At 40.2% G+C, this 144,179-nt stretch overlaps 5 protein-coding genes and 1 non-coding gene across 14 annotated transcripts in view; 5 read left to right on the forward strand and 1 right to left on the reverse strand.

The window, feature by feature from the left end:
• Positions 1-5,956, reverse strand: part of ftr51 (finTRIM family, member 51) — a 7,952-nt gene extending 1,996 nt beyond the window's left edge. For both annotated transcript variants that reach the window (XM_021475328.3, XM_009301048.5), the window contains exons 1-3: positions 5,329-5,956; positions 1,738-1,833; positions 1,418-1,651 (exon numbers count right to left, since the gene is read on the reverse strand). In XM_021475328.3, coding sequence (XP_021331003.1) covers positions 1,418-1,651; positions 1,738-1,833; positions 5,329-5,895 — 897 coding nt within the window. In that variant the 5' untranslated portion in view covers positions 5,896-5,956. The remainder of the gene's footprint in view (positions 1-1,417; positions 1,652-1,737; positions 1,834-5,328) is intronic.
• A 4,364-nt stretch (positions 5,957-10,320) lies between these two features.
• ms4a17a.17 (membrane-spanning 4-domains, subfamily A, member 17A.17) lies at positions 10,321-21,665 on the forward strand. Of its 2 annotated transcripts, none has more exon segments than NM_001089456.1 (8): positions 10,321-10,354; positions 11,637-11,838; positions 12,173-12,283; positions 15,693-15,761; positions 17,772-17,915; positions 20,243-20,356; positions 20,646-20,717; positions 20,871-21,665. In NM_001089456.1, coding segments are annotated over 7 exon segments (882 nt in total). In that variant the 5' UTR covers positions 10,321-10,354; positions 11,637-11,655; the 3' UTR covers positions 21,060-21,665.
• A 4,001-nt stretch (positions 21,666-25,666) lies between these two features.
• Positions 25,667-31,664, forward strand: ms4a17a.16 (membrane-spanning 4-domains, subfamily A, member 17A.16). The gene is given in 8 exon segments (NM_001045464.1): positions 25,667-25,714; positions 26,102-26,309; positions 26,655-26,765; positions 28,152-28,220; positions 29,350-29,493; positions 29,927-30,040; positions 31,225-31,284; positions 31,417-31,664. Coding segments are annotated over 7 exon segments (756 nt in total). The 5' UTR covers positions 25,667-25,714; positions 26,102-26,126; the 3' UTR covers positions 31,492-31,664.
• Positions 31,665-40,937: 9,273 nt separating this feature from the next.
• Positions 40,938-92,544, forward strand: ms4a17a.14 (membrane-spanning 4-domains, subfamily A, member 17A.14). 3 transcript variants are annotated; one of them, XR_012402656.1, is made up of 7 exons: positions 40,938-40,992; positions 61,295-61,487; positions 67,667-67,777; positions 73,480-73,548; positions 76,047-76,178; positions 77,922-78,026; positions 91,435-92,544. It is a non-coding gene; the product is annotated as a membrane-spanning 4-domains, subfamily A, member 17A.14 (transcript). The 3 variants fall into 3 exon arrangements; XR_011011360.2 differs by having other exon boundaries at positions 40,938-40,984; XR_012402657.1 differs by lacking the exon at positions 40,938-40,992 and adding an exon at positions 41,757-41,933.
• Positions 92,545-97,041: 4,497 nt separating this feature from the next.
• Positions 97,042-109,872, forward strand: ms4a17a.11 (membrane-spanning 4-domains, subfamily A, member 17A.11). Of its 2 annotated transcripts, NM_001017670.1 has the most exon segments (7): positions 97,111-97,150; positions 102,781-102,988; positions 103,476-103,586; positions 103,848-103,916; positions 104,122-104,259; positions 108,906-109,019; positions 109,611-109,872. In NM_001017670.1, coding segments are annotated over 6 exon segments (759 nt in total). In that variant the 5' UTR covers positions 97,111-97,150; positions 102,781-102,805; the 3' UTR covers positions 109,755-109,872.
• A 20,554-nt stretch (positions 109,873-130,426) lies between these two features.
• ms4a17a.9 (membrane-spanning 4-domains, subfamily A, member 17A.9) overlaps positions 130,427-144,179 on the forward strand; it is a 23,849-nt gene continuing 10,096 nt past the window's right edge. Inside the window, exons 1-2 of one of the 4 annotated variants that reach the window (XM_073945997.1) lie at positions 142,187-142,879; positions 143,874-144,179. The exon at positions 143,874-144,179 is cut by the window's right edge and continues 473 nt beyond it. Coding sequence is in view for 1 of the 4 variants with exons in the window: in XM_073945998.1 (XP_073802099.1) it covers positions 130,925-130,977 (53 nt within the window). In the remaining 3 variants the exon portion in view is untranslated. Of the gene's footprint in view, positions 130,495-130,830; positions 130,978-142,186; positions 142,880-143,873 lie in introns of those variants that run through there. The other 3 variants (NM_001013510.3, XM_073945998.1, NM_001431094.1) reach the window with 3 other exon arrangements.

Raw genomic sequence — 144,179 nt, forward strand, 5'->3', positions numbered from 1 at the left:
CGGTGTCCAGCAAAGTTTAGTTCCAACCCCAATCAGACACACCTGGGCTTGCTAATCAAGCTCTTACTAGGCTTTAGAAACATTGCAGGTGTGTTGAGGCAAGTTGGAGTCTCAACAACTGCAGGACACCAACCCTCCAGGACTGAGTTTAGACACCCCTGGAATAAATTAACCTGTCTGTTATTGGAAAGCCCATGAAACTTTAGTCTATGGAGATGTTACCTGCCATTTACCAGTAAACTATCTGAGGACTCGTAAGATGACCGGTGTGCCAACTTAATCCACATAGCCTATCTCATATATATTGCATTATATTCTTGTTGGAGATTGCGTATACATGGTATTCAGCTAGCGCTTTGCAACTTTCATATGTGTCACACCCTCTGAAGCTAAGCAGGGCTGAGCCTGGTCAGTACCTGGATGGGAGACCACATGGGAAAGCTAGGTCGCTGCTGGAAGTGGTGTTAATGAGGCCAGGAGGGGGTGCTCAAACTGTGGTCTGTGTGGGTCCTAATACCCTAGTACAGGGGTCACCAATCTCGTTCCTGGAGGTCCGGTGCCTTGCAGGGTTTAGCTCCAACTTGCCCTAACACACCTGCCTGGGTGTTTCAAGAATACCTAGTAAGACCTTCATTAGCTCGTTCAGGTATGTTTGTTTAGGGTTGGGGCTAAAATCTGCAGGACACCGGACCTCCAGGACAAGTTTGGTAATCCCTCTTCTAGTATATTGAAGGGGACACTGTACTGCTCAATGAGCGCCGTCTTAAAAATCCCAGGATGTCCTTTGAAAAAGAGTAGGGGTTTAACCCGGGCATCCTGGACAAATTCGCCCACTGGCCTCAGTCCATCATGGCCTCCTAAACATTCCCATACGATAAATGGCTTCATCATTCCTTTTCTCATCAGCTGGTGAGTGTGCTCTGGCGCAATATGGCTGCCGTCGCATCACCCAGGTAGATGCTGTACATTGGTGGTGGATGAGGAGATTTGGAAATGGAAAGAGAAGCGAGATACTAAACAAATGTCGGAGGGTGAGAAGATAGTAGGGCTTTGTGAAGGGTCAATTAAGCACCTTTACTTTATTCTAAAATGTTGGCATCTGAGATCAGAGCAACTAATTCTAGTTTTGCCACTTTCAAAACATCTTGAGTTAACATTGAAATACATTGTGTCAACCATTAAAAATGTGTTCAAATAATGGAGGATGCTTAACACACTGCAACTTATGAAAACATTACAGAAACACTACAAATCTCCAGTACAAACAGCACACGAATGTTTAAAGGGGATCCTAAAAAGTGTCAAACCAAGTTGGAACCTGATTAATGAACTAATTCTAGTCTCTCCCACTCAGGATTTGCATTTACATAGTGAGCCTCTGTTCCCAGCAGGATCCTGCTCATGATTACTCTGTTACCTGCAGAAAATGAACGGGATCCTGTATTTCTGAAAGCTGTTCCAGCTCCTCGTCTGTCCTCCTCAGCTCATTGATCTCCTGCTGCATCCGCTCCAGTCCTTCTTCAGCTCGACTCACGGCAGATTTCTCCTGATCTCGGATCTGCCGAGTGACCTCGGATCGGCTTCTCTCAATGTGCTGGATGAGCTCAGTGAAGATCCTCTTCGTGTCCTCGACCGCTGTCTGTGCTGAGCGCTGTTGACCACAATCACACAGTGGGCTTCAATGAAAGAGTAGCGTTCTAACCAAGCCTGAACCCAACGTCTCCTCTCAAGACTGACCTTGTGAGACTCAACAGCCTCCTTCAGCTGCTGGAGGTCTCTCTCTCTCTGCTGGATTCTCTCTTGGATCTTGCTCTGTGTCTCCTTCATCTGCTTCTGGAGGACAAAACAGGAACAAGAAGCATCATAAGTCAAGCTAATTCAATTATGCTAATGATGCTAACTCATAACCACATATTAATTTCTCAAGATCTCTACTAATCCACTGCTCAAATGGCATTCATTTTGTCTTAATCCCTTTATTAATCAGGGGTCGCGACAGCAGAATGAATCACCAACTTATCCAGCATGTTTTACACAGTGGATGCCCTTCCAGCTGCAACCCATCAGTGGGAAACACCCATACACACTCTTACACTACGCACATTTTAGCTTGCCCAGTTCACCTATAGCACATGTCTTTGGACTTGTGGGAGAAAAACCCCGGAGGAAACCCACGCCAACACAGGGAGAACATGCAAACTCCACACAGAAATGCCAACTGACCCAGCCAGGACTCGAACCAGCGACCTTCTTGCTGTCGTGATACCCACTGCAGGCCCGGCGCCAGGAAGTCAAAACTGAGGGGGCACTTTAAATCCATAGGGGGGCACTAGACCTGGTGACTGATTTTGGTCTCTTGTTTCTTTCATTTAGGCTATTTATTCACATTTATTATTACTTTGCATTACTGCCTAAGTTACTGACCTAAGGCAGTAATATAGGCTACGTTTTAATAGTAAAAACAATATGCAGTTTTGCATATTTTATTAACGATGGTAATGCATACCGCTTATTACAAATTTAAATTTAAACGAGTGCTTTAAATCATATGTTATTCTCCTTATTTTTGTTTTATTTTAAATAACAGGTTTATAAATGTTTAAAGTTTTAGGTAAAGACGTCAAATTATGCCCACACATGCAAGCTGACCCACGATCAGACTATTCATTTAACCGGTAAATAAATATAGTGAAATCAGCTTAACCGAGTCATCACACTTCACGTAGCATATTATCCAACCAACATCAGTGTTAGGGAAAAGCTAAATGTTACAATTTAATGTAATTTAAAACAATTACTTAGTTACATTTGAATGCATTAGTGTAGCCAGAAAAACACCTAAAAAACATACCAAAATTCACAGTTATTACCGTGGAAATTGGTTAAATTTTGACACAGATTACACGCAACTCAACATGCTATATAACTTTTTTTTATCATTTTAAATGTAAAAACAAAGCTTTATCTTAGGCTATCGTAAGTGTGCTTTTTTCGTGATATTGTAAACCATCATAAACCATAAGGTTACTAAGCCTACCCGTCATTTTATTTATTAATTATTTTATTTATTAAGCCTTTCTTAATAGCTTGTTTTCAGGTTATTTTAATTTCAGGGCCATGAGTTACAAGTCAAAACAAACTCGATATGTTGTATTTTAGCTCTTAAAATAGATCTACAATATATTTTATGTTGTTTAATTTTGCATGAGCAGATAGCAGTATAGCCTAAATTACATATTTTTAAAAGATTATCATTCTGCCTGCCTGCAGCGCACGAGATTTCTCGGTTGATTTGCGGTAAATAAACTTAACCTACCTTAAATTTCACTATACCTATTCCGTTTATAACACTGCAAACTTGACTTCGCAGGCCGATCATCTTTAAACCCAAAAGGCATTTATTATGTGTATACCTTGACTGCTGCTGCATAATGGGATGTTTCTCTACACAACTGTAAAAGTGTGCTTTTTAGCAAAATGAAAGCAAACATTCAAAGGGTTCTGCGTTTTGTCAATTTTAGCTTAATTGTAATAATAATAATAATTATATTAATAAATAAATTAAAATATTATTTATAGTGTAGCCTACTGTGGGACTGTGCAGTAAACTATTTATTTTTATTAGGCTACATCTTCCCGAATAACTAATAAATGACTGGCAGTTGCGTCTCTGCTAAAATTAATTTAACAGCAAATTATGTTTTATGTCTTATGTGTTTTTTCCTTTTAGCGCTCAAGAAAGTTGTGTTTAAATAATTAGTTAACCAAAACATGTAATGAATTAAGCTGCTCCTATCATGTCACCCACTTTTCTCCGTTGTGAGTTGAGTGCGCCTCCATCGCCGTGTGCGCGTTTTGAAGGCTATTTACGGGCGCACCAGACCTGACGCGGGGACCGGATCTCTGGACAGGGGCGCAACTGCACATTTACTGATGGGTATGCGGCTTCAACTTTTGCGCGCCCCCCTTCAATCCAACTATATTTTAAAACAGGCAAGTGATAAAATGTGGAAAATATTTCCATCAATAAAATAAAGATATTATTTCATAAAGATATCAATATGCTTAAAACAAACAGTTTCTCAGTTCTGAACACACCTGAAATAGTTTGAAGTAGTAAAAGGTATAATTACATTAAGCATGTTAAGTCGCAAAGAAATGCATCTCATACCACCCCAAATTTCTTCTCAATTTAATTTTCACTTACTAAATGATTATAGCACCTTGACTAGCCTTGCTTTTGGACTTTTTGTTCTACATTTGTCAAAACAAAATGACAGACATGGGAGTCCTAAAGGGCAAAAGAACATTGCAATTACTTCTCACATTCAGACTGAGGCAGAAGGTCTGTCTTTGCAAGAACAATTGACTGAAACTGCTAAAAGTGAAATAAAAAAGACTGTCAAATGTTTAGTGTAAAAAAAACAGAAACAAACAAATGTTCTATTTAATTGAAATGTTATAACTTTGTTTGTAGCTAAAATTAAAATAGTTTTGAGCTAAGAAGTTACCAAAAGGCCTGATGAATCAATATGATACATAATAAATTAATAAAAACATGTATATGGTATAAAAAATGGGGGGAGGGGTGGAACGATTTTTAATTTAATAAAATACAATATTATACACGTATAAAATGCTAAATAAAAAATTTTAACAAAAAAAATATATACATTATTTGAAACTTTTAATATGGATAATTTCAAATAGTTTTGGCACAATGGCGCCCCCCATGTGTGGCGCCCCTATGCACTGCATATACTGCATACCCCCTTTTTGCGCCACTGTCTCTGGACTATAGGATTAGCTTTAATCTCACCATTTTCATAATTCAATTGCTATGTCATATATTTTAAAATTTTTAAATGTGTTTTCTGAAGGTTGGAACGACGGGAGTGTTAATAATTAACGACAGAAAGAATTTTCAGTTTGAGTGAACAATCCCTTAAGAAAACTGGGGGGCACAAACTTTTTCTGAGGGGGCAATGCCACCCTTTGCCCCCCCGTAGCGCCGGGCCTGACCCACTGTGACGCCCTCTATTGATTCACTCTTACTAAAAGTCTAAAGAAACAGATTCATGGTTTGAACTGCACCCAGCTGGATGTGAACCTTGACCTGCGTCAATATCTCAGTTGTTTCACAACAACAGGCAACAATACGTGCCGTTAATGCTTAGTTATTACTTACTGTACCACTAATTTTAACATGAAGACAGAGGGAATGAGAAAATAGTCAGAACTGGTTGTTGAATTTATGATAATGAAACAGTTCAGAATGAAATATGAGTCGCTATACTAGATATCCCTCTGTGCTCTGTAAGGTCGCACCTGCGACTCTGTCCTCTGTGCTGCAGCTGAGACTGTGTCGTGGTTTTTGTGCTCGTCCATCGTACACAGCAGACATATACACTTCTGATCCGTGCGGCAGAAAACCTCAAGGAGCTTGTCATGGTCATGGCAGATCATCTCCTGCAGTCGTCCAGTGGCTTCAGTCAGACGGTGTCTCTTCCCTTTAAATAAACTCTCGTGTTGTTCGAGATGAGACTCGCAGTAGGAGCTCAGACACACCAGGCAGGACTTCACAGCCGTGTATTTTCCTCCAGTGCAGACGTCACACGGCACATCTCCAGCACAACAGTCGGCAGGAGGTTTGGTCTTCTTCAGTTTCTCCACCACTTCAGCCAGGATGGTGTTTTTAGCTAGCGCGGGTCTGAGACTGAAGGTCTGTCTGCACTGAGGGCAGCTGTAGACTCCCTTCTCCTCCTCCTGATCCCAGCAGTCCGTAATGCAGCTCTTACAGTAACTGTGGCCACAGGGAATGGCCGCTGGATGCTTCAGGAGATCCAGACACACAGGACAAGTGAACTCATCCTGAGAAATTCTGGCTTCGGCCATTTCACTCTGTGAATGAAGAGAGACGCAAACACACAGCAGCTATACTTCAGTATCTCCTCCTTCTTCTTCTTCTTTGCTGTTTTATGGCAGTCGGCAACCAACTTTTGGTGCATTACCGCCACCTACTGTACTGGAGTGTGAGCCTGAGTTTTTCACCTCAAAAAAAATAAATAATTTTTTCCTATTAACATTTACCTACATCTTTATTCTTTTAAATCCTGTTAATTAATCCTGTTTTCCTTAGATATTTCACTAAACTTTCATTGTTATCGTTTCCAAGTATAATTTTTACGCTGATTTCTGAAAAGTTTTGTTTTATAATTTCTTTCTTTAATATTTCTCTTTCTATTATGAATTTCTTGCAGCAACATAAAACATGTTCAACTGATTCCTCCTCCTGACAATTATCACACAATCCAGTTGGATGTTTTCCTATTAAATGTAATGTTTTCTTTAAGCCTGTGTGTTTCAGTATCTCCTCTTGTCAGCTTCCTGTTTTCTGAGTGACGTGTGCAAAGGCTGAAGCAGACTAGAGTTAATATAATAAGATGTCCACTAGGTGTCAGTGTTTGACATATTTTCATTTATACTCTTAAAAACTGCATGTATACTAAATGCCCGTGCTAATACTGTTCCATGGCAGAAGCTCTCTTTCCCCTCTCTCTTCAGCTCTTTTTCTCCTGCTCTACCAAATCCTTGGTCCAGACTTCCTGCATCACCCTGACCGGCACCCAGTAGGTTTGATGAATGGAGAGACAAGGTGCCCAGCAGCTGTGATATCTGGTCTGCTGGGGTGGAAATGGGCTGGAGTCACGCCCGCAGGTAGTAACCTTTACAGTCCCCTCCTTCTCTCCATCCCAATCTGGTGTTGTACTGGTGGTCTCTAAGTCTCACGTTTACACTGTCAGGTCTTGATGCCCAACTCTGATTTGTTGCCTGTATCTGATTTGTTTGCCTGTTTGTTTACACGTTCTTTTAACTGTGACCCATATCTTTTTCTTGTGTTTACACTTGCTATACCAGGGGTGTCCAAACTTTTTGGGCCGAGGGCCAGATGCAAAAAAAAAAAAAACGTCCCGGGCCAAATTTTACATGCATCACACAGACACGCATATATATATATATATATATATATATATATATATATATATATATATATATATATATATATATATATATATATATATTTATATGATTTTCCACACATTTCTAAACATAATAGTGTTAATAACTCATTTCTAATAACTGATTTATTTTATCTTTGTCATGATGACAGTAAATAATATTAGACTAGATATTCTTCAAGACACTTCTATACAGCTTAAAGTGACATTTAAAGGCTTAACTAGGGTAATTAGGTTAAATAGTCAAGTTAAGGTAATTAGGCAAGTTATTTTATAACAATGGTTGGTTCTGAAGACTTAAGGGGCTAATAATTGACCTTAAAATGGTTCATAAAAAATTAGAAACTGCTTTAATTCTAGCCGAAATAAAACAAATAAGACTTTCTCCAGAAGAAAAAATATTATCAGACATACTGTGAAAATGTCCTTGCTCTGTTTAACATAATTTGGGAAATATTTAACAAAGAAGGAATAAATCAAAGAGGGGCTAATAATTCTGACTTCAACTGTGTGTAGATAGATAGATAGATAGATAGATAGATAGATAGATAGATAGATAGATAGATAGATAGATAGATAGATAGGTAGATAGATCATAACAAGAACTGCTGCTTAATTGAATGCATGTGATAGCGACACCCGGTGGTTATTTATTGAATTACGTTCCTTTTTGTATAGCTGGCCAGATTCTATTGAAATTTATAAAAAGCCTCGTGGGCCGCCACAAAACTGATCGCGGGCCGCAGATGACTCGCGGGCCGTAGTTTGAACACCCCTGTGCCATACAATTTACGATGGCGCCTATGCTTAAAGACGAGTTCTAGCCTCTGCGCCACACTAGCGACGATGGAAGAAACAGGTGAAGTTCGCCCAACTTTAAAATGACTTTGAGACGGAGGAGGAAGGAAAGGGCCGTCATCGCAGCGTGTGCCTATGGTTAATATACGTGTCCTCCACCAATTTAGATTTTGAAGCCCCTCCCACACTCGGTTTTAAGGGGAGGGGTACAAAAATAGAATTGGGATTGGGCCTTAAAATCAAGGTGATCCACAGGCAGGGGGTGTCACAACCCTGCTGAAAAATCCAGCTTAAACCAGCCTAGGCTGGTTGGCTGGTTTTAGCTTGTCAACCAGGCTGGTTTTAGAGGGGTTTTGGCCATTTCCAGGCTGGTTTCCGGCCATTTCCAGCCTGGTCTTAGCTGGTCAGGCTGGAAAATGACCAGCTAAAACCAGCTTGACCAGCCTGGTTTAAAGGGTCACGAAACACCAAAACACATTTTTTGAGCTGTTGACAGTGGTATATGTGTCCCACACGGCTAAAAACACTATTAGGACACCTATATTTCACTAAAAAGTGTAAATTGGTTGTTTTTGCGTTATTTCAAGCAAATTTGTACTTCCTGTTTGAAACGAATTTTTGAAGCTGCGTCACGGTCATGAGATAATAGCGTGTATTCCAGCGTGCAGACTGGACGTCTGTGCCAGAGTGTGTCTTATTACGTCTTACAGTGTGCTGCATTAATGCATGAGTAAGGCTTGGTTCAAACCAATCAGCGCGCTCTATTGTGCACCTTCATTAATATTCATTATTGTCACCGTGTTTACCCCACAAAGACGCCACGTTGTGTTGGCAAAACAAGCGTGAAGTGTTGCTTTTATAGTTTGCTGCTGTTAAGTTTTGTTTTCATTTTCTCTCTGTGAGAGCTCATCTGGATCACGTGTAGATTAACAGTGTACGCGACGCGCGACAACAATAACTTACGTGTCTAAGAAGGATTATTGTTTACCTGAGAGCTGTTCTCATCTGCAAACGCTAAAATCTGGATTTGCTTGTAGTATTCTCTTCATAAAGACGCGGCTCTAGTTGCTGGTGATTGTTCTGTCTCTACAGATTTGGTAAGTGAGCGACCAGTGCTCTTTGTTTATTCAGTTTGTTCGTATCGAATTAAGTTAACTATTGCACTGCGTGCAGAAATGTTAGCACCGCATTTTGTGACCGGAATAACACACGCGGCTTTCTGACGCTACCTGCTGTGTGCATCTAAGTTTCCGGGAAATGCAGAGTTTTTTTTTCTCTCATTTGCCGTGCGGTATCAAACATTGCATGAAAAATACAGGCTTGCAGCAGTTCCTCGAATCAAATATCTCGTTTGTCGCGAGAGACATGAATGAATTCCCTGAATGAAAGAGCCAAACTGCAGTTAAAGTCCAACATTTAATAATTTGGCAAATAATTCGACTACAGATGTCCATGTAGGTTAAACACCATCTCTTTCTCCTGTGTGTGTGGGTGTGTATTTTGACTCTGAAACTCGCGCGCGTGCACAAATAGACACTCCCACACCCTCCCACTTTAGTTCCTCCGACACTCCCCCCTAAACAGAGCTGGACACGCCCACTTTTCTGACTTTTTCCAAAGTAGAGGTGTGAAAACACCCTGCTGAAACGAGGGGGTTTCATGGCCCTTTAAGCTGGACATAGCTAGTTTGGCTGGTCATCTCCCAACCTGACCAGCTAAGACCAGGCTGGAAATGTCTGGAAACCAGCCTGGAAAAGGCCAAAACCCCTCTAAAACCAGCCTGGCTGACCAGCTAAAACCAGCCAACCAGCCTAGGCTGGTTTAAGCTGGATTTTTCAGCAGGGAAGGGGGATGTGGTCGAACCGCCCGCACAGAGGGATTGCATGTTAAAGGAGCTGAAAAGATAGACGTCTGAAAGATAGGTCGAATCAACTATCTTATTAACACCTGTCTGTCATTGCAGTAATTGGGAAAAAGAGGCTGTACTAAGGAGCTGCCAGAGGACCACGGATCGAGACAAGCCTGAGAAAGTGTATGCCACATTGAGAAACTTCAATAAAAAAAGTGTTTGCCTCACTTTTTTACCTTTCTTACCTCAGTCGCCTACGTTGCAATCTACCTCACCCACATGATTCGAACTTTGTTACATTCAGTTCATGCAGTTTTAATGTAAACATACATGTGAAATCAACAGGATCAATAAAACCATAAACCCCAATGGTCACGGCCTATGTGCTACACTAACAGATATGCCAAAGTGACCCTTTGCAGTTTCACCTGGTTACCAAACAGGGAGGCAGCTTACTTGTTATAACATAGATGCCTTTCTTAATACTTTTACTATTATTGACTTATGCTGTTTACTTTATTATGCCATGAAATGATGATCTTTGCCATCCATCATCACATGCTTCCTCTTACCTATCGGGAAACAATATGAGCAATTGCATATAAAACATAGACTTTGTGCCGGCGTGTCTCAGAAGCGCTAGCTGAACTGAGAGTGAAGTCCAGCTGAAGAGAGGATTCTGTTTCTGGTAAGACAATCTTTTATATACTTGGAGTACATATGACTACATTTATACACGTATCTGCTTTTGAATTATGTCTGTATTTAAAAAAAACACAATAGTTTATTTGGTAGTAAGTGGCTTAGTTAATGGCTTGTCAATCGTAAACAAACTGGGTTCATTTAAACTTGACCTGTCCAAACTCGGTCCTAAAGGTCGGTGTCCTGCAAAGTTTAGTTCTAACCTCAATCAGACACACCTGGGCTAGCTAATCAAACTCTTGCTAGGCTTCCTAGAATTATCCTTATGCTGTGTTCACACCAGATGCGGAACGCGCGGATAAAACGCGCTATTGGCGCGTAAATTGGCGTGTGAACATTTGAGTTTACTCGCTTCATTCGCGCGTCAAACCCCGCTTCATTCAGGCGTGAAATCCGCTTCATTCGCGCGTCAAATTCACTTCAGAACAGACGCGGATTCGCATGATGAGCAGGGCTTCTGTCTGCCCGGTGACTCTAGCTTCATAGCTAAATGGCTAACATGGTTTTTTTTGAAGAAAATAACAGTGTTTATGTGCTTTATGAAGACTGAAAAACAGCGTCGATACGTTTGAGTCCACAACATCCTTTCAGGGGTGCATCCAGCTCTTTGAACTCTTAAATTCCTCCAGAAACTGAACCTGTATGATGGAGACTTTCAGCGGTGCCTCTGACTGAGCCAAGCCCAGTTTGATGACTTGTTGTCGGTGTCTCCTGGAGGATTTTCCCCGGGACGTCATCAACAGGTTCTACGTCACAATCACACCCCCACAAGAGCAAGCTTCTGATTGGTTAATGCGGCGCAAATGTCCGCTGAAGTTCAGATTTTCGAACTCGAGAGATTCGCGCGAAATGCTTGTTAAGCGCGTCAAACGCGCAAAACGCCCAATTCGTCTCGTGCGTATCGCGCTATTCGCACCGCGCAATTCACGTCATTCGCTCCGCGCCATTCGTGCGTATCGTGCCGCAGGATGTCTATTCGCATGTTTGCATTGACTAAACATGTAAATCACTCGCGCTTGACGCGCGTTCCGTGTCTGGTATAAACGCAGCATTACAGGTGTGTTGAGGAAAGATGGAGCTAAAATCTGTTAAACTGTATATTGAGTTTTTAGTTCCTAACAGGGTTGATGACGATAAATCTATACCAGTGTCAATAATTACTATACCATAACTGCATTTATGAGTGTATTAAAAATAGTATATACTAAATTAATAAGATTTTTTAAATGTAAAAATTGTAAAATTTGATTTATCAGGATTTTGTACAGGTCATACTCTGAAACCAAAATGTCGACTGCCGGAGCCATGAATCCTTCAACGATCGTCATCCAGATTCAACCACCGACACAAACAGCACCGATTGTGACTGGGACCAGCTCTCCTGCGCCTGTTTACATACGGCGTGTAGCAAGAGTTTTACCTTGTCAAGGAATTAAGGCCTTTGTGAAAGGCCAACCAAAAGCCCTCGGGGTGAGAAATCTCTCTGGTATATAAAACAATTGATTTTGATGTCAGTATGAATTTTAGCACACAACATACACCATTTTAATGACCTTAATAGGTTATTATAAGTTTATTGGCTTGGTGCCTTCGCAATTGTACAGTCATCTGATAATGTTTATAATCCAGAAGATAAATTTAGATAATTACTTATTAGAATGTTTTAGGAGCAAACCACTAAAACGGCTGAAGTGCTGAGCAAATATTTACTGTCCACAAATCCATGTGTACAGTCATAGAACAGGAATTTACTGTAAAAAGAACATCTCGTCCATCTTACACTGTTCTCTCTTATTCCTCACAGACTGTCCAGATAATGATCGGTCTGTTTACTCTCCTGTTGGGAATCGCATCTACAATTGATGCAGCCTCCATCTTCGTCTTCAGTGGCGCTCCTTACTGGGGATCTGTCCTCGTAAGAAACAATCCCACAGCAGCGTTTTGCCATGGATAACACAAGCTACAGTGAATAATCAACCAGAATGCAAATTACTGTCACATTTACAGCCACTAAAGAGATATAACAACAAATAAAACACAGTCGCATGACACTCATTCGCAAAATCTAGACCGGGTGGCACGAAATGGAAAGTTAGTCAGCACTGCTTGATAATAACTCATTTAGAATTGAAAACAAAATAACGAATAACAATATTGTATTATAATACTCATTCATGATTGATTAGTCAAGAAATACATAATGTTTTGGCTAATAGACTATAGATTATTAGTGACTAATATTTGAGTTTAGTTTGGTTTAAACTTCCAGTAGTTTATGATATATGTTGTAATGGCATTAGGGGATCTACTTAAGAGACCAATCACTTCTGAGTAGTAAGAAAACAGACCTATGAATAAGACTCCATACATATGGGTTGTAATTCTGCCAGGAGAGACTACATCCTACCTAGGCACAACCCTACCTAGGGTTGGACGATGAAACTAAAACACTGGTTAATTTAGTGTCTGAGGTTTCAAGACTAAACTGGTGGCCAATCTTTGATTGATCGCACCTTCTACCAGTAAGAGAGTGTTAAAGTTTAATTAGCAGAGTAGTAGAACAGTTTTGCTTAAAATATTGCATTAAGGGTAACATATCAGAGTTCAAAAGAGGACAAATGTGCATTAAATGAGAATCTTTGTCCAAGACAGCAAGTCTTTGTGATGATCATGAGCCACGATGCCAAGAGTAATGTCAGCACACCACCAAGAAGAAGAACCCCATCCAACAAGTGTAACTGTGGACACTAGAGGAAGCTGTCTGAAAGGGAGGTCCAGGTGCAAACCCTGATTGTGTCCAAAAAAGAGTCCACCTCAGAACTGTTCATGAGGAGCTCCACTGGGTCAATATACATGGCTGGCAGCTATAGCCAAAGCTTTGCTCACTCGTGCCAAACATTGGTTTCAATTGGTTTCAAATCTTGGGCTAAGGACAATGTGATGCATGTATTGTTCTCTGATGAGTCCACCTTCACTGTTGTTTCCACATCCAGGAGAGTTAGTGTGGAGAAACCCCAAAGAAGCACACCACCCAGACTGTGAAGCATGGGGGCGGATCAGTGATGGTTCGGGCTGCAATATCATGGCATTCCCTAGGCTAAATATTTGTGTGAGATGAGCACATCAATGCCAAGGACTAAAAAACCAGTGGGCCTTGTGCACCCAATAGTTCAAACATTGTATCCTGGCGGTGCCATGTACCAGGATAATTACCAACCAATACACACAGCAAGACGGGTGACAGAATGGTGTGATTAACATGAAAATAAAGTCAAGCATTTCCCATGGCCTGCATAGTCACAAGATATAAATATTATTGAGCCACTTTGGAATGTTTTGGAGGACGTTTTCCTCCACCAGCATCACGTAGTGACCTGGTCACTATTCAGCAAGATGAATGGCTCAAAATCCCTCTGGCAACTGTGCAGGACTTTTATCTTGTCCTTCCCAAGAGGAATTGCTACTGTATTGGCCGCAAAAGCAGGCCATACACGTAACTAATGAATCCCTGTGGTGTAAAATCAGGCATTTCAGTTTCATTGTCCAGCCGCTGTACATGTGGGAGTAACATGTGGCCTGATTCTACCGGGAATGCTACACGTGAAAGTACACTACATATGTTATAACTAATAAGGATTGGACAGAGAAAGGACAGAGAGACAGAACTTTTATAAGTTTACTCTCAGGGAAATAGACCTGCTGTTAACCTTTCAGGGAATCATCCACATTGGGTGTCTAGACCAGTACAGGATTTAAACTAGAGGGCTTACAAGTCTTGGGACTGTTGTCAGAAATTCACAACTGAATTGCTAAAGGTGTTAATATGATGGGGGACTGACCAGAAGAGAAAAACTCTCACCTGTAGTCCCTGGTAAGCTGCAAGCGTCTCACTGAACCAAATGTCCTCACTAATTAGCCAACAATTATTGGAGGTTGTAGAATCTTATGGATGGGCTTCAACAAGCCTGCAATTCTACAGATATCTGCTAGAGAGGTGCCACAACACTTAAGTGAGCCCTTACTCCCACACCTTGCTGTGTATCTGGTAAGCCAAGGTGATGGCACCCACTATTGACTGAGCCAGCCCCTGTTTCTGTAGATCTTGAAGATTTCTGCCATCCCCCAGCTTGATGGAAGTGAGCAGTCCAGTGGCCCTTTTTAAGAGAGAGGATCTTAAACTCGCCTAGTGGCTTAAAGGGATCTATCTACATAGGGGTACAAGAGGAAGGGTTAAACTTGTGGTTCCTCTAAGGCAGGGATGGCCAACTTGGTTCTAGAGGGTTGGTGTCCTGCATATCTCCAACCCCAATTAGACACACTGGAATCAGTTAACCTAGCTCCTACTGGGTATACCAGAAACCTCTAGGCAGGTGTGTTGAAGCAAGTTGGAGCTAAGCTCTGCTGGACCCCAGGCCTCCAGACCCCTGCTCTAAGGAACCTGTTGAACTCATATGCTCCTTCTACACAGCACTCCAGACTTGGTGAGACTTACTTTTTAGGTTGGATTTCTTCTCCACCTCAAGTAAAGAGATGTTTCGTATAGGTTACTTGCTCGTTTACCAGCTGATTTGAAGCCCAAACTGGCTTGGGTGCTGTAGCACTACATGTCTATGATTCGACAACAAATCTCAAGACTAACGTGTAGGATAAGCCAGTCTTCAAGGTGAATGCAGATGCTCTTATCCCCTACTTTGGTTAACATGTGCAAAGACTGAGACAGTTCAAATGGGAAGACCTTTTACTGGAAGGCCAGACCGTTTTAAGGCATCCCTATAATTAACACCCACCAATTGTCAAATGCAAATAAATCTAAGCATTGGTGAGTATTTATGGCAGTGTCAGGTGCAAGTTGGCAGATTTTTTTATGGATTAAAAAGCAATATAGCAAATTTTTTAGAGTTTCACATGTTTAGTTTTACCATCTGAGTGGATCATGAAGCTTATTGGCCATTCATATTTGATCCACCTTCCCTACCTGTGTTTTCTAAGACCGTGCATTTATTAGAAAATGTAGACGCTTAAAGCTCAAATATGAAGCAGTCTATATCCAATTATTTTTAAGGACAAAAATGTCCCTGGACAGTGGGGACACATCAGATACCTCATTAGTAAATGGCCGTGTTGTGCAAAAATACGAACAATACACATAGATGAAATTCTGTGACTGTGTGACTAACTGACGTGAGACTGGATTGTAAGGATGCAAATTGCATTTAGTAGTTGAGAGAATGGTTCATGTGGCAGTAAAATGCTCATTCTGGTTGAATACCACTGGTATGTATTCCAATATAAGCTTTGATTTTTGCTCTTCTCTCTGTTCTCAGTACATTACTGCAGGCTCACTCGCCATTGATGCTGAAAACAAACGTAATTCACCAACCAATTTATGTTTGGTATGTACACAACACTTGTTCTTTTCATGGGTCTAAGCACTGGGCGCTTGCAATTGACTTGGTCTGTAAGGATATGTGCATACATTGGTGTATCGGAAACAGATATTGCTATTTGTAAGATCTAAAACTTAAAACTCCTTATATATTTAATAATAATAAAACTTATTTCAAACTCCGACTAGACTGTTGTTTAACTGAAATATAAATCCTAGAAGTTGTTCATTAATGAAAGAATTATGATGACATTGGTGAACTAAACATTCTAAAAACACACATCTTTCACAAATGTGACCTTGTGAAGGCAACACAATTCATTTTCAGCTTGACATCATTTACAGCATCATTTACAACTTGACATTTGCCAATAAAAAAATAGAATAACATATCTGTATACTAAGTCTAATGCTGTGTTCCCACCAGATGCGACAAGCGCTGATAAATCACGATATTTGCGCAATATTCAGCTTCAATCGTGGGTCAAATTCACCTCACAACAGACACGGCTTCGTGTGATAGGCAGAGCTTCTTGGATCTAACATGGATCTTAATGAGAGAATAGCTGTGTCTATGTGCTTTAGCAAGGCTAAAAAACAGCGTCGATTTGTTCACTAGATCCATTTAGAGGTGCACCCAGTTCTGTGAGTTCATCAACTCCTCCAGAAACTTAACCTGGAAGATGAGGCTTTCAGCGGTGCCTCTGACTGAGCCGACTCCAGTTTGATGAACTGTTGTCGGTGTCGGCAGGAGTATTTTTTCCCCTGGGACACCAACAACAGGCGCAACATCATAATCACACCCCCACAAGAGCAAGCTCCTGATTGGTTAATGTGGCTTGAATGTCAGATGAAGTTTAGATTTTATTACTCGATTGCGCAAAACGCTCAACTTGCACCGATTTGTTTGCGCAAATTGCATCATTCGCACGTATCGCGTTGCAGGATGTCTATTCGCATCTTTCCATTGACTTAATATGTAAATTACTTGGTTTCAGACAAGCCAACACAATCTCACGGCAATTCGTAACTTTTTCATTTGGGGCTAATTCGTACGATCGAATTTGTACATTTTAGTACGATTTGCTCATCCCCCAATGACGGTTGGGGTTAGGGGTGGGGTTAGGTGCCACGCCTCCTTTTTAAAATCGTACGATTTCATACGACTGAACTCGTACCAATTCGTACGCTTTCTCGTGAGATCAGGCTGGACAAGCTTAAAGAACTTTCAGTTTGATTAGGTGTTTAATTAGGGTTAAAGTTAAACTCTGCAGAGCTGCGGCTCTCCAGCAACTGTGGCGTAAGCCTCCTCAACTATAGCACACCTGCTCAATATTTTTATGGGAAAAGAGTTGATTTGCAATTCCTGTGTGCCCAGCTAGACCGATTTGTGCTGAAGCTCGAGGCATGTAAAGAACAGCGCCAATCTCATTGGCTGACCAGCTTTTTTTTAAAGCAGCGTGTCGAATCAATAAAATTAGCCTGAGGCGTTTATTTAAATGCCGATTTTATCCCTGGTTTTGCAAGCACACTCACATTAGCACCTTTTATTTAGTCACAAGGCATTAAACATCAGCAATAATCACTGACAATAAATGTCTCTGGGTTCTTGAGTTCAGATTAAAACTTTGAACAAAAGATTAATCAAAGCTACCTTAAAGGGTTAATTCGCCAAAAAATGAGAATTCTGTAGTTTATTACTCACTCTAATGTCATTCCAATCTCTCGAGACGGTCATTCATAATAGCAGAATTTAGTTTTTTCATCCTAACCAGTGGATGAGATCAAGTAAACAAAGTTTTTGTCCACATTTGCAAGCGAATGCAAAGGCTATGCAAGTAAATACAACATTTATCCTGATAATGTTTTCAGTTTTAGCATGAGCCTTTAGTGCTTGGACCTTATATTTAATTTATTTGTCAATTTTTTTTTTTAATCACTTTCCATATATTCTTCCAGCACAGTGAATTAGCGTGACATGTTGCCTAACTTTTCTGTTTTTGTGCCCTTACTGTAGGTGAAAGGGTCCCTTGGAATGAACATTTTCAGTGCTATAGTTGCAGGCACCGCCATTGTTATCATTTCAATGGATATGCTTACTGGACAATTCTACGGTTACTGCAGTGACTATTATTGTGCAGAAATGGAGTTGAAGTATACGGTATGTTATTTACACAATTACAGTAAGATCATTGTGTGATCCGGTACACTTATAAAGAACTGTCTAATGGTTTTCAGCGTTAATAAGTGCTGATCATTTACACTGGGTGAAAATATTGACGTTAAAAGTGCCATTGCAGTGTTGCCAGATTGGAAATGTCAAAGTATCGCATCAGAACCTCAAAATGATCGTATTTGGAGGTAAATTATTGTACACGAGTCAAACGGAGAGTATACAGCTATTACCTAGACCAGGGGTGGCCAACCCTGTTCCTGGAGATCTACCTTCCTGCAGATTTCAGTTGCAACCCATATCAAACACACCTGCCTGTAATTATCAAGTGCTGTTCAGGTCCTAATTAATTGATTCAGGTGTGTTTGATCAGGGTTTAAGCTGAACTCTTTGGCTGCGACCGAAACCGCCTATTACTCAGTAGGTACTGCATTTGAATTTAAACGTACTACTCGGCCGTTAGAAAAGTACGTTCTATACAGTATGAATGTGAAAAGTATGAATGGAATTCGGATGTACTACATCCGCCATTTTTTCATGGTCACGTGACCTACCTGCGTCAGTTGCGTCGCCTCGCTTCTATTCATGAATTCTCTCGCAGGGCATCATGGGATAATTCCTTTTGAGGTACAAATCGGATGCTGTCATGGACCGCAACATAGTGCTGGTTGGCTTGAAAGCAGTGCACCCTCCCGAATTTTGTACATACTCTGAGGTGTGCATAAGCCCATTCAGAGTATCTGTAATGAGCCGATTTCTTGGCTTTGTTTTGATGAGATTAACTTTACAATTTAAATAAGGGAGTTTGCCATTGATGTTCTCGTTTTTCCCTGTGGAAAAAGTGAAAAAAGAAAAAAAAACAGTGGAGAGTGATTGATTCCAAAAAAAGAACCAGAACTCCACAAATTTATGGTTGAGAAACCTTTGGATAAACCAGGTTCAGCTAGGGTGACCAGTTCTCCTATGGCCAAATATAAAGTGCAGAGCTGCAGTCTGTATTTCAGAGGCTTGATAACAATGTTTGTCAAGACTAGAGTAGGTCACCGGTGGGTGTTCAGAGTAGCTGACAGGACCAAAATGGAGACTTGTCTGTCACTGGGGCAGGAATCAGACTTACGCCCTATTCACACAGGGGCTTCAGCGTCAACGCTTGACTGAAGGCTGTCTGAAGTTGGGGCTGAAGCAATCGTCATAGAAGCGTCAGCCAATGAAATTAGTCAGCAATAGGCCACTGTCTGAGCTGGTGTGTTTGCATACAGCGATCTGATTGGCTGACGCTTCCGTCGGCGCTTGAAAAGTTGAGCTAGTCCCAACTTCTGCAGCGAGTAACGCTTCTAAAGCGGCGCCGACGGATCCACAATACAGTTCGGCAATGCCTGACATCACCCATTCAAAGTGAATGGGAAGCGTTGAAGCTGACGCCCTGTGTGAATGGGGCAATATGCTTTAAGTCAATGACAACTATAACAACAATCATCTCAGAATACAGCTGCATCCAAGATGTTGTGAACCTCCTGATAAGGAAAAACGGACAAACTAGCATTTGTGTAGATGCCATTGAATTTACAGTGTCTTTTCGGGAAGTGTTGCTGGCTCTGGTTGACCTGATCAATGCAGCCTAGCAATCCTCAAGTAGTTGATTTGGATTTGAAAATCCCATCTTTGTGTTAATGTTGGAGTTGGTGTTTTGTTCTGATTGGCCTTTGTTCTGTGAGAGAGCCCTGAGCTCATAAGATCCTTGATCCCAGGGCTCCCTCCCTCAAGGTGAGAGGGGAGTTTGAGCTCAGGTAGATCTGGAGAACTCCCCTGATGTAGTGGCTAATGAACAGATAGTGATTGCTCTTAACAGATACTAGGAGCATGTCTATGGTGCCGATTTGGATCAGTCAATTAACTTAGATTGCATGTTTTTGGACTGTGGGAGGAATTCGGGGGAAACCCATGTGAGCACGGGGAGAACGTGTAAACTCCACACAGAAATGTCGGCTGGCTTGGTAAGGACTACAACCAGTGATGTTCTTGCTGCAACAGTGATAACCAGTGGGCCACCCATCTAGGAAAGGAGGAGGAGCAGGGGTGGAAGGGGGGATTCTTCAAAACGAAGATGGCTGTGATATGGAACTTAGGAATTGTCGGATTGGTGAATAAAGAATTGGATAATGCGGGACCAGCCACAAGCAATCATAAACATGTGACCCCCTCGAAAGTAGTCCACAAATAAGCTTCACTTAGTTTCATCAGTATACCTAAAGGACCACAGATTCTTGACTTCTCATTGTTGTTATCTTGTATGCTCATGTTGAATGTTCTCTCAGACTCTCTTCACAGGAATCAATGTTGTATTGCTGCTGTTCACCATCCTTCAGTTCTTCATCTCCATCTCCCTCTCTGCTTTTGCCTGTAAAGTCAGTTGCTGCTGTAATCCCGAGGTGAGAAATACATCAGCTGAACCCATCAGATAAGTTTAGTCATAAAGGAAATCGTTAACATTGTTTATTTCCTATTTAAATAGCTTATTTACATTTGGGATAATGGAAGTAACAAGTCATACATATTGTGCCTTTATTGTTTTGCTGATTTGTAATCTGAAAGCTGTACTCCAACTGCCCACTGCTCCTGGTGTGTGTTGACTAGATGGGTTATGTCTAGAATAGGTCACCCTTGTTGTGCATTAATATCATGTAATAGTAAGAAGGCATTAAGCATCTTCTTCCACAGGTGCAGGTGCCAACTGTATCACAAGTTGTGTCTCCACGGCCCCATCATGTCCATGGTCTAAACACCTCAGGGGTAAGAACCACAGCTTAAATGGACTAAAATTGTACCCAATAAAAAATCCACAAGACAATTAACGTACTGTAAATGTGTGAGGAACAGTGGGGGAAGTGATTGTTTAGGAAGCAACCAATAAATGAAGCTCACTGTATACATTTTGTCCTGCAGATTGCTGTAGTCAGCAACCATTACGTTCAACAGCCTCCTGCAGAAAGTCTCCCACAGTACAGTGAACAGCCTCCTGCAGAAAGTCTCCTACAGTACAGTCAGCAGCCTCCTGCAGAAAGTCTCCTACAGTACAGTCAGCAGCCTGCTGCAGAGACTCCCCCCGTGTACACTGAACGTAAATTAATGTGAATCACAAAAGTGGCCAGAACTTTGGTTCTGCTTCTTTGACTTTGGATTTACTTATGATTTCTCACCTAGTATCCAGATAAATGCAGATTTTTGAAATCTTATAGACCACAGGTGTCAATTCCAGCTCCTGGAGGACCGCAGCTCTGCACAGTTTAGTTCCAACCCTGCTAAAACACACTTACCTGTAGTTTTCAAACAAGCCTGAAGGACTAGTTTGATCAGGTGTGTTTAATTAGGGTTATAGCTAAACTGTGCAGACCTGCGGCCCTCCAGGAACTGGAATTGACACCTGTGTTAAAGATGATGGAACAACACTTACTATCCTTCAGCTTGGTGCCTGATTTATCAGGGGTCACTACTGTGAAATGAAACACCAATTACTCTTGTATATGATTTATGCAGCTGATACACTTCCAGCTGCAACCTCACACGGGGAAACACCCATACACTCTCTCATTCACACATGCATTCATTCAGATGGAAGAACACATATTGGAGAAATCTATTAAATAATTAAAAGAGTATCTTTGAATACTCTTACTTACTGTATAATCTGTAAGATTGAAATATTTTTTAAGTTGGATCAATTAAAGCAGTTTTAAAAAATCTGTTTACCTTGTGATTTCCTTGCATTTCATTCCTATCATCTAGATGGAGTTAAAGACACTGTCATTCCACAAGGGGATGAGAGGGAATATTTATATTTTAACATGCACCGCAAACCCTGCAGTATTTACTATGATTTACTCTCGCACTTTGTTAATGTGGAAGACGACAGTTTAAACTGCTTATTCCTATCAAAAACTTCCAGCTTATCACACATGACATTAAATAAAGGATCATGCTTCAAAAAACAGAGTTTAAACTAATAATATCATGGCCTACCCTTCCACCCTTAAACCCATGGCTGAGGTGAGTCCCTTGAGCCTAATTATGGAACCCTCATCTACCCCCCTGGGTGCCCCACTGCCCAGGGTATATTTACAATGTGTGTGGGTTTACTGCTCTGGATTTGGATGGGTTAAATGCTGAGCCCAAATTGTGATGTGTCACCATACTTATATTGGTTTTCTTTACAAAACATGACTACACCCTGATACCCATGTTTGCACTTAGCTGGGGTTCGGGGCTAGTTCAGGGGTTCCTAGAAGTGTGCAGTCCTGCAGAGTTTTGATCACCATGTTTGTGCTGTTTTTTTTCTCGCTTATTGGAAGGTGATATGCAGTCAATCACACAGGAATGAACTTTATTGAACCTAAGGTTTGTTTTACAGTCAGAGTTAGGGATTCAAAATTGTATCCCTACTGAAAAAACAGCTTAAACAAGCCTAGGCTGGTTGGCTAGTTTTAGCTGGTCATTTTCCAGCCTGGCCAGCTAAAACTAGCTTGACCAGCCTGGTTTAAGCTGGGTTTTGGCTGGGCTCCCAGCCTGGCTAGGCTGTTCAAGCTGGTTTTAGCTGGACATCTTCCAGCCTGACCAGCTAAGACTAGTCTGGAAACCAGCCTGGAAGTGGCCAAAACCCCTCTAAAACCAGCCTGGTTGACCAGCCAACCAGCTTAGGCTGGTTTAAGCTGATTTTTTTTCAGCAGGGATGATGAATCTTCTGTTATATATTACAATGTTATGTTAAGAATAGGCAAAATAATTGTATCTAGATCCGGTTGCCCTAATGCAGCGGGTGACCAACTCCTTTCCTGGAGATCGACCTTCAGTTTCAACCCTTATCAAACACACCTGCCTGTAATTATCAAGTGCTGTCCATGTCCTAATAATTGGTTCAGGTGTGTTTGATCAGGGCTGGAGCTGAACTCTGTAGGAAGGTACAGTAGATCTACAAGAACAGGATTGAGCAATGTCATGAGTTCTGTTTTTGTTTTGCTCTTGCTCTCGAGTTACCGTGTGCTCCTGGCTGCAACATAGCTTCTGTACTTTGTCCTCATCCTCTTAGTCAGTGTTTTATGTACAGTTACTCCAAAGGGGGTCTGTGTTTGCCTCACTCCACCGGTACCTCTGCCAAGGCACATCCCTTGTCTACTTGAGGAAGGCTTTTGAATTCTGTTATTCTCCAGCCCTTGTGACGCCACTGAAGGCCATAGGTAATCTGAGCCTTTGCATTTGGATTCAGATTATTTGCACGACACCTAATTAGTTGCACTGTGTCTAATCTAGTTGCTCACTAATGACATCCTTGCTTAAAGTTGCCCAATGTACCATCACCGATGCTTTTGAGTGCTTTAGTCTCCTTCAGTCCCCATATAGGCATTTCTTCAGTGTCACCAACCACATCCATTGATTAGACTCTCCTCTTTCTCCTACCTGCTTTTCCAGAACATCAGCAAGTTTTCAGAATCCCAGGGCAGCTCTCGTGCATGTAATCCATGTGTAATGAATGATTGTGAAATAGGGAATTCAGGGATGAGATCTACTCCTCCTGACAGTGTTCAGCTGGCCAGCACTCCCTAAATAGTGGTCTGATTGGTCAATAGTTTCCAAACTGTAAAAATATATGTTCTCTTAGTCCATACATGTATAAATAAAGAGGTAAAACTGTCCATATAATCAGATCTTAGAAGGAAATATCATCCCTGGACCCCTTCACTGAATCGGTTAATGCTCTCCAAGTTGAGCTGTATATTGAAATGCAACCTACAGAATTCCCATCAGAGCTGTAAGGTGGCTTTATCTTGTTGCTAACTGGAAACAACGTTGATTAGGGTTCAATCCATATGAAGCCCCAACAATGAATGCTTTTCACAGCTGACCAACTATTCCATTTTCATCATGGATCCTCCAGGAACACGGAATACAACCTGCAGTCCGGTACACTGGTGGCAACTTGTGGGTGGAATGATTTGGTGCTACTGTGCACTTACCAACAAGGATTAAACACTGATGTGAGAGTCGCTACGGCCATCTAGGCCAACACCGTGGGCTGGAGGTCTTTCTCCAATGAACCACCCACATTTCCCAGCCCCCTGCCAGGTACCAGAAGCAGCTCACCAGTTAGCCTTGCCTGATATATGGGATCCTTGGATGAGTTTAGATAAACCCTCAGAGATGTAATTCGCTGGAGCTAACAATATACGAATCACTCTCAACCATCTTGTTGTGCTTTTACTATTTTATTGTCACACGCAAGCTTATTGTTAAGGAGCATCACCTGTTAGCACATCAGTCTTAAGTCTCACAGAGAAGCGGAAGAATAAAACAAGGCGTTATGACCAGGCCTGGAGTTTATGTTTGGTTTCAGTTCTGTCGTTGGCTGAAGAAAATGCTTTTGCTGGTGGTACTCCACATCCTTCCTCCATGCCTTCATCTTTATTACACTCATGTCCAGTTATTTTGCTGTTATCTAATCTCTATGTTCGCTCTCTCATTGAGAGTTTGTGGGAGTGTTGTTAAAGAGCTTACCTAACATTTCTGCCTTGTTCTGGACTGCTCTTTGACTGTCTCATGCTGTGTTCACACCAGACGCGGAATGCGTGGATAAATCGCACTATTCGCACGTAAATTGCCGGGTGAACATTTGAGTTTACTTGCTGCATTCGCGCGTCAAACTCCGCTTCATTCAGGCGTGTAATCCGCTTCATTCGCGTGTCAAATTCACTTCAGAACAGATGCGGATTCGCGTGATGGGCAGATGGGCTTCTGTCTGCCCGGTGACTGTAGTTTCGTTGCTAAATGGCTAACATGGATTTTATAAAGAGAATAACAGTGTTTATGTGCTTTATGAAGGCTGAAAAACAGCGTCGATGCGTTTAGGGCCGTGTCTGAGTCCACTACATGTATTCAGGGGTGCATCCAGCTCTGTGAGCTCATAAACTCCTCCAGAAACTGAACCTGGATGACGGAGGCTTTCAGAAGTGCTTCTGACTGAGCCAAGCCCAGTTTGATGACTTGTTGTCAGTGTCGCCTTGAGGATTTCTCCCGGGACGTCATCAACAGGTTCTACGTCATAATCACGCCCCCACATGAGCAAACTTCTGATTGGTTTACGCGGTGCGAATGTCCGCTGAAGTTACAGATTTTCGAACTCTAGAGATTCGCACGAAACGCTTGTTAAGCGCGTCAAACGCAAAAAAAGCTCAATTCGCCTCGTGCGTATCGCGCTATTCGCACCACGCCATTCGGGCGTATCACGCCGCAGGATGTCTTTTCGCGCGTTTGCATTGACTTAACATGTAAATCATTCGCGCTTGACGCGCGTGCCACGTCTGGTGTTAACGCAGCATTAGACTTCGGTTTTCAGACTGTGCAGCCGCTCACCTGATCTGCCTATTTTGCTGCTGGTTTTGAATACCTCTAGACTGTGTTATCGCCCTGGCCTGGTTTAATAATTGTCTTAAATAAATTCTTAAGAATTCCTGGTTTCACTTTGAAAGTTTCCACTAGCTACCAAAATAGGGATACAGATTATTTGCAAATAAGACATAAGACTTCTGTTTAACTGTCTTTTGCTGTTTACTCTCTATACTCTTAAACCTTTGCCATCAGTCAAGATCAAGTGAGCTCTTCCTGCTTTCCTTTTTTAAACTGGGAAGCAGTGTCATTAATTGCACATAAAACATAGACTTTGTGCTGGCGTGTCTCAGAAGAGAGAGCTGAACCTCAGAGTGAAGTCCAAAAGCCCAGCTGAACATAGGATTCTCTTTCTGGTAAGACACTACATACTTAAAAGTACATATGACTACTTTTATACCAATATCAGTTCTTGAATTAAGGCTGTAAAAAATATAATGATTAATGTATTTATTTGGCACTAAGTAGACATGTGATAGCTTTTAAAATGTAAACATTCTGGATTATTTTAAACATGAGCTGTTTAACTGTATATTCTGAGTTTTTAGTGTCTAACAGCTTGACGACAATACATCTACCTCTATCAATAACCATGATAGCACAACTGCATTTATAAATGTATTCAAAATATAGATGTTATGCTAATATATATATATATATATATATATATATATATATATATATATATACTGAACTAAATCAACTGCATGCTTTTTAAACATTTTAATTATGATTGTGCACAGATCATTTTTACACTGTGAAACGGAAATGTTGACGGTCAAAGCCGTGGATTCTTCAACGGTTGTCATCAAGCTTCAACCACCGACACAAACAGCACCGATAGTGACTGGGACCAGTTCCCCTGTGCCTGTTTACATACAGCATGAAGCTGGAGTTTTGACTCTTGAAGGAATTCAAGCCTTTCTTAAAGGCCACACAAAAACCCTTGTGGTGAGAAATCTCTTAAAAACCCAAAACAATTGGTGTTTATGTTCTTCTATAAATATAGAGCTGACTTTTTTAGGTCACTGAAGTTTTATTGACTTGTTGCCTTGGTGGCAGTGCAGTAAATGTACAGTAATCAGATAGTGTTTAAGGTCTAGAGGTTAACTTTAGACAGTTACAGATAAGACTGTCTGAGAAGAAAAGCATGATGACTTGATTACTGGACAATTTTACGAAAACATCCACCAATCAGAATGTGAAATGATCACTTTTGCAATACATTTGATATATTTTTATTGTACAATATTACGTTCTTGTCCTTCTCACACTGTTCTCTCTTATTCCTCACAGAATGTCCAGATAATGATCGGTGTGTTGACTTTCCTGTTTGGTATCGTGCTTACAGTCTATGCGGAGTCCGTCTTTGTCTTCAGTGGCATTCCTTACTGGGGATCTCTCATTGTAAGATACGATTATACCTGTCCTGCAGTAGGTAGTCAACCAGAATAAATACTGTCACATTTACTGCCACTATAAAGATAAAGCCGTAAAAAGTGTCACATGACACTTATTTGAATAAACTGGGTGGCATGAAAACCAAAGGTTGTCAGCATTGCTTGATAACACTGGAACTCCCTTTTATTTATAAATGAACACAAATGAATGGGTTCAAATGCAGACAATTTGAGACCGAGGAGGAGGAAAAGAGCCGTCATCGCAGCTTGCGCTTATCGTTTATATATTGTGTCCTCCACTGACTCTTCTCCTCACAGGGCGAGAAGGCGGGTAACTTCAGCCGTCGACCACTGACCACTTTCCTCCTTCCATGTTTCCTCTGTTGTTGTTGTTTACCATGTTGGTGTCTCCACACACGCTCTTCCTTCTACGTCATTAAACAGACAGTACCACATTGTCACAAGTTTAATGACGTACAAAATGAAAAGTCGCATTGTCAAATATCTAATTTATTTCCACATATGGAGGAGGCCTGAAACCCATCCCTGAATATCCGAATGCATGCGTTTATTTCTTGTTTACACGGTCATAGAACAGATCCGATCGGGGCCTAATGCTGCGTTCACACCAGAAGCGGAAGTAGCATCAAGCGTAAGTGATTTACATGTCAAGTCAATGCAAAGACGTGAGTAAACATCATCCTGTGGTGCGATACGCATGAATGAGGTGGCGTGAATGACACGATTTGCATGAATGAATCGGCGCGACTTGTGTGTTTTGCACGATTGATTTGGTTAAAGCGATTACGATTATGACGTAGCACTTATTGTAGGTGTCCCGGGGGAAATCCTCCAGCTGACAATGACAACAGTTCATCAAACTGGGCTGGACTCAGTCAGAAGCACCGCTGGAAGCTTCCATCATCCAGGTATAGTTTCTGAAGGAGTTGATGAACTCACAAAGCTGGGCGCACCTCTAAAAGGATCTTGTGGACTCAGACTGGGCTCCAAACGAATCGACGCTGTTTTCAGCCTTCATGAAGCAAATAAACACAACTGTTCTCTTAATAAAATCCATGTTAGCCATTTAGCAACAAAGCTAGTCACCTAACAGACAGAAGCCCTGCCCATCACACGAATCCGCGTCTGTTGTGAAGTGAATTTGACACGTTAATAAACTGGATTTGATGCGGAATTAAGCCAGTAAACTAATGAATAGCATGATTAATCTACCTTCTTCTGGCGTGAACACAGCATAAGAAAACTGCAAATGCATTTAGTCATTGAGGGAGTTGTTCATATGGCAGTAAACTGCTCTTTCTGGTTGAGTACCATGTATATCTGTATATATTCCAGCATGAGCTTTCATTTGTGCTCTTCTCTCTGTTTTCAGTACATTGCTGCAGGCTCGCTCTCCATTGCTGCTGAAAACAAACATGATTCACCAACCAGTTTGTGTTTGGTATGTACACAACACTTGTTCTGTTTATGGGTCTAAACACTGGGTGCTTGTAATCATTTGATCTGTAGGGATTCAACCATAAATGTTCTTTTTTTCCTGCCCTTATAGTGTATTTGAATTGAGATATTACAATTCGTAAAGATCTAAAACTTGTTAGGAAGGTCCTAAACATGCCCTTTTACTCAGCCAGACACTATTCCGGTGGAATAATCAAACAAGCTGTACATTGGAGAAAGCCACAATAAAAAAGTAGATTTTCACACGCACACCAGGACTATTATTGCTTAACGAAGTGTTTAAGATATTTTTTGACAGTGATTTTCACGGGTGATGAACACGGAAATTCACTCCATGACATTAAAGCTGCGGCCAAACTGGACTTTTCTCCCTATAGACTTCCATTCGTACTCATGCGAATGCGTCACACCGGAAACGCAATGTCATGCGTCAAGTTTCGCAGGTTCAAGCTTGGTGAACTCTGACCTGCAAAATCGCATCACTTGACAGCATGAGAACAATCGAGGTTTTAAAATTTAAAAAGAAATTTAAAACATAGAGCAATCAATCACCTTTTTAATGTCCCTGCTAAAAAATCCAGCTTAAACCAGCCTAGGCTGGTTGGCTGGTTTTAGCTGGTCAACCAGGCTGGTTTAAGAGGGGTTTTGGCCACTTCTAGGCTGGTTTCCAGGCTGGTTTAAGCTGGACGTAGCTGGTTTTGGCTGGGCTCCCAGCCTGCTAGGCTGGTCAAGCTGGTTTTAGTTGGATTTGGCTGGTCATTTTGCAGCCTAACCAGCTAAGACCAGGCTGGAAATGGCTGGAAACCAGCCTGGAAGTGGCCAAAACCCCTCTAAAAACAGCCTGGTTGACAAGCTAAAACCAGCCAACCAACCTAGGCTGGTTTAAGCTGGATTTTTCAGCAGGGGTCTAATCGCCTTGTTTAATCCCGCCCCTTTTTGCACCGCCATACGACAGAATTTCATCACGTAATCATCCACATGAGCCTTCAGTGCTCGGACTCTATATTTCATTCGTTTGCCAATTACTTTCCATGTTTTCTTCCATTTACTTTAGCACAGTGTGTCAAGACAACATGTTAAGTAACCTTTCTATGTTTGTGCCTCTACCGTAGGTGAAAGGCTCTCTTGGAATGAACATTTTCAGTGCTGTAACTGCAGCCATTGCCTTCATTCTGCTTTCAGTGGATTTGGGTAATGGACCCCTCTACTTTTACTGCAGTGGCCATTATTGTGGTGAAATTGAGAGAATGTATATGGTACGTCATCAACTTCTTCATACTCATATCATTTTGGTGCAAAACTTTTTATTTTAGAGTTACAGTAAGATCCCTGTGTGGTCGATACACTCTTGAAAACCTAAATCTGCACTCAGTGTTTTCTAGATTTTCACAAGTGCTTTAAAGATATGACTGATTATTTATCCTGGATTAAAATATTGACTTAAAGGTGCCATAGAATGCGTTGTTTGAATTGGTTTCTGATATCCAGTAAATGTGTGGCTTAGGTAAATGCAACATTTCTTCATAAATAGTTTTATATGTCCATTTAAAACCAAAGAAATTGGAAATTTAAATATGAAAGAGGAAATGGTATGGGATTACATCCAGATTTTCAGTCTATGGCACCTTTAAACATTATTATTAAACTGAATTTCATAGTTATGTATGCTCATGTTGAATGTTCTCTCAGACTCTGTTCTCAGGAATCAGTGGTGTGTTGCTGCTGTTCACCATCCTGCAGTTCTTCATCTCCGTCTACCTGTGTGGTTTTGCCTCTAAATTCACCTCCTGCTGTCCTCCTCAGGTGAGAAATACATCTGCTGAACTTATTAAGGGGTAAAGAGAGACAAATTGAGGGTGTTCGGACTTCACAAGAACCCACAAACACGGTTAAATACACTGAGTAGTGGGCGGGGGGTTGTTTTTGAGCTTCTATCACTCATAGCAAACTAACGGTTGGAATGAAAGGCAGATTTTATATTCAATTTGATTAAATAAACAAACAAATAAAGACTAACAATGTGCGCTAGCAAAGTAAACATTGTAAGTTTTGAATTCATGCAGGCTCTTCTCTGACATTTTATTTTAATAATTCATCCAATCTCCAGATTTGCCAATGCACGGCAATTTGTATCTTTTTGCTTTAGTGGCTAAATCTTCGAAATTTGTACGATCTAATTCAAATGATTTAGTACGATTTGCTCATCAGCCAATGATGGGTGGGATTAGGTGCCACGCCTATTTTTAAAATCGTACTTTTTCGTACGACTGAACTCGTACAAATTAGCTACTAAACTGACAAAACGTAAAATACGGACGTTTCCTTATGAGATCAGGCTGGATTTGCTCACAACCCTACTGAAAAAACCAGCCTAAACCAGCCTAGGCTGGTTGGCTGGTTTTAGCTGGTCGACCAGGCTGGTTTTAGAGGGGTTTTGGCCACTTCCAGGCTGGTTTCCAGCCATTTCCAGCCTGGTCTTAGCTGGAGATGACCAGCTAAAACCAGCTTGACCAGCCTAGCCAGGCTGGGAGCCCAGCCAAAACCAGCTATGTCCAGCTTAAACCAGGCTGGAAATGGCCAAAACCCCTCTAAAACCAGCCTGGTCGACCAGCTAAAACCAGCCAACTAGCCTAGGCTGGTTTAACGAAGCACAGGTAGATCAACAAACATAATGAAATGAATAAAAACTGTAGATAATTTTTTAAATCTAGCTTAATCTTGCTGTAATCTTAGAATTAATCTAAATTAAAATGGCTCATTCGAATTCTGCTGAAGGAAGCCACCTTCCTGCAGATTTCAGTTGCTATCCATATCAAACACACCTGGATCAATTAATTAGGACCTGAACACCACCTGATAATTACAGGCAGGTGTGTTTGATATAGGTAGCAACTGATATCTGCAGGAAGGTGGCTCTCCAGGAACAGGGTTGGCCTCCCCTGTCCTAGCAGGTCTCTAGTAAGAAGTATCTGTGATTTCTTCCACAGGTGCCATCTGTTTCCCCAGTTGCGTCTCCACAGCCCAATTATTTCCAAAACACCTCAGAGGTAAGAGAAGCTTACACCACACCCTAAATAGACTTTTAGTAAAATAGTTCCCAAGTAAAAATCACCAAAACAATGTAACGGGGCAATAAGTAAGCACTAAATAAAGCTGACCGTATACATTTTGTCTTCCAGATTCCTGTGGCCAGCAACCCTTTCTTTCAACACCCTCCTGCAGAATCTCCCCCGGAGTACGCTGAATGTAATTAAACGTGGGTCAAGATGAAACAAGCGGGCATATCTGTGGTTAGGCTGCTTTGGTACTGGGTTTCCTACACTGTAAAAAGAGATATGCTACTTTTAAAAAAATTAAGTAAACCCATTGCCTTAAAAAAACAAGTTGATTTTACTTTTAAAAAAAATCAGTAAAACAATTGACCTAACGTAAAGGTGCTGTATGTCAGATTTTGACTCTTCTAAAGCATAAAAACACCATCATATGTTTGCAGATATTTCGGAAACATGCTAAGAACATTCTTGTTTATCTGAAGAACAATGCTGAAGTCAGATATTCTGCTTTGAAAGTGTGTTTTCCGTGCCGTAACGGCTGTCTTTGTTTTGGTCATTTAACCCGCCCAATTCCACTTTAGCCAATCATATTTTAGCACTCTGGGTTGCCTTGGTGGACATCAGCATATTTTATTCATTCATTCAGTCAGAAAGCCTCTTAAAGCATGCGTCCATGACCGAAATGTGACCTCTGGTGGACAGTAGCAGACTCAGAAATAAAACGCAGATTCAGAGTTCCACATGAGATTATTAATTAGCAAATAATATAAATATTATGAACGTAAATAGTAGGTGAGCAGGTTACATCGTAACCCCGTGTCCTAACAACACGCTACGTAACCAGATACGCAGTGATAAGCAGTTTAGCTGTTTGCAGCAGACAAAACATGACAGAAATGTAAACACAGCCATTCAGCAGCACAGAATAGTGCACTCACTGCACTCCACATGGAAAGGTTTATAATCTCATAAACACATTAAACCTCTTTAACGTAATTCACTGATATGTGTTGGTTTGCACCGAGTCTCAGTTCTGAAGTTCAATCTCAAAGAGTTGTTTTATTTTTCAGATCTGAGCTGAACTATCTGCTGCTGCTTTCAGTAGTATGGCAATACATGGCATGTAAAATTGCATTATTATTAGCATTTTACATTGAATAAAGCACATGAGGTGCACCTGAGCTAATCATTGTCAGTTTTCTGTTGTTCAGCTATGAAAACCGTTTCTAATATATCAATTTGAGGTGTTGATTAGGACAAAAACTCCTTTTAATATGGAGAATATTCCTTCTATTGCATGCTGTTGCTTTTATTTAGGACACAACTTAAGGCAGCCTTTAGGCTCAATAGTCAGACTCTGGCAACCTGCACTTGCATTGGTTTTGATCCAGGAATGTAATGCCTAGTTCAACCCATGGGTGTCAAACTTACTAACTTTTTTTTTTTACCTCTCAGGTTCTGCTGGTTGCAATTACAGAATTGTCATTGCCAATCTTGAGCCAATTGCATTGGGTTGCTTTGGTTCAATTTCGAATTTCCCCAACCATTGCAGAGCCTGGGGGACCAGAGTATGTGGTCCTCCCCCGGCCCCAAACTTACATACTGCACCTTTAACTTTTATAATTATGCACATAGTTTGTTTACACTGTAAAAAGCGATTACTTACAGTGAGTAAACTCAGTCCCTTAAAACTATTTGATTTTACCTTAAAAAATTAAGTATTTCTGTTGTAACTTAGAGCTGTTATGTTGACATATTTATGCAAGGTTCATTCATTAACTTTCCTTCGGCTTAGTCCCTTTATTTATCAGGGGTCACCACAGTAGAATGAACCACCAACTATTCCAGTATATGTTTCACACAGCTGATGCCCTACCAGCAGCAACCATTACACGCTCATTTAAACTACAGCCAATTAAGTTAATCAATTCCCCTATAGCGCATGTGTTTGGAATGTGGGGGAAAATGGAGCTGGAATAAAAATATACAAAAAATATGCTAAATCGATGATATTGGCATAGACGTTGCAATGAGTGAGACAATAGCCCCTTTCACACAGTGATACCGGTAAATACCCGGAAAATTTCCGGAAAGACTTTACTGGTATATTCAAAAAAGCTCTGTTCACACAGGCGAGGACGTTACGGAAATTTTCCGGAAAAGAGCATTCACACATCCATTCCAAAATACCGGTAAATTCTGACATCATTCACCACAAATGAGCTTTAAACGGCTGCGCTGGTATTTGTGAACATTTGACTAAATCACAAACTCTGTGGATGATCAATATTGTGAACAACTTTCGCAGGATCACTTTCGCATGTCGAGATGTTCATAATATGTGCGTGTGCAGGCGCTCACAGGCTGTTTCACAGGCACACGCAAAGCTTGAAGGTAAACAAACAACGGCTTATCATAAGCATCTCATCAATGATTATTTACACAGTTGGCATTAAGAAGAACATATAAACGTGATCTGACTAACTTCTAGCAGCTAAATGTGTCTGGAAAAATATTCGAAGGCTTTTATTTTCATAAACCGCGCGGACGTAAATGCGTCTGACTGTTGTGATTGGCTAAAGCAGACGTCTCACGTCAGCACGTTCTAGACGTGCACGCGCTTATTACGGTAATCTTCCTTCTGCATTCACACAGCGCAGCATTCCGGCAAATTACCGGAAAGGTCTGTATGTGTGAAAGGGGCTAATGTGTGAGGTTTATATATACAGCCTAGATTATTTTCTTTATTTAAAAAATAATCACTGTACTGGTTGTTTTGCGCATGTTTAATAGTTTGATGCTGTATAATCTGCAAGAATAAATAATTTTTTTTTAACTCTTCTTCAGAAAGTCAGTTTCCTCAGTCATAAATTGACAGTCACTCACAATAAAGTGCTACTAAACTTAATCAATTTACTTCTATTGTTGAACAAACTTAAACTTGTCTGGGTACAATTTATGTAACTGTGAATGAAATTTCTCTAATCTTGTTAGTTATTTTAAAGGCAAAGTCCAAACTTTTGTTTCCATTATATCTGATCAGTCTTACAATTACAAGTTTATACAATTTCCTTTTGAAAGAGAGATCTAATATTGGTGTTACGTGAGGAATGTTGTGATAAAAATACACATTTTCTCAGTGGAGTGTGTGTGGATGTAGACATGGTGTTGGGTAATCTATCATAACATCTGGAAAGCATTATCGTTCAGGAATTACATCCATTACAATATAAAGCTCTTTTTGGAGTTACATGGAAACCAAACTTGCTTAAAAACCTCTTGTAAATTTAAAGGAGACCAAAATATTTTTCAAACCAACTACTCAAATATAAGGTGGGGCAGGGGTGACGGGGGGCTTGGGCGGAAAAAGGTGAGTGATAAGGGGAGAAAGCTGAGTAGTACTCGCAGCTAGAAGGAAGAAAGGAACAAAAGGCGATTGGGTCGTGTCCTCGCCCTTGGAGATTTGTTGTGGCTGAGTCATGCCCTCGTCCCTGGGTGTCAGACTAGCTGGGTCATGCCCTTGGATGTTGAAGGGTGGGTGGCAACTGGCCTGCATAGATGGATGGGTATCATTTGTGGAGGGTGGAATGCATTTGAATAGAGGTGGATAATGAATGATGTAATGAGTAGGGGAAGTTCGGACAGCTTGTAGTATGAGGAAGATAGAGGTTTGTGAAAGTTGTGCAAGGGGTGATTCATGGGAATATCATCTCTAAATAGGGAGGGATGGGTGTTGGAAGCAGTTCTGTTTCTGGAGCTGGCTACTGGAATTCCTGTAAAGAAAAGTAAGAAAGAGCCCCTTAGCAATCTTGTAAATTTGCTTAAAACGCAAATGTATTTACCACAGTGTTGGATGGAACGGATGTTGTTACGGATGGAATGTTACTCTGTTCATCAGAAACATCCTCCTCTGATTAATCACTGTCAAGCGGGAAGTTTATTTGCTTGTCTTCCTTGCCATTTATGCCTCCAACCAACTTGCAAATGTAAACTCTCGTGATGCTCTTGTGTATGGACGTATGAGTCACTATGACATATTACGAACAGACTTCTATCCTTTTTTACGCCTAAAAATTATGAACATAATTAGTGACATAGGGCAGTCCTGTGGAGTCCAACATACACTGGAAACAATTTTGACTTAATGCCGGCAATGCGAACCAAACTCCTACTCTGTTCATACAGGGACAAGACAGCCCTTAACATAGCCCTTCTGACCCCATACTCCCAGAGCACCCTCCACAGAATGCCACGAGGGACTGCCTTCTCCAAGTCCACAAAACACATGTGGACAGGTTGGGCATACTCCCATGAACCCTCGAGCACCCTGGTGAGGGTATAGAGCCGGTCTAGTGTACTACGGGGCAGACAAAAACCACAGTTTCTCCTGGATCACAGGTTCAACCATCTGCAACCAAACTCATATAACCGTAGGCATCCTGGATCTTTATTCTCCTTACCTTTCTCCTTAAGATATCTATAGCTCCTTCCTATCTTCCATATATTTTAAACACTAGCATATTACATGCTTGTTCGTTATTCATGAACCCTTTTCACATTTACAAGTTTCTCAGTAGCGGAAGTTGTTGTTTTCAATCCAAGAGTGCACAGGGGTCGATTCTTCGTACCTCGCTTAAATGATCTAAGATTATTTGGCAGATCCCGGATCTTTTCATCCCGATAACTGATCTCTCGCTAATTTGGTTCTTCAAACGAGTTCACGAATCAGATTAGAATGTCTGGATAAACTGATCTGAGATCGCTGATCTATCAATCCTCGAAATCATGATCAGCAATGCAACGATTGGCTGACGGCACAGCAGCGTAATGACATCATCTGATTAATATTCAATTATCCATGTGAGCAAAATTACATCAAATTAGCAGTAAATGGTTTGTTAAATATGACACGCAGTAACTTCACATTTGTTGTGAGCTGCAGGCTTTACACTTTCATGTGTCAAGAGTATTCATCATGTATTTCAATGCAAATCAGTGTATTTAGTTCCACATTTAGAAAAGATTTTCATTATTATAATAGCCGTTTTTTTAATCGGTGTAAAGAATAACTGGTTGTTTACAAAAGCGTTTTCATATTGGTAAAAGTGTCTGCAACTTTTGTAAAGCATCAAATTACCGGCATAATAACTATCAAAACATGTTTATGACTGCATAAATGTATTATTGCTTTAAAAAAAGTCACATATTCTGCATTTCTATTATACACAATTTGTACTAAAGCGATCTAAAAAGTTCATATCAATAAGTTTTCTCTTTGCACCAGCAAGAGGCAATCTTTGTACTTTCATTTTGAGGGTGCAGATTGCAAAAGTTTTATTAATATGTATAACTTAATTTATTTTATTAATGACTATAACTTTATATATATAAAGTTAAAAAATGTGTACCATTTTCTCAAGTGTATATAACTACTACTGAAAGAAAATATCAGAACTCGGTACATACTTTCTGTATTATCTTTGCTGGAACTGAGCCGATCTAATCCTGTTTATATGAACTGAAACTGCTCCAGACCAGGTTTGACCTAGCAGAACTGTTGCCATGACAACAACTCTCGCATCAGCTTTGAAGAACGAAACGATCCTGGATCATGTCAAATCGTCAATATCCAAATCCAGCTAACTGAGTAATCCACGTACGAAGAACGGGCCCCAGGTTGGCAGCTATTTTGATGTCAAAATATCAGTGGCTAATGTTTACATCTGAAAAGACGCTACTCTACCGAATGCGTTACACATTTGATTACCCTGGCTAGTAGTTTAAAATGACAGCAGTGCAATCTGTGGATGTTTATCAACGTATAATTTATTGTGGACTAAATGTTTTACTGAATTGAATTGCCTGGACCCTTGCAGTGTAATACTCCATGTTGTTGGGATTTTATGGGTGTGTGGACAGACGGGAGGCTTGCAAGGTGAGTTTCTTCGGTTATTATGGTTCGGTTGTTGGCAGTTCATCAAATGACACGAATTGTATCCGCTGTGTTAATGGGTCTTAAATTGCTTGAAGTCATTTAAGTCACAAGAGTCCACATCACTCCAGTTTCTTTAAGTCTACAGCTTCAAATTTAAGTTGAAGGCACCTCAACTCAATGCACAGCACCTCATGTGGCTGTACTGCTTGTGGTCTGACAAATATCTTGATAGCAACAATGAAATAATTCCCAAGCTTAAAAAAAAAAAAAAAAAAAACAGGTTCCCCTTTTTATAGTTTTGTTGAATCACCAGAGATGAACTATATAGTCAAAAAACTTACAGTATTTACTATAATTTACTATATTTACAGTATTTACTATAGTATTTTTAATGTGGAATGAGCCAGTTTAACTGTATTCCTGTCACAAACTCTCAGCTAATGACACCTAGGGTCCTCTATTTTGACAGTCCATACGCAAAACGCAAAGTGCAGGGTGCAAACGATTTTAGGGCGTGTCAGAATGCAACATACCATCTAAATTTTCCGCTTTGCGCCGTGGCGCATGGTCTAAAAGGGTTGAGTTTATTCTCTTAATGAGTTATAGGTGTGATTTGAGAATAAACCAATCAGAGTCTCATCTCCCATTCCCTTTAAGAGCCAGCTGCTTCGCGTCATGGCATATTTGCTATTTACAGGACGCAAAGTGGAAAAACTGAGCATTTCACTAGAAAGAAAACAGTTAAACAGATCATCTACAGCACGAGAATGAGAGATGAGCCATCTCATAATTCACTTTCGCTCTTGGATAGGGAAACCTTTACGCACAGACATCAATTAGCCTATAAATAATTAATTTTGTTTGTTAAGCGCAAAGATTCGTTTCAAAACTATTTCTAAATTCAGTTCTAATTTCCAGCAAACGAATAAATGAACAATAATAATGAAGTGTGCTCAAAAACCTGAGTTATATCCTAAAACACATGCTGTGCCCCATATGATCTAAAATCTGACAGGTGGACAAATCTAAGCTTGTTTTTAATAAAACAAATATAAATATGGATATAATAAATAATACTGCTAATAATAATATTATACAAAAGCAAATTGTTATGAACTGAAAAAGCCTCCCGTGATGAAGGCATGAAGGCAGTGATTTTTCATATCTATGTAGGCTAGAAAATAATATGTTTTGTAATATTTTAATCCTTTATATTTATATCCTATACATATCCTCAATATTTTAATTCATTTTCATATGTAAAGATATTTGCGTATTGCTCTACATCTTGTGTGTATTAAGCAGTGTGTAAATGAGGCACAAACCTGGGTTTGTTCTGGTCTAAAGAACAGACTATTATAGGTTCTCAAAATAGCAACGCGCCGAAACACGCCTGCTTTTTTAGAGCAGAACGCCTATGGGTGCACATATGAGTGCAAATGTATTCGCTACTTAAACAGCGTGGCGCAAAATGTCAAAACAACTCTTGCGCCACATTGCACCGGTGTATGATAAGCCCATAGTTTTCATGTAGCAGATATTAAACTATTATTATGCAGCAACTGATGCCTGTGAATTATAGTACTCTCACAGCATGTATGATAATATTGTTTCTTCTGGAGAAAGTCTAATTTGTTTTATTTCGGCTAGAATAAAAGCAGTTTTAAATGTTTTAAACACCATTTTAAGGTCAATATTATTGGCCCTTTAAGCAAATTTTTTTTCTTTCGTTAGTCTACAGAACAAACCATCATTATACTATAACTTGCCTAATTACCCTAACCTGCCTAGTTACCCTAATTAACCTAGTGAAGCCCTTAAATGTCACTTTAAGCTATATAGAAGTGTTTTGAAGAATATCTAGTCTAATATTATTTACTGTCATCATGACAAAGAGAAAATAAATCAGTTATTAGAGATGAGTTATTAAAACTATTATATGTAGAAATGTGTAAATAAATCTGCTCTCTTTTAAACAGAAATTGGGGAAAATTAAACAGGGGGGTGAATAATTCTGACTTCAGCTGTATATATATATATATATATATATATATATATATATATATATATATATATATATATATATATATAATCTGATATTGTATAAAAAAATGTGTTTAATGGAGAGAAGATTTAAATTAAACTGTACTGTATATAAAACATTGTACTGTATATAACAAGGCTTGTCAACCAGCTAAAACCAGCATGTGGAAGGAGACAGTTTATCTGTGCATTACTGTCAAACTCTCAGCTTACAACGCCTGGATCAGTCTTCATGTTACAGATATAAACAGCACTCTCTTTGCCCCTGAATAACACCACCAAATCCCCCAACTGTTCCGCATGTGTGTTCAGTGTGTGTGTATGTGTGCGTTCACTGCTATGTGCACTTGGATGCAGAGCATGGGTCGTCATACTTGGCCACATTTGTTTTTTCCTTCCCACCAAGATAGGCCTTTTGTTTCTGACTGGAAGAGATCTGATATTACGAAAACAATCTTTGCTTGCGATATTTTTTAAGAAGACCTTCTTGACATGTCTCGTCTCGTCAACGTGTTTCTGTTGAAATACACTCTCTTACAGCTCTTGAGGGACTTTTAGATGATGTTAACAAACACAAAAAATCAGCATATGACACCATAAACATCACTGGTCACAGTGTAGGTCAGGGCTATTCAATTGACCTCCCAAGAGCCAAGTTCGGACAATTTATTCCGGCCATCTAAGACGTCAAAAATAAATTCAGTTCATTTGAATAACGGCCGCTATAGATATGAAGTGACCTGCGTCTGTTCAATACAGCATGAGCTGCAGATGAAGGCTGCGCAGAGCGTGAGTCACCTGACATTAAGCGAGTGAGTGGTGCGAGCAGTCGAAAACATTTAGACATTACTCGTAAAGGCTTCTCAACGCCGCGCTTATGTTGCACAAATCGAAACGGCTGCAACTAAACAAAGATATGCCATCTGTGCGCTAGTTTAAAGTTCCGAGCTTATACACCAAGGCTAATACACACACACACACACAGTGGATTAACTATAGCAGCATATCTTTTACATATCGCGTCTATTCCACGTGCAAGTTCATTATTTCCAATATTAGAATATATACCAACATAATAAGTAATAATAAGTCCACTGCTTATTTATAGCTAATGACAAATTAGTCATTGCTATGGAGAGATATATTGCTGGTGCCAATTTTGTTTGGTCAATTCACCTATGTCGCATGTCTTGGGACTGTGGGAGGAAACCAGTGAACCTGGGGGAAACCCACACAACCACTTGGAGAACATGTAAACACACAGGATCGTCAACTAGCCTGGTAAAGACTTGAACCAGTAACATTTTTAAGGCAACATCGCTAACCACTGGGCTGGCAAGTCGCCCTGTCAAGGAACAGAGTAGGAGTGGGGGTGAAAAGGGGGACTTAACAAGACAAAGATAACTGAGGTAAGAAACTCTGGTTATTTATCTGATTGGTGAATCACGTGTTAGACCAGCCACGGTCAATCATAAGCAGTGATTTTTTTTAAAATTAGTTTATAAACTTGTCATAATGACGGTACATAATATTTGACCAGACATGTTCAGCTTAAGGGAGAAGATGACCAGCTGTGTCCCATCCATCATGATTTCACACACTCCTGCTTTCTGTTTCAGTTCAGAGAAACAGCTACACTGGAAACACTGCGCTGGTGTAACGTTATATCAGAAGAGAGACTCTAAAAGCACAGCTGAACGTGGGATTCTGCTTCTGGTGAGACAGTATGTTACATACTTAAAAGTACTTCATTATATCTGCGTTTTAACCAGTAATAATAATGCTTTTAGTTGCTAACAAGTGGAGCTTTAATGGCTTTTTAAATGTAGGTGATATATATAGACCTACACTAGAAAAAACAGTAGAGAGTACACACTTGCAGCATCTACAAAACACACTTGAACTGCAGATTTTGCACTAATTGTATACTGTAAAACATCTGGTAATCAATGGTTTCTGTATTATGGTGTTTTCTGTTTATTTGCGGTGGTGCGTTGTATTATGGGGGGATAATCTGTGCTCTGCCACCTTTTTATGCTCTACAGTTTAACAAAGTGACTTTTATTGAAACTTTAGTAGTTTGAAATAATATAATGTGTAAGAAATAATATCTAGAGGAATCAATTAGTAAAATAACAGAAAACGCAGTTTATTACAAGGTTTTTGTAGCGTATACAAACACCAACCCAAAAAGATTAAGGTCCTATAATGCAATGCAATAGCAACCATACCACAGTATACCATCTGCTGTGTGCAATTGATTAGGAATAAGTATACGCATAAGTATACTGCGCACATATACGCAGTATAAAATTCAGATGAATGAAACACTGAGTACGCCGAATCCCACGCATATTTTCTTTGTACATCCGAATGAACTTGAAACTGAGCTCAACATGCACGAGCGCAAAACCCCTCCCTGCCTCCTCCCCTGTATGAATATGCTAATGACTCTACTTTGGGAACACCCAACGAAAAAGCAACGGCAAAAGCAAACAAGAAGAGAAACTTTGAACAGAATGTGATTTGGAGGTGCTGCTTTCGGAGGTAGACCGGAGAAACACAGTGTTATTTGCAAGTTTGTCGTTGGAATGAGCTAATTGAGTGATTTTTGCCCGTTTGGTCGACAGAGACAACAAAGCTAAAGAGGGACGACATTAGCAGCGTGAGTGGCGTAGCTCGTAACACACATGGCAACATGTTTTGACACTGTCATTCATGAACCTCGATTTGAATCCAGCATCTGATGAACTCATTCTTTTTTTTCTCCCACTACATATCAGATTTAGCCTACTCTTCATCACGAGGAAGACAAGTAGGAATCATTTATAACTGTGTGTATTATGTTAAGCGCATTTGAGCATCACATATTATTTGCACATTTATTAAATGGAAACGTTTCCGATTCACGTATGCAAACTCGTCTTCAGACGGCGCCTTTATAGCAATGTGTGTGCAGTCGATTGCTCTGATTACATTGGGGAAACTGGCGATCGCTGCAAGTTGCGATTTAATGTTTGGCTGGTCATACCTCATAAACCTGCTAGACATGTAGATGATCTCGTCCCATAGAAATGCGTGTATGCCAGACATGAAGTTGGCGTGGAGTCGTTAGTGAATCCAAACGCGTGCGTGAAACCTGGCCTACGCAAAGTTTTTGTGCATACACAGCGTTGATACATGAGGCCCCAGGTTGGCTATGGCAGGTAAGCACAACTGTTTATTTTATTTCAGGTAGTGCTGCTTACTGTGTGTGTATGTGTGTGAGAGTCTCCTCGGCTACTCCTTCTTCTCCTTTTATGAAGGTGTCTTTACGGCCCAATCACTAGAAAGTACAGGTGTTACTGATTTTTTTATGATTGGATCACTGACCAGCAGCCCATGTCTCTGCTTGACCTGCAGCGTAGGCTATTGTATCAGTCATCAGAAAAATGACAGAAAACAAACACAGCAAATGGTAAACTGTGGTATTGTTGTGAAATTGAACTTTAACACTTTATTCCCCACAGCCACATATCTGGCGATCTCTCTGTGATGGTAATCTTTGCATTATGATTTGCTTCCCATGATCCATCACACTCTGCTAGTTTCTGAAGGGAAAGGCGCGCATTTATGTTTTACTGGATCCGGCACTTCATATTTGGCTATGTTCTGTATTGATGTCAACGCGAGCAGACAAAAGAGCCAAACAAAGGACGAATCATTCATTCTGAGTCGACTCAATAGAATCAATAGTTTTAAGCACGGTGCACTTTCAGATTACTGTTCAGATAACTGTTTTATTAACAACTCTCAACTCAGTGCTTCCATAACTGATCTCTAACTCTCGTCCCTCAAGTCTCGCTCTTCTCGCGATATCACTATACTACATCCCTCCCATCTTTAGTATTAAAGAACTTTAAATAACCCCAAAACACAAATTATCTTAATAAACCTAAACATATTTTCATGTTACTGTTACTCAACCTCTTTTAAGTCTAAACTAAATAAACAATCAGAAAACGGGGCCTATGTAAACATCTACATAATTATGTCCTTGAAACGAGCAGGTTTCTTAACCACTCTACCGCTACGAGTAGTCACAGGCTTGTTAGTAGTCTCTGGTACTGTAACTGAGAAAATCTGTGACTGCTCTGAAACATCTGACTTCAACAATGTCTCTTGAGCTCCTTCATCACTCCAGTTTTCAGCAGAATCTGGCATGCTGATCTCCAATGGAACAGGTACATGGCGCAAGTGTTTCACATTTCTCACGATCCTGGATCCATCTTCTACATTGACAATTTCAAACGAACTGTCTGACGTATGCTTGAGCAATACATAGCGAGTGTCTCTATTTCGAGTCTAGCTTTCCATCTTCCATACTTGCAACATATACTATGTCTCCCAACTTAAAGTTGTGTTCTTTAACTCGATTTGTCATGTCTGCATGCTGTTTCATTTTTTCTTTATCGAGTTTATGATGACTTTCGATGTCTTTTGTATCTCGACTTTCGGTAATGAGGCTAGGTAACTTTGTGTGAACATCTCGTCCGAATATCAGATTGGCTGGTGTCTCACCTGATGCTCTGTGTGGTGTTGAGCGATAAGCAAGTAGAATCTTCGATAATTCTTCTCTCCATTTTCTTCCTTCACTTTTAGCTGCTTTGAAGGCTTTCTTCAGATAGCGATGGAATCTTTCAATTTTACCGTTACTTTTAGGATAGTACGGTGAAGCTTTAATGTGCATAACTCCACTAGTTTTCAGGAATGCTTCGAAGACTTTTCCCACAAATTGCTTGCCGTTATCCGTCACAACCTCTAAGGGATATCCAAATCGCGCAAAGATTTTCATCATTTCCTTGGTAACAGTCTCCGAAGTTATGTCATTTATGACTACTGCTTCAGGGTATGATGTGTAGTAGTCTAAAACAATGAGTAAATACACATTCTCGATAGGACCCACCAAATCAACACCCAATCTTCTAGCAAGGGTTGATTCAGTACACACGCATTATAATTTCTGATCATTCTTTCTACGTCCATGTCTGTTGTAAACTTCTAAGAGCCCACAAAAAACCAGGGAGAATCTTTCGGTTGTCTTCAAAGCAGAATCCTTTTTAATAAGAGGAAACTCAGCGTGGCTGTGGCGTCATCGAAAGCAAACTCTCAACTCCACAGCAAAACATAATACATTTTATACATCTTACAGCATGTAGGTGGGGTCAGTCTTGGGGGACAGTAAAACAAAGCATGCAAATGAAGTCTGGGTGCCATGGTTGCAAATGAAGTCTGGGTGCCATGCTGACCTCATCAATAGATAAGTACATCATTACAACAATTTGCAAATGATGTTCTGGAGACAGGGAATACAATAGATACAGCCATGCTGTGAAACCATTAATTACATCACTTTAGCATACAAATGAAGTCTGTAGTCAGCAAGGCAAGGTTAAATGTCCCTCCTATATGGCACGTCAATGCAATGATTTAATTTAAAAAAACCAAAGAAAATAACTTTTCAGTTATACGTAGAGTATTGTTCATTTGGAATTAGATGCTAGAAATTTATATTTCCACAGTTCCCCCTTTGAGAGTTATAAAAAAAAACTCTCACAATAAATAAATTTATACACTAAAAAAAAGTTCATTCTTGTAACGTATTATGGTTACAGGCGCATACTACTTGCTCAGTTTTTACTGTCTATATTTACAAATGACATGTTGACACAGGAACAAACATGCCGTTAAAGTCCATGGATTTCTTATAGATAATATTCTGTTCTGGTTGGAACTGTCATTTCTTCGTCATGGGCGTGGGTCAAATGTTGAGTAAAACATTTGATACTGTGGATGCATAGATAGTACAACAGTAGGAAAAGCAATAGAAGAATAGCTATTTCCTTGATCCACAGCCAGGGTTTTCCTAACAGGTTTCCAAACCATGAAGAATTGTCTTCAATCATCCGGTGCAATTTTACTGAAAGAACAAGTATGTCTTGTTGAATTTTGTTCAAGTTCTTGGTTAGATCCATTAATCCGGTGCAACACTCTGGGCCTATGATGGTGCAAGCTCCCCCTTGCTTTGCTAGAATGTAATCCAACGCCACTCTGTTCTGTAAGATCATTATCTTGTGTGAAGCAAGAGTGTTTGTGATATTACCCAGGGCAAAAGCTGTATCATTGGCCAGTTTCTGAACAGAATTTGATAAGCTTCTAACTTGATCAAGGGCTTGCATCACACCATAAGAAGGAATTATTGCTCCAAGAGTTCTTGACCACCATGTTTGTGCACAAGTGAGTCCTGGAATGCAGCCATCTTCTTCCTTTGTGGTGGGAGCTGAGTTATGCAGATGTAGAGAGCTTGGTGTGGCGTGTGTATTTTCTCTGATAGCTGGTAGAACGTAGCCCAATGTGCACCTGCCATTGAATTGGCTGGGAAGGATGTCATAGGCTGATGTTCCACATAACCAAAAAGTTCCTGTTGGTGGAGGAATCATGCACCACTGATTCACTGCGAAGAGTTTTGGAAGAGATCGTGTCCCGTGGAGACATGCTTCTAAATTCTTTTCCCTTATCCCTGCTGATGGGGTAATGTCCACATGGGATCCTGTTCTCATTTCAATGACAAAGTTGCATCGTTCGCGAGGAATTTTACCCAGTGGAGTTGAGGATGGAGCATTATTTTCCACGCACCAGGAAAAAATTATTGGCAGTAGTAAATCTGTCATGATGGGAGTTGCTGAAGTTAGGTTGCAGGATGGTAATCCAGGAATGCAACACGGAGTAGCTGGAGGAGTTGTGATGTTGTGACATGTACTCTTGTTGTATATTCCACTGGTGTGAACTCCAAATAATGTACACGTGTCACAGTTGGACATGGGGTGTGCCACCCAGGGGATTCCTGCTCCTACTGAAGGTGGGTGTGGCATGCAGATGTTCTTTCCAGCAAACAAGGCATTTCTTGACATATTCATCAGCTCTAAGAATATGTTGCGTCGTGAGTCGATGGCTTGTGCGATGTTCATGATGATCCCTAGTACGGCAATCTTGATCATATTGATGGATGACTGAAGTTCCTGTGTGTGGTTCTCTGCGTTGTGTTTTCTTCTGTGATGGTTGGTTTAGCAATGGCCTCTTGAAGGTTGTGACTGGACTTGTAGGTGAGAAGGTTGGTGTCTATGGGTCTCAGGACAACAAGTTGTATCTGCACAGAATAAGAAGGAAACAAAAGCAACGAAACAGTATTTGTTGCAAAAAAAGGAAAAAATAAAAATAAATAAATAAAAGAAAAAAGGTAAAAAATAAAAAAAAAAGGTAAAAATAAAACACTAGTTTTGTATCCTCTGTTCATTCTAATTCTGCTATAGTTGTTCCTTCTTTCCCTATTTCTTAATTCCCATGACACCTAAAGAACAGTAAGGTTAGGATGGACTAATAAATGGGGGATATTCTATTGGGATGTCTTCGCCCAGGGGTGGCCCCCAATCCCTAAAGGATCAGTTCTTCCCTGGGTACCCCACTGTTCTGTGTGTCCTATCCTATCCCTGTAGGTGGTGGAACAACTTTGCAATGTGAGACATGTGTCCAAGTTTTTCTTCCCTGACACAACACTGCAGCTGCTGTAATCAACATCACTTGATGTGGTCCAAGCCACTTAGGCTCTAATGGCTTGTTTCTGAATGATTTTATCATGACCCACTGACCTGGGATGATTGTGTGTCCACCTTCCGGTGGATTCTGCCAACACGACTCAACTCTCTCTCTGGCATTCTGTACAGACTTGGTAAGGTTTTCACAGTAAGCTATCAGGGCATCTGAGACGATGTGCACATCAGCATTTCTAAGATCAATTACACCTGGCATCTGCATTGGGCGTCCAGTAATAATCTCATGAGGGCTCAGTCCTACTGATCTGTTAGGTGATGCTCTCATACTACATAGTACCGCTGGAAGTGCTTCAACCCATGAAACTCCTTCCTGATGCATTTTGCTTAGCCTGGTTTTAATTGTCCTATTAGCTCGTTCAACCTGTCCTGATGCTTGTGGCCTGTAGGGGCAGTGAAGATTCCACTTAATCTTCAGCATTTTAGAAACTTCCTTGACTACCTGTCCTGTGAAGTGTGTACCCTGATCTGAGTCAATGGAATCTGGTAACCCCCATCTGGGAATGAAATCAGTGATTAGACATTTAGCAGTATGTGCAGCTGTAGCACGTCCTGTTGGATAAGCTTCAACCCATCTCGAGAACTTATCAATTACTATCAAAACATCAGTTTTTCCTTTACAGGGAGGTAATGATATGTAATCGACCTGCAGATGACGAAATGGCCCCGGTGGAGCTGGGGTATGTGTTGCTGCTGTAGTTGCTGCTGGCATGTCATTGTTTTTCTGACATGTAACACATCTTTTCACTGTCTCAGTGGCTATGTTTCTGAATTTTGGATTCCACCATTGATTTGAGAACCTGTGATTCATGGTTGCTGGACCACTGTGACCCAAATTGTGTATTTGTTGAGACAAGTATGGCAACAGTGATTCGGGAGCGACATATTTTCCCTCTTTAGTCCAGCAGCCAGATGAATCCACTGTGGCTCCTTTGTCTAACCAAGTCCATGCTTCATATAAAGGAACATCTTTGTACAGATCAAGGATTGATTCAGGAGGTAGAATTGCTTTCTGTGCTGTACTACCTGAACATACTTGTACATTAGCATAATGACAAGCCTGTTTAGCAGCTACATCAGCAAGAGCATTACCTTTAGCTTCCATTGTATTGGCTGTGAGATGTGCTTTCACTTTAATCACCGCCAATTTCTTAGGACGTTTCATAGCAAACATCAGGTATTTTACTAATCCAGCATGCTTAATGGGGGATCCGGCAGAAGTTAAAAACTGTCTGCTTTGCCAAATGACACCAAAATCATGAATTACCCCAAAAGCATATCTGGAATCAGTGTAGATATTTGTAACTGATCCTGACGCTAGCGTGCATGCTCTAGTTAAAGCTACTAGTTCTGCAGTTTGAGCTGAAAAGTGATCTGGAAGACGGCCTGTAGCTATTACTTCAGTGGTGGAAGTTACCGCATAACCTGCTCTTCTGTTACCATCAATGATTTGTGCTGAACCATCAACGAACAATTCCCATTCTGCATTTTCTATGGGCGTTTCTGCTACTTCACTTGTAGGTGTATAAGTAAGCGTTACACAATCATGAGTCATTTCTCCCTCATCCTCTAACACAACTTCAGTCAATGCAGACATCATACATGAGGATGGGTTTGTGATTGGTGCACGCTGTAAAACAACATTCGGGGCTGTGAGGGTCGTTAACCAATTTCCCCAACGAGAGGAGGTGACAGAAGTGACTTTTGCTTGATTCATTAGTGCAGACACTGCGTGAGGGCATCTTACATTTACAGTCTGACCTAGCACCATTACTGCTGAAGCCTGAAGAGCTAGATGAACTGCCTGTACTGCTCTAAGACATGGACCCATACCTTGAGCGACTATGGCTGGGCCATTGAGGCATAATTTTCAATCCAAGGTCGACAGTAACCTGCTGTTCCTAAGAATGATCTGAGTGCTTTAATGGTAGTAGGTGGAGGTATTATTTTGACTGAAGCTGCTCGATCCTGTGTAATGGATCTATTTCCTGTACCAATTGTTTGACCCAGAAAGGTAACTTGGTTTTTAGCAATTTGAGCTTTGTGAAAGCTGCATTTATGTCCTTTTTTGTGCAAATAGTCTAACAATGATGCCAATTCAGTTTTATGTACCTCGTGATCTGTCGAGGCAATCAAAATATCATCGACATACTGAATCATGGTAGACTTTTTGACTGGACATTCTGGGTCACACAAATCACGTCTGACAGCTTGATGATAAATGGTTGGGGAATTTTGAAATCCCTGTGGTAACCGTGTCCACTGGTATTGTTCATAGTCAACTGTGAAAGCTAACCATGCTTGGCTGTCAGAGTGCAAGGGTACAGAAAAGAATCCATTAGACATATCAATTATTGTAAAAATTTTACAATCTAATGGTAGACCATTACAAATTGTAGACGGATCTGCTACTAATGGGGTGATTTTATCAATATGTTTATTGGCTACTCTGTAGTCTATGGTGAGTCTCCATGTTCCATTAGCTTTCTTTATAGGCCAAACGGGTGAGTTACAGGCACTGTTGGTTTTAACTATCACTCCTTGCTTCAGTAATTTTTCTATAATAGGTTTCACTCCCTGTATTGCTTCCTTACTTATAGGATATTGTTTGGTAACTGGAGGTGGAGTTCCTGTCAATTTGACTGGTTCTACACCTGTCAAAAGTCCACACTCATCCTTTTCTTTTGCCCAGATTGGATAATTCTGTAGGAAAGCATACTCGGGAGCGATTGCATTATCAGTAGAAACTTGTACTGAAGCAATTTTTATGCTAGCTGATTCTGAAGACATGTCTAAAGTTAGATGTAATTGTCTTAGTATATCCATGCCTAGAATTGCACCTGTATTTAATGGAGCACATAGCAATTTTGTTGTCAGAGTTTTTGGGCCAAATTGAACCTCTATGGGTGGGGTTTCAAACAAAATTGAATCTTCACCTATTACACCTGTTAAGGAAAGTTTGGTTTTGTTGTACGGAATGTTAAAATCTTTAGCCAATTGCATAGGAATTACTGTAATTTCTGCACCTGTATCAAGCAAAAAATCAATCTCTTTATCTTGTATGCTACCTTTCACAAACAGTCTTTTGTCATTGTGATGGATTACAGAGGAAAGGTAGCTACTCACAGCCCCAACAATTAGTTTTTTTCCTGTTCTTGTTGTGCTTTTAGAAGAGCCTGAGCAAGCTGTGCTAAAGCTGCTGTAGACAATGGCTGAACTACTTCAGGGTTGTAGGCAGGCTGAGAGGGAGCAGAATTATGCATAGCATGTCTTTTACTATCCTGCATCTTTTTCCTACACTCTTTCTCCCAGTGTCTTAATTTCCCACAGTAGTTGCATTTGCCTTCTCTTTTAGGCCACCTATTGTCTAGGTTTTTTGAACTAAATGTAGTTGCTGCTATTCTCACTGTTGCTTTGACATCAGCATCTTTTTCCCATGCAGCTAACTTGCCTAGATTACTTCTGATGGTATTGTCAAACCATGTAAGATCTAGAAAAGGTAAGGCTTTCCTGTACTCTGTTACAAGGCCATCAGACCAAATACGAACTAGTGGTCCTTTTTCATGTAAAACACTTTCAGAGTTGTCAACAATTCCACTGTAAGCTATGGCTGTTTGACAAAACCTCTCAGTGAATTCATTCACAGACTCATCTTTCTTTTGAGCACAGCTAGTCACTCTAGACCAATCTATTTTGGGCCCCATAATATTTTTAAGAGTTTTCAGAACACCCTCTCTCAAATCATCTTTACTGGCATGTTGCAGATCAGAAACAGCAGATTCAAAACTGTTGAATTCAGATTCTGTTAGAATTTGAGACAATAGCTGTGTAACTTCTGTCAACGACATGTCATAAAGACGCATTTTGCTGATTAGTGCTCTCCTAAACTCAGAAAAATTTATGCGGGCTGAAGGTAAACTCTGAGACAGTCTTTCAATGTCTTTAGGCCCTAAGGCTTTGGTAACTGATTGAACTTGGACAACAGAAGCATTGGGAGAAACACTTTCAATTTCCTCAATTCTCTGCGATTTCCTTTTCGCCCCACAAACATTCACTGACTCTACAGGTACATCTGTTTCAAAGAGAGTTTGTAAGTCTGGATAAACATTATCAGACTCACTGATTTCTTCTACATCAGCTTTCTCTGAAGCTTTGTTGCGGTTCAGTTTCTTTGTCAGAGATGCTACTCTAGCACGGAGCTGTTTGTTCTGTTCCTCTAGGTCTGAGTTGCGCTTAGCTTGTTGTGTGGCTAAGGATAAAGCAAATTCTCTGTGACAGCAGATAATGCCTTTTACATTGTTTTTACGGATACTGGCACCTAGTACTTTTTTACATTCATCTACAGACCAAGTCTTGTCTGGATGGATCTCATATTTCTGAGTTAGCTCTCTTCTAACTTTCTCAGTGACTATTAGGTCCATCTGTACTCCTAACAATGATTTAAATTCCTTATCTGACCACAACGGAGTTGCAAGACCACCTTTTTCATTTGTGGGGATCAATCTAGCGTTCTTCTTAAACATTTTTGTGAGTTTCTCAATTACTACAAAAACAAAACACTAAACTTTTCTGATACAAAAAACTGTATGTTAACAAAGTCAACCTTCCCTGGCAATGCAGAGGGGAAAAAAAACTGATAGTACTTCACACTAAAACAAAAACAAAACAAATATTAACACGTAAGGGAAATCTTCTCTGCTTTACAGAGGATAGCAGACTTACAACAAAACAAAAAATATTAACCCTTAAGGTTAATCTTCTCTGCTTTACAGAGGATAACAGACTTACAACAAAACAAAAATATTAACCCGTAAGGTTAATCTTCCCTGCTTTACAGAGGATAACAGATTTTAGCACGAAAGGCTAAACACAGACAAAACAAAATATTAACACGTATGGTTAATCTTCCCTGCGTCAAAACAGAGGTTACAGATTTTAGCACGAAAGGCTAAACACAGACAAAACAAAATATTAACACGTATGGTTAATCTTCCCTGCGTCAAAACAGAGGTTACAGATTTTAGCACGAAAGGCTAAACTTCTCTGGCAATGCAGAGGATTACTTATTCCTCTCTAAAATAAAATTTAGAGGATAACTTAGCTAACTAAACCCACAGCTGTTTGTTAACTCTTCTCTGACGGCGCAGAGGGTAACTAGATGTGCTGGTTTTGCGGTTCTTTTTATAGAGTGAAAATCACCAAATCGTGGTTCAACTGAAAAGGTTCAGTCTGAAGTGGTCTGATCTTTGTATTGCTGAGTGACTTCAAATTGCAGTTGAGCTGAAGATTCCGTCTGAAGTGAAGTTTTCTTGATCTTGAAGGTTCAAGTTGAATTTCAGGTGGATTTCAGACTTTGGTTTGCAAATTGTTGAGAAGTGGATGATTTCAGTCTCTATCCGGGTCAGCGGCACCAAAACTGTTGTAAACTTCTAAGAGCCCACAAAAAACCAGGGAGAATCTTTCGGTTGTCTTCAAAGCAGAATCCTTTTTAATAAGAGGAAACTCAGCGTGGCTGTGGCGTCATCGAAAGCAAACTCTCAACTCCACAGCAAAACATAATACATTTTATACATCTTACAGCATGTAGGTGGGGTCAGTCTTGGGGGACAGTAAAACAAAGCATGCAAATGAAGTCTGGGTGCCATGGTTGCAAATGAAGTCTGGGTGCCATGCTGATCTCATCAATAGATAAGTACATCATTACAACAATTTGCAAATGATGTTCTGGAGACAGGGAATACAATAGATACAGCCATGCTGTGAAACCATTAATTACATCACTTTAGCATACAAATGAAGTCTGTAGTCAGCAAGGCAAGGTTAAATGTCCCTCCTATATGGCACGTCAATGCAATGATTTAATTTAAAAAAACCAAAGAAAATAACTTTTCAGTTATACGTAGAGTATTGTTCATTTGGAATTAGATGCTAGAAATTTATATTTCCACAATGTCCATGTTAGGCCAATAGAATTTGCTTCTTAAAAATTGCTTTGTGCGAACAATACCCTGATGTGTCTCATGTGCTATTTTCAGAGCTTGTTGAATATGTGCAGAGGGCAGAACTATTCTATTTCCTCTCAGCAAAAGGCCATCATACACTGATAGCTAGTCTGCGCACTGCTTGTATGGCTGTAAGGTTTTAGGTAGCCTAGCAGGCCACTTTCCTGTCTCCACTATGGAAAGCAGTTGTGTCAACGTAGTGTCTGTCACTGTAGCACTTTTTAGTTCCTCCAGAGATAATGCTTGAACATCCATCATATTTACAGCAAGCACTCTGTCCATATACTCGTCCACATAACTGCTGTCTTCCATCTCTGGTAATGGAAGTCTGGAAAGTGAGTCTGCAACATTGGCTTTACCTGCAATGTGTTCAATCTTATAGTCGTATGGACACAGTCTCCAAAGTCCTAGTCTTTTTATTCGTGGAGGTAAAAGCCTTAACTTTTCTGGATTAAGCATATAAATGAGAGGTCGGTGATCTGTCTGAAGGGTAAATGTGCCACCCCATAAATATGCTCTAAAGTGTTTGACTGTTCATACACATCCTAGGGCTTCGCGTTCTATCTGAGAGTAACGCCGTTCTGTAGGTGTCAGTGAGCGGCTTGCATATGCTACCGGTTTCTTTGTTCCATCTGCTTGGGTCTGAAGCAAAACTGCTCCCAGTCCAACTTATCACATCACTTATCACAAATGTTTGTGCATTTATGTTAAAGTATGCCAGGCACGGTTCACTAACCAATTCCTTTTTTAGCCCTTTAAATGCAAGTTCTGCTTTAGATGACCACTGCCCCTCTTGTCCTTGTCTTGTTAGTTTTCTGAGAGGCTCTGACAAATTTGCATAATTAGGCACAAACTTCATCAAAAATCCACAAGTGCCTAAAAACGTTGCTACATTTTGGGTCTTGGAGCATTACCAATTGCTTCTACTTTCAGTGAATCTGGTTTTATTCTATCAGCTGAGACGACATGACCCAAAATCTCAATCTGTCCAAAAAACCCTTTTCCTTATTCAGTGTAAGTCCTTTCTCTTGAAGTCTTTAAAAAAACTTTTCTCAGTCTTTGTTCCAACTCCTTTTCAGTTTCCACAAACACTACCATGTCATCCATGTAGCACACTACATCTGGCATCCCACAAAACATAGAATCCATGGCTTTCTGGTATGCTTCTGGAGCACTACACAATCCAAACTTCACCTTCTTAAAACGGTAGCATCCTCTGTGTGTGATGAATGTGGTCATTTGTCTGGATTCAGGTGCTAGATCGACTTGCCAAAAACCTTTACGGGCATCCAGTTTAGCAAACACCTTTGCTCCCTGCATTGCTTGCAGTATATTATCTATTGTTGGTACTGGGTGTCTTTCTCGTACCACTGCTTTGTTCACTTCTCTTAGGTCAACACAAAGTCTCACTTCTTTAGTGTCTTTTTTTGGGATGAAAAGAATGTTGGACACCCATTCAGATCCTTCATGCACTTCCTCTATTATTTCATCTTCCAGCATTTTATCTAGCTCCTGATTCACAGCCTCTCCGTAAAGCTTGAGCTACAGGTTTGACCTTTTCATTCACTGATATTTTATGGCTGTAACCTGTGACTTGTCCCAGTCCTTTAAACAAAGACTGATAGTCATTTTCCAGTTTCAAATATCTTTCAGATGAATGTTCAATCGGCCTGACCTGATCAGCAGAATTTAGAATCTTCAAATCAAAACAGGACTGTCTTCCCAACAGTGGCTATACGTTTCCTTTCATTACAAAAATGTCATCTTTTATGCCATTACAATTCCATTCTAGCTGGGCTTCAAAAAATCCAACACAGTGAAGGGGGTGTGTTTGTGCATATGCATAGAATTATCTCTTGGTTTGTTTCAGCTCAACTTGTGCAAACAGTTTTTGATAGAGTTCTTCCCCAATGAAGTTTCTTCCACTTCCTGTATCTATAATCATCTTCAATTTTTGTCCATTAACTTTAATGGTCTCTTTTCCTTCTGAATCAACTGAATACACAAAGTCATCAGAATCAGAACTGTCCTTTACTGCTCTTATGAGTTTGTCTTTATGGTCCAGCTTGTCTTTGGATTTATTTCTGTGACTTTTGTCCTCCTTTGAATTGTTTTTCTTTCTGCAAACTCGTGCATAATGACCCGTCTTTTTGCAGTACATTCAGGTTGCAGATTTTGCACCACAGTCATCTGCTTTATGTGTTGTCAATCCACATCTGTAACACTTGGTGTCGCTGTTACTCTTTTCAGGTCGTCCCCTGTTGGCATTTTGCTTCATTTTTGTGTCTGTTGTTCTGGCAGCTTTCATGAACTTGATTGTCTTTTTTTTTTAGCGCTGTTTTCTGAGAGCAGTTTAGATTCAGCTTGGGCTGATTCACAGATTCTAGCAATAGTTAATGCTCTTTCCTGTGTAAGCCCTTCTTCTTGCAACAGTTTATCTCTTAACCGTCTAAGTGCACATTTCTCTACGAGTTGATCTCGTATCATGTCATTTTCTAAAGCGCCGAACTCGCATGATTTTGCCAGTTCCCTTAATGCATTCACAAATGCATCAATTGTTTCATCATTTAGTTGAGATCTCAGTCAGAATTTGTGTCTTTTAAGCACAACTTTTTTCAGTGGAGTAAAGTAAGCGCCCAGGGCAGCTACAGTTTCTGTAAATGTCTGTTTAGGTCCTGGGAGGTTTGCAAAAATCCTCTGCACAGGTGCACCAATACAATGCAAAAGAGTAGCACGTCTTACCACATCAGCAGCGTTGATAGTTCCGCTGGCCAGCTCAAAAAAACTGTAAGAGTCTTTCCATGTTTTGTATTGTGCATACAAATCCGAAGCTCCGAGGTTCAATGGAATAGGCGGTGATAACTGTGCTGGCGGCGCTTGTGCCCATGCAGCAGCGTCGTTTTCCATGTCAGGACCGCCCGTCTATCCTATCGCTTCCAAGATTAAATGATAATCCTAGTTGATCTGTGAAGTGTTCATCCTCGTCGCCATTTATGTTGTGTTGTTGAATTCAATAATCATCAGACTTTAATCAGGTACTTAACTGTTTTATTAACAACTCTCAACTCTTCCATATCTGATCTCTAACTCTCATCCCTCAAGTCTTGCTCTTCTCGCGATATCACTTTACTACATACTTTAATCTGTTTAATCTCATACACTATATATTAAGGTAAATAATTCCTACATTAAGAAAACTAAGTGTAAAATAAAAACATTGTCACAGACTGCATCTCAAAGCACATCCTATTTGCTCTTTTTCATAATAAATTACAACTGTTATAGCTATTTTTTTAAATTGTACTTTAATTTAAAATATTACTAGCTTGTGTGTTGTTTTTGGTCAATTGTAGTCATATGAAGGTGTGGTAAATGAGACCCGGAGTAAAGCGAGTGGCTCAGACATCACTTTTGGCCACTTTCAATATTGTTCTTGGTAAAATCCACTAATCTCACATAATCTATATCTTAATTGTAATGCTAATTTTGTTGGTTAGTTATCTACTAAACAAATAGGTAGACGGATGTGATGAAAACAAGCCCACCAGCTCGTCTTCAGGGGGAGAAATGTGAGTTTGTAAGGGAAAAATATGATGGCTTACTCGCAAAGCAGTCGTGCAAGGTGATGTGTATTTACAGTGCCAAAAAGTCCATCCACAGTGAAGGTATATACAAGTGCTAAAAAAAAAAAAAAAAAAACAGTACCAAAGAAACAAAAAACAGCAAAATAAAATCTGCAAAAATATACCCCAATTATATCTACAAAAAAAAAAAAATAATATCGATAATAACAGGTATCCACAACATATTTGCTCAAGGCACCACAGTAGCACTCTTGCATCAACTTGGTAAACAAGTGTTGTATGGTAGTTGGGCTCTGGCTTATATAGCCCAAACTCCCGTCTGTTTGTGGGCTATACCATTCATAGGTAAGTATTAAATTGGACAAATACACAAACATTAAATAACTTAACATTCAATCCACACTTCACATTAAACACATTAAGAAAAAAACCTTTATATATAATTAACAACAAAACATAAATTTTCTTAATGTAAATAAACACATAATACACACTTCATGATCACAAAACACCTATTCACAAACATAATTGTTTCGTCATCTTCCGATCGCAGCGCGCATGCACACACAATCCCATGCATTCTTATACCGGCACTTTCTATGTGCTCGATTTGACCGATCACGACCGGAAGCCTGACTACGCCCACAAAGACAAACACCAAACGGAAAAGGCAACACAACAGGTCAAGTGGAGGTGTATGAAATGCCTATGAATGACTTATGAATTGTGGAGAGTGGATTTATGGAAATATGTCCATGTGCTATCGAGATCGCGTGTGCACCCGCTCCTCTGATAGCGGCAACGGCAGGCAGGAACAATATAATGAATGAATGAGGTAAGTGTGCTGCTTTCCCAGCGGTAACCGTTAATGTGACCTTATCACATCACCTTCCCCCTCTCCCAGCTGCGTACTGGCCGGGTACCTAGACAGGTAGTCGGCTACCACGTTAAGTCTACTCGGTCGATGGCATATTGTAAAGTGGTATGGCTGCAGGGTGAGGTACCATCGGGTGACTTTGGCATTGTGGTCTCTCATAGACTGGATCCAGGTAAGGACCCGGTGGTCAGTTTCCAGATCAAACTCTCGGCCTAGGTGGAGATAGAAGGTAGCTACGTAAACTGTCCAGAGACCACTTGATTGCAAGACCTGCCTTCTCAATTGCAGAATACCTTGTCTCCCTCGGCAGTAGCTTGCGGCTGAGAAAAACAATAGTTTTTTGTTCCTTTACATTTCCTTGGGCAAGGACAGCTCCTATTCCTGTTGCAGAAGCATCCACTTGCACCAGGAACCTTTTTGAAAAGTCAGGACTATGTAAGACTGGACTGGAACACATCTTCTCTTTCAGGGTTTTAAAAGCTTTTTTGCAGTCATTGGTCCATGGAACAGGATTTGTGACTGACTTAGACAACAAGTTAGTTAAAACTTGTAAGTCTAGCGTGAGCTTGCAAAAATCGATACAGACACGCAAGGATCCATCTTTCTTGGATGGTGCATGGTAGACATGGTAGGTCTGCCTTGTCTTCCTCTTGTCTGGATGATAATTTTCATAAGTCACCAGCCCCATCTTGCGCATCACAGTGTTAGCCCCTGCCATTTAGCCAGTAACTTGTTAGTTGAAGTTGGTAAAAGTAGCAGAACCTTTTGGCCGTTTTGGAATTGTATCAGTCTGGCATGTTGGTTGTACCATCTCCTTTGTGCTTGCTGTTTCTCTAGTAGACTTTCTTTGGCTTGTTCTCTGTACTTCTCCAAACAGTCTCGCATCTCTAGCACATAGTGCACAATGCCGCTCTCCTCCTTCTTCGATGCAGGTTCTCCTTCCCAGTCCATCTTTAGCAAGCCTAGGGTTCCTTGTACCTGGCATCTATAAAAGAGCTTAAATGGTGAGAAGCCCGTCGATGCCTGGGGCACTTCTCTGTAAGCAAAGAGAACAAATGGTAACCACTTATCCCAGTCTAGGCCTGTGTCTGCAACGAACCTCCGCAGCATATTGTTGAGAGTTTGATTGAACCTCTCGACAAGTCCATCTGTCTGTGGGTGATATAGCGTTGTTCTAATGGCAGTGATGCCCATCTGCTTGTGTAGCTGCCCCATTGGACATGATGTGAAGTTTGTTCCTTGGTTGATAAGTATCTCCTCAGGTATTCCAACGCGGGAGAACAACTGAATCAAGGCATGAATGATCTTGGGTGTGTTAATAGAACGGAGTGGGTAGGCCTCAGGATACCTTGTGGAATAGCCACTGACCACCAAGATGTAACGATGTCCATCACTGCTCTTCTCCAATGTCCCCACAATGTCCATGGCAATCTGCCTAAAAGATGCAGAGATAACAGGGAGAGGTTGCAGGGGTGCTCTGCCCCGCTGGGACACAGCACTTGTCTTTTGGCAGACGGCACATGTTTTACAGTGTGTTTGTACATCAGTATAAAGTGTGGGCCAGTAAAATCGTGAGCTAATGCGTCCATGTTTTCTGTTGGCCTAGGTGACCAGCCCATGGAACAGTGTGTGCAAGGTGAAGAACAAGAGAATGACAACAAGATGGCACAACTAAACTAACACATCATTTGTTCTCGCATATAACACACCATTCTCTACTACATATATCGCATTGCACAAAATTTATGGTTTTTCAGACCTTTAACAAATAAGAGTTTCAAGGTTTCATCTTCCCTCTGAAGTTGTGTTATTTCCCTGGACCTTCCAGCCATTAACTTTGAGACCCTCTCCTGAGGACTCAGAGGCTGGAGTTCCCAGGTACTTTTCAAGACGCCTCTGGCGTCTTGACTTTTAAGCGCCCTTGGTCCCGCCCTGCAACAGACTACTATCCAAGTCTGGCAAGGTCTGTAGACCTGCCCTGGTTTGTGCTCTTGTAAGAGCTGGACATGACACATTAACAGTGGTAATGGAATTTTCAGATTCTTTGATGGTGGGTTGCAAAAGTTCATATAGTACTGAAAAGTCTCTTCCTAGAATCATATTAGCTGGTAAATGGTCAACTACGGCAACATTAAGCAAGTACATTTGTTCTAGTACCTCAACCATAACCACAGCTTGGGGATGCTGCTTTATGTCCCCATGTACACATTGAACAGAGGTGGTGTTTTCATAACTGACATTATGTACGAAGCATGATTTCGTCATTGACAAAAAGCTTCCAGTATCTAAGAGTGCTTTTAGTTTATTTCCATTCACAGTAACATTATATACATTCTGACCCACCCCCACAGTCAAAATCACAGTCCCCTTCCCTTGGCACATAACAAAACCTGTAAGTTTAGCTTTACAAACGTTTTTAACTTGGAAAACATTCCCTCACCAGTTGTAGCATCAGAAGTAACTGGCTTGGATGGGGTTAGGCTGGACTTTGAGGAGACTCTGGGATGACTTGTTGCTCCCTCCTCATCTTCCGTTGTCACCACCGAATTCCAATAAGTCCCTTCCTCTGGCACTGCCTTCACTTGGGACCATAAACCCGTCTTCGGTTTTCGACCTTTCAGCACTGTCTTGCGAGTCGCCATCCCACCGCTGCCACCAGATGTGATGAAAACGAGCCCACCAGCTCATCTTTAGGGCGTGAAATGCAAGGTCGTAAGGGAAAATTATGATGGCTTACTCGCAAAGCAGTCGTGCAAGGTGATGTTTATTTACAGTGCCAAAAAGTCCATCCACAGTGAAGGTATATACAAGTGCTAACAAAGAAAATAAAAAAAAAGAGTACCAAAGAAACAACAAACAGGAAAATAAAATCTGCATAAATATACCCCAATTATATCTACAAAAAAAATAATAATAATATCGATAATAACAGGTATCCACAACATATTCGCTTGAGGCACCACAGTAGCACTCTTGCATCGACTTGGTAAACAAGTGTTGTATGGTAGTTGGGCTCTGGCTTATATAGCCCGAACTCCACAATCCCATGCATTCTTATGCCGGCACTTCCTATGTGCTCGGTTTGACCGATCATGACCGGAAGCCTGACTACGCCCACACAGACACACACCAAACGGAAAAGGCAACACAACAGGTCAAGTGGAGGTGTATGAAATGCCTATGGATGACCTATGAATTGCGGAGAGTGGATTTATGGAAATATGTCCATGTGCTATCGAGATCGCGTGTGCACCCGCTCCTCTGATAGCGGTAACGGCAGGCAGGAACAATATGTTGAATGAATGAGGTAAGTGAGCCTGTGAGTATGTCTGTGTGTCAGCGCATCTGTGTGTGTGTGTGTGAGAATGTGTGTGTGTAACTGCCAGTGCTGCTTTCCCAGCGGTGACCGTTAATGTGACTTTATCACAATGAATAACATTTCAGATGAAGCGAAGTGCCACTAAAACAAATAAAGATATGTTTAAATGGAAATACTGACAGTTTCCAATAACATGACTGTATGAAAATATTAAAGAGAGGCAGAGAGAGAGAGAGAGCGATTAATAAAACAAAAGGGGAGAGCAAAAAGCTGCCACTCACACCAACAACTTAGTACCTAAATACATCATAGGATGTAACATTGGTAAATTGCCACTTTTTACTGTCATCCAATGTGTTTTTGGTTATGATCAATGCGTTGTCACTTTAATTAAGCATAAGCAGCACCACAAAAATAGACTGTTATCTAAAAATATTATAATATAAACAAATATAAAGTAGAAATATATACTGAATTAAAAAATGAAGTGAATTTTTCACATATATAAAAATATAGAAAAGTCTCAAAAATCTAACTTAAAATGATATCCTTTAGATTTTTTATGTATTTTTTTGCTTTATTGTGATTTTTTTTACAGATTCACTTAATTCTCTGAAACTGAAATATCGACTGTCGGAGCCATGAATCCTTCAAAGATTGTCATCCAGCTTCAACCACAAACACAAACAGCAACTGTGACTGGGACCAGTTTTTCTGAGCCTGTTTACATGCAGCATGAAGCAGGAGTTTCAATTCAGGCCTTTCTGAAAGGCCAACCAAAAGCCCTTGGGGTGAGAAAACACATACAATTAATTTTGATGTCAGTATAGCACACATTAACACAGCTTGCACAGTTTTTATTGGGCTCTTTTTTTTTGTGTTATTGATTGTTGCCCTGGTGACAGAGCAGTAAATGTACAATCATCAGTTCATGTTTACATCTAGAAGGGTATTTACTTCTTAGTTCCCCTTCGGTTGGGGAACTTCAGTGCCATAAAGTGGATTGATTGAATCCACGAATGGGAGGATTTGGATCAGAAGCCGCTTGTCTGGAGAGTATTGAACGGGCCAATGAATGAAAATGAATTGGCAGCGTAAGCTTGCGCAGGTGTGCGACATCTGCAATTATCCCAGCATATAAGCACACCTGGAGCGAGCAAAAGCCATCCTTTTCGCTTCAGATCTTTTCTGAGTGAGTCGATGAGGGTTCTTCTTGCTGTTCAGCACTTCAGAGCGAACGAGTGTGTCTCCCGGTCCAGAGTGGGTTTTCACGGCGGCAGACGGTCGAGCTGGGTTTCTCCCTTGCCTGCGGTTCTTTGGGTCCGGTCCTCCAGATTGGTGCGTATTGTTGTAACTTTCCTAAAAGAGCAACACAGTCGTGCAGCACGTCCTTTTCAGGATGGCGCTCCGACTGTGCGTTTCTGGATGCGGGGGTTTCCTGGCTCCGCATGATGGACACGATCACTGCATTGCATGTTTGGGGGTCCAGCATGTTAATGCGGTGCTCGCAGGCGGTTCATGTCGTCATTGCGATGCCATGACCGTTGCACAGCTAAGATCGTGGCTAACTTTCGTAAGAGAGCAAGCCACCCCAGTTGCCTCCTGTTCTAAAAAAGCAGCGGGCGCTCGGGCAGATCTGAGGGTTCCAGTGGGAGATAATCCACCGCCCACGGGCTCGCGGACCTCTCGCTCCTCACGGCGCTCCATCCAAACTTCGGGTAGTGGGAGTGATCCGTCTAACCAGATAGTAGCTCTCACGCTCGCTGACACCGGAGATCAGATGTCCTCCGTGGCATCGGAGGGTGGGCTTTCACTGTCTGACGAAGATCCGGACCCGCTCACCCCCTCCATGCAGGTGAGCGCCGTCAAATCAGATCCTGAAGCGGACATGTTAGCCGTGCTTTCCCAGGCTGCTTCGGCCGTGGGGTTGGAGCTGGTTTATCCCCTAGCTCGGCGGCTGGACCGACTACATGGGTGCTACGTAGAGGACCAGAAGGCGAAGCCTTCGAAGCCTCTTGTCCCCTTCTTCCCGAAAGTGCACAGTAGGCTCACGCAGTCTTGGAGGGCACCTTTCTCTGCCCGTGCTGCGTGTCCCTCCGCCCTCACTGCCCTTGACGACAAAGCTGCCAGGGGGTATGAGGCGATCCCATCAGTGGAGCGCGCTATCGCCGTCAATCTTTGTCCGCGCGGTGCCTCTACGTGGTGGGGTTTGCCCCGCCTCCCGTCCAAAGCCTGTAGGTTGTCTGCCTCTCTCGGAGCCAGAGCTTATAAGGCTGCGGGTCAGGCTGCTTCTGCCTTGCACGCGATGGCCACCTACCAGCGCTACCAAGCTCAGGCGCTGGCCGAGCTGCACGAGGGCGGGTCTAACCCAAGCTTATTACATGAGCTGCGCGCCGCGTGTGCGCTGGGGAGGACGATGTCCACACTTGTGGTTCAGGAACGCCACCTCTGGCTAAACCTGGCCGATATGCGCGATGTTGACAAAGTTCGCTTTCTTGACTCGCCCATATCCCAGGCTGGCTTGTTTGGCGACACCGTCGGTGAATTCACCCAGGAATTCAAGGCGGTGAAAGAGCAGTCGGATGCGATGGGCAATGTCATCTATCGGCGTGGCTGAAAGCCTGCTCCGCCCACCGAGCCATCCATCACGCAGTGCTGCCCCGCCCCAGCCTGCGCCTCCGGCCAAGCGGGCGCGGCGTACACCTCTAAAGCAGGCAGTCCCCCCTGCCCAGGGCGCCGTTAAGTCCGGCAAACGGACCGCGAAGTGTCCCTGAGACAGGCCATCCAGATAAGAGGAAACTTGCTCTTTCCCCGCTGGAGGGCGGGGCCCCGATTACAACGGTACTTTTCAGTGCCACCAAAACATCAATCAAAGAGCACTTTTCCCCTTCCCCGGATGTGACAGCACGAATTCTGCCAGTCCGGGGCGCACTGCCTTCCGGCTCGCAGATTCTACGTGCTTCGCCAGTGGCTCACGAGCGCTGGGGGGACGGTCTCCCTTCCCTCAGCCCTCCAGCCCCCTCTCCGGAGTCAGGGTGCGGAGCCAGAGCGAATCGCTCTCCTCCAGCTCTTCCGCGGGACCCTCATGCTTCCCGGATCAGCACACCCACTCCGCGCTGCCCCACCGCTGGTACGTCGGCGATTGTAGCGATGACTCCATTCGCGAGGGCTCTGCCTGCCTGGTTAGCGCGGGCCAGCACCTCGCTGTGGCTCATACGCACAATCAGATTCGGTTACGCGATTCAGTTCGCGAAACGGCCCCTCAAGTTCACGGGCGTGTATTTCTCCAGGGTCAACCCCCTGTCCACCCCTGTCTTGCGAGAGGAGTTTGCTGCCCTCCTGGCGAAGGGTGCAATCGAGCCAGTTCCTCCAGCCGAGATGGAGAGTGGGTTTTACAGCCCATACTTCATCGTACCCAAAAAGAGCGGTGGGTCACGACCAATCCTAGATCTGTGCGTTTTGAACCGCTGTCTGCAAAAGCTGCCGTTCAGAATGCTCACGCAGAGGCGCATTCTCCAATGCGTTCATCCTCCGGATTGGTTTGCAGCCATAGACCTGAAGGACGCGTATTTCCATGTCTCCATTCTTCCACGCCACCGTCAGTTTCTGCGGTTTGCGTTCGAGGGTCGAGCGTGGCAGTACAAGGTCCTTCCCTTCGGACTCTCTCTGTCTCCACGGGTCTTCACCAAACTTGCGGAGGGTGCCTTAGCGCCCCTTCGGCTCGCGGGCATCTGCATACTCAATTATCTCGACGACTGGCTGATTTTAGCCCACTCGCGGGAGCAATAGATTGTGTACAGGGACAAGGTGCTTCGGCATCTCCGCCTACTGGGGCTTCAGGTCAACCGAGAAAAGAGCAAACTCGCCCCCATGCAGAGGATCTCTTTTCTCGGGATGGAGCTGGACTCGATCACCATGGTAGCGCACCTCTCCGAGGAACGCGCTCGCCTGTTGCTGAACTGTCTGAGAGAGCTTGACAGCAAACTAGTGGTCCCACTGAAGTTCTTTCAGAGGCTCCTGGGGCATATGGCATCCGCAGCCGCCGTCACGCTGCTCGGATTGCTCCATATGAGACCACTTCAGCACTGGCTTCACGATCGGGTCCCAAGACGCGCATGGCACGCGGGCACACACCGGGTCTCTGTTACTGCGCTGTGTCGCCGCGCCCTCAGCCCTTGGATTGACCCCTCTTTCCTACAGGCCGGTGTGCCTCTAGGACAGGCGTCCAGCCATGTTGTTGTTTCAACAGATGCTTCCAAAATGGGTTGGGGGGCCGTGTGTCGCGGGCATGCGGCTGCGGGCCTGTGGAAGAGTGCCCTGTTGCATTGGCATATCAATCGCCTAGAGCTGTTGGCAGTGTTCCTCGCTTTCCACCACTTTTTACCGGTGCTGGAGCACGGATGCACTGGCCCACAGCTGGCCTCGGGGCATGCGCAAGTATGCGTTTCCCCCAGTGAGCCTGCTCGCGCAGTTACTGTGTAAGATCAGGGAGGACGAGGAACAGGTTCTGCTATTTGCGCCCTTTTGGCCCAACCGGACCTGGATATCAGAGCTCTCACTCCTCGCGACGGCCCTCCCCTGGCGGATCCTTTTGAGAGAGGACCTACTCTCTCAGGGACAGGGCACCATCTGGCACAGATCTTTGGAATCCCACGTGTGGTCCTTAGACGAGAGGAAGACTTAGGTAACCTACCGACTGCGGTGGTTAATACCCTCACTCAGGCTAGGGCCCCCTCCACGAGGCGCGCCTACGCCCTGAAGTGGAGTCTATTCACTGAATGGTGCGTCTCTCGCAGAGAAGACCCCTGAAACTGCCAGATTAGTGTTGTGCTCCCTTTCCTTCAAGAGAAGTTGGACAGCAGGCTGTCGCCCTCCACTCTCAAGGTTTACGTGGCCGCCATCTCCGCTTATCATAACGCGGTAGCTGGCAGCACCGTGGGAAAGCATAACCTCATCATCCGGTTCCTTAGGGGTGCTAGGCGAATTACTCCATCTCGCCCCCCTCTCATGCCCTCTTGGGATCTTGCCCTTGTTCTCACGAGTTTGCGAGCTGATCCCTTTGAGCCACTCGAATCAGTATCTCTAAGATTTCTGTCCCTGAAGACAGCTCTGCTGGTTGCGTTGGCCTCCATCAAGAGGGAGGCCTCCATCCTGCGTTGGCCTCCATCCTGGAGGCATTTTCGGTCAATGACTCGTGCCTGGAATTCGGACTGGATTACTCTCACGTCATCCTGAGACCCCGCCCGGGTTATGTGCCTAAGGTTCCTACCACTCCCTTTAGAGATCAGGTAGTGAACCTGCAAGCGCTGCCCCCGGAGGAGGCAGACCCAGCCCTTTCTTTACTTTGTCCAGTTCGCGCTCTGCGCATTTATGTGGACCGTACTCAGAATGTTAGATCATCTGAGCAGCTCTTGTCTGTTATGGCGGTCGGCAGCAGGGTAGTGCCGTATCGAAACAAAGATTATTCCACTGGATTGTGGATGCCATTTCACTCGCTTATTCGAGTCGAGGTCAGCCGTGTCCCCCGGGAGTGCGTGCACACTTCACTCGGAGCGTTGCATCCTCTTGGGTGCGTGCATGCGGCGCCTCTCTAACAGACATCTGTAGAGCTGCGGGCTGGGCGACACCCAACACATTTGCAAGGTTTTACAATCTGCGAGTGGAGCCGGTTTCCTCAAGGATATTAGGTAACCCTTTGGTGATTGAGGAAACAACTAGGTAGGGTGTTGAGACACGCTTGCTGCACCATTTTCCCTAACACGGAGATACGTGCGCCCTTTTATCTGTCAGTAAAGTTCCCCGTCAGGTGAGCCCTGCAGATTCCTCCCTGGCCCCCAGCACTGACTCAGCGGAGGAGTCACTTGCTGGCCCACTACGTTGTAGGTCTGCCCGCTGGTCAGCCTGCGTTTTGGGTATAGGTGCCTGCTATGCGTGATCCCCACTAGGCGATCCCATATGCTTATTCCGCCATGGTTAAGTCCCCCCCCTGGGCGGACCCGTGTGTTCCCTCTCTGCTAACCACTCTTTTGCTATGCGTACTCCCCCTTTTTAGGGCTAGTCCATATGTAAATCCTGCCATCTATCCCCCCTTGGGTAACAGATGGCCTCCGCAGCGTCCTCCCTATCGGGATTGCACGCTTTCCAACGTACTGTCGTATTTTCCTAGAATTATCTAGATGCTCACGACTTCCCAAAAAATATTTCTAAATCCGTAAAACTTCTGTTGAAGTAGGATAAATTAGGGCCAGGGACACGTTGGAGGACCGCGCCTCCCATGATGTGGGTGCGTCACGCTTGCTTGACTATCCCCTCATCGGGGGCGCTGGTAAGGTGCAGTCATTATGGCGCTTTCCATACTTCTCCCATTCGTGGATTCAATCAATCCACTCTATGGCACTAAAGTTTCCCAACCGAAGGGGAACGTTTGAGGTTACAGAAGTAACCCTTCGTTCCCCGAGGAGGGGAACAGAAGTGCCATACTCCGTCGCCATAATGACTGTCCCTTAGCTGTTTGAAAGTCTCTTCAGCTTAAAAGGATGGCGTTTGCTCGCTCCAGGTGTGCTTATATGCTGGGATAATTGCCGATGCAGCACACCTGCGCAAGCTTACGCTGCCAATTCATTTTCATTCATTGGCCCGTTCAATACTCTCCAGACAAGCGGCTTCTGATCCGAATCCTCCCGTTCATGGATTCAATCAATCCACTCTATGGCACTTCTGTTCCCCTCTTCGGGGAACGAAGGGTTACTTCTGTAACCTCGAACGTTTTAGTTTGTAACATCTATGAATCTGTATGTGAAATTATACAATGAGAATCGCACACTTGCATACTATTTTTGGGATGTTTGTATACTACAGTAATACGATCATACAAACAGCTCTCGAAATGATATAGTGTACATGTTGTTCTGTTTTACTTCATGAAAGAGTTTCTTGTCCTTCTTACACTGTTCTCTCTTATTCCTCACAGACTGTCCAGATAATAATTGGTCTGTTGATTCTCCTGTTGGAAATTGTGTTCACAGTTTTTACACACTCCACCTTTGCCTTCAGCGGCGTTCCTTATGTGGGATCTCTGATAGTAAGAAACAATCATACAGTTTAACATGTTGTCCTAGATAACACAAGCTACAGTGGGTAATCAACCAGAATACATCTTACTGTCACATTTACAGACACTAAAAGTACATATAATTAAATAAAACTCAGATGCTCAGTGTGAACGTTTACTTTGGGAATAACACGTATTGCCATTAGAGGCAGCACTGCAACTAGAGATAGCAAAAGTACACACATCCTTTAGTCAAGTAGAAGTACGATACTCATTTTTAAAATGACTCTGGTAGAAGTTAAAGTACTAATTACACTTTTGTACTCAAGTAAATGTAAATAAGTACAGCCTTAAAAATGTACTTCAGTAAAAAGGATTAATAGGTGTAGTTTCTTGCAGGTAACCAGACCTGACATAACATCGATCCAGCTTTACAAAACAACTTATTTCTGAGTTTGATGTAAATATTGTTGCTTTAGAAAGTAGCCAAGCAGCTCTGCAATATTGCCAAACAACACTGCTCAAAACTGCCCTGTGTAACATCATCCTGACACACTCACAGCATTCAGCATGTTGTTTTGCTGCGTTTAGACAGTGTTGGGGAATAACTAATTAAATGTAACGGCGTTACCTAATTTAATTACAAAATAAAAGAAAATGTTAAAGATTGCAAAGGGGGTTACATCTAAATATGTTGAATACTAATAATCTGTTGTTTTGCCTGTTTTTGATATGCACGATGCCTTCTGCTAAGGCCATTTATTAAAGCGGTGCTATTCTGATGCTTTTGATTGGTTTTCCAATCAAATCAAATTAATTTGTGGCTGACTTCCTCTTTGCCGCTGAAAGCACTAGGCTTCTACAACCAGTCTGAGAGCTGCACCACGACGAGTGATAAAAATGCATTTTATTGCTGGAAATTTAAAAATATATTTCACCCTAAAATCTAAGAAGGCACAAATATAACTGTTCAGTGCAAAATTTGTTTCTACATGTTTCAAGAGTGTGGTGGTAGCTACTTTATAAATCTTATATATTTCAAAGCTATTTTATTAGTGAAGTAGCGCCCACACAAGCTACTATTTACCGATCCTGGATCAATAAGTGCTGGCACCAACAGAGCTGTGAGGCCGGTGTCTAGGTGATGAGTCGTCATTGCGATGCCATGACCGTTGCACAGCTCAGATCGCGGCTAACTTTCGTAAGAGAGCGAGCCACCCCAGTTGCCTCCTGTAAAAAATAAGCAGCTGGCGCTCGGGCAGATCTGAGGGTTCCAGTGGGAGATAATCCGCCGCCCACGGGCTCGCGGACCTCTCGCTCCTCACGGCGCTCCATCCAAACTTCGGGTAGTGGGAGTGATCCGTCTAACCAGATGGTAGCTCTCACGCTCGCTGACACCGGAGATCAGATGTCCTCCGTGGCATCGGAGGGTGGGCTTTCACTGTCCGACGAAGATCCGGACCCAAATCAGATCCTGAAGCAGCGGACATGTTAGCCGTGCTTTCCCGGGCTGCTTCGGCCGTGGGGTTGGAGCTGGTTCATCCCCCAGCTCCGCGGCCGGACCGACTAGATGGGTGCTACGTAGAGGACCAGAAGGCGAAGCCTTCAAGCCTCTCGTCCCCTTCTTCCCGGAAGTGCACAGTAGGCTCACGCAGTCTTGGAGGGCACCTTTCTCTGCCCGTGCTGCATGTCCCTCCGCCCTCACCGCCCTTGATGGCGGAGCTGCCAGGGGGTATGAGGCGATCCCATCAGTGGAGCGCGCTATCGCGGTCAATCTTTGTCCGCGTGGCGCCTCTACGTGGCGGGGTTTGCCCCGCCTCCCGTCCTAAGCCTGTAGGTTGTCTGCCTCCCTCGGAGCCAGAGCTTATAAGGCTGCGGGCCAGGCTGCTTCTGGCCCGCAGCCTTAACCCAGGCTTATTACATGACCCAGGCTTATTACATGAGCTGCGCACCGCGACCGACTATGCTCTTCGGACTACTAAGTCCTCCGCGTGTGCGCTGGGGAGAACGATGTCCACACTTGTGGTTCAGGAACGCCACCTCTGGCTACACATGGATATATATGCGCGATGTTGACAAAGTTCGCTTTCTTGACTCGCCCATATCCCAGGCTGGCCTGTTCGGCGACACCGTCGGTGAATTCACCAAGGAATTCACTCCGGCCAAGCGGGCGCGGCGTACACCTCGAAAGCAGGCAGCCCCCCCTGCCCAGGGCGCCGTTAAGTCCGGCAAACGGACCGCGAAGCGTCCCTGAGACAGGCCATCCGGATAAGAGGAAACTTGCTCTTTCCCCGCTGGAGGGCGGGGCCCCGATTACAACGGTACTTTTCAGTGCCACCAAAACATCAATCAAAGAGCACTTTTCCCCTTCCCCGGATGTGACAGCACGAATTCTGCCAGTACGGGACGCGCTGCCTTCCGGCTCGCAGATTCTACGTGCTTCACCAGTGGATCATGAGCGCTGGGGGGACGGTCTCCCTTCCCTCAGCCCTCCAGCCCCCTCTCCGGAGTCAGGTTGCGGAGCCAGAGCGAATCGCTCTCCTCCAGCTCTTCCGCGGGACCCTCGTGCTTCCCGGATCAGCACACCCACTCTGCGCTGCCCCACTGCTGGTACGTCAGCGATTGTAGCGATGACTCCATTAGCGAGGGCTCTGCCTGCCTGGTTAGCATGGGCCAGCCCCTCGCGGTGGCTCATACGCACAATCAGACTCGGTTACGCGATTCAGTTCGCGAAACGGTCCTCCAAGTTCACGGGCGTGTATTTCTCCAGGGTCAACCCCCTGTCCACCCCTGTCTTGCGAGAGGAGATTGCTGCCCTCCTGGCGAAGGGTGCAATCGAGCCAGTTCCTCCAGCCGAGATGGAGAGTGGGTTTTACAGCCCATATTTCATCGTACCCAAAAAGAGCGTGGGTCACGACCAATACTAGATCTGCGCGTTTTGAACCGCTGTCTGCACAAGCTGCCGTTCAGAATGCTCACGCAGAGGCGCATTCTCCAATGCGTTCGTCCTCGGGATTGGTTTGCAGCCATAGACCTGAAGGACGCGTATTTCCATGTATCCATTCTTCCACGCCACCGACAATTTCTGCGGTTTGCGTTCGAGGGTCGAGCGTGGCAGTACAAGGTCCTCCCCTTCGGGCTTTCTCTGTCTCCGCGGGTCTTCAGCAAACTCGCGGAGGGTGCCTTAGCGCCCCTTCGGCTCGCGGGCATCCGCATACTCAATTATCTCGACGACTGGCTGATTTTAGCCCACTCGCGGGAGCAATTGATTGTGCACAGGGACAAGGTGCTTCGGCATCTCCGCCTACTGGGGCTTCAGGTCAACCGAGAAAAGAGAAAACTCGCCCCCGTGCAAAGGATCTCTTTTCTCGGGATGGAGCTGGACTCGATCACCATGGTAGCGCACCTCTCCGAGGAACTGTTGCTGAACTGTCTGAGGGAGCTCGACAGCAAACTAGTGGTCCCACTGAAGTTCTTTCAGAGGCTCCTGGGGCATATGGCATCCGCAGCCGCCGTCACGCCGCTCGGATTGCTCCATATGAGACCACTTCAGCACTGGCTTCACGATCGGGTCCCAAGATGCGCATGGCACGCGGGCACACACCGGGTCTCTGTTACTGCGCTGTGTCGCCGCGCCCTCAGCCCTTGGAACGACCCCTCGTTCCTACAGGCCGGTGTGCCTCTAGGACAGGCGTCCAGCCATGTTGTTGTTTCAACAGATGCTTCCAACATGGGTTGGGGGGCCGTGTGTCGCGGGCATGCGGCTGCGGGCCTGTGGAAGGGTGCCCAGTTGCATTGGCATATCAGTCGCCTAGAGCTGTTGGCAGTGTTCCTCGCTCTCCACCGCTTTTCACAGGTGCTGGAGCGGCAACACGTGCTGGTCAGGACGGACAGTACGGCGGTGGCGGCGTATATCAACCGCATGGGGTGTATGCGCTCTTGCCGCATGTCTCAGCTCGCCCGCCGTCTGCTCCTCTGGAGTCACCCGCGGCTGAAATCGCTGCGCGCCATTCACGTTCCAGGCAAGCTCAATCGTGCAGCCGATGCGCTCTCACGACAGCTGTTACGCCCTGGAGAATGGAGACTCCACCCCGAGTCTGTTCAGCTGATATGGGCGCGATTCGGGGAGGCCCAGATCGATCTGTTTGCTTCCCCCGAGAACGCTCATTGCCAGTTGTTTTTTTCCCTGACCGAGGGCTCTCTCAGCACGGATGCACTGGCCCACAGCTGGCCTCGGGGCATGTGCAAGTATGCGTTTCCCCCAGTGAGCCTGCTCGCGCAGTTACTGTACAAAGTCAGGGAGGACGAGGAACAGGTTCTGCTAGTTGCGCCCCTTTGGCCCAACCGGACCTGGATATCAGAGCTCTCACTCCTTGCGATGGCCCTCCCCTGGCGGATCCCTTTGAGAGAGGACCTACTCTCTCAGGGACAGGGCACCATCTGGCACCCTCGCCCGATCTTTGGAACCTCCACGTGTGGTCCTTAGACGCGAGGAAGACTTAGGTAACCTACCGACTGCGGTGGTTAATACCATCACTCAGGCTAGGGCCCCCTCCACGAGGCGCGCCTACACCCTGAAGTGGAGTCTATTCACTGAATGGTGCTTCTCTCGCAGAGAAGACCCCCTTTGGTGATTGAGGAAACAACTAGGTAGGGTGTTGAGACACGCTTGCTGCGCCATTTTCCCTAACACGGATATATGTGCGCCTTTTTATCTGTCAGTAAAGTTCCCCGTCAGGTGAGCCATGCAGATTCCTCCCTGGCCCCCAGCACTGACTCAGCGGGAGAGTCACTTGCTGGCCCACTACGTTGTAGGTCTGCCCGCTGGTCAGCCCGCGTTTTGGGTATAGGTGCCTGCTATGCGTGATCCCCACTAGGCGATCCCATATGCTTATTCCGCCACGGTTAAGTCCCCCCCCCTGGGCGGACCCGTGTCTTCCCTCTCCGCCAACCACTCTTTTGCTATGCGTACTCCCCCTTTTTAGGGCTAGTCCATATGTAAATCCTGCCATCTATCCCCCCTTGGGTAACGGATGGCCTCCGCAGCGTCCTCCCTATCAGGATTGCACGCTTCCCAACGTACTGTCGTATTTCCTAGAATTATCTAGATGCTCACGACTTCCCAAAAAATATATCGAAAATCCGTAAGACTTCTGTTGAAGTAGGATAAATTAGGGCCAGGGACACGTTGGAGGACCTTGCCTCCCATGATGTGGGTGCGTCACGCTTGCTTGACTATCCCCTCATCGGGGCGTTGGTAAGGTGCAGTTATTATGGGGCTTTCCATAGTTCTTCCATTTCGTGGATTTCAAATCAAATCCACTCTATAGCACTTCCGTTCCTCTCCTTCGGGGAACGAAGGGTTACTTCTGTAACCTCGAACGTTATCTAATGTAATTGGTGTCTTTGTTTCCTCTCAGTTTGCTTTAGCTCTGTCATTTCTTTTTTTGTGGTGATTGATCCAAAAGTTTACATTCTTAATCACCTGTTTTTAAATGGTCAATCCCTAAAAGTGAGGGGGACATATCCACCGTCCCCCCAATTGCTAAGCCCCTAGGTCAAGTCTGTAACTAAGAAGAATGCAAGCACATTTAGTGGTTGAGGGAGTGCTTCATGTGGCAGTAAAATGCTCATTCTGGTTGAGAACCATGTATGTGTGTGTGTGTGTGTGTGTGTGTGTGTGTGTGTTTTCCGTCATAAGCTGTAAGTTTTGCTCTTCTCTCTGTTCTCAGTACATTACTGCAGGCTCGCTCTCCATTGCTGCTGAAAACAAAATTGATTCACCAGCCGGTTTATGTTTGGTATGTGCACAACACTTGTTCTTTTCATGGGTCTAAACACTGGGTGCTTGTAGTGATTTGGTCTGTAAGTATTTGCACATAAATATTATTGACATCGCAATTTTAAAAGATTCGACACTCTTTTTAATTAACCTAATCATGGCCTTTTAATCAGACACACAGTCATGCCTTGGCTAACTTAGGAAGGCAAGAGGATCACAGGATTTATCAAATACATAGATTTATTTACAGTCACTCACTTGGAAGGACATCGATAACACAGGAGACTCAGGACTGACATATGATGAAGCACAACTGAAAATACTGGATGAAGGACTGAAAAAAACACAGGAGTATAAATACACTGGGGATGATTAAACTGATTGCATACAGGGGTGAGACACAGGGGAACTAGAATGAAAGGGTCACATTATGAATACAAAAGGTGCGTTCGACTTCATGCAGCACTGCGCAGATCGATCGAGCGTCTTAAAGTGGTGCATGCTGGTTAGAAATTTTGTCCGGATTGATGCTGCGCCGACGCCACGTGACAGCGCTCCGAGATCAGACGACTGATTCAGCCGGTGCAGCATCTGAAGAGCGACTGCATGAGCTCTGATGACGACACAGATATTACACGATTGGCCGACTTCCAAAACAAACAATTCACTTTACATACCCTCTCAATCTTTTATATATCATGCTTATAAAAAACACAGATATTTTACTGCAGTATCATATTTTGTTAAATAATCTGGTTATAAAGGTTAGCTTTTTTGCACAGGTTTGTTTTCAACTTTCTTTATACAGACTATTTACTTCATTCAGCTCCATGAACGATTTAAATTATATATTTTAGTAAATAACCTAAATATGAACTCAAATGAGTCTTACAGACAGTAATAGGCAAGGCAAGGCAAGTTTATTTATATAGCACATTTCATACACAGTGGCAATTCAAAGTGCTTTACATAAACAAGAATAAAAGAAACAAGTAAAATAAAAATAAAAACAAATAATAAAAATGCGTAAAAACAAAACAAAACATAAAAACAGGTAAAATGTGATATGAAAGAATGAAGAAGAAGAGAAAAACATGATAGTGCAATCTGTCGGACGCAGCACAGTGCTCATTCAGTAAAGGCACAGCTAAACAGATGTGTTTTCAGTCTTGATTTGAATGTGCCTAATGTTGGAGCACATCTGATCATTTCTGGAAGCTGATTCCAGCAGTGAGGGGCATAGTGGCTAAAAGCCGATTCACCCTGCTTTGACTGAACTCTTGGAACTTCTAGTTTATATGATCCTAAAGATCTGAGTGATCTGTTGGGTTTGTATTCAGTGAGCATATCTGTGATGTATTTAGGTCCTAGGCCATTTAGTGATTTATAGACCAGTAATAATACTTTAAAATCTATTCTGAATGTAACTGGCAGCCAGTGTAGAGACCTGAGGACAGGTGTGATGTGCTCTGATTTCCTGGTTCTGGTCAGAATTCTGGCTGCAGCATTCTGGATGAGCTGCAACTGTCTGACTGTCTTTTTAGGAAGACCAGTGAGGAGTCCATTACAGTAATCCACCCTGCTGCTGATAAAAGCATGAACAAGTTTCTCTAAATCTTCACTAGAAACAAAGCATCTGATTCTTGCTATGTTTTTGAGATGATAGTATGCTGATTTACTGACTGCTTTGACATGACTGTTGAAACTCTGATCTGACTCAGACTCAGATTTATTTTATAAATAAAATAATTATCATTACTGATCGTGACACCCTAAAGGTTTCTTAACAAATTAAACTTCTACTGAAATTGTACGATTTTAAAAAGGAGGCCTTTTTCATGTTTTCTGTAAAGGATTATTTTAAACTCATACTAGACTGTTGGTTCACTGAAATTTAAATCACAGGATTAAAGGATCTGCTCGTTTTTTAACCATTTAGCAGATGGTTTTATCCAAAGTGACTCACACCCATAAACACACATCCAGGGCATCAGGGAGCAGTTGGGATCCCTTGCTAATGGCACCCACTTCAGCTTGAAACCTGAGACTCAAATCTGCGAACTTTAGATCAAAAGTCCAATTCTCTAAACACTTAGGCTACACACTTACAACAGGCACACACTGTTTAGATGACTGGTTTGCTGTATTCTTCTTCCAGTTAAACAGCCACTAACTTTCTTGTAATTTAGTAGGAGTTGGTAAATTGACGTGTTGCAAATTCAGCCACTCTAATCTCCTGTGCGGGGTTGTGACTTATAAACTTGATACATGAGCTGAAGTAAACAGTGTTGATCATAACTCGACACATTTACTAGCAAATGTTTAGTGATCAGACTGAAAACGTTCTACAGAGAGACTTTCCATTCGGTCAATTATTCATACATATACTTAGACCCTTAATTGTATTCATTTGTCAATAAAATGTTATCACTTTCCACATAATCTATCATCTGTTTAACCACAGTGTGTTAACACAACATGATACAAAACCTTTCTATTTCTGTGTGTCTACTGTAGGTGAGAGCTTCCCTCGGGATGAACATTTTCAGTGCCATAGCAACGGGCATTGCCATTATTATGCTTTCACTGGGTTTGACTATTGGACCCTACACTTACTGCAGACTCTACAATTATTGTGAGGATTATTTTGTAAGTCATCAACTCTTGTATTGATATCATTTTAGTATTAATGTTTTATTTTATAATTACAGTAAGATCACTGTGTGACCGGTGCACTTGTGAAAATCAAGCGTAATCTGCACTCATCTGTCCAATGCTGTCCAGAACTTGACAAGATATTACTGTTCATTTACACTGGATACTAATATTGACATAAAGGTGCCATAGAATGCGCTGATACACTGTTTAAATTGTCACTAATATTCACATATATATGTGGCATGGATAGGTTAAATATTTTCATAAGTCCATTTAGAGCCAAAGTTATTGGTCCTTGTCTCTGGCATTCACACAGTGTAATGTACTCTGGCATTCATGTACAAAATGATCATACTTAAGTTATAAAGAATATTTGAACAAAAATTGTTAGAGTAGATTCCTTGTTAAAAGACAATTGTTTTTAACTGAAGTGGAGAAGAGCTACATGTTCATAATGGCTTGTAAATATTGTGGATATTAAAGGCTAAATCGACAAAGATAACCAGCACAGATGTGTTTTGAGTATTTTGTAGGTAATAAATCTGAAAACAACGTCAGCAATTAATATCAAGCTCCATGTAAACAGATACGCTTCTGGTGTCTTTTCATAGACAAATGAGAGTAAGAGCTGAGTGATATGACACCATGCATTTAACGCTTATATTAAGCAGTTTACATGTGTTTGTTACCTCATTACAAACATTCATACTAAACTTCACTTAAAACTACACATTAAACTAACTAAAGACTTTATTAGAGATGGCTTTATAATAATAAGAGTCCGACATTATAGGAAATATAATGAGCTGTGTGAAACTTAATTCAACAATAACTGTTGTAACCTCACTAAGAGATGTTGTGAAATGGGGCATGTCTATTAATGATCTCATGTGGATTCTAAGAGTCAGAATTTTGCTCAGATTGGCCTGATTTTACACTCACATGATTTCCCTGACAATGAGGAAACGGGCATTTGAGGCTCAAGGTTTCAAGAACTGAAAACATATGTCTAACTATATACAGACTTTTATTCTCTGGCACCTTTAAACATTACTTTTATGGCCTGTGCACACCGAGACGTTTTTTGCTCGCGTTTTCCGTTGACGTTTAACGCCTCGTAACTAAATAAAGGGCGCCAATGGGATTGTGCACTCCAACGCGCAAAATGCCAGGTGCAAAAGTGTCATTTTGAAAAAAAATCATGCTCATGCTCGTTTTTTTCATTTGAAGCGTCAAAACCTTCTCCACCAATCAGATCGGCACTTTTGTTCATGTGCACGGAGCTGCTGAAGTTACAGTAAACAGCACTTGGAGGCGCTCAAGCGCAAAACTGTCAATGTGAGCGCACATTGAAGAAGATGCCCAGAGGCGATATGAACGTGGAGCTGCTTACTGCACTGGTGAACAATAACCATTTCTTCATCGCTAGAGCTAGAGCTGCTGCTTAAACCATCCATGCTTGTTTGAGTCACCAATAAATTGCCAAATGCAGCGCCATCTAACGTCAAAAGAGTGATTTAGCATACTCGTCTGCTTGACGCCAGTCAAAAGCGCCTGGGTTTGAACACTGAAAAACATCTCATAAATCGCTGACGATAAACGCAAATAAAAAACGTCCCAGTGTGTAGAAGCCTTTAGATTTTGTTTAGTTTATTAGTATGCTGTAGCTAAAGGACTACATACTTGACTTCTCTTTGTTGTTATTCTTTATGCTTATGTTGAATGTTCTCTCAGAATCTCTTGAGTGGTTTTTTGCTGCTGTTCTCCATCCTTGAGCTCTTCATCTCCATCTGGCTGTCTGCATTTGGCTGTAAAGTCACCTGCTGCAATTTTCCTTAGGTGAGTAATACATCAGCAGAACCCATCAGATACATTTTGGCTTATAGGATAGACAGTAGGTGACATATTAATATGGCCAATACAGCCGCCATGTCCTGATTTTGCCAAGTGCTAGTTGCCCTGAGACCAGAGATGTATAAAGTACTAGAGACCCATACTTAAGTAAAAGTACAAGTGCTTTATCAAAAAGTGACTTGAGTAGAAGTAGAAGTGCTCTTTAAGCACCATACATAAGTGGAAGTACAAAAGTATTCAACATTTTTTGTACTTAAGTATTGCAAGTAGTTTATTTCAAAATTTACTACTCAAGTACTGAAAGCAAAAGTACAAGTATTGTGTAATGTCGTTATTAAAGAAAGCAGTCAAACTACACTAATTGTTTTGTTTATTTTAAATATCTTTTTTGGGGTACTTGATTAAGCAGAACGAAAAGAAACATGGCTTATGATACTGTTTTTCTCTGTAAATAGTTTCTATGGTACAAGAGCTCACATCGTCAGGCCCTTTTACCCGAAAATGCCTTCACTGATGAGATAATTCAGCATGTTCACTCACATACATACTCTCTCTCCCTCTCTCTCTCTCTCTCTCTCACACACACACATACACACACACACACACACTGCCCTGCACACACCTAAATGTACACTCTCTCCCCACTCTCACACATTCATACACTCTCACACACACAGTTCTCTCTCTATCTCTCTCTCACACACACATTTTTGTGAATTGTGGGGACATTACATAGGTTGCAATTGTTTTTACACTCTCTCTTACACATACACATACACACACACACACACACTGTTGTTTTCTCTTACTCACACATTATTCACTCTCACTCACACACACAAAGACACACTCACACTTTGGGAGTTTTGAAGTTTGATTGGTTAATGCACAATAAACAGGAGTTCTGTCTTCTGGAAGCACTCGTGAAACTATTCTAAACAAGCAAACTAAATCCTGCTTCACTAATTCACTTGATTTTGATTTTATTGTAAAAAAAAAAACAGGAAAATGTGTATATTACTGCGTTAAATGAAAATCTGAAATATTTTATGGCTTATGGCTATGATTTAGTAATAATTTTATTTATTTTTATTATGTTTTTAATGAAATTGGTCTTACAGTTCATATTTTCTGTAGTACATTTATTAATTCTGGTACTTTTACCATAAACCAAAATCTCAACCATTTGGTAGAGGCTGATATTTTAGGAATAATGTGATGTGTTGAATAAAAATGCACTGATTGTGTTAACTAGCGACATTAGGAGTTAAGAAATGCAATCAAAAAAGAAATTCTATTGCTTTTGTCTTGGTGTGACAGTTAAAGGGTTTTTTGTAATAAAATTTTGTCCTTTAATACAGCAGTCAGATATACGAACTGTGCCCTTAATTTGACCTGCTCAAAGAAAACACTCTTCCTGGATGTATCAAACAAAACTCATGCACAGAAGACAGCACGCGCATTTACAGCTAATAAACTCATGTCAATATTATCCCGCCTGCTTTTTGAGCGCTGACAGGCGGGTCTTACACGGCTATGATTGGTTATTGTCCTCAACAGAAAGGGCTTTAAAAATACAAGCGCTGTTCACTCATGGCGGGAAGAATACGCGATTATCACAGGTAATAGACACAGTGGAGAAAACTTAATTGCACATGAGGCACGCTCATGTCTGGATCCACAGCTTTAACAGCTAAGAAGAGAGGAAAAGTTACCTTACAAACTGGCCAGCGGGTCAAATGTCCAAAGTGAGAGAGCGAGAGATAGGCAGAGGTGAAGTTTTACAACATTTCTCCCTAATAGTAAACTAGCGGCTTGTATGCTGTGCCGCCTCACCCTCGCGCCTCCGTCCTTCGCCATAGTATTGCGACATCGCGCATAGGAGATAAATGACGTCATCACGTAATAACCGGTTATGACCTATTACTGAACTGATATCGATCATTTTGACACCCCTAGTAACGAGTATCGATGCAGCACATAAAAAATCTATCGGAGTAAAAGTATTAAACTCATGGAAAATATGTACTTAAGTAAAAGTGGAAGTAGGAGAAAAAAATAATACTCCAGTAAAGTACAGATACTGCCTTTTAGTACTTAAGTACAGTAGTGAAGTAGTTTTACTTCGTTACAATACATTTCTGCCTGAGACCAACATTTTTTTATAATGACCCAGGGACAACAACTCCATCAGTCATTCAAATGTCATAACGTCATCATTATGTGCCCCTCTGCAAAGCCCGCAAAAAAAAAGAGAGAAGAAAACACACACTTGCATTTTTACCAGTGAAGAGGACAAGGGAAAAGGCAAGACCATGAGTTTTCTCCTATCAATTTAAGTTACAGAATGATCGCAAAATTATTATTTGTTTATGGATTTGCTCTTTTTATCCAGCTTAGTGAACATTTAACTTTAGTTTGCATCGACAAGTTAGCCTAATTAGCCATCCATACAAGTCTTTCTAGCTCAAATTAAAACAAGATAACAAATTGAATTGTTTTAACTGTGTGCCTAGCTTTCAAACGCGATTAAATTTGGTATTTTTATAGCTTAAAGCCTCCACTAATTTGTCTAATATGTCTGTTTTAGTATGTATTATGCCACTGCCAATTTCTATTGTGTCGCGTTCAGCTTCATTTAAAGATAAACGGCTGAAATGCAGAACAAACAGCATTTGTTTAAACAAAAGAGAGTATACAAGACGCTTACGTACTGTGATTCAGTCGATTTAATCCGATTATTTATTCTGTTAGATATGAACAGTGTTGTGCAAGTTACTTCCAAACTGTAATACATTACAGATTACTTATTACTGTTATTTAAATCTCATCCCTTACCTTACAATATTACTGTCTCAGAATTGTAATAAGTTACATTACTCTTATATTACTTTTTAGTTACTTTCACCAAAATAACTGCAGAATTAGAACTTAACATTATAAAATTCTATAATGTTCTATAATGAGCATTTTACATCCAGTAGAAAGTGATTTGATGTAGCAGAATGACTGTGACCTCTCCAGGCTACTAACAATATAGTATATAATTGGCAATGTGAAGGCTCAAGACAATGCAAGAAAGGATGACAGCCAGAGTTACAAATGATCTGTTAAAAGTATGGTAGAGGTAAAGTGATTATCTGGCAATATCTGTGAATGGCTTGGCTATATTCATATTAGACACAACAGGCCGATATGTAAACTCCAATGCCATGACAAAATGCAGATTTAGTTTCTTTTCTTATTGTTGCCATTATTGTACTTACTTTACATTCAAATGGTTTACAACACAAAACCGTCCTGCACAAAGTGAGCATGATGAACAGTTTTCTCAGTATAATGTTTGTGCATCGATTTCCTGTTTGTGGACAAAACTGCTTGCGAGCTCTCACATACGCTGCTTGCGCACAAATTCTCACGATCTCTCAAATTTGCACTGCTCACGCACAAGTTTTCTTGCTCTCAGTACACTGCTCTCTCAGTGAGATTATATGCAAACTCACAATTCGTGTCTTGTGTTCCCTCTTCCTTTCAAGCTTTTTGATATGAATTATATTAATACACTATTTATTAACAATAACCAAAATATTAAAATAGACTTATATTTTTTAATCTAATAAACCATAACATTGTTGGCTGTATGTTATATGGTGAGATATTTCAAATAAAAAAGCATTTAGACAAATATAAAAACTAACGCAAGCAGAAATGGAACTAATAGAAACACTTGATAAGGTATTATAGCCTACTGTACTATTCACTCTTCAAATAAATCTCATTATCAATCACATTTTTTATGGCAACTAAAATAAAGTGAACTAGTGTCTGTTGTCTTCCACATTGTTGATGAGATTGTGGAGGACATTTTCCCTGCCATCATCTTCATTTTGAGAAGAAGCTGTTCCACAGGGCCCCTGAACACACATTGTCATTAAGTACTGTAATTACCCTTTTGTGGTAATACTATAGTTGCTATGGTAACACAAGTACACTGTAAATGCGAATAGTATTCCTTACTATCAAAATTCTAGTGTGTTTACTTAATTTTAAGCTAATTGTTGAGTTTACTAGAAATGCATTAGTGTTGCTGACATAGTAAGGTATAAAGTTCCCATAACTAATGTAATTTGAGTAAAATTGCTTATAAGGGCTAAGCCATGCTGTTACGCATGCGTACTGGGTGGTGATTTCCCATCCCCCATCCTGAGTCACAACCAACCGCCACCCAGCACCGCCATTGAAGGACAGGATTTCATATTGAGATGTACTGCTGTAAATCAAGGTAAACTTTTCGTTTTAATTACTACTTTGATTTTATTTGTATAGTATCAGTAATCTGTTTATTTCCTGCACTTTGTGAAATTGTTTGCTGTTTTGTGAACTAATTAATAGCCCATGATGTTGTGACTAAACGTTTTGACCACTGCACGTTATTTGCAATACTGTCTACTTTACTAGATAAGCTATTTTTAGCTGCTTAGTCCTTTTTAATAACTATTAATAATTTGTAAAGTTAGTAGTAATTTGTAAAGTGGGCGTTATGCTCTAAAAGAGCGGGCCGCGCCATTTTAAATGATGCACTGAGAGAGCAAGAGCGCGCGCAATGATCCGTTCAGATAGATGTAAAGTTAACACATAGCTGTAGGTCTACATTTTTAAAAAAGAAAACGAAACCTATTTATCCGCATTACAAATACAGTAACGTTAGTTATCGCTGAACTTTAGTGGCGCTTGTTGTGACGAAAATATGCGTGTTTTTTTTTTAAGATTTACTTTTATGAGATCACCTGCAGGAAGCAGGTGAGGAGATCAGCTGTGATTCGGTCCGGCGTCAGCGAGCGGCTCATGACCAGACCAGTCGTTTTTTTCTCCATGATCGCCGGGGCAGCAGCAGTTTTAACCCGCCGATGCTTTTAGAACATTATAAAGCAGTTTCAGCTCAAAATGGACCCGTGGGTGTCGTAGGTAATTTAGGATTTCGATGCGATTACGATTCGTGTCACTGTATGAGGCAGATACATATTTACACATGATGCTAAAGTGTGCTTATGCTAACAATCCCTATGAAACTTAAAGTTAAACTTATGAAAATGCGAGAGATATTTAATTAACTCATTTATTTGTTTTATATGCTATTTGTCTTTTCTTTATGCCGTTTTGAAGGTTTATTCCAGTGTTGCCGTTACGTTATTGAGTGTTTTGTATTGCTGTAATGACAAATAAATCTGACCAGACGCGACTGAATATGTGTGATGGATAACGTTAATGATGAAGTGGTATAACTCGTACAACCAAGCACAGAAACATCCCTTTGTTTGCTCAATATCACACAAAGGCATCAACAAGCCTTTGTTATAAGCAAACTTTCTGTAAAGAAACAGGCTTTGCCAAACCTGTTAGTTTGCATTTTTAAAGAAGGTTTCACTCATTTTTAACAATTTAGGGCAAATAAATTTGAACAATTACAAGGTTGTTTAAAATGTAGCACACCATTAGAGTATTGTGAGTGGCATATTTGGTTTGTAATATTATACCCTTTATTTATTTTTTATTTCAGACTACCAGTTTGTGAGCTGATATGCAGTGGAAATGTAAGTTTTGCACTTACACATCAAAGAAAACTTTTTGAAAAATACCGCACAAGCCATAGAACATATTCATGAATTGTTCTATTAACGTTACCTTGTCTCCATACTGAGTGTCAGGGTAATTTTAAATCGTTTAATGCATTAAAAGTACATTTAACAAAATTCTCAGCAAAGAACTGCATGATCAAGAATAGTCCGAATATTTTGTCCATTTGAATAATCATCTGAGGACTAGTTAGAAATAGGGTTGTTGTGTTGTGATACCATTAATTTATGTTACAATACTATACCAGCTGAAGTATGGTGATACCAAGTAGTATTGCAATACTGTAATTCATAACTTAAATCCATGAAATAAAGAAAAATGTCAGAAATAATATATTGTATATGTTATTATAGGCCTACTTGAATTTAAATAATTCCCTTATTGTTGAAAAAAGTATTTGCACATCTCTTCACCTAAAATGTATTCATTCCAGCAAAAAAATACATTAAAATAAAGATACATAAAGAAAAGAGCATTTTTCCAACAAACCTAGGCTATATGAAGTGGTCAAAAATTGTTTCCTGTTGCTATTTTGGGTTTTTCATCTATCATACTTTTTTCACACTTATTATCGGATAAGAATCCAAAGTAATTCAAAATTTCACTTTATGAGTCATTCTTTTTAATAGATTGTCTTGGTTGTTGTAGCTATTATATCATATTGACAGGAACAGAAATAAACGAATTCTGATTCAAAATGAACCATCACAAAATATGCAATAGGCTACTATAAAAGGCGCAAATTCTACAGTTTTACATCCTTAGAAGGCTCCATAGACTATTAAAATACAATGATCTATTGTTGCTGAATCGTGTAAGTATTTTAGTGACTTTTTCACATGCAGCATTATGTATTGTAGGCAGACTGTTAATGACAATACTACCGTTTACAAACTACAGTGGCACCGCCAGTATCTTGGAGCCATAGTATCACGATACTACCATAGTACCGGTAAACCGTGCAACCCTAGTCAGAAAGTTCAGTGTCCTTTTAAAGACATCAATTGAGACAAATATTTATTCCACTTTTAATGCGCATAAAAGTAAGGCACACCAGCAACAATGACATGATTATATTTAATCGGGGGTTGTGTTTATTACTGTTTGGTGACAAGTATAGCTCATGCTTTTGATGACAGGCGCCGGGAGTATTTGGCAGCTTTTATTATTCAAGAACATTTAACTATGTCATGTTAAAGTGTAACATCTGTTGCTAAATGGCATTACATTGTATCATTGCATGTGTTTCTGATTTCTGTTTTTTGTTTTAGAATTTCGCTTAGCCATGTCAATAACACTTTACGTTTTTGTGCACAACAGTGACATCCAGAAGGAAGTCATAGAGGAAACACCAGCTGATGCAAGTGCTGCAGAAGGTTTGTTTTCTTTTCAAAACTTTGTGTGATTTTGTGAATTTGTGTTTTTGAATGTTATTAATGACTAATAATGTTTTGATTGGATCTTTGCAGAATTCAATCGAATATCAGGAAGAAATGTGAGATCCAAGTTCTACGCTGCATTGGACACACACTGCTCGTTTGATTGAAATAAAAAAAAAAAAACAGGAGAAAATTGCAGAAGAAAACTAGAAGAAATTTTCAACATGTTAATTCAAAGGTATTTTTGTGACATCATCTTTGAATCATAATTTGCATTTGATTGCAATAAATTGCATTTGATGTTTTCATTGGGCTATAATGCATGTCTACCTGTCTTTACTTTTTCAAGGTCATCTGGCAGCAGTTCTCCGGGGTCTTTCAGTCCTTTAGAGGGATGAGTCTAAAGAAATTTTCAGGATGTGTTTTGTAAGTAGTATTATTGTTTCTGCTTTCTTAGACTGGAAATGAAGCAGTCATTCCAGTTTACTTCACTTATTAATAAAAATTTTCAATTTTATAAAAATAAAACAAATGCATTTAATGTAAGTATTTGAAAGTAAGAGGGATGTTATATTATGGCCTTTGGAGCAAGAGCATTGCTATGTTGCAAATACAGCAGCTTGTGCCGTCACAGGGTCAGTTAGCTTCATAGGCCAGTGAAGTAATGAATGCATTTCTTTAATTTTTAAACACACTTGTTTTGAAAAGGAGGAAGATTAGCTTGAAAAAAAAATCTTAATAAGTGTAATACCTATGTAATATGTTGAGAGAAATATAATTTCAGTTGAAAGAACCTGCTGGATTAAGATGTAAAAAGATAGTGTTAAAAGCCACAAAGTCAAAGATGCTCCGTATTATAACCAACCCTGTGAAGTCACCTGCTGTGGGATTGTAGATGGCTGCACCCTTGTTCTAAAAGCCATACTAAAACATCAATTTTCTTATTAAAAAAAGTAATTAATACATTTTTAAAAAGTGTGCTAAATAATGCAAACTTGACTCACTGCTTTAATCTAGCAAAACCAAATGCATTCATGAATCGGTTCCCAATTTATTAAGTTTTCCCTACAAAATATTTATATTGATTATGTAGCACCAATTAGTCTCTCACACATTTGCATTTAATTTCTTGAAAATGTTTTAAAAGTACTTTTACTGCAGTTTGTTTTATTACATTACAGTGTTTCTTTAATTAAAAAAATGTATTGTTCCTTTAGAATAGTATCATGTTCAAGATACTGGAATTTAGTACCAATCTCTGCTGCAATTTTAAGCAGCAAATTTCCTGATAACATTTTAAGCACTTTTGAGCACATTTTTAAACAGCACTGTTTTGCCATTCTGTTCACATGCTTAACAGAAATGACACTCAACAATGCTCAAATGTTAGCAGGAAATGGATGTTTTTAAAATTACTATATGGATTGGTAATAAATTCCACTATCATGACAAGCCTAGTAGAAGCAGTACAGGCAAATCCATCGTGTTGGTCTACATTGAAGAAGGAGCACCATAGCAAGGCCTTCTTATAAGAAGCATTTGAATGTAAAATGTACTATAAACACAAATAGTCATGCTAATAAGCAACTAGTTAATAGGGTAATTGGTTCCTACTAAAGTGTTACTAAATTAAGCACAAGGAATTGTATTTTTTTCACCTCTGCTTTTGGTCTCCTGGCCACTACAGGCTTTATTAGTGCCATTTAGAATATCAAACTTTACTTATTTTTCTTTCTCTATTCATAGGATGTAATTGTAGAGTCGGACTTCAGTGCAGAAGATGTTGGCCTGCTGACTGTCGTGTGTGAAGATGTCTAAAGAACCTCATTATGGATGCAATGTGGGCCTTTATACTGGAAGGAAAAGTGGTTATGGACTTTGCCACATGCAGTATGTCTCTTTTTTTGCTTTGATTTACACACTGAATTCGGACTACCCAAAGACTTTGAGCAATGCATTTGAATTTGTTCAACGTGTGTTGCTTTTGCTGGGACGGAAGCGTAATGTGTTTTATTCGGCGAGTGCCTATATACTGCTGTGCTTTATGTTTAAAGGTTCAGGTATAATGGCATGTTTAATTACAAAGTGTTGCTTTTTAACATGTTGCTGTTTGCAGTGTTACATTTAGGACTGCAGCATTTTCGTGTTTAAAACACTTTTTTTTTTTACCAAAAAAGTGTATTGTGATTTATAGGGTTGTCAAAAGTATTGAGTTTGGTACCAATCGGTACTGAAATAAATAAAAAAAAAAGTCCATCCATTTCCCACTAACATTGCAAGAACTGATTGGCCATTGTGTTCACATGCTCAGTAGATATGACTGATTGGCTTTGAAGGTCATTATTTTTACCACACTTCACCACTGTTCACCAGGTGCAAAGATACAAAGACACTGGATAACTTCAAAGCACTGTCGATCAGTCGATTCATCACCAGATAGCTTATATGTTAGCTTCTAAACAAATCAGCTATCGACATGGCTTTGAAACACTTCAGTGTCTGTGTAACTTTGTTTGGACTCAGTGAAAAATGGTAAACCTATGACAGTCACAGCCAATCACAGTCATTTCTGTTGAGCATGTGAACACAGTGGCCAATCAATGGTGTTTAAGAACGAGCTCAGTAGCACTCAAATGCTGGTGGAAAATGGATATTTTTAATATTTCAGTATTGATTGATACCAAACTCAATACTTTTGACCACACTAATGTGATATTTTCTGTAGGAAAATCTAAACTACACAGTCTAACAAATTAGCTTTAAAGCTTAATATCTGTTCCTCTGTGAGTGTCTATATGCTGCCATGTTTAAGGTGCTGGTGCAATGGCATGTTTAATTACACTAATTCAAGTATCTTTTTTCCAAGTGTCAAGTATTTAAAGTTTTTTTGATAGATTTTCAAACCTTTTCGAAAACTTGTGTTTTAGGGTTGAACATGTTTATTATATTTTTTGTCTGTATTGCTGTTTACAGTATATTACAGCACTTTACAACAGGTTTTTACAAAACTGTATTGTGTACAAGTGTATTGTGATACTAAAATATCACAAGTGTATTGTGAAATTCTGCTAATTTTGTCAAATAAAATGTTTACATTTAAGACCTGTATAATGTTATTACTTGTAGGTTGAACTACATATTTTATGTTCAGTTTAATTGAAGAAAATGTGGAAACCGATTGCACGTAGTTTCTTTAGTTGACATTACTTAAAATGGTGGATTAAAACAATGTTGAGACTACTAGCATTCAAGATGTTAACTGAACATGGTAGAACAGTATTAGTTAAATAGAGTTATTAAAGTAATCTTACTATAAAACCCTAAGTAAGATTACTAAATAATGACAAGTATGTTAACTAGAATTTTCTATTAAACTTACTTAATTTTTAACAGTTAGTTTACTTTATAAGTTTTAGTTTTCTTACTTCAAGGCAATAATTAAACTTAACTTAAGATTTCCTTGTAAGTTTATATTGCAAAAATAAGGCAATCGGTTTCCAAACTTTTTTTAAGTAAACTGAACATGTTAGAATTTACAGTGTAGTGTAATATAAACAAATGATCCAGTGCTGTAGTTTTTTTTTTTTTACAATATGGGGTAGATTGTACTACAATTCACCACACTTTACTGTAGTAAAACTACACTTTATATTTAATTTTATGAGTTCACTATTCTTATCACGACAGTATGCTTAAGCATTCATTGTAAATACTAGCCTAAAACATAGGCAGTATACCTTACTCTCAAAAACACTAGTATTTATTATAGAATTTATCTTAACCTGTGAGTAAATAGTGTAGCAATATATAAACCATATAAACATTATTGGGATAACAATTAAATAGGAGGATCTCTGTAGAGCAACAGCACGAAAGGAAGAGGAAACACAAGGCACAGATTGTGAGTCTGCATCATCTGACGGAGCGAGAGCAGGTCGTTAGCACGTGAGCAGCCCAGCCTGTGTTGAGTGAACGCGAGGAGTTTTGTCCACAGAGGAAACCGGCACGTTCACTCGCTCGTATTACATGAATGAGTTTACGACATTTGTCAGTGAAATAACGCCATATGCACGTACGTCCGTCTCGTGAATGCACTGTCTTTTGCCATTTTCATCTATTTGCCACTTTTCCGCTGTGCGTACTGCGAACCGGGCTGAGCCAATATCGCCGGACCTTGAGCTCAGAAGCTGAAATCATTCCGCGTTCAAAGTAAAAAGGTCCCATAGCCAGAGGGAGATTAATGACAGCACACGCATATATGCTCTAGCCACTAACAGGAAATAGAACTGCGGTATTTTTTATTTGTTAATGTCTTGCGGCCGAAAAGTGTGTTGTAACGCACGCGTTACTGAACATGTACTAAGTAAAATATTACTGAAAATGTATTAGTAATGCCTTACACTACTGCGTTACAGGAAAATGTAATACATTACTTTAATTCATTACTTTTGTAACGCATTACTCCCAACACTGGATATGAATGTGCTAACCTCAGGTCATCATCGCTGATTCATTAATATCATATTTATGTTGACCTCAGGTCATGATCGGTGATATTAATAAATCAGTGATGATGACCTGAGGTCAACATATTAATGATATTAATAAATCAGTGATGATGACCTGAGGTTAACATATAAATGATATTAATAAATCAGTGATGATGACCTGAGGTCAACATATTAATGATATTATTAAATCAGTGATGATGACCTGAGGTCAACATATTAATGATATTAATAAATCAGTGATGATGACCTGAGGTCAACATATAAATGATATTAATAAATCAGTGATGATGACCTGAGGTCAACATATTAATGATATTAATAAATCAGTGATGATGACCTGAGGTCAACATATTAATGATATTATTAAATCAGTGATGATGACCTGAGGTCAACATATTAATGATATTAATAAATCAGTGATGATGACCTGAGGTCAACAAATAAATGATATTAATAAATCAGTGATGATGACCTGAGGTCAACATATTAATGATATTAATAAATCAGTGATGATGACCTGAGGTCAACATATTAATGATATTAATAAATCAGTGATGATGACCTGAGGTCAACATATAAATGATATTAATAAATCAGTGATGATGACCTGAGGTCAACATTTTAATGATATTAATAAATCAGTGATGATGACCTGAGGTCAACATTTTAATGATATTAATAAATCAGTGATGATGACCTGAGGTCAACATATAAATGATATTAATAAATCAGTGATGATGACCTGAGGTCAACATATAAATGATATTAATAAATCAGTGATGATGACCTGAGGTCAACATATAAATGATATTAATAAATCAGTGATGATGACCTGAGGTCAACATATAAATGATATTAATAAATCAGTGATGATGACCTGAGGTCAACATATTAATGATATTATTAAATCAGTGATGATGACCTGAGGTCAACATATTAATGATATTAATAAATCAGTGATGATGACCTGAGGTCAACATATAAATGATATTAATAAATCAGTGATGATGACCTGAGGTCAACATATTAATGATATTATTAAATCAGTGATGATGACCTGAGGTCAACATATAAATGATATTAATAAATCAGTGATGATGACCTGAGATCAACATATTAATTATATTAATAAATTAGCATATTTTCCGGAAAGAGAAGTTGTAACATAACCGGTAATTTGCCGGAATGCTGCGCTCAATATCTCAAGATCACTTAGGATGCAGATAGAAACTTGTGTTTCTTGTGTTTGTGTATGTCTTCTACTCTTTACTCTTAAATCTCCAATCCCTCAAAGTCCATGTGAACAAGAAGTTGCTGCAGACTTTTATTTCAATGTGATGACATATTTAATCATTTCACCATTTTGATTAAAGATTGCGAAGGCAACAGCTTACCTATTTTCTGTCATGACAACTCTCTGAGAGATTTAGTTTGGTAATAATCATATGGTAATGTTGATGTGTTTGGCCTTGGTGGCATAGATCTGCTACGCTGCTGCTGCTTTGATTTTTATGGCAGATCAAGCATTGGAAACACTCTACATCATTTAAATAATTGAGGAGCAAGCTCATTGGCTGTTGAGGCGACAGCAACCAATCTCATGCACCATATAGCTAATCACATAGGTACCAATTAGGTGACCTAACAGCCTGTATGCGCATAGTTTCATGACAGAATTAAGACCAGCAATGTGCGCTAGCAAAATAAACATTGGGAATCTGGATTTCATGCATGATTTCAGTTTTGTGAAGTAAAAATCCACAAAACCTTTAATGTGTGCTGTAAACGTGTGAGGAACTGGGTAATGGGGCAATAATTGTTGAACACTGACCAATAACTTAAGCTGACCATGTACATTTTATCCTGCAGATTCCTGTGGACAACAACCCTTTAATTCAACACCCTCCTGCAGAAATCCCCCAAACGTACATTCAATGTCCTCAAGAAGTCCCAGAACCATGCTTTCAACATCCTCCTGCAGGATCTCCCCCAGCGTACACTGAAGGCGAATAAATGTGAATTGTTACGTGTTTTATGATGTAAAGTGGGATGCTGTAACATTTAAGTGAGACAGGTGTAATGTGTGCGACAGATCAATAATGAGGCCAGGTTCAGTTACTCTCATTTAAAGCTTTTACTCAATAATTGAATTGAAACATGTAACAATAATAAATGGGGGAGAAAAAACAAACAAACATTTATAATTATTATCTTTAAACAAGAACAACGAGTGTAAGCCAAATCAAAGAAATTAACAAAACAATCCTTAAATCTAATGTCTAAACTAGGCGTCAAAAAGAAACACAATTAAAAACTAAGATCTTCAGTGTGTACGACACCCGAACTAAACTAATCAAACTACAAAACTCAAAAATACACGGGTGGCAAAACACTCAAACTAATCTAACAAAACATCAATCTAAACTAAAACAAAACAAACCGGATAAGTTTGTTAAATCTTAGTTTAGAATCACACAATCATCTCCATATGTTACTTAAAGCCAACAAAGTTCAACAAGCAACTCGAATTATCACAGTAACTGAGAGATCACAAAATAGACGAAGCATTTGCACAAACAAATTGCGTGGAGCACAAAGGGTACGCCGAGGCAGGGCGCACACCACACACTGGACTGACAGGGCTTTAAATACTTGCGGCTCGTCCTGGGATTGGTGGAACCGGAGAGCGTCATAATGATGATGGACAGAATAATAAACCAATAAGAAACCTAGGGTTGAGCAAACGGAGAGGAGGGTGAAAAAAAAAACAGGAAAAAAAACATAAATCATAACAGAATCAACATGAAAAAACTGGGCAGAGCGGTGGATCTGCTGCTGCATCATCAGATTACGTGTAAAATGATTATTATAGTCCTCTCTATAGATTTCACGGTGTATTTGATATGCTCTACGTCTGTACTTTCATGTTTTGCTATGACCTATGTGTATTTCAATAAAAGTCATGTCTTTGTTTATACTGATGATTTGTGTTTTATTACAAGCACCGCCTGCATCTTTCTCTGACTCCAGTCATAGCTGGAAAGCAGATTTGAGTTTAGCAACTGACCAAGTGATGCAACTGAACAGTGTGATCACACCGGTGTGATTGAATGAGTCAAAAGGGTTAAATGTGTTATTATATTTCTCAATAAAAATTCTATGATTCCTCTGCGAAGCACTAGAACACGGATGAGCAAGCTTGATCCTGGAAGGCCGGTGTCCTGCATAGATTTGCATTAACCCTGATCAAACACACTTGCCTGTTGCTTTCTAATAATCTTGAAGACAGGGATACTGACCTTCCAGGATCCCATACCTGCAATAGATGAAGCCTGTGTACCACTAGCAGCACATATACCACACTTTGAGAATCACTGCTCTAAATCCTATACATCTTAAAAACCTGGAAGAAAATCACAACCCTACCCTCACTAGATTGAGGGATGAGGGGCTGACCGCCGGACCCAGAGAGGGACACCACTGCTATCACCACTGACTCTCTGGTAAGGTATAAATCTTCTTGTTTGAAAGAAGAAGAAAAAAAGCAAATTACAAATCAACAGAAACACCTCTAACATTGCCTGCAGGGCTGAACTGGGTTTATCCCCGCTGAACTTGGGAGATTCAGAAACGAGCTGTTCAGTTCTGGCTGCACCTGCATCAGTCGGACCCCCAGTCTGTCCCGTATGAAGCCCTTCTGGCTAATGAAAAACCTACAGTGTCTCATCCTCTAAACACACTGGTATCTGAACTACTGAAAACACAAAGCAAACCCATCCCCAAACAAAACCTTCACAAACAAATTGACGAAACATTAAAATATAACTATGATGAAAAACTTAAAACTGAATTCAACCTTCATACTAAACCAAATAACAGACTAATGTTATTCGGCCCTAAACAGAACCACACAGCTGGCAAATTTTTTATCATTAAAACAATTAAAAGAAAAGCACATTCTTTCTATCGCCTCTGTGATCTTAACATAGAAATAGAAAAGGGCAGATATAAAAAATCCTGGACTCCTAAAGAACAGAGAATATGTAAACAGTGTGACACAAACCAAATAGAGGATGAGACACACTTCCTTCTATTCTGCCCTAAATACACCACGACTAGAGTAATGTTTTCCCCCAATTTGAAACATTGATCAGTTCGTTTTAATTTAAATGATTTAAAAAAAAACTTTACCATGTACTCAGAGAGGATGAAGTGACATCTAGACTAGCTGTAAAATATGTATACACAATACGCACCATAAGAAATGGTTAATGGAAATTCATGTATCTTATTTAAATAATCTAAACATTTTATTATTATGATTAGTAGGAGTATTATTTTTGTTATTGAAATATTTATTAAATGTATTCTGTATTTTTTGTCATTATTTCTTATCTACTGTATTATATATATATATATATATATATATATATATATATATATATATATATATATATATATATATATATTTTTTTTTTTTTTTTTTTTTTTTTTTGATGGTTTTAATATATTTCATATTTGAAGTGCTTTGGCAATACTGTACTGAATGTCATGCCAATAAAGCAACTTGAACTTAAACTAAAAGAGAGACAAGAGGAAGTTAGACGTTTGACCAAATGTTTGGGACTGAAAGTATGTGTGCTGTTTCAGTGTGCCTGGCGGGAAAACAGCTTCCACTTCATCTCTCAGCAGGAGAGTGTTTGCCTCGATTATCTTTCTGCAAGGCTGGAGACTAGATATAGTCAGACATAGAGTTATTTGAGAAAGAATATGTTAGAGTAACAGACTGAAGTGAGGTAGATGTGAGGGTACAGTGCAGTGTGACTCTAGAGTTACTAGGTCAGGATGGCAGAGTTACTAGGTCAGGATGCCTTTTAAATTGTTGTCAAACAATGATGTGGGGCTGGTTGAGGAGTGTGACAACACCAAAATCTGACTCTGAAAACAGAGCCAGTACAGGGAATAACTCCATCATTGTGTAATATGCACTGACTAAGCCTTACTTATTGTTTAAAAAAACAAACATTTTTTTATTCTGCATTAACGTCTTGTAACCAGCAGATGTCCTTAGTGTGTTACTAGTGCACCTTACCTGTTAATATTTATCTTTATTTGATTTATTAATGTAATCAGACAAATTTAGTAATCGTATTCAGTGTAATTGAATGAAAAACCAAAAATCTTCAAAATGATTGCAACACAAAAACACTGAAGCTAGCTGTGCTTTTATTTTTTAGCTTTTATTTTTCAACTTTAGTTTGCTAGCCTGGCTTGCATAGCGTCCCTGAAAATGTATCATTACTTCTCATGGTATAATCAGTTGTTTTCTGGTAGTCATGATCTTTAAATAATCTTTGAAAAGAAGGCTTAATATCAAGCAGCGTGTACTGCTGTTTTCTGTAGCTTTAAATGCATGAGGCTTTTGCACATAAAAGGATTCTTCTGACTGGCTGTCTTTGTTTTATTGGTTTATTTGCTGATAATATATATATATATATATATATATATATATATATATATATATATATATATATATATATATATATATATATATATATATATATATTTTGAAAGTGATCCTAACAGTGTCGCCTTGTATGATTCCGGTGAGCAGCTACTCTAAAAGCTGGAATTTATTTACTGTAAATAAAAAATGAGTAAAAAAAAAAAAAAAAAAAAGATAATATAAGATTGGAGAAATAATGCCTGGTCTGATGAGTCTCCATTTCTGCTGACACATTCGGATGGTCAACGCCACAGCCTACCTGAGTATTTCTGCTGACCATGTCCATCCCTTTATGAGCACAGTGTCTCCATCTTCTGATGGCTACTTCCAGCAGGATAACGCAGCATGTCATAAAGCTCAATCATCTTAGACTGGTTTCCTGAACATGACGATGAGTTCACTGTACTCAAATGGCCTCCACAGTCACCAGAGCTCAATCCAATAGAGCAGCTTTGGGATGTGGTGGAACGGGAGATTGGCATCATGGATGTGCAGCCGACAAATCTGCAGCAACTGTGTGATGCTATCATGACAATATGGAGCAAAATCTCTGAGGATTATTTCCAGTAGCTTGTTGAAACTACGCCATGAAAAATTAAGGCAGTTCTCCCTCTCTCTCTCTGTGTGTGTGTGTGTGTGTGTGTGTGTGTGTGTGTGTGTGTGTGTGTGTGTGTGTGTGTGTGTGTGTGTGTGTGCGTGTGTGTGTGCGTGCGTGTGTGTGTGTGTGTGTGTATATATAAGCGGCACTTTTTTTTGCAATACCTTGAATTATATGTTATTATAATTGCATATAATTATATGCAAATATGACATTTTACAGATGAAGTCAGAATTATTTTAGATTTTTTCACCCAATTTCTGTTTAACGGAGAGCAGATTTCTCCAACACATTTCTAATCATAATAGTGTTAATAACTCATCTCTAATAACTGATTTATTTTCTCTTTGTCATGATGACAGTAAATAATATTAGACTAGATATTCTTCAAGACACTTCTATACAGCTTAAATGGACTTTACAAGGGTAATTAGGGTAAAGTTAGGGTAATTAGGCAAGTCATTGTATAACAGTGGTTTGTTCTGGAGACAATCCAACACTAATATTGCTGAAGAGGCCAATAATAGTGACCTTATAATTAATTAAACAAATTAAAAGCTGCTTTAATTCTTGCTGAAATAAAAACATGTATATTATAGGAAATACTGTGAAAATATCTTAATCTGTTAAATATCAATTTAATATAAATGCAAATTCAAGAAATATCTGAAAAGGAACAAATCCTGCACAGGAGGGATAATAATTTCTATTTCTATTTCTAATTTTTATTTCTTAATACAGTTGAAGTCTGAATTGTTAGCCCCCCTGTTTATTTACCCCATTTTGTGTTTAAAGGAGAGCAGATGGTTTCAGTACATTTCTGCACATAATAGTGTTAATAACTCATCTCTAATAACTGATTTATTTTCTCTTTGTCATGATGACAGTAAATAATATTAGACTAGATATTCTTCAAGACACTTCTATACAGCTTAAAGTTAATTAGGTTAATTAGGCAGGTTAGGGTAATTAGGCAAGTTATTGTATAGTGATGGTTTGTTCTGTAGACTATTGAAAGAAATATATAGCTTAAAGGCGCTAATAATATTGACCTTAAAATGATGTTTAAAAAATTAAAAACTGCTTTTATTCTAGCTGAAATAAAACAAATGAGACTTTCTCCAGAAGAGCAAATATTATCAGACATGCTGTGAACATTTCCTTGCTCTATTAAACATCATTTGGGACATATTTAAAAAAGAAAAACTAATTTTAAGGGCTAATAATTCTGACTTCAACTGTAATTTGCACATCAGATTTCCATCTGGGAATACTTCTCTTTTCTTTCTGTTTGGTTGTTTGCTCTATCCCATGAGATGGTGGCCAGCTGTGCCATCCATCATGATTACACAAGCTCCTCCTGCTTCCTCCTGCTTTCTGGGAAACCATTACACTGGAAACACTGCGCTGGTGTAACCTTATATCAGCCGAGCCACAGAGTGAAGTCTAAAAGCACGGCTGAAGACGAGATTCTGCTTCTGGTAAGACAATAATAATGAACGCATTCCCTTTATTTGGTAACAAGCAGAGCTTTAATGGCTTTTTAAATGTAAGTGAGATATACTTGTGCTGTGTTGTCAAGGTAAATACACATGTGACCGTTACGCCTAGAAAACAACACAAGCTGTGTAGAGAGAGTGCACACTGGCCGGGTCTACAGTTGACCTGCGGGTTTTGCACTGATTCTATACTGTAAAACAGATCTGTTAATGTACAGTTTGCATGTTTTGTGTTTATTTATGGTTGTGAATTGCATTATGGGATGTTGATATCTGCTCTGTTCACTTCTGATGCTGAAAATTCAACTCTACAGTTTAGCAAAGTGACTTTATTGACATTTTAGTTGTTTGTAATAATTATATAATGTATAAGAAATATCTAGAGAAATAAGTGCAAAATTACAGATAATGTGCTGCAGCTTACTACAGGGTGTTTGTAGCGTAATATACAGTACAACACCATCCCAGACAATATAGCACCGCACACTATTACACATGTGCAGAAAACAAACGTTTCAAGGTTAACAGTTGTTGTAGGAAAGATCAAGATCCCGTAATAAACTCAAAAGCAGAAATAAATATGGAAAAAAATAAATACAGAAAACTTTATGGATATTTCTACAGTGTATCTCTGTTTTATCATATAATAAAAATGTTGAATAAACATTATGTAAATCTCAACCTCTATAACAGTGGTATTCCAATCCAATTAAACCAAATGTATTCATCTGAAAAACAAAATATACTATGTTAAATTATAGTAAATACTTGACGTCATCGATATCCAACGAGATGTAGTTGGCAAGATGGTAGAAATACTTACCAGAGAACATTTTCACCAGATGTTTTCATGAGTTTTCCTCAAATGTATCCACAACCAAGTCATTTAATATATATAACTATATCCATCCATTTAGCAACTCATGCAACTCCACTTGCTGACTTCATCTGTTGCCCCCCTGGGGTTGCAAATAACAGTACAATGGCAAGGAGTCAAGTATGAAAGCCTCCACAACTAGTGGCTGTACATTTAATAATGATGGTTGGGTTTTGGGAAGGTGTACTGTAGACATTAATTACTGTGATGGTTGGGGTCGGTGTAGATGTTAATAACTGATGGTTGGGTTTGGGGATGAGGAAGGTGTAGATGTTAATAACTAATGGTTGGGTTTAGGTTTAAGGAAGGTGTAGATGTTAATAACTGATGGTTGGGTTTGGGGTTGAGGAAGGTGTAGATGTTAATAACTGATGGTTGGGTTTGGGGTTGAGGAAGGTGTAGATGTTAATAACTGATGTTTGGGGTTGAGGAAGGTGTAGATGTTAATAACTGATGTTTGGGGTTGAGGAAGGTGTAGATGTTAATAACTGATGGTTGGGTTTGGGGTTGAGGAAGGTGTAGATGTTAATAACTGATGTTTGGGGTTGAGGAAGGTGTAGATGTTAATAACTGATGTTTGGGGTTGAGGAAGGTGTAGATGTTAATAACTGATGGTTGGGTTTGGGGTTGGGGAAGGTGTAGATGTTAATAACTGATGGTTGGGTTTGGGGTTAAGGAAGGTGTAGATGTAATAACTGATGGTTGGGTTTGGGGTTGAGGAAGGTGTAGATGTTAATAACTGATGGTTGGGTTTGGGGTTGAGGAAGGTGTAGATGTTAATAACTGATGGTTGGGTTTGGGGAAGGTGTAGATGTTAATAACTGATGGTTGGGTTTGGGGTTGAGGAAGGTGTAGATGTTAATAACTGATGGTTGGGTTTGGGGTTGAGGAAGGTGTAGATGTTAATAACTGAGGGTTTGGGTTTGGGGAAGGTGTAGATGTTAATAACTGATGGTTGGGTTTGGGGTTGAGGAAGGTGTAGATGTTAATAACTGAGGGTTTGGGTTTGGGGAAGGTGTAGATGTTAATAACTGAGGGTTTGGGTTTGGGGAAGGTGTAGATGTTAATAACTGATGGTTGGGTTTGGGGTTGAGGAAGGTGTAGATGTTAATAACTGATGGTTGGGTTTGGGGTTGAGGAGGTGTAGATGTTAATAAAGATGATGGTTGGGTTAAGGTTTAAGGAAGGTGTAGATGTTAATAACTGATGGTTGGGTTTGGGGTTGAGGAAGGTGTAGATGTTAATAACTGATGGTTGGGTTTAGGTTAAAGGAAGGTGTAGATGTAATAACTGATGGTTGGGTTTGGGGTTGAGGAGGTGTAGATGTTAATAAAGATGATGGTTGGGTTTGGGGTTGAGGAGGTGTAGATGTTAATAAAGATGATGGTTGGGTTAAAGTTTAAGGAAGGTGTGGATGTTAATAATTGATGGTTGGGTTTGGGGTTGGGGAAGGTGTAGATGTTAATAACTGATGGTTGGGTTTGGGGTTGAGGAAGGTGTAGATGTTAATAACTGATGGTTGGGTTTAGGTTAAAGGAAGGTGTAGATGTTAATAACTGATGGTTGGGTTTAGGTTAAAGGAAGGTGTAGATGTTAATAACTGATAGTTGGGTTTGGGGTTGGGGAAGGTGTAGATGTTAATAACTGATGGTTGGGTTTGGGGTTGAGGAAGGTGTAGATGTTAATAACTGATGGTTGGGTTTAGGTTAAAGGAAGGTGTAGATGTTAATAACTGATAGTTGGGTTTGGAGTTGAGGAGGTGTAGATGTTAATAACTGATGGTTGGGTTTAGGTTTAAGGAAGGTGTAGATGTTAATAACTGATGGTTGGGTTTGGGGTTAAGGAAGGTGTAGATGTAATAACTGATGGTTGGGTTTGGGGTTGAGGAAGGTGTAGATGTTAATAACTGATGGTTGGGTTTGGGGAAGGTGTAGATGTTAATAACTGATGGTTGGGTTTGGGGAAGGTGTAGATGTTAATAACTGAGGGTTTGGGTTTGGGGAAGGTGTAGATGTTAATAACTGATGGTTGGGTTTGGGGAAGGTGTAGATGTTAATAACTGAGGGTTTGGGTTTGGGGAAGGTGTAGATGTTAATAACTGATGGTTGGGTTTGGGGTTGAGGAAGGTGTAGATGTTAATAACTGATGGTTGGGTTTGGGGTTGAGGAAGGTGTAGATGTTAATAAAGATGATGGTTGGGCTTCGGGGCCCACTTCTTTCTCCGATAAATTTTTGAAGGCCCACATGTCTCACATTTTCTCTAAAATGTTTGTATGAAATGTACACAGATTTACTGAAAACCAGGTCAACAGGTTGCAAAAGAGCAGCTTCTGCTTTAAACTAGACTGACTGAATATCTACTATTCAAAAATATACAGACAAATGTAAAATACAGTAAAACACCCTAAATCTGCTGAAACATGTCAATCTGATGGCGGTTTAGTTTGCAGCTGGACATCATTGAGAAATCGCTGACAGCAGTGAACAGCTCTGCCAGAGTGCGTCTGAAGCTCATATGCGAGTTTATTTTACATTCTATGGCAGAAACACCATTAAGCCTCGCTAGATCCTCCTGTATAGGCGCACGTCTGTTATAAAACACCCACAGGACGTTAATTTGGACAACTATGCTGATATAATAAAGAGTTCGCACAAAAGTACACAAAGAGAGACTTTCACTTCACGCATAATTTGTGAATGAAGAGACGTGTACTAGTTGCAGACACGGTCATGAGGCTGTTTTTGTGCCTAGTTTGAAGTAATCAATCACAGAACAGGAGACAGTGCATTACTTTATTAATTTTATTATAGCATATTAATAATAAAATCCAAAAATTATAATATAATATTAAGTAGGGGTGTGACGAGACGCCTGCTCCATGAGAAGAGACACGAGATTAGGTTCACGAAAACGAGACGAGATATTCACACTATTTTAAAGAAATCCTTATTGATTAGGAATATGAATGGAATAGTCTTCAGATATTTTGCTAATATATGAATGGAAAATAGATTGTAAAAATGCTAAATAATCTAGGTGTTTTTTTTTTACTTGTAATGAACTTACATATTTTCTGTATGCAATTTCCATAATTATTCCCATAATTTTATGTATGCAATAGTTTTATCTTATTTAATTTTGAATTCTAGGCAAACACTGCAAAATATTTGTTAATATAAAAATGGAAAATAGCAAACTCTTTGACTGGCTTTTCCCCTATAGTAAGGGTGTCCAAACTCCTGCATAGTCCTGCATAGTTTAGCTCCAACTTCCTTCAACTAGAAGTCCCACAGTACATGATGGTAATAGTTTGAATGCCGCGTTTACCTACCTGTACTGCACTTCAATAATGCGGCTTTCTGCACATCTCACTCCGGTGAGAGAAAAGAAAGCGGTTACACCCGCCCGACCAACTGAGAGACATGTGCATCACAGAAACCAGCCTACAAGTTGTATGCAAAGGACTTGATTTGTGGTTCAAATTCAATCCTGCTTCCAATCTTCAATGCTAATTTCACCCTCACAGTCCATCATGATAACATTTAACTCACGAGACAACTTTTTACCTCGACGAAAATTTCGTTGCGATTTAATCTTGCGAGATCTCGTGACACCCTTTATAATAAGAGTTCATTTTAGGCTATCGCGCGGCCCACCGGTTGAGAATCCCTGCTGTAGATGTTAATAACTGATGGTTGGGTTTAGGGTTGGGGTAGGTGTAGACATTAATATCGATGATGATTGGGTTAAGGTTTGGGGAATGTATAAATGTTTATAACCGTGATGGTTGGGTTTGGGGTTGGTGTAGACGTTAATAACTGATTTACACTGCCATCTAGCCAACAACATAGTTTTAACATTGCTCCATAACTTCAAGATATGCCCCTAAGCCCTCCACAGACAAAGCCTACTCTAAATATGAGCGTACAGCCTGCAGCAGCAGAAAAGCAATGCGCTGCAGGCGGTTAAAATGCGAAGTTGGGTCAATTGGCGTTTCTGTGTGGAGTTTGCATGTTCTCCCAGTGTTCATGTGGGTTTCCTCCGGGTGCTCCGGTTTCCCTGACAGTCCAAACACATGCACTATAGGGGAATTGAGTCAGCTAGTTTGTTTGCTGCGTGTGTGCGTGTGATTGAGTGCGTATGGTTGTTTCCCAGAGATGGGTTGCAGCTGGAAGTACATCTGCTGCAAAAACATATGCTGGATATGTTGGCAGTTCATTCCGCCAAAAAGAAAGTGAATGAATGAATCAAATTAGTTTGGAACTTGTGAAAATATTATAATAAAAATTATATGAAGTTTTGATCTTCTCTTTAATCTTTGTGGTATTTTTAAGTTAATTTGATTGAATATTTAGAAATCAGTGGATTACCAATGCACATACTTGGTTAAATTGCTACTGTTTTGCAGTCATTGAGTGTGTTTTTGGTGATCAATGCATTGTCCGTTTAGTTAAACATAAGCAGCACCACAAAAATAGATCTGGCACCGTAACAATGTGGTGTTAAACCTCTAAATAAAAAACCCATTCCTGAATGCTACAGCTCATGTTTTCAGATGTAAACACACATTCTGTCAGAGATAAGCTGAAGGGAAATGGTTGACCAGTGTCTATAACCACTGTAGCAGAACTGTATTTATGCTGGATTTTATGGAAAGTCTCAAAAATGTAGAATGTCAGTATTATTTATAATGCTATCATTTAGATATGTTTGCTTTATTTTGATTTTGTACAGGTTCATTTGATACTCTGAAACTGAAATGTCGACTGTGGGAGCCATGAATCCTTCAACGATTGTCATCCAGCTTCAGCCACCGACACAAACAGCACCAACTGTGACTGGGACCAGTTCTTCTGTGCCTGTTTACATACAGCATGTAGCAGGAGTTTCACCTCTTCAAGGAATTCAGGCCTTTCTGAAAGGCCAACCAAAAGCCCTCGGGGTGAGAAATCTCCCTTAAACACAGACAATTAATTTTAATGTTAGCATAACACACATTAACACACAGTTTATAGTCTAGAGCAGGGATCAGCAAACTTGTTCCTGGAGGTTCGGTGTCCTGCAGATTTTACCTCCAACCCTAATCAAACACACCTGAACAAGCTCATCAAGCTCTTACTAGGTATACTTGAAACACCCAGGCAGGTGTGTTGAGGCAAGTTGGAGCTAAACCCTGCAGTGCACCGGACCTCCAGGAACGAGATTGGTGACCCCTGGTATAGAGGGTAATTCTTCGTAGTTTTACTGTGTAGCATCAATCAAATCTGTTTGTAAGGTTTGTTTGAGTTCGAGTCTGAGTCCTTTAATTTTCAGTATTTACCGAAACTCATTCCTATACGTCTGTAATACATCAAAACTGTACATGTTATTCTGTTTTACTTCACGAAAGACTCTCTTGTCCTTACACTGTTCTCTCTTACTCCTTACAGACTGTCCAGATAATAATTGGTCTGTTGACTTTTATGTTGGGAATCGTGTCTACAGTTTATGTAGACTCCAGCTTTGTCTTCAGCGGCGTTTCTTACTGGGGATCTCTGATAGTAAGAAACAATCATACAGTTTAGCATGTTGTCCTAGATAACACAAGCTACAGTGGGTAATCAACCAGAATACATCTTACTGTCACATTTACAGCCACATTAACGTGATGGTCAGTGGGGTAATGGTTTTTGATTGGTTCTCATGTGTTATAGCAAGGTTCTTGTCAGTTCATGTGGCAGTTAAATGCTCATTCTGGTTGAGCACCATGTGTTTATCTGTATATATTCCAACATAAGCTTTATTTTTTGCTCTGTTCTCAGTACATTATTGCAGGCTCGCTCTCCATTGCTGCTGACAGCAAAATTAATTCACCAGCCGGTTTATGTTTGGTATGTACACAACACTTGCTCTTTTCATGGGTCTACACACTGGGCACATGTGATTTGTTCTGTAAGGATTTGTACATAAATATATATATTTGTGTGCACTAATAGTGCATTGGAAGCAGAAATTTCCATATAATCTGTCATCAGTTTAACCACAGTGTGTTAACACACTTTACAAAACCTTTCTATTTCTGTGTGTCTACTGTAGGTGAGAGCTTCCCTCGGGATGAACATTTTCAGTGCTATAGCTGCAGGCATTGCCATTATTATGCTTTCAGTGGATTTGGCTCTTGGACCCTTCTCACCTCGTTACTGTGGAGACTCTTATTATTGTTATAATTATAAGGTAAGTCATCAACTTTTATATTAATATAATTTTTGTATTACCTTTATATTGTATAATTACAGTAAGATCACTGTGTGACCGGTGCACTTGTGAAAATCAAGCGTAATCTGCACTCATCTGTCCAATGCTGTCCAGAACCTGACACGATATTGCTGTTCATTTACACCGGATACACATATTGACTTGACGGTGCCATAGAATGTGCTGACACACTGTTCATCTTGTTTTCTGATATCTACATATATGTCTGTATAGTCTCAATAGGTCCATTTACAACCAAAGAAATTTGAATGGAAAAGTCTTACCTGATTTCGAAGGGTCGTGAATATTAATAAGCTCATTTGCAAAATGATGCTTTAAAATTGATCAAAAACTGTAGAGAAGATTTCTTGTCAAAAGACAACAGAAGAGAAGAGCTGTCTATAACTGATCCTAAATTAAGTGTTGTGCAGGAAATATAGGCTAAATTATGTTTATGTAGTCCAGAGGTGTCCAAACTACGGCCCGCGGGCCATCTGCGGCCCGCAATCAGTTTTGTGGCGGACCGCGAGGCTTTTTATAAATATTACTAGAATCTAGCCCGCCATACAAAATGAACGTAATTCAATAAATAACCACCGGGTGTCGATATGACATGCCTTCAATTAGGCAGCAGTTCTTGTTATGAAGTAAAACGAACTGAAACATAATTGATAACCACGCTTTGGCGAGCCATGGCACAACCAAGAACGTTGGGGCAAAGAATATTTCTTCACAGAGGTCAGCGGAACATGTGTCTGTCTAATTAGCCAGGATTCAGTTGCAGTAATGAAGGAATAAAATATTAAAAGACATTATCAAACAAAACATCAGGGGCCTCATGTACGAAGACTTGCGTGGAAATTTTACTAAAACATTGCGTACGCACAAAGCTGTAAATGTGCGTACGCAGAAAAAAATTCAGATGTATGAAACACTGCGTACGCCGAGTGTCACGCATATTCTTTTGTACATCTGAATGAACGTGAAAAAGAGCGCAACATGCACGAGCACAAAACCCCTCCCTGCCTCCTCCCCCGTATGAATATGCTAATGACTATGCTAATGGCAAAACCCAACGAAAAAGCAACGGCAAAATCAAGCAAAAAGAGAAACTTTGAACAGAATGTGAATTGGAGGTGCTGCTTTCGGAGGTAGATCGGAGAAAAGCGGTGTTATTTGCAAGTTTGTTTTTCGGAATTAACAACAAAAGAAAAAAAAATAGAGTGGCAGAGTTTAGCTGATACGGTTGACACAGTTGGGTCTGAACATCGCACTGAGTGCATTTAAAAAAAAATAGTCTGGTTTATAGCTGTAAAATGTTGCAGCACTCTGAACAGTCTCAGTGGCGCAGCTCGTAAGACACATGTCATCATGTACTGACACGTTCGAGCATGAACTCGGCTCGAATCCAGCGTCTGATGAACTCTTTCTTCTTTTCCCCCGCTACATATCATATTTTGCCTACTATTTATCACGAGAAAGACAAGTAGGAATCATCAATAAGTCTGTGCATCATATTTTATTTGCACATTTATTGAATGGAAATGTTTCTGATTCACGCATGCAAATTCATCTTCAGATAGTGTCTTTATAGCAATGTGCGTGCAGTAGATCGCTCAGATTACATTGGGAAAACAGGCGACTGCTGCAAATTGTGCTTTAATGTTTAGCTGGTCAACTGTATGGTATGGAAATCTTACATACCTACTAGATGAACCCGTCTCATACAGCTGCCATTGCAAGGATCAGACACTTTGTAGAGAGGAATTTAACACAACTGCCTCTAGGAGTCGCCAATGGAAATAAAACAGACACGCACAAAAAATGTGCGTACGCCAGCCAGAAAGCTGCCGTGAACCTGCGCACATTCCCACGTTCAGTTCATTGTTAGTAAATCCAAACGTGAGCGATTCTGAGCGTGAAACCTGGCGTACGCAATGTTTTTGTGCGTACGCAGCGTTGATACATGAGGCCCCTGGCCTTCAGCTCTTACACTGGTGCCGAACCGGATCAAAAAATAAAACAATCAGCGGCTGCTCCATCAGCTCAACAACAGCAGTTTTTTTCGTGCTAATAAAGTGCAAGAAAATTCTACGCTGGCTAGTTATGAGGTAGCTCAGCTAATCCCACAGCACAGGAAACCCTTCACTGAAGGAGAATTTATGTGTCTGATGAGTGTTGCAACTGTAATTTGCCCAGAGAAGATTAAAGATTTTAAAAACATCTAGAAACACAGTTGGACGATGAATTAAAATAATTCCATAATACACACACACACACACACACACACACACACACACATATACATATATATATATATATATATATATATATATATATATATATATATATATATATATATATATTAGTGCTGTCTATCGATTAAAAAAAAACTAATTAATCACACTTTTTTTTTGAAAATTATTCGCATTTAAAAGACTGAAACTTGTAATTTTGGCTATTCGAATGTAAAATTTATGTAAACACAAGACAAAAACTATTTAAATTCAAAATATAATTGTTTATTTTAACTTGTAACACAGATTTCTTCATGTAAACAACATACCCACAATAAACCATCAAGATCCTGCTTGACCGCCATATTTATTATAGAAATTAAAACACAGGCATGTTAATGACATTTACATTTCAAAACAATCAATGCCAATGAAGAAAACATTGATTTCCATGTTGGATTCTAAGTGGACTGCAAAAAAATGCCAAAATACAGGAATTGCAGATATGGAAAACGTAAAATTATAATAATAATAATAAAGTATAGAATACAAACAATTGTACTCAATGCAAAGTTGTATTGCTGTGAGTTGAGAACATTAATTATAAAGCAGAAACAATTTTGCACAGTCCTCCTTTACATTCAGCCAGTTGCTAAAACAGTCGAGTCTGTTGACATTATCGGGGGACAATGTGGACCTTTTCTTTTGAATGATGGGAGCTAAAGAGTGCAATGCAATCTCACAGCAATTCGTAACTTTCTGATTTAGTGCACGCACGCACACACACACACACACACACACACACACACACACACAGAGAGAGAGAGAGAGAAACGCACGCAGGACAGCGCAGCCGGAGCTTCTCCCTTCAGATTCAACACGCATGATCGCGTTAATCAAATTTGCTTAAACTAAGCGTTCTAAAGTATGGCTGTATTTCACAAGGATTCTGACACAACAACGCGAAGCAGACACTTGCGTTTAAGGGGGAACACGTCAAACTTAATAACACATTGAAGGGCGCATGCTGAAAGGCAAAGGAATGTGCTCTGTCATTTGACAGCTCGCGACTTCAGTTCATGGACACCAAAACTCCGATTTTAATATGATTAAGATAATTAATCATAATTAATTATTACGAGTCTACCATGTAAAACATCGATTTTTGATTACCTTGAAGGACCACCGAGTCACGAAATGTAGAGGGGTTTTTTTTTTTTCCGTTCACCATGCGGTACATTAACACAGAAGTCGAAAGTTAAAAATGAAACATACGAAATTGCATGAAACTCTGGAGAGCCTGGTAATGCGACATTAATTGTTTTATACTGAAACTTGCCTTCTGAAAGTGCTTCCTTGGTCTTATCCATGTTTCTTCGCACGGTAAACACACGTCCACCACAACAGGAAATAAAAAATAAAATATTTTAAATTAATCGCATGCGTTAACGCACTAATTTTGACAGCACTAATATATGTATATATATATACATATATAAATATATAAATCTATATATATATATATATATATATATATATATATATATATATATATATATATATATATATTTGCGTGTCTGTGTGATGTGTGATGTATGTAACATTTTTTGCCCGGAACGTTTTTTTTTTTTTTTTTTTTTTTTGCATCTGGCCCTTGGTACAAACAGCTTAGACCCCCCTGATATAGACAAAATGAATCAACACGGATGTATTTAGAGTATTTAATGAGAACATACTGTATGTTTTAAACAGCAGATGCCCTTTCAGATGCAACCCAGTACTGGGAAACAGCCAAACACACTTATTCACACACGTACTCATACACTACAGCCAATTTAGTTCTTCAATTCACCTGTAGCGCATGTGTTTGGATTGAGGGGTAAACCGGAGCACCCGGAGGAAACTCACGCCAACACAGGGAGAACATGCAAACTCCACACAGAAATGCCAGCTGACCCAGCTGGCAATGGAAACAGTGACCTTCTTGCTGTGAGGCCACAATGCTAACCACTGAGCTAAGTCGCCCGTTTTGTAGGTTAATGAATCTGAAAACAAAAGCAGGAATTAATGTCAAGCTCCATGTAAACAGATGAGTTTCTCATGTTTACTGGTGTCTTTTCACAGAAAAATGTCAGTAAGATCTGAATGATATGACACTGATTTTACACACATGATTTACATGACAATGAGAAAACAAGGGTGCTTGAGGCTCAAGGTGTGCCATTTGCATGTACTGAAAACGCATGCCTAGGCATGTCCAGATCTTTATTCTATGGCACCTTTAAACATCACTTAGTTTCATCAGTATAGCAGCTAAATGATTACAGATTCTTGACTTCTCTTTGTTGCCGTTGTTATCCTGAATGCTCATGCTGAATGTTCTCTCAGACTCTCTTCTTGGGAATCAGAGGTGTGTTGCTGGTGTTCGCCATCCTTGAGTTCTTCATCTCCCTCTCCTTGTCTGCGTTTGGGTGTAAAGTCACCTGCTGCTATTATCCTCAGGTGAGAAATACATCAGCTGAACCCATCAGATAAGATAAAGGAAACAGCTTCTTTACCTATGTTCTGTCATGACAACTCTCGGAGAGATTCAGTATGATAATAATCATGTAAATAAACACATTACAACAGTTTTAGCACATCTATAAGCAAAAACCATTTGTGAATGAACCAAGTAAAATTCCATATACCCTTTAATGTGTACTGTAAATGTGGGAAGAACTGGGTAATATGCAGTGCTTAATTTGTGAATCGAGCAGTCCCGGAACAGATCGGGGTAATGGATATGGCTTGCTACCTGAGGATGTATTAGTGTCGGGGTGGTAGCAAGGAGTTGGATAGCAGATAGGGATGTCGCGGATGTAACTCCATGGAGTGGAGGTTGGTTGTAGCGGACGAAAGTGAAGAGGGTTGGGGAGTCACGGAAGAAAGTGAAAGTGAACAGCGGGGAGTCGATAAAATGAGGTGCTGGATCAGATTTCAGAGGGGCCAGATCCGGAGTGTTCCGCCACAAATCAAGCCCTGCTAATATGACAATAATTGTTAAATAAGCAACCAATAACTCAAGCTGACCATGTACAATTTATCCTGCAGATTTCTGTGGTCAACAATCCTTTAATTCAACACCCTCCTGCAGAAAACCCCCAACAGTACATTCAGTACCCTCAAGAAGTCCCCGAACCATGCTTTCAACATCCTCCTGCAGAAGCTCCCCCAGCGTACACTGAAGGCAAATAAATGTGAATCAACATGAACAAACTGGGCAGAGTGGCAGTTCTGCTGCTTTAGTTACATTGTGTATGTGGTGTGAATAAAGTTTTGCCATTACCTATGTGTATATATAAAAAAAAAAAAATCTGTGTTATTTGTTTGTAATACTGATAAATTTAATTTGATTTATGACTAGCTTTGACTGTGTCTTTCTCTGGCTCAACACGAGTAACTGCAGGACATCAGATTTGGGTTAAGCAGCTGATCGGGATGCAACTAAACGTGATCACACCGGTGTGATTGTATATATATATATATATATATATATATATATATATATATATATATATATATATATATATATATATATATATATATATAATATATACATCACACTTTGAGAAACACTGCCATAAATACTATATATCCTAAAAGCCAATCCTAAGAAAATCACAACCCCATCCTTACCACACAGGTGCCCAAAATTGGCTGGTGTCATGCAAAGTTTAGTTCGAACCACAGTCAGACACAACTAGGCTAGCAAATCAAGGTCTTACTAGAAACATCTGTAGGGACCTCTAAATATTCTTGGATTATAATATGTTTTTGCTTATTTCTATCTGTGAATAAATAGTGAATCCTGCAATATTTGATTTTTGTATTTCCATGACACAACATGTTCAGAGAGAGTGTATTATTTTGCTGATCAGTTAAGCCTGGTTTTAGCATTCGCTAGTTCACTTGAGTGCGCATGGCGAATGTAACGTCATCGATGTGTTTGCGGAGGTGTGCTTTGGGTGTGTGCTACTTGATTTTGGCCGGCGGAGTGCATGATTATTCTTTTTGAGACTTGGGCGAACAGTTCACGCAGCGCCTCATTTAATTTGAGTTATATATGAGTCATTTTGAAGAGATTTTGTCTGAAACAGGTACGACTGTACACACATCTTTATGATCTGTGATTATAGAGATAACCAGATGATCAGTCATTCCTGGCTAGAAATTGCAACAGCCGTGGGAGAGGAGGAAATTTTTGTTACAAAGTTTGGAAAAACCTGAGGGATTCCTTTGGTAAAGCCAAAATTGCTCATTGTGTGCGCACCTCACGAAACGGAACTTTTATACTTGCCATTTTCGCCGTGTGATATATTTTAAAATGACAGGGGTGCTCAAAAAAAAGAAAGTCAGACGGATAATCAGAGGAGTAGAACGTTTCCACAACTGTCATATCATTATTTCATTCAATATTATTTAAACTAATTATTTTTTTAATTGTTTTAAAGATTATAAGGGTTTTTATAACCATTTTTAAATCGAAGTCCGATGCATCGCTTCGCTTTTGTTCATATCTTGAACAGTTTTACCCATTATAGTTTACTAAAATATTAATGACAGCAGAACATGGTCTGCTCATTCATTCATTCATTTTCTTGTCGGCTTAGTCCCTTTATTAATCCGGGGTCGCCACAGCGGAATGAACCACCAACTTATCCAGCAAGTTTTTTACGCAGCAGATGCCCTTCCAGCCGCAACCCATCTCTGGGAAACACACACACTCATACACCTCGGACAATTTAGCCTACTCAATTCACCTGTACCACATGTGTTTGGACTGTGGGGGAAACCAGAGCACCCGGAGGAAACCCACGCGAAGACAGGGAGATGTCACTTCACTTCCCCCTTTTGGTAATGCAGTGTATTTTTAGTTCCAGTTATCCTCTGAATGAATTGGAGACTTCTCTGGAAAATGTTAAAACTGAAGATATTAACATTGCACGTTGTGACTTAAGACTATTAAAGTATTCTCTTTCGACATTGAAACATTGACATTTCTGAGTATGGAAATGATTAAGTTATTAAGAATAGGTATAAGTTATTTATCAAGGAAAGTGTATGTTTGAAACCCTTTCATTCATTCATTTTCTTGTCGGCTTAGTCCCTTTATTAATCCAGGGTCGCCACAGTGGAATGAACCGCCAACTTGCCCTTTCAGCTGCAAACCATCTCTGGGAAACATCCACACACACACTCATTTACAAACACACTCATACACTACGTACAATTTAGCCTACCCAATTCACCTGTACCACATGTGTTTGGACTGTGGGGGAAACCGGAGCACTTGGAGGAAACCCACGCGAAGACAGGGAGAACATGCAAACTCCACACAGAAACACTAACTTAGCCGAGGTTCAACCCAGCGACCTTCTCGCTGTGAGGCGACAGCACTACCTACTGCGCCACTGCCTCGCCCCTGAAACCTTTTCACTTAAGTTTATTTAATTTAGTTATATATTATTTCATCAATCTATTTTGTTTTGATGCTGCTCTGAATATGAACTTGTATTATCTGTTAAATGTAAATGTTCCAGCCTGAATAAACTATATTTAATCTTCACATATACCTGGTAAGTATGTTGTCTATAAATACAATCAGTTTTATTAATTACTATTTAATGATCTCATAATGTTTTGTTCAGTTTCTCCATCGGATGGAACTAAGACAGTGTGTTACCGCAACTTGATGGGTGGGTTTAATTTGTTATTTAATATCTTTCAAATAATGATGTTACTAATAATTTCGTAATATAATAATACTGAATTAAAATGCAGTCTTCTTGGTGTTATTTTGCAACTGTAAATTTTGATAACGATTTTGTTTGATTAGGTTTTATTTTAATATGAATATTAAATAGATATACAGTTGAAGTCATTATTAGCCCCCCTGAATTATTAGAGCATTTTTTTTTCTCCCTGAATTTCTGTTTAACAGAGAGAATTTTTTTCAACACATAATAGTTTTAGTAAATCATTTCTAATAACTGATTTTTTTTACTCTTTGTCATGATGACAGTAAATAATATTAGACTAGATATTCTTCAAGACACTTCTATACAGCTTAAAGTGACATGTAAAGGCTTAATTAAGTTAATTAGGCAGGTTAGGGTAATTAGGCAAGTTATTGTATAACAGTGGTTTGTTTTGTAGATTATCGAGAAAAAATATAGCTTAAAGGGTTAATAATTTTGTCCTTAAAATGGTGTTTAAAAAATTAAAAACTGCTTTTATTCTAGCCGAAATAAAACAAATCAGACTTTCTCCAGAAGAAAAAAAAAATATCGGACATACTGTGAAAATTTCCTCAATCTGTTCAACATCATTTGGAAAATATAAAAAAAAAAGAAGAAAAGAAATTTGAAGAGGGGTAATAATTCTGACTTCAACTGTAAGTGTTTTGTTCATAAATGAAATGGCTATACAAAAAAAAAAAAGTCATAGAACTCAACAGTAAAATGTGAATCCGCTGTCCACTATAAACACCCAGTTTTACTTATTTCTTAATCTTCTGCACACAAAAATGCTAAAAATTGATTTGACATAAAAAATGTTCAACACAGCTGACTGGGTGAGTTCAGTGTAGGTGGAAGTAAAAATACAGTAAGTGGAGTGAAACCGGACACTGCGTGACGCAGTACCGTGCAGAGACTTTCCTGTGGGGCATGTGCTGAAAAAAAGTTCAGTTCATTTTTGAAGCACGCTTTTTATCTAAGAGGAAAAAAGGGCACAGGTTGAGCCCCATCTGTGCACGGCGTAATCTCCTCTTCCTGGACCAGGAGCACTCACTCTAGTCCTCTGGGCTCTGCGCTGTTTTGGGAAATTCCAAATTGATTCAAAACAAGCCATTACAATTGCCTTAAAATTGGCAAGCAAAATTCGGGACATTGCAACCTTCAGAACCTGGGAACTTAACATTTATTTTTAATTTTTTTAAATAATCACCTCTTCCTGTGGGTAAACGGTAGAACTTTGGTCTATATATATATATATATATATATATATATATATATATATATATATATATATATAAATATATATATATATATATATATATATATATATATATATATATATATATATATATATATATATATATAATAAACTTATTAAAAATATTAAATAAAACCTTTTAAAAGAACAAAATTCATGAGAAACAAAAAATGTATGAAATTTTTATTGTTTTATTTAGATGATAATTTTCTATTGACCTTATTCTCCGCAGACGGGCGGGCGCTGCCATTTGAATCTTTTTGGCACGAGACTTCCGGTCTCATTCACTTCCATTCATTTTTAGACATTAAAAACTGCTCGTTTCGCTGTTTGATGTTGCAAACTGATATTTCCTTGTTGTATTATTCTACTTGGTCTGTATTTTCATGCCAACATTTGTTTGTAGAGCAAGTGGTTTGACCGTTTTTGCCGTTTATTATTCCTTGTCATTTCTCCCATAGGCGACTGAAACGAAAGTTCTAAGACAATCGCGAAAACAGGCGCAATTCCACATTTTAGAATAAGCTCAATAGGAAGCTTTACAATAACAGATTTGTGCAGATACCAAAGCCAAATCTGGAGCTCATCTAACAAAACCGCTTATGATGACGGTCCAAAACTAGAGCATCCAAATTCATTCATTCACTTTTCGGCTTAGTCAAATTTATATATTAAAAATAATTCAACTGTTAAATAAAACATTTCAATTTGAGTGTCCATCCCGCGACTGACGTCAAAAATATAACAAGATTCGGCCCCTCAAAACACATATTTTTGAATCACAATCGTTGTCGTGCAGTTGCATACAGCCACGTTTTGTCCCCCCATCTACTGGACATTTAAAGTCCTGTACTATATATTCAAGTTACTTTCGGTTTCTCGGTCGAGAGTAATGCACATGCAGATTATTTCTGCGGCTGATTTAAACGTTGAAATATATGTCCATAAGTGCTCTATTTTTACTAAAGCTCTATTTTAAAAATATTCAAGGGTCATTTGATTATTATCACATTTATGCTGCGTTCACACCAGATGCAGAACGCGCGTCAAGCGCGATTGATTTACATGTTAAGTCAATGCAAACGTGCGAATATACATCCTGCGGCCAAAAGCGTGAATGGCGCGGCGCGAATGACGAGAATTGCGCGAATGGTGCGTGGGCGAATTGAGCGTTTTTCGCGTTTGACGCGCTTAACGAGCGTTTCGTGCAAATCTCTCGAGTTCGAAAATCTGAACTTCAGCGGACATTCACGCCACTTTAACCAATCAGAAGCTTGCTCTTGTGGGGGCGTGATTGTGACGTAGAACCTGTTGATGGTGTCCCGGGGGAAATCCTCCAGGCGACACTGACAACAAGTCATCAAACTGGGCTGGGCTCAGTCAGAAGCACCGCTGAAAGCCTCTGTGATCCAGGTTCAGTTTCTGGAGGAGTTTATGAGCTCATAGAGCTGGATGCACCTCTGAAAGCATGTAGTGGACTCAGACACGACCCTAAACGCATCGACGCTGTTTTTCAGCCCTCATAAAGCACATAAACACTGTTATTCTCTTCATAAAATCCATGTTAGCCATTTAGCTATGAAGCTACAGTCACCGGGCAGACAGAAGCCCATCTGCTCATCACGCGAATCCGCGTCTGTTCTGAAGTGAATTTGACACGCGAATGAAGCGGATTACACGCCCGAATGAAGCAGGGTTTGACGCGTGAATGAAGCGAGTAAACTCAAATGAACACGCGGCAATTTACGCGCGATTTATCCACGCATTCCGCGTCTGGTGTGAACACAGCATTATACCACCTGTGTTGTATTGAACAGACACTTCTTCATGGCTTACATGTTATGCTGGTGGTGTAAATATGATCATTTTACCAAAACCAGCTATGGCCAGCTTAAACCAGTCTGGTCAAGCTGGTTTTAGTTAGTTTTAGCTGGTTAAGCTGGTTTTAGCTGGTCAACAGCAAGACCAAGCTGGAAATGGCTGGAAACCAGTCTAAAAAATGGCCAAAACCCCTTTGAAACCAGGCTGGTCAACTAGCTAAAACCAGCCAACCATCTTAGGCTGGTATAAACTGTTTTTTTCAGCAGAAGGTTGTGTCGGTGTGAAAAAAAAAAGGAATTTATTTGTATTACTTTTGTGTCTTTATTTTTATTAGAAAAATGTTTAGACTAACAACAGATTAATCAATCTTTTTCTCTTGTATGACTCCATATACTGACCAGGCATACTTCTTCTTTTTACTGTGTCGCTCACTTTTTAGAAGGAACTGCTGACAAGAGGGAAATAACAGAATAACTATAGCTATAGTGTGGTTCCCTTGTTCCAGACATTTCACAAGAAGCTTGAATCTTGTAGAAGTTATGAAATATATTGAAGGTCACTTCACTGTTCAGTTCTGGTATGCAGAGAAGGGTTTCAGAGAGGAAGTATGTTTGGGTACAAGAGCCAAGGTACTGCAGAATGACTGATCAGTGATGTTACAGCAGGGGCCAGTTTCAGTAAGGAGGTTCAAACAACTCAGAGTTTAAAATTGAACTCTGAGTTGATTTACCGAGAGATTAAAAACTCTGAGTTTTCGGTTTCAGAATAGCTGATCTGAGTTGGGTCAATCAACTTCGAGTAGAGCAACACAGAGTTAAGCGCGCACACCGTGACTATAAAAAGGCATTATCAATGGAGCGCAGATATTACGAGTGTCTATGGCAATATCTTATAAAAGAGATCAGCATTTCTTTCTCCAGCTGAACTTGATGTTCTCATGCAAAGTTATAGCAAATATGAGTGTATATATTTGAAAAGAAGCAGCCATCAACCAGTTAGCGTGGGAAAACAGCTGCTCCAGATAATGCCTAATTTCACTTTTTAAGTATTTGAATATTTAAGTATAATAAACTAAGTAATGTAATTTATGACGTTTATATATTTTTCTAAACTTTTTTTTATAAATTTATTAGTTTTAAATGATTTAACAGTGCACTTGTGTGTCTGCCTTTTTTATTGATCAAGTGATAGAGGTTAATATAACATTTAGAAGGTAAGCAGTACTAAAAATAATTTATAGAAAGAATAATAATCCCATTAATCTAGTTACATGCATGTCGAAGGTGAATTTAATTTAATTATTTATTAAAAAAGGATAAGCCATTCTCGTACAGTTCTTCTGTGTGTGACTAAAATGTAGGCAATAGCTATGTTTCCATCCAAATATATTACATAAATTTATGTGCAAAACTGGAATATTGCATAAAAGATGCGAATAAAATTCCATCCAACGAGTGAAAGAGAAAAAAATGGTCACTTCCTGATTAAACTGGCACCAAATATCAACAGTAAAAACAGAATTTACTGTGGTAGAAGAAGCTGCGTCAATTAATTATTTATTTAGCCTAATTAATGTACTTGCGCCTCGAACACAATGAACACGTGGGGGCGTCTGAAGCCATGAGACGCGGAGACTCTTGACACGCTCCAGACGTTCGGAGGTAATTAATAATATACACTAATACTGAAACAGTAAAGGCATTTTAGAATGACTAAAACAATATTTAAGACGTGTTACAGTGTTCTCAGCCTCCATTCACACACATTTTCATTATCATATGATCATGATCTTTTTTTTAATGCACATACTGTAATTTGTTCAGTAAAAGTGTTTCCATCGTAGTTTATGCGCACATTTTCTATCGAATAAAAGTTTATCCTACTCAGTTATGCGCGTTTTTTATGCATATTTTAAAAAGTTATGTGCATCATGACTTTTCTATCAATCGTTTTATGTACATCTCCAAAATGAGCATTAAAATAGGTGTGTGGAAACGTAAGGCTAAGGCAAGAAATACCGCTTCATCTTTAACAAAGGGGAGGAGACCGACAGAAACTCTGAGTTTAGAGAATAAAACCTGTTTCTGACCAGGTTAGATTCACAAAGTTACCACAGTAACTGACTCTGAGTTAAAGTTACCTCTCTTTCAGAAACAGGCTTGACTTACCCTGCTTTCTAGAGTTTAACAAACCTGCCATTTTGAAACGGAAAACCCAGAGTTTCTCTCACTTCAGGGTTAAAATACTCTGAGTTTTCAGTTAACCTCCTTTCTGAAACAGGCCCCAGAACTCCACCTGTTGATATCAGTTGTGTATATATGCTGGAGTCAGGGAAATGCAGGTTATTAGTGAACCTCTTGAATGTAATTCTAGACAGCAAAGCATCAGAAACACGGGAAAACACACCATGTAAACTGCTTCATAATGTTCCAATGTGCTGTATCTCCTAAACTATAAATATTCAAAATTAATGCTTTTATAAATAAACTGCATTTTGCAATCTAAACATCTACATTCTCACCTAAAAAAAAGACTACAAACTACATGATGTTGTCCAACTGCTGCAATATTGGTCAAACTGTAGTCTATTGATCTGCTGTTAAACATTAGCAGCAAATAAATTAGCAAACAGTTAAAATTAATGGCTACTATAATGAAATATAATCAAGATATAAAACTTCATTAGCCGTTTCTTCACTGTATAACGTACCCATTCTGATTAAACAGCAATGAATGAATGATTTATTTAGATTTTTTTTCATTTAATTACATTAAATAACAGAGGTGTCACTTTAAAGATGCACACATCTAACTTTAAAATGAAAGCATTTGACTGCTTTCCTAACTGTTTGTTTCCTAACTGTCCAGCGACGTTCCAGGGACAGACGAGTCTTTGCTGAGGCCATCTTCCTGCCTAAACCACGGCGAATGAAGCTCTGCACAAGACTTTTGGCCAGCGGAGAAATTAAAATGGTCGTGCCCAACTGAGTCTGGTTCCCTCAAGGTTTTTTTTCTTCACTCCCATCAGGTGAAGTTTTTTTTCCCTCTCCGCTGTCGCCACTGGCTCCCATGGTTCAGGATTGGTAGAGCTACGCATCGATGAATTTGCTCTTCAGTGTTTGAACTCTCAGTAATGATTAAATCACACTGAACTGAGCTAAACTGAACTGAACTGAACTTAAACACTAAAACCTGAACCACACTGTTCCAGTTACTATGACCATTTATGTGAAGCTGCTTTGACACAATCTACATTGTAAAAGCGCTATACAAATAAAGCTGAATTGAATTGAATTGTTCATTTAAGACGAAATTACTTGCGTTTAAAAAAAAAAAAAAAACACCAAGATCGTCATCTTTAGATATTAATATAATTAATTGTGTGTATATGTCTGTTTAAAAACGCACCCAAAACCCAGACTTTCACTCCGTTTCAAATAACGAAGCAGAATTCGTTTGGGAAACTGCGTCTATTTATCACTATGAAGCCTGTCAGCTGACAGTCACGCACCGCTATATGACTGTTTTGAGGATTGCATATGAAGGGGAGATGACACTTGTGACGCAAAGTAAGGGAATCGCGCCGTTTTTATGTTTATTTCAAAGTGTTTTCATGCCTAAACAAAGCGAAAGCACAGAATGGACTCGCATTTAAGAGCAAGGGGCGGCCCCTGGTGCTTCGGCGGTATGGGTTGCGTATAGGGAGGCTCGACTTTATTTGCCACCCTTCAGAGAAAGACTGAAAATACGGGAAAATACCTTTACGAGATCATATCGGGATAGAACTGTAAAATACGGGAGAATCCGAGAGGATTGACGGGTATGCTATGATGTGAAACCCTTGTCCAGATACCTTCATGCTCCACACTGAAAAAAGTGAATTCCTGAGTGCTGCAGCTCATGTTTTCACATGTAAAGACACATTCTGTCAAAGATGAGTTGATGACAAACAAGTTTACCAGTGTCTATAACCACTATAGCAGAACTCTATGTACGAATGTCTTCGAAAATATGAAGAAATTAATGGCAGAACATACTAATTTAATAAATACATTGCACAATTTGCATATATATATATATATATATATATATATATATATATATATATATATATATATATATATATATATATATATATATATATATATAATATCCTTTTGATTTATTATGATTTTGTACAGGTTACTTTTACACACAATGTCGACTGTCGGAGCCATGAATCCTCCAATGATTGTCATCCAGCTTCAGCCAATGACACAAACAGCACCGACTGTAGCTGCCTGTTCACATACAGCATGTAGCAGGAGTTTCACCTCTTCAAGAAATCCAGGGCCAACCAAAAGCTCTCGGGGTGAGAAATTTCTGTTAAACACTGACAATTCATTTTAATGTCAGTATAACACACATAAACACACAGGGCCGGAGTGGGACACCTTTTCAGCCCTGGAGTTTCAAGCCTCAGACCGGCCCACCTCAGTTCACGACTGACTATATTAAAATAAGGTTATTTCCAAATCAGTTTCTAATTACACTATCACATTTTTTTTTTTTTGAGAAAACAGCTGCTTTAGAACTTTAAATGTTCGACAACCCTAACAGTATTATGTCTTAACAATAAAAATGAAAACAAGAAGTTACTCTAACGAGGATCAAACCCGGGTCCACGGCGTCTTAATCTAATAATTAAGATTAACTAACCGCTGGACCACAATAGCTGTTCACAATTTTAGCTGGTCTTATTTTGTCAGGTTAGTTTAAGCTGGTTTTTGCTGGTCAAGCTGGTCTTAGCTGGTCAGGCTTGTTTTAGCGGGGTCTTGGCCACTTTTTAGCTGGTCTTAGTTAGTCAGGTTGGTCTTAGCTGGTTTTAGCTGGTCAAGCTAGTCTTAGCTGGTCAGGCTTGTTTTAGCGGGGTCTTGGCCTCTTTTTAGCTTGTCTTAGTTGGTCAGGTTGGTCTTAGCTGGTTTTAAAGGAACTTTGGCCACTTTTTAGCTGGTCTTAGTCAGGTTTTCTTAGCTGGTTTTAGCTGGTTGTAGAGGGGTTTTGGCCACATTTTAGCTGGTCTGATTTTGTCAGGTTAGTTTTAGCTGGTTTTAGCTGGTCAAGCTGGTCTTAGCTGGTTTTAGCGGGTCAAGCCGGTTTTAGAGGGGTTTTGGCCACTATTTAGCTGGTCTTAGGGGGTCAAGCTGGCTGGTCTTAGCTGGTTTTAGCTGGTCAGGCTGAGAGACCAGCGAAAACCAGCTTGACCAGGCTGAGAGACCAGTTAAAACCAGCCTGGTCAGACTGAGAGACCAGCTTGGCCATTCTGGCTAGGTTGGGAGACCAGCTAAAACCAGCTTGACCAGGCTGGGAGACCAGCTAAAACCAACCAACCAGCTTAGGCTGTTTTTTTGCTGTTTTTTTCAGTGGGGTTCTCAAAAGCCCCTATTGACTTAGGTGCTGGAGCCTATGATTTAATAATAAACTTCGAGACAAGGAAAAGGCAGTGTTTGAGTCATTAACAATGCAGACACCCTCTTTATCAAATAGGGCAATCCCAGAGTCTGGGACAACAAAATGGTGGAGCTTTTACTGGCCAAACCTGACTGGTTTGTTAAGCCTGGTGCACACTGTATGAATTATGATCAGAGGATTGATATATGATACTGTGCTTGCCGTTCGGTTTGGTCACTTTCAGATAGATCGACAGACAGTTCAAGATAAGTCCACATTAGCATCAATGATTTCCACGCACCTTACATCGATGGGGAAAAACTAAGAATGCAACTGTATGTATCGGTTGTGGGAGTGTTTCACATGGCAGTTAAATGCTCATTCTGGTTGAGCACCATGTATATATCTGTATATATTCCAACATAAGCTTTATTTTTTGCTCTGTTCTCAGTACATTACTGCAGGTTCGCTCTCCATTGCTGCTGAAAACAAAATGAATTCACCACCTGCTTTATGTTTGGTATGTACACAACACTTGTTCTTTTCATGGGTCTAAACCAGGGGTGGCCAATCCTGTTCCTGGAGATCTACCTTCCTGCGGATTTCAGTTGCAACCCTTATCAAACACACCTGTCTGTAATTATCAAGTGGATTTCAGGTCCTAATTAATTGGTTCAGGTGGGTTTGATGAGGGTAGGAGCTAAACTGTATAGGAAGGTAGATCTCCAGGAACAGGATTGAGCACCCCTGGTCTAAACACTGGGCACTTGTAGTGATTTGGCCTGTAGAGATGTGCATAAATATTCTTTTTTGTGCCCTAATAGTGCACTGGAAGCAGACATTTTAACATTATAAGATTTTTGAATTTTAGCCCACAAATTTTTGATTCCCTTTTCATGTTCTCGCATACTATATTGTTGGTTCACTGAAATTTAAATCAAGGAGGCAAAAGGATCTGCTCGTTCCTGTTCCTGGAGATCTACTGTGGCTCAGGAAGCAGTGGGGATCCCTTGCTCAAGAGACTCGCTTTAGCTTGGCAGTGAGGGTGGAAGAGAGTTCTGGTTAATCACTCGCCCACCTTAAATTAAACCTGCGAACTTTAGATCAAACGTCCAACTCTCTAACCACCTTAGGCTACAGCTGCTTTACACAGTGTGTTATTTACAAAAGACACACACTGTTTAGGTTACTAGTTTGCTTGATTCTTCTCTCAGTTAAACACTCACTAACTTTCATATAATTTAGTAGGAGTTGGTGAATTGACGTGTTGTAAATCCAGACGCTCCTCCTGTGCGGCGTTATGGCATGTTATAAACCTGATGCGTGAGCTGAAGTGTTTGTCATAACTCGACACATTTGCATGCAAGACTGAAAACGTTCTACTGAGGGACTTTGCATTTATTTAATCAGACAATAAGACCTTGGTACTTAGACTATATTTAATTTATTTGTCAATTAATTTTTATCACGTTCCATACAACCTTCCATCTGTTGTATCACAGTGTGTTAACATGTTACAAAATCTTTCTGTTTTTGTGCCTCTACTGTAGGTGAGAGCTTCCCTCGGGATGAACATTGTCAGTGCTATAGCTGCGGGCATTTCCATTATTATACTTTCACTGGATTTGACTTTTGGATCCATCTATGGTTACTGCGAATACTATGATATTTGTGATAGATATATGGTATGTCAACTTTAGATTTTTATTTTATATATACAGTAAGATCACTGTGTGACCGATGCACTTGTAACAAACAAGCGTAATCTGCACTCATCTGTCCAGAACTTCACAAGTGCTTCAAAGATATTACTGTTCATTTACATGAGATACAAATATCGACATTAAAGGTGCCATTGAATGCGTTGATATATAAAGCTTAAACTGTTCACTGATATCCACACATATATATATATATATCCAGCTCAAGATTAAACTTCCCGTGCGTTCTTCACCATTAATACTGTGTCGAATTAGCTCAAAGGATGAAGAAGTTTCATTTGACCGGGGTTTCAAAAGACTCTCTAAATCCGAATAAACGATTTCGTCCAGCGATCATTCGAACAGACGGTTGACTTTAATTACGGCTATTGCGATCAAACTAAAAACCCATTTATGTTTAAGCAGGGTAGCAAGATTGAAGTTTAAGACATTAGATTCATAAATATGCACAGGCACCTTTCTTTATTACTTTATTGACGAATCTAATAGAAACTAACACCTAACACAAACACACATTCATACAAGTGTAGAGAAGAGTAAAGAAAGTGCTTGAGAGACTGTAATGATGGAAAACCTCGGATTTTGTAAGACCAAACCAAGCGAACTGAAAATAATCAAGTTAACCCTTCTATTGTCTCTTTAGGGTTGCATTTAGTTTACACCAGTTCAGATGGAAGTGTTTCTGTTTTTTGGCTTGGCCTCGAGGGGCTTGGAGTGGGTTGGAGTCGGTCGTTCAAGTTTGAAGCGGCAACAGTGCGAGTCATCGAGATGACTACTGATTCGTGGCACACTAAACTTAACTAGACTCTCGATGAAAAAGAAAGAACAGAAGGTATCAAGGATGGGAATGTCCGAGTTGTGCGATTAACCCATTTCGCCTTGGTCCCCGCCTGCTCCCTGGAGTCCTCTGGTTTCAAGCCTTTCTCTGGCCTGAGGATTCTGCTTTCTTGGAGGTTTCTCTGCTTAGGTCTCTGTTCTTTGGTTAGGTGTTTTTGGGACTCTAGTCCTAGGTCTCTGAGGGTCTGAGGTTAGGTCTTTCTGTCTCTCTTTGTCTTAGGTTAGATCCCCCGTCTCTGGGGTCTGTTCCCTTAGGTCCTAGGGTGGTGGCCTTAGGCACAAGCTTTAATAAGGTGGTTTGTATCCACCCTCCAGGGCCAAGATGACTAATCAGAAATTAACTTCCCTGAGAGATGTTTTATAGTCCTTTGTTCAGAAGTTTAGCGCTTTGAATAGGTATTTTGATGTAAACTGAGGCAGAAATGTTAATATGTTGCACTCGTATTAACATTAAATGTAAACAATCGTTCAGTACACTAAATTTGCTTCAAAAGGACAGCAAATGAGGATGTTTATGAGCTTGTTTAGCTGACGTAGAGTTATTCATTGATTGTAGAAGCATTAAAACTAGTGATGGGTCGTTCATGAACAATTCATTCATTTTGAACAAATCTTCAATATGACTCGGGAACTACGAGTCCTCTCAGGGAGTGATTCGTTCATCCGCGCGTGCGCACATTTGTTCAGGTATCGTTAATTTCAAGTCTTCATCACATTGGCAGAAGCCAATCATATGTATTTAGAGCCGGAAAAAGAATTGATCCGCTCACCTCTCGAGTCCTCTATCGGTTCTGAGTCACTCGTTTCTCACAGGCCAATTATATGCGTTTAGAGCCGGAAAAAATTGAATCATTCATCTCTCGAGTCCTCGGGTTTGAGTCATTCTCTCACGTGATGAACGAACGATTTTGGCTCCTATTGGCTCAGACTGTGCATTGATTAAGATTATATGTGACTGTCAGTGTAACGTGAATGAACCCCTGACATTTGAAGAGATGAAGAGGTGAGCTGAGCAAAGAGACAACAATACTTTCATAGAGAAAAGAGCAGGTCAACATTGAATTATTATTTTCTCCTTTTTATATTCTATTTATGACTTATTTGTCATGCAATCAACCTTTTGGGCTAGTTGTAGATGTGTTTGGAAGCAATGCGTAACATTTTAATAATATTTTGGCAAATTGAACCGAACGAACGAAATGACTCGAAAAAAGATTCGTTCATCTTGATGAAAAAGACTCAAAGATCCGAGTCAGTAAAATGATCTGAACTTCCCATCACTAATTAAAACCATAATATTAATACAGGAGCAAGGGAAATGTTGCAAAACACATAAAGAGAGAATAAAAAATTACCGTAAAACATCAGTCTTAAGGAGGGAGCTTATAGAAGTCCTGACCATGTCTCTGTCCAGTGCTGTGAGCACATTCCTTTGTGTGGTAAATACCTTGGAATCAGATTACAACGACCATTCAGTCTTTTCCTGGGAAGAAGTTAACGTTGTGTTGGCTAATTGGCCATATTCGTTACAAATTTCTCAAGTTTATTGGTGTCCTTTCACAGACAAATGACAGTAAGAGCTGAGTGATATGACACCATGCATTAAACGCTTATATTAAGCAGTTTACATGTGTTTGTTACCTCATTACAAACATTCATACTAAACGTCACTTAAACTAACTAAAGACTTTATTAGAGATGGCTTTATAATAATAAGAGTACGACATTAGAGGAAACATAATAAGCTGTGTAAAACTTATTTCAACAGTAACTGTTGTAATCTCATTGATGTTGTGAAATGAGATGTTGTGAAATGGGGCATGTATATTGGATCTCATGTGGATTCAAAGAGTCAGTGTTTTGCTCAGATTGGCCTGATTTTACAATCACATGATTTCCCTGACAATGAGGAAACGGGCATTTGAGGCTCACGGTATGACATTTCCATGAATTGAAAACATGTCTAGCTGTATACAGACTTTTATTCTCTGGCACCTTTAAGTGTTACTTTTAAACAGTGTTTAGTTTATCAGTATACTGTAGCTAAAGGACTACGGATTATTGACTTTTCATGGTTGTTATCCTGCATGCTCATGTTGAATGTTCTCTCAGACACTGATTTTAGGAATCAGAGGTGTGTTGCTGGTGTTCGCCATCCTTGAGTTCTTCATCTCCATCTTCCTATCTGCGTTTGCCTGTAAAGTCACCTGCTGCTATTATCCTCAGGTGAGAAATACATCAGCTGAACTCATCAGATAAATTTAAGTGTAAAGGATATAGCTAGTTGTAAGGGTTTAGGTTCTGAGATTTCACAAGATCAAATAATCACAATGTTTGTCTTCAATTCTCCACTCTTAAATGTCCAAACCCTTAAAGTCCATGTGAACCAGAAGTTGCTGCAGACTTTATTTTAATATGATGACTTATTTAATAATTTCACCAATCTTCTGCGCCATGTAGTTAAGGACATAGGAGCTGATTAGCTGACCGATAAGCCTGTACACACACAGAGTTTCAGGACAGAATTCTTCACTTTAAGACCAACTATGTGCGCTAGCAAAATTCATTCATTTTCATTTCGGCTTAGTTCCAAATCAGGGGTCGCCACAGTGGGATGAACCACCAACTTATCCAGGATATGTTTTACACAGAAGATGCCCCTCCAGCTTGGAAACACCCATACACTCTCAGTCACACTTATACACCACAGTCAATTTAGCTAACCCAATTCACTTATAGCGCATGTCTTTGAACTTGTGGTGGGAACTGGACCCGTATGGAGTCAATCAAGGGACATATATATACTAGCAAAATAAAAGAAACAAAAAAAAAAGCAAAAATGTAAATTAGAAGTTTGACCAAATGTTTTAGACTGAAAGTTTCAGTGTGCCAGGAGTAATGCATTACAAAAGTAATGTATTACTTTTTCCTGTAACGCAGTAGTGTAAGGGACTACTAATACTTTTTTAGTAATATTTTACTCAGTACATGTTCAGTAACGTGTGCGTTACAACAAACATTTCGCCCGGAAGACATTAACAAATAAAAATACTGCAGTTCTATTTCCTGTTCATGTTTAGTGAATATACGTGTGTGTTGTCATTAATCTCCCTCTGGCTATTGGAACATTTTACTCTGAAAGCAGAATGATTTCAGCCTCTGAACTCGAGGTCCAAGGTAGAGATCTGCGCAGGACTACATTTTGATTCCCGCTCCCACCAGGTTTTAGCACGAACCCGAACGCTCCTGCTTATATTCAGCATTTGTTGTCCCGCTGCCCGCCCCGCCCCGCCCCGCCCCGCCCCGTTTTCTACCCACCGCGCCGGATCCCACTAAAGAGGGGGGAGAACAAAACCGAAAACCACCCAGCTATACAGAGTAAAGGCCATTGTGTTCAGTTCATCCACACTGAAGTGCTTCTAGACTTACAGCGCTCCGCATATATGAGTTCACCCGTCACAGATCCCTCGTGTAGATTAATATCATCTATAGGACAATATACATAAGAATAGTCAGTACTGAAGCCAGATCTGGAGCTAATCTCGTCATGTTCTGAGCTATTGTTTGTTTCTCTTTTTCTTCACATGATGTCGCCGTTTTCCCCAGTGTTTCTGTTTGGGGTTTATTTGTGTTAATCTTGTTCAGTTGTCTTGTTAGACGAGCCTGTTTATTCTACACTCTTGTCTGCGCTTGGTTTTAGTTTGATGTGCTCTCGTTCTTGCTGTAAGTCCTATACCCAGATTCTCTAGTCATTACCTTTCTTTGTTATGTTCGTTAGTGTTTTTTGACAATATTGTAATTTTTCTAGAAAATTCTTCTTGATTTAAGAATTTTGAGATATTTGGACAGGAAACAAGACACTAATCTTGGTTAGAAAAGCATGTAGCTGATATTAATCTATTAAAATCTGACCATTGGCAGTTGTGGACTGGTGGTTAGAGAGTTGGAGTCCCAGCACCGGCAGGGATTTTAGATGTGAGAAGTTCCAGGCACTCTTTTCTCTTGAGTAATGCCACCAAACTCCCAATGGCTCCAGATGTGTGTGTGCGCGCGCTTGGATGCAAATTCCAAGTATGGTTCGTCATAATTAGAAACATTCCTGTTTTTCTTGCTGCCGTGAGGGCCCCCTTGTTTCAGACTGGAAGTGATCTGACTTGAACAAAACACTGTTCTCCATTCTTTTTAAAGAGGAGGACCCTCTCGACATGCCTCATCCCCTCAGCGTATTTCAGCACTCTCTTACTGTTATCAAGGGGACACAGAGAACAGACTTGCAGATCCAAAATAAGCAGCAAAGGATCAAAATGAAGAACAAGGCAAGGATCAGAATCCCATGAAGACAAACCAGGACAAATGCTTAGTACTGAAACAAGACTCAATGCGCCCTATCATACACCCGGCGCAGTGTGGCGCAAGGCACGGCGCAGTAGTCTTTTGGTAGTTTCAGCTTGGTGCAAGAGTGGTTTTGAAGCGTTGTGCTACGCTGTTTAAATAGCAAATGCATTAGCGTTCATAGGCGTTCTGGTCTAAAAAGGAAGGCGTTCTGAGGCTGACCGCTGGAGCGTCGCTATTTTGAGAAACTATAATAGATTTTTTATTAGACCAAAACAAACCCGGTCTAAACTCCAGCGCAGAGTTGCGCCTCGCTTACACACTGCTTAATACACACAAGATGGAGAGCAACAGGCAAATACCTTTACACATGAAAAACTGTAAATATTAAGGATATATATAGGATATAATAAGAATAGATATAGGATATAAATATAAAGGATTAAAATATTACAAAACATATTATTTTCTAGCCTACATAAATATGAAAAATCACTGCTTTTATGTCTTCTTCATCTCGGGAGGCTTTTTCAGTTCATTCATAACAATTTGCTTTTGTATAATGTTATTATTATTAGCAGTATTATTTATTATATCCATATTTATATTTGTTTTATTAAAAACAAGCTTAGATTTGTCCACCTGTCAGGTTTTAGACCATATGGGGCGCAGCATGTGTTTTAGGATATAACTCAGTATTTTGAGCACACTTTATTATTATTATTCATTTATTTGTTTGCTGGAAATTAAAACTGAATTTAGAAATAGTTTTTAAACGAATATTTGCGCTTAACAAACTAAATTATTTATTTATAGGCTAATTGTTGTCTGTGTGTAAAGGTTTCCCTATCCAAGAGCGAAAGTGAAAGTGATTCATTATCTCTCATTCTCACGCAGTAGATGCTCTGTTTAACAGTTTTCTGTTAATAAACTGTTAACAATTTGCTTGTAAAACGCTCAGTTTTTCCACTTAGACCTACTTTGCGTCCTGTAAATAGCGAATGCGATTATGGCGCGAAGCAGCTGACTCTTAAAGGGAATAGAAGATGAGACTCTAATTGGTTTATTCTCAAAACACACCTATAACTCATTAAGAAAATAAGCTCAACCCTTTTAAACCATGCGCCACGGCGCAAGGCGGATTTTCCCGTCCTTAAATTAGCAAAAATGCGTTCTGACATGCCCTGAAATCGTTTGCGCCCTGCGTTTTGCGCTCTGCGCATAGACCGTCAAAATAGAGCCCACTGTGTGAATGAGACTGACGTGTAAAGTCCTCGTAATCAGTGTAGATGAGCATCAGCTGTGTCTGAATGGTTGTTGCTAGATCGAATATGGTTGCGGCTGGAAGTTAACGAGAATTATTTATATTGTCTATTAAATTTAGAGTTTATTGTATTTTATTAACGCCTACCCCCACGCTCGTCCTGATTTTGCCAAGTGCTAGTTGTCCTGAGACCGACATGATTTATGATGACGCAGGGACAACAACTCTATCAGCCAATCAAACGTTATTACGTCATCATTACGGGCGCCCTGCAGAGTCCGCCAAACCGTAAAAACAGTAGTTATACCGAGTATTATTTATGTTATCTATTAAATTACACCATAAATTGTATTTTTTAAACCATCACCCCAATCCTAAACCCAACCATCACAGCACTGTAAAAATATTCATTATTGTTATACAGTGTCATACAAAAATGCCACTATAATTGATGTGTATGTCGCACTTCTGTGCGGCCGTGTATCCGATCTGGACTTTACCCTGTCTGGATTATTGTCAGCTGTTGCAGGAGTTGATAGTCATAAAGCGTCAATCATCTCAGACTGGTTTCCTAAACATGACGATGAGTTCATTGTACTCAAATGGCCTCCACAGTCACCTGATCTCAATCCAATAGAGCAGCTTTGCAATATGGTGGAACGGGAGATTGGCATCATGGGTGTGCAAATCTGCAGCAGCTGTGTCATGCTATCAAGTCAATATGGAGCAAAATCTCTGAGAAATATTTCCAGTAGCTTGTTGAGTCTCTGCCATGAAGGATTAAGACAGTTCAGACGGCAAAAGGGGTCCAACCCAGTTGTAGTAAGGTGTACCTAATAAAGTGGCCGGTGAGTGTGTCTGTCTCTTTTCCCCCCTCTCGCTTTATATATATATATATATATATATATATATATATATATATATATATATATATATATATATATATATGCAATACTTTGAATTATATGTGGCAAATATGAGATTTTACACATGAAGTCAGAATTGTTAGCCCTTCTGTTATGTTCTGTTGAAGTTAGGGTAATTAGGCAAGTCACTGTATATCAGCGGTTTGTTCTGTAGACAATCAAAGAAAAACATTGATCAAGGGGGCTTTTAATATTGACCTTAAAATTAAATAAAACCAATTAAAACTGCTTTTATTCCTGCTGAAATAAAACAAAGACTTTCTCCAGAAGAAAAAACATTAGAGGAAATACTGTGAAAAATTCCTGAATCTGTTCAACATCAATTTAATATAAAATTAAGAAAAAATATTGCACAGGAGGGCTAATCATTTCTCCCTCCACTGTATGCTAAATCCAGTGTAATTATGTAATTTGCATATATCAGATTTCCATGATTTTCTCGTGTTTTGCTGTTAACCCTCGAGACTGTGGCCAGTTGTGGAATGCTGCACAATTTCACGAGCTCCTCCTGCTTTCTGGAGAACAGTACTGGAACACTGCACTGTGGAGTACGGAGGAGCTACAGAGTGAAGACACAAAGCACAGCTGAATGCGGGATTCTGCTTCTGGTAAGATAATAAAAATGAATGCCTTTCCTTTATTTGGTAACAAGCAGAGCTTGAATGGCTTTTTAAATGTAGGTGAGATATACTTGTGCTGTGTTTGTTACAGAGATGTGAAGTAACGAAGTACAAATACTTGCATACTGTTCTTCAGTAGAAGTATCAGTACTTCACTACTCATTTTTTACTTTTACATTTTTACACAAATATCTGTACTTTCTACTCCTTACCTTTTTTAAACCACGCTCGTTTCTTTCGTTTTCACGTGTTTGGTGGCGCGATCTATATTATCATCGCGCAGTAATATGAGCACCTTTTAGATGCAGTCAGTCTGTTTTCCTCATTGCGCGCCTGCGTGCTGCACCGCGCGGCTTTTTCAAGGCTTTATGAAGATTACTGTGAGAAAGGCTAGGATTTTAAGAACTTAACATGCCTGATGCTGTCCTGTTTACACGGTAATAAGACACCGTTTGCTCGATCGGATCACAGGTAAACAAGAGAGACATTAAAAATTTTAAGTTTAAATGCTGAAGCCTTCTAATAGAGGTAGAGTTGGTTTTATATTCGTTCATTCAGTCTCTATATTGTTTACCATGTTACTTTGAATATTCGATTGGAATTAGCATGCAAGTATGACTTGACAACAACATTGACACTGTTTATTTGACTGTGTTGGATAGTCATTGGCTGCTAATATGCTTATTTAGCAGGATTTCTCTGGTCTTTCATTCTAATACCACAAAATATAACGTTAGTGCTTTTTTTTGTAAAGATTTCTACATTTACTACTAAAACCATCATATACTTAAAAAAATGTATGCATTGCGGTTTATTTCCTTTATTTCTGATAAGTTCATGTTTCCTAACACAGAATTTATGCTGTTTTTCAGTTTTATTGATTTGTCTTTTGACCATATGATTATACACAGATCTATACTGTTATCTTTAATAATTTTGATAAATATTTTACAACAACAAAAGTAACTATACTGGGCGATTTATTATAATAATATAATACAAAAGATCCTGAGTTTATCACATTAAAAAAAAACGATCATGCACATGTTCTGTAGGTCGTAGTCACGCCTGTATGTGTTGCTTTAGCCTCGAATAAGTGCATTACAGTTTTTCTCACACACATTTCTCACATTAGAATTAAAATTTGCAAAACAGCAGGTCTGAGTGCATTTCTCAAAACGCATATAATCAGCAAAACACCACAGATTACCTGCAAAAGCCAATCTCCTGCTCAATATCCCTAGTTCAGCTCTCAAAACGGAATGTCCATGTCGATGAACATGTCAGTGGCTTCAGAATGGCAAGTCCTGCTGTCATTAGCTATGTTTCCATCCAAAAATGAAGCATCGTTTCCATCCAACGAGTCAAAGCGAACAAAATCGTCACTTCCTGATTAACTGGTGCCAAATATCAACAGTAAAAACTGCATTTGCTGCAGTAGGAGAAGCTGCATCAATCTTTTCTAAATGAATGCGCCTCAGAAGACAATCCTGACATGCAGTGAGCGCGCAGTGGTGTTTGAAGGTGTCAGACGCGGAGCACAGGCGCTCTTGATTCTGGAGGTCTTTCATAATATAATAACATTAATACTGAAATGGTAAGACGTTTTATAATGACCAAAACAACCTTTCAGATGTTTTATAATGTGCTCAGCCTGACGTTTTATCCATTCACACACATTTTAAGCATCACATGATCTCTTTCAACAAAATCACATGACCTATTTTAATGCGCATACTGGAGTTTGTGCGGTAAAAGTGTGTCAATGTTTATACGCATCTTTTCTTATCGAATAAAAAGTTTATCCTACCCAGTTAGGCGCATACGTTTTTAATGCGCATTTTCAAAATTTATGCGCATCATGGCGTTTCCATCACTGGCTTTTTATATGCGCATTTGCAAAATTGTAAAATAGGTGGATAGAAACATAGCTAGTGTGTATGGATAAGACAGTCCAATCACTCAGTAGTCATGTTGTCAATATCAGTGCACTCTGAAGGGCTGTTCTGATGTAAACTGTGGCAATATTTTTGGCTGTTTGTACTGTAATTGTTGACAGATCATGTCATTGTGATAGGAAAAGACAGCACTGCACAGCACAAAGAAAGAAACAAGAGTAGAAATGTGAACATAATACAACCTAGTTTTAGACCTTCATTAAAAAAAAAGTCACCTGGGAGAAATTGACCAATTGTAGACCGATTTAGAAGGAAAAGTCTAATGGAGAATAAAAAATGCAATATGACAACTTGTTCAGCCATTTTGCATGTGAAGACATGCCCTAAACAAACAATTAAAAGTTGTGGGAAGTGAGACTATTCAACAGAGGCCTATTTGAGGACCGGGAGGGAGACGCGAGATTACCGAGAGATCCTCACTCGTTTGCGGGCGTCCGGAGACTCGCGAAACTTCCCGCCCTACTCATAATTCTCTCTTCATATAGCTGTATGCCTATTACATATCCATAAAACACTGTGATGTAACCGCGCTCGGATCGGATCGCTTTCTCACTGCAATCGAACCGCTCCAGGGTTCGTTTCAATTGAGCCGAGACCACCTCATTCAAGCGATCTCAGAGCAATTAATTTTGCGTGAAACAGAGCGCGATTGCCCTGTTTAAATATGCCAAACGAACCGCGCTAACTGGGCAAACGAGACACGTTTCGAAACAAAAGTGTCGGTGTGAAAGTACCCTGAGAAAGCCAGACAAAAAGGACTGCAGTGTGCGTCACATGGGTATATCCACGACATAATAGGCAACTGATTAGAAAATAACTGAATCAAAATTGAAGCTAGCCAGTTTCTATTACAATTTGCAGTTTAGTGGAAGAAATAAATAGAATTGAATTGAAATTAATTGAAATGCAAATTAAAGTACCAATAGCAGAAGTGGACAAACCGATTTTCCCTACCAGGAAATATTATTCCGACAGCAAATATCCGCTTGTTAAGTGGTGACGTGTTTGTGACGTATGTATACTGTTTCCGGGTCCAAGTCACTCATTTGAGTGGAGAAATCATTCGTTTATGATCACGTTTTATTTCTATCACACATTAAAGTTAATTTTACATAAAGTCATAGTGTACACAACAATCTCTGGGCTTGCTGCATAACAAATACCAAAAATTAAACAATTTATAAAACAATGAATCACTTTCTGGCCATCAGATATTAGGCATGGACATATATACTGTGATCGTGACTTTCGAAAGTATTAAATCGCTTTGTAAACGTTGATTATTACCATTTCATGAATCTCCCCATTCAGTTGAATAGAGCGCTTGGACTTGGAAGCCCCTCCGCGTCACACTTAACAAGCGGATAAAACGTCTCTCAACAAAGACAGATGAAAACATCAGTGAATTGTAGCTCTGACGTGGACATCGAGGCTTATAAATAACTGAAAAACGGCTATGGACGAAGTATATTGATGGCAAGTGCTCAGATTGTGGTCACATCTCTGCTTTGTTCTGTCGATATGTATATATGATGTTGCTTGGCTACTTGCACAAATGCGGCAACAAACATTTGACATAAGAATTGGAAATGTCTCTTATTTTATATTAATGTATCAATAGGATGTCTAGTCACCTACCTATCCTCACTCGCTATCCTTCAGCTTAGTCTAGACTTGGGCGGTATCCAAATTTTGATACCGTCAAACCGCCTCCATATTTTACCCCAGTATCCGGTATTACCGGCGTGATAAAAAAATGATGACGTAAGGCTCAGACAGCGTCACCAAACTGTTAGCTTAAACCTAAACCATTCAGAAACTGAATACCTTATATGCAACCTTAGGCTCGCGGTCAGAGAGAGATAGAGAGAGAGCCATGCGACGCACAGCACCTCTCTCTCTCTCTCTCTCTCTTACACAAACACACACACATCTCCCGCGATTTATTCAGAAATCTACTCCCACACCGTAAGAAATCTAACCGGCTCCGGCAGTACAGCAGCGGGAATGCAGAGAGCTGTAATCGGGCCATAAAAATTAGGCCCGATAGTTCCCGAGTCCAACAGGTACATTTTGATTGACAGCTTTATAAAGGCCGAACCCGTTGACAGCCCGACATTATTCAAATGTGCTCATGCACACAGCTCTAATGCATTTTTTCAAGAATGAGTCATTTATATGTTTTAACATCATTTATTCGTAACAAACGTAGACTATAGGCCACTTGAACGATGGAACAAAGAAATAAAATAAGTCCTACAGCTGTAACATCGTAACATCTCAGCACTCTATAGGTCTAGGTACATGCACTTAGCCTTTAAATTGGCCAACACACCAATGAAAAGAAATCTTGCTTAACAAATCAAATTAAAACTAGAACCTAAAGTTTATTGATAAACTTTGACGTTGGCTTGAGAAAGCCAACGTGACTGCGCTAGGACTAGGAATGGCAGTTGGCAGGAAGCACGGTGGCGGTTGCTAAGTGGTTGCTAGGCAGTTGCTAAAACAATTATGGCATTGTGAGGTGGTTGCTAAGCAGTTGCTAAATGGCAATGCTCGTGTACATGTTTGATCAAATGCTAATACTTAGTAGGCATTTCTAGCATATGTTGTTGCATTTAGATAATCATTCATAGCATGTAGCTAATCGTTATTAGCACTTGCTACCATTATCATTGTTACCATGCATCATACACAGGAAGTCCCATTTGCTAGCATGAGTCAAACAAGCCAATGCTCAGGTCCCTACGATGTTCTGATGTAGAGATATTGCTATTTTTAAATGGTTGCTAGGTTATACTGTTTTATTGCTAAGGGGACATTTGACAGGTTAGTGATGATACATCAAAGCTTCTTGGCAATATGAGTGATCTTAATCAAGCCCAAATGTTTCTATGACAGTCTTTATGAGTGTCAAAAACTGGACTTGAACATTATGTATTCCTGGTGTTGGGTTGTGGCTGGAAGAGCATCCGCTGTGTAAAACAAATGCTGGATAAGTTGGCGGTTCATTCCGTTGTGGCGACCCCTGATTAATAAAGAGACTAAGGGAATGAACATTATGCAAAAATGGCTTGCCATATCAGTAAAAAATATGGAGTTTAAGTCAAAAATGGCTTGCCATATCAGTAAAACACATTTTGACCACATTTGGGCCTTGTGGCATGAACGGCCTAGGAGGAGATACGTTTGTTTTCAAGGACAGAGTAGCATAACAATATGTTGGCTTCTCAAGCCAACATAATAAACTCTAAATCAGGGGTCTCAAACTCAATTTACCTGGGGGCCGCAGGAGGCAAAGTCTGGGTGAGGCTGGGCCGCATAAGGGATTTCACAAAAAAAAGTCCTCAAATGTCATTATTAACAGTTTTAATTATTTCTTCTGAACATGAAGTGTCCTGAACATTAACAGAACATTGAGTGAAGATTATGAACAGTTCTTCTGAACATGGCATCTTTTGCCTACGTCTTTTAGCGCTTCTTCTCACAAATCTTATATATGTGTGTATATATATGTATAAATAAAACACCCCCACCCCACTCCAGTCACATCAGTCTGTGCCAGTCTGTATCTACCTATAATATATATAAGATGCAGGCTGTAGCTAGGTAGGTGGCAGGCTGCAGATAGGTAGCTAAGTGGCAGGCAGGGGCGGGAACAGCTTACCTTGGTTCTGGCCGGCGCGAGTTCCCTCCCTGCCTGGTTTATACTTCTGCGTCAAGTGACAACGCGCGTGGCTGTGCATTTATACTTCTGTCTCTGTTGGTCTGCATTAACACTTCCGAAACGCTAGTTGGCAGTGAGGTGTAAATGTTCCTCTGTGTCGAGTTTCTTCGCTTCTGTTTTGCTTTTCCTGAACACTTCCTGAATGTACAAGTGACTCAAACTCGCTCATTTTGAGGCAGGAACCGGCGGACGTGCAGCAACTTTAACTATGAGGTAAACACAGAACAAAACTTTCCATCCGGAGCTCCTTCATGGGACTCCACACTTATAAACAATCGCTCGCGCCATTCTCGCGGCTCTCGGTCACGCCCAGACTCGTCGGCGCTAGCAAGCCGACCAATCACAGAGCTTGCGCTACGCGTCGTTGCGACGTGTAGTCACATTTTTTGAGAGGTGCACGTCAGTGACGGCCACGGCCACGGCGAAGGGCTATGCGTCAGCGCCGTAGCCTACGGCGGTGTTTGACGCAGAAGTATAAATCACACTCCCGCCCGTCACAGCGTCTAACAAAGGGGCGGGGTGCGTGGTGACGTCACCGGCATCCCCGCCCCTTTGTTTACACGGCGGGCGGGGAATGCCAGTGACCGCTGTGTACGGATAGAATCAGCGGAGCGGGGAGCGCTCTCTCTCCTCGCTCCGCTGATTCTGTCAGTGTACAGCGGTCGGTGCGGGCCACAAAATATTGCACTGAGGGCCGCAAATGACCTGCGGGCCGTGAGTTTGAGACCCCTGCTCTAAATGATGACGAGTATTTTGGCAATAACGAAATTAAGATAAAGGCTGTGAAAGGTTTGTTTCTCCACTTCTCTTCACAATCTGGCATTAGGGCGGCGGTGAAGCTGAATATTAAAAGAATAATGCCACCATTAGTCTGTATACTCTGTCTACATTATGATTATATGGTTTAATTAATATTCATTTATAATTTAAAAACCCTTTACGCACCAAGATTAGGCTACGTGTGTTTGTGGAGGAACATTATTAAATCCACTGCCTTTAGCACAGTCTCTTACTCATGGTGCGTCCAGCAGAACTGAACACCGTTTCCTGCTGCTACAGGCCGGGGTGCAGAGTTCTGATCCGGCTGATTTTGCAGGTTTTGGGTAGGATTGTTTGTTCATCTTCTACCAGTCAGGAACATCCATTTAATTTTCCATGACAGCAGTTTCAGTGTAGCGAGAGGCCTCGTCTTTTTACCTGTCAGCTTGCGGTTTAGGGCTCTAGCGTAATACGCAGTGTATGAGCGACCGCGAAATACCTTGACGGCTGGAATGACCGCTCCTTCTGAGCTAGTGACTGGCTTGACGCCGTCAAAATTCGCTTTTTTTTACTACTTCGTCATCATTTGTTTCATCTTTGCAGGGATGGATTTTAATGCAGGAATTTGGATTTTTTCGGGTCTCGCCGGGTTCGGGCAAAGATCTTCAGCTCGAATGCAGACCTCTCGTTCATATTAACCACGTCTCCCTTCTGTTCAGTCGAAACTGCCCAACTGCAGGTCACTTTGGAGCACGTCACGTCACCTCTCCCCCTCCCTCTCTCCTCCACACTGTCCCGTGATGACAACCACACATACGTTTTTGTAGACGTTAAATAAAGGATATTTAATATTTTATGACGGTATAACGGTATTAAAACTGGCACCGTTGCTATTTTTAGATCCCACGGTATACTGTAATACCGCCCAAGCCTAGCTTAGTCCCTGATTTATCAGGGGTCACCACAGCAGAATGAACCGCCAATTATTCAAGTATATGTTTTACACTGCGGATACCCAGTACTGGGAAACACCCTCACATTTACACACTCGCACTTATACACTACTGCCAATTTAGTTTCCTATTATTCCCCCATACCGCATGTCTTTTGACCGTGGTTAAAATGTGCTTTTTTTTAACTTTTGTATATTTTTGAGGGCGTACTTCAGTACTTCTACTTTCACCAGAGTCGTTTTGAACGTATGTGTATTTTTACTAAAGTAAAGGATGTGTGTACTTTTGCCATGTCGGGTTTACGTTAAACACACATGTGACCGTTATGCCCACACACACACACACTACAAGAAAAAACTGAAAGCGGTGTGGAGAGAGTACACACTAGCAGCGTCTAAAATACATACTTGAAGTGTGCACTGATTTTACACTAAAACATATCTGTATTTTGCGTGTTTTGTGTTTATTTGCGGTTGTGAATTGCATTATTGGATGTTGATCTCTGCTCTGTCCAGTTTTGATGTGGAAAATGTCCAGGGTTTAATATGGTGTATCTTGCTGCACTATATTCATGTTTGGTATCATTTTAAATGTCTCTGTGTGATTGGTAAAGTGGTCTTAATGTCATTGTAATATTTCCCTGATATATGTTGATTTGGTTTTTGACTTTGATAAGTTCTCTGCCAGATGCTCTCCCTCCTTAGAGATGGTTAACTCCTCAAATTCACCAGGCGAGGGTCTCGTGACGCTTTTATTGTCTTGATTTATGGGTTGAGTGTTTAAGGTAAATATGCACACATATCAGGGGGATCCTGTGGCCAAGACCCCTGTTGCAGAATCTCTGAGACTTAGAGTAAGGGAACAGATATAAATCAAAACTCTGAATTAAGTCATAAATGATGAATGTGATCCGTTCTTACAAATAAAAATACAGGCTAAAGTTTATGATCACTTAAAATTGGAGTCGGATTAAATTCAAAGCTAAAAAACGAATATAAATAAATTCTAATAAAGAACAAAATTCCTTTCAGAAGCGCTAGAAAAGGCTTACATGCATTAAACCTTCAGCCACGCTGTTAGTTTCCTCATTGGGCTGATAGATGGACCTCTACAATTGACATTGTCATAACAAGGCGGTCAGAAGAGGAGGAAAGGAGAAGCACAGGTGATCACTTTCAGAGCCCTTAGGTGCAGTAGGCAGGCACTATCCAGTAGGGCTGCAACTAACGATTATTTTAATAATCGATTAATCTGTCGATAATTTTTTTTCGATTAATCGAATAAAAAAAACAAAACAAGAAAAGCATTCATTTCCAACCCTTCATTCAAAAAAGCTCATCCCTGAGCTGTTATAATAATAATAATAATAATAATAATAGTAATAATAAATAAAAAAACGAACTAGTTAATCCAAATATCTAAATGTTTTTAAATGAAGATGCATACTAGACACATGAAATAGCATAAGAAATCACTTAGTCTCAAAATTAAGTGATCGTTTGCTTAAAACAACTTAAATTATTTGCCAATGGGGTAAGAAAAATGATCCTACTGAGATATAATCTCGAACAGAAGTTTTCAGCATCACTTCATTTTCTCGTGCCATTTTTCTTGTCTGGTCTTGATGGAAGATTTTTTAGATATTTGAACTGGAAACGAGACAAAATAATGAATAAAAATGAATAAAAATAAAAAATTTGAATGAAAATGTGAATAAAAACGTGTGCAGAGTAACTCCACCACCGCCGCTATACTGCTGTTGTTAACCCTTTCACTGCTGAGCTTAAAAGATTCTATCTGGCCCCAGGAGTCAGTTTTTTTCAGAACGTTCACCCTTAATGTTTCCATGGCGACGCATCATGTTTGTCACGTCACACACCGTCTGTTTGACAGATGTAGCCCTTTGATTTGATTTTTTTTCGTTTTAAATCAACATAATCGCACGCTTGCTCATCCTGTCATCAACTAACTGATATTCCAATTCACATAAACCTGTAAGTGATCGCCACCTGTTACGTAAGATGGACGTCACACACCGGCAAATTATATTTGAATGGATTGTTAGACTTCCTTGTGTGTTTTACAAACTCTTTTGTTTTACTAGTACTTGTGTGTATTTACATGAATGAAGTATTAGGCGGTTAAAATGCTGCATAATTGTGATAATATGACACGTCTTTCCAAGCGGGGTTAAGTTGGTTTTGTTTTTGAAAAGGAAAAAACAAAATAAAGAAGCACTTTTCCGACGGTCCCTTACTGAGACCGGCTTAACCCACGCCACAGGCAACGCGCGTAGCTGTGCGTTTATACTTCTGCGCGCTGTCGGTCTGCATTAAAACTTCTGAAACGCTAGTTGGCAGTGAGGTGTAAATGTTCCTCTGTGTCGAGTTTCTTCTCTGCTGTTTTGCTTTTCCTGAACACTTCCTGGATGTACAAGTGGCTCAAACTCGCTCATTTTGAGGCAGGAACCGGCGGACGTGCAACAACTTTAACTATGAGGTAAACACAAAACAAAACTTCCCATCAGGAGCTCCTTCACGGGACTCCACACTTGTAAACAATCGCTCCATCAGGCTCGCACCATTCACGCGGCTCTAGGTCCCGCCCAGACTCTTCAGCGCTACCAAGCCGACCAATCACAGAGCTTGCGATACGCGACGTGTAGTTAAATTTTTGGAGAGGTGCACGTCAGTGACGCCAACAGCCACGGCGAATGGCTATGCGTCAGCAACGTAGCATACGCCGGCGTTTGACGCAGAAGTATAAATCAGCCTTTAAACGGAGCAGTGCTCGTAATATCGAGCGAAAAAGAGAATAAGACAGCTGTGAAACATAACCTGCTTTGTCTTTTTGTAGGAAACACAGTTCAGATCTTTTTAGAGTGAGATGTTTTTGAGTTAATGTCGTTTATCACTGAATGTGTCAGGAATACCGAAAACAAAACCAACTTAACCCCGCTGTCTTTCTCTGGCTCGGCGCCAGACAAAAACACCAGCACCAGGGACTTTGCGGTTCTCACTTTAAATTGGAACAAAAGCAGGATTCTGTAGTGATTCTTCCGCATCATCTCTGTCTTCTTTGAGGCGCTGAACTCGCACGAGAGACAGAAAGGAGCCGTGTTCTCTCCGCACGTTCTTTTTTTTAATCAAACGTCTCTTGTGTCGTGCGACACAACGAATCGATAATGAAATTCGTTGCCAGCGCTTTTAGTAATTGATTTTTATCGATTTAATCAATTTGTTATTTCAGCCCTACTATCTACAGAGAGAGAACATGTGGCGATGTGGCTGTATTTTGGGGGCTTGGGTTTTTGTGATGATGAATTTGTAAGTTGGCTCTTTTTTTGTATGATAATTCTTTATAAATAAACAAGAATGACCTGTAACATGTCTTGCATTCAGTATGAAGTGACACTTTTAAGTACACTACTTGTTACTTTTATTTCCCAAACAGTAATTTTTGGGCAAAGTATCGTATCGGATCGGTATCGCCGATACTCTCCTTCATTTTACTGGGATGCCAGTGGTATCGCACATCACTACTCGTTAACCCCACTTCTCCAGCGCTCTTCACTTACAAATCCCCCCCCACACACACACACACACATAGTTGGAATTATAAAATTCAAATATGACATAGTTTATATACAGTTAAAGTCAGACTTATTAGCCCTCCTGTTAACTTTCAATTCTTTAACATTTTTTCCCGGATTTCTGTGTAACGGAGAGATTTCTTCAACACATTTCTAATCATAATAGCTTGAATAACTCATTTTAATAGCTGATTTCTTTCTTGTCCTATACTGCTCAGCTGATAGTTCATCAAAGCCCAGGATCCTGATCTACACCTTATTCACTTACTTTACACAAACATGATTTTTGATTTATTTTTGAATTTGATTTATTGACTCCTGACTGATCATTGAACTGGGGAGGACTTAAGGGGAAGACAAAAGTCCAACAAGCCGAAATAAAACAAATAAGACTCTCTCCAGAAGAAAAAATACTACAGGAAATACTGTGAAAAATTCCTGAACTGTTCAACATCATTTATATTAATGCAAATTCAAGAGATATCTGAAATCAAATGAGCCCTGATGATTTCTCTCATGACTATATGTAAAACCTAAATTTACACTATTTGCATATATTGGCATGTATCAGATTGTGTTTTGCTGTATTAACCCCTGGAGGCGGCCAGCTTTGCCATGCATCAGGATTGCACAACTCCTCCTGCTTCCTCTTTTTTTTCTGGAAAACACTGTGCTTGTGTAACATTATTTCAGAAGTGTGAAAGCACAGCTGGAAACAGGATTCTGCTTCTGGTAAGACAATACCTTACATGCTTAAAAGTACTTATTATGTCGGCGTTTTCTAAAATAATAATGAATATGTTTCCTTTTTTGGTAACAAGTGGACCTTGTTTGGCTTTTTTAAATGTAGGTGATGTTGATCATTTTAAACTTGAGCTGTGTTTTTTCCATTGTTTACACATTTGACCATTACGCCTCATAAATTACGCTAGAAATTTACACAAGACTACACATAAGCAGCGTCCACAATACACAGTTGAACTGGAGATTTTGCACTGGTTTTACACTGTGAAACACGTCTGTATGGAATCAGATTAGTCTCAAAAGAAATTCACGCAAAAGACACGATGTACACATGCGTAGCCAAATTCACGTGCATAAAACCAAATTCACGTGCGTGCGTTTATATTCACAAAAAAATTTCACGTGCACAAAATAAAAATACTTTTTAATAAAATACATTTCACAAATGCAAAACACCATTTGCAAATGTATAGGAGTGTACAAAAAGTTTTGAATGTTTAACACTTGCGAGTTCATTCTGAATGAGAATGTGCAAAGCCTCTTTCCCGTACGACTCCCCCTGGATACGTGAGAGTAGTCCTGACTCTGCCAGCAAAGTCTCAAAAATACACACACACACGTATCCAGGGGGAGTCGTACGGTTCTCCGGGTGCTCTGGTTTCACCTCACAGTCCAAAGACATGCACCTTGAAAGTGCTGGAATTTGAAGTTGGAATACGTGTAAGAACCAGGCCCGGCCCTAACCAATTTGGCACCCAAGGCAAGATATCAGGTCACATCGCAGTAAACTCCACTGTTAGTGTATAGTCATAAGAAACTAAATAGCTTTTTGATCGACTACTACAAGCTGGGAAAACGTCAGATAAATATGCCAATGCTATTAACGTCATCGCTGAATAGATGTAATATTTACACATTTGCTTGAGGAAGGAATGATCGAGGTAGTTACATTACTATTACTATTTTCCATAACATCTCTGCCCTTCAATAACATTAGCTGACGTTAAAACTAACAGATAGCACTATAGCTATTTATTGATTAGAAATCTTTCAACGTTGGGATGTAAAAAATATGGGACAACAAATAGCTTCAAATGATAGAATACATAGCAAACATTAGAAAATATTGACAATAAAATAAAAGGTTTAGCCTATTAAAATCAACGGCCTATCCAGAAATAAATAAAGCTATAAAATCGACTTCACTTTTTATTGTATTTGCATATTGATTAAAGTTACTATAGTCATTTAGTGAAGAGCAGCAGAGGAATCCCTCATTGTGTTTTGTTTGATAAAAGTTGAGTTAATGTAAGAATGCACAGATCTATTGAGCTTATTCTAAAATGTGGAAGTGCGCCTGTTTTCGCGATTGTCTTAGAACTTTCGTTTCAGTCGCCTATGGGAGAAATGACAAGGAATAATAAACGGCAAAAACGGGTCAAACTACTTGCTCTACAAACAAATGTTTGCATGACTATACAGACCAAGTAGAATAATACAACAAGGAAATATCAGTTTGCAACATCAAACAGTGAAACGAGCAGTTTTTAATGTCTAATAATGAATGGAAGTAAATGAGACCTGAAGTCTCGAGCCAAAAAGATTCAAATGGCAGCGCCCGCTCGTCTGCGGAGAATAAGGTCAATAATGAAGCATTCGACTGCTTTAGTAACTGTGCTCATTTAAGAGAACATTTGTTGTGTTTAAACGCATATTGCGAGGGCTTGAACAGAGCAGTGCTCGTAATATCGAGCAAAAAAAGAATAAGACAGCTGTGAAACATAACCTGCTTTGTCTTTTTGTAGGAAACACACTTTAGATCTTTTTAGGGTAAAAGGTTTTGAGTTATTGCCGTCTATCACTGAATGTGTGTCAGGAATATCAAAACCAACTTTACCGCGCTCATTTCTGGCGCCCCCCTGGATGTACAGCGCCCTTAG

The sequence above is a fragment of the Danio rerio genome, chromosome 4 (genome assembly GCF_049306965.1).
Source record: "Danio rerio strain Tuebingen ecotype United States chromosome 4, GRCz12tu, whole genome shotgun sequence".
NCBI classification, from domain to species: Eukaryota; Metazoa; Chordata; class Actinopteri; order Cypriniformes; family Danionidae; genus Danio; species Danio rerio.

Coding starts and splice junctions, on each gene's coding strand:
- ms4a17a.17 (XM_073945350.1), top strand. CDS start 11,656: ATGTCGACTGCCGGAGCCATGAATCCTTCAACGATCGTCATCCAGATT. Junction 15,762..17,771: donor CACCAACCAATTTATGTTTG/GTATGTACACAA, acceptor CCCTTACTGTAG/GTGAAAGGGTCCCTTGGAAT. Junction 20,718..20,870: donor ATGGTCTAAACACCTCAGGG/GTAAGAACCACA, acceptor TTTGTCCTGCAG/ATTGCTGTAGTCAGCAACCA.